The 143,368-nt window shown below is 45.2% G+C and overlaps 2 protein-coding genes across 2 annotated transcripts in view; both read left to right on the top strand.

The window, feature by feature from the left end:
• Window positions 1–11,413, top strand: part of AK7 (adenylate kinase 7) — a 71,015-nt gene extending 59,602 nt beyond the window's left edge. The window contains exons 15-18 of the mRNA XM_032837396.1: window positions 4,784–4,981; window positions 8,093–8,313; window positions 10,842–11,000; window positions 11,254–11,413. Of these exons, the coding sequence (XP_032693287.1) occupies window positions 4,784–4,981; window positions 8,093–8,313; window positions 10,842–11,000; window positions 11,254–11,292 (617 nt within the window). The 3' untranslated portion in view covers window positions 11,293–11,413. The remainder of the gene's footprint in view (window positions 1–4,783; window positions 4,982–8,092; window positions 8,314–10,841; window positions 11,001–11,253) is intronic.
• Window positions 11,414–26,570: 15,157 nt separating this feature from the next.
• PAPOLA (poly(A) polymerase alpha) lies at window positions 26,571–85,685 on the top strand. The gene is made up of 22 exons (XM_032837314.1): window positions 26,571–26,810; window positions 41,142–41,315; window positions 41,910–41,976; window positions 46,290–46,371; window positions 48,124–48,233; window positions 48,670–48,723; window positions 51,124–51,235; window positions 51,912–52,001; window positions 52,092–52,230; window positions 53,766–53,838; window positions 55,169–55,289; window positions 56,215–56,299; window positions 61,284–61,337; window positions 61,848–61,967; window positions 63,443–63,552; window positions 67,501–67,622; window positions 71,386–71,527; window positions 74,171–74,272; window positions 74,502–74,722; window positions 78,406–78,468; window positions 80,340–80,414; window positions 82,472–85,685. Exons 1-22 carry the CDS (start codon window positions 26,803–26,805, stop codon window positions 82,565–82,567), a joined length of 2,220 nt encoding a protein of 739 aa, XP_032693205.1. The 5' UTR covers window positions 26,571–26,802; the 3' UTR covers window positions 82,568–85,685.
• Window positions 85,686–143,368: the final 57,683 nt, after the last annotated feature.

The raw sequence follows: 143,368 nt of genomic DNA, 5'->3' as shown, positions 1-143,368 counted from the left end.
GGGACTGGGCCCTTCCTCCCGTTTTTGGTGGTAGCCATGCCCTCATCTTTCCCATCTTTCCCAAATCCAGGGTTGAGACTGGACAGGTGCCGAGCTGTTCACTGTTCACGTAGATACACAGATGTTGCACAATATCCTCTTGGAAGTAAAATGTAAACAACTTATTCCATGAAAAAGGATTTGCTGACTGCCTGGCTGGCATTTCTTGTGACCTTGTCTTGAGCTTTTAAGGTTGTTATTTTTTTTAATCAGTTTGCATGCGATATCATCATAGGAAACACAAAAACAGCTTTTTTCAGCAAGTGAGCCCAAGGTCATTCCTTAGGGTTATAGGGGGAGCGTGCTTGCTTGCGTCAGAGTCTGCACGGGAGTCAGTTTATGGCTGTAACCCTCTCCCCTTGATCCAGGAAGAGCTTGCCATGAAGCTTCTGGAAGCACTGGGGCCTCCAGAAAGCAGTCATCCTTAGGGATGGGTAGTTACTGTTTGCCTGAGGGCCCTGAAGCCTGGGACGGGGAATTTGCAATGCCAAAGGGGTGGGTTGTCTTGAATTTCCCGTGAACATATGCGTTGGGCTCAGAAAAAGTTAAAAACTAAAATCGACTAAAAAACCAGATCTGTCTGGTTTCTGAGAGTTTATCACTTCTGGGCAATATTCATTCATTGCAAACTGCCCGGCAAATCCTCACGCTTTTACTGGGGCAGTGCACTGAACCGTTCGTCCATCATGTGCCCAGAACCGCGCGAGATAGGAATTCGTTGAACCTTTCTTTGCACGGTTCTGCCAGGCTGCAATTACTCCCATGGTTACCTGATCCAGAGACTTACCCGAGACCATTTCCCTGGTACACGAAATGGCTTAAATTCAAACTCGGTCTCCTCTTTCCTCTGCCTCCAAAACACAGAATTAATGAAACCCTTCCAGAAAATGGAATCACAAACGTGAAATGCTCAAAGATTCTTAACCGTGGTCTACTGGGCTGGCCTCCCTCTGCTTGACGTGGTCCAAACGGGTCAAATGTGTCATCTCTTTGGAATGTTTAGTCTGCTCTTAGTAAATTATCCTCTTTCTGGAAATGGTCATTATTTTCTGTCTTCCTGGAAGAAATGAGAGGATTGTCTCGTTTGTACTCAGGGAATTTTAATATAGGGAGGTGGCTGGGTGAGGACAGGAGAGGCTATTGCCATTGAAAGAAGGGACCCCAGAGTAGGGGGTATACTGTCTAGATCGCATGGGGAAGTGAGCCAGATTTGGTGAGGAAGTAGGAAGCAAGAAGCAGTGAGGGGAAGCCTAGGCCATTGCCTTAATTGGGGTTTCTGTGGGAAAGGCAAGGCAGGGCTGAGGAAATAGCTTTTTTTTTTTTTTTTTTTTAAGAGGATTGACTACTTTGAGCCAGTTCCAGTGGGTTTTGCTCTCTAGTTCCCTGGTGCCTGGGTCTGGGATGATTTAAGGCAAGGGAAATATTGGTGGCTTAGTGTGAGAGATTTATAAAAAGGGGGTAGTCACTTTGCACACGATGGCCATTCTCCTGAGTAAGTGGTTGGCCATCTTTAGGAATTAGCCAGTCCTGAAAGAGGCAGTCTCTCTCCAGGTCTGTAACGTTCCCCCTGAGATGTCAAAACATCGTAAGATACAGAAAATAATAAATCTGATTAATATAAGTCCTCATGCTTGGTTGGAGTGGTGCCACACTTGAGTCTATGGTTGACCCAGTCATAGGTGGTGTTCTCTCTCCTTGATAAACCACTGCCTTTTATAATGGCTGCTAGCCTGCATTCGGGTCAGTTCTTTTCAGATCTCATTGTTGAAGCCGGTTAAGTTTAAACTCATACCTGCTTGGGGCTCCTGGCTGAGGCAGTAGAACACGCCACTCTTGATCTCAGGGTCATGTGTTTGATCCCCACATTGGACGTGGAGCCTACTTAAAAAGTGAAGATAAATAAATACAATTGTCTGCTTGCTTACTATGGAAAAAATGTTTTAGGGACACCTGGGTGGCTCAGTCATTAAGCGTCTGCCTTTGGTTCAGGTCATGATTGCAGGGTCTCAAGATCGAACCCCGCATTAGGCTCCCTGCTCAATGGGGAGCCTGCTTCTCCCTCTGCCTGCTGCTCCCCCTGCTTGTGCTCTCTCTCTCTCTGAAAAATAAGTAAAATCTTTAAAAAAATGTTTTAAAACACAGATTTTCAGGGGCACCTGGGGGGCTTACTTGGTTAAGTGTCCAATTCATGATACTGGCTCAGGTCATGATCTCATGGGTCGTGAGGACAAAGCCTGTGTCATGCTCAGTGGGGAGTTTGCTCGACATTCTCTGTCTCTCTCTCCCTCTGCCCCCTTTCAAATAAATAAATAAATCTTAAAAAAAAAAAAAACCCACAACAAAACAGATTTCCTATGACTCTAGATAGCCAAACACAGTGATCTCCTTGTTATATACAATCTACCAAGCAGAAATCTATTACTTGCTATCCACAGCCAATACAAGGACAGTAGATGTTCCTTAAAAAAAAAAAAAAAAAAAGAGGGCGCCTGGGTGGCTCAGTGGGTTGGGCCTCTGCCTTCAGCTCGGGTCATGATCCTAGGGTCCTGGGATCAAGCCTCGCATGGGGCTCTCTGCTCAGCGGGGGGCCTGCTCCCCTCCTCTCTCTCTGCCTGCCTCTCTGCCTACTTGTGATATCTGTCAAATAAATAAATAAATAAATAAATAAATAAATAAATAAGATTTGTTTATTTGAGAGAGAGAGAGCACGCGAGTGGGAGGAGGAGCAGAGAGAAAGGGAGAGAATCCCAAGCAGACTCTGAGCTGAGCTGGGAGCGCAATAAGGGCTCGATCTCAGAAAGCTGAGATCACGACCTGAGCTGAAATCAAAAGTAGGATATTCAACCGACCGTGCCACCCAGGCTCCCCAGGACAGTAGATGTTCTGAATCATTATCTCGAGATACTGCAAAATCCTGAAGTTCTGTCTGAATCATAAGAGAGAAAGGACTTTTAAAAATATCACCTGGCTGTTTCAGGCAATAGAGCACGCAACTCTTGATCTTGGGGTCATGACTACGAGCCCTACGTTGGGTGTAGAGCTTCCAAAAGAAAAAAAAAAAAGAAACCATCTAGTGGGGAATATATTTCATCCCGCTAAAATTCTTGAAAGTTAGAAGCCAAGTCCATCACTGTTTGTGGTGTTTGGCTGACCGGAACCTTCCTTCTCCCAGTCACTGGGAAGAAAAATACAGCATCGCATTTTAAACGTCTTAGATCACTAACAGATTTATTAACTTTTCTTCTAGGTGTCCAACGTCATGGAGCTTAACTAGATTCAAATTTCAGTGACTTTGTTTACATCATTTCAATTCAAGTACTATACTGGCATTTGGAGGTCTAGCTGTCTCCTCTCCTTTTCAGAATATAGCCACTCATGAAAATCAGATGATCACAGATGAGCATCTAAACTAAATTAAAATAGGTCAGAATAGTGGCAGCTTCAGACTATGGTTACAAATTTACTGGATCTTTTTCCGCAAGCTCTGTCCTCAACCTTTATTTTCACTGTTAACGCAGGGAGCAGATGGTACTCAGTGGAGGGCCACTTGCCCCGTAGGCACCCTCTGCTCTGGGCTCTGCTCTGTACGCTTACTTTTCTCACTCATTCAAGAAATCTTATTAGAATGCATTTGAGTGAAGATGGCCTTATTATGTGGCAAACCGATACAATTAAATTAATAAATTAATCTTTAAGTGTCTCAATAAAACTTAATTTACGAAGTCAGATGATGGGCCCGGTTTGGCCCACAGGGAACCAGTACAATTTCAGGATAAAAATTAAACGGCTTCCAGGCTTCGCCAGACTCTTACGGGTAGCACGTTATTGGTTAATGATCTGGGCACCCGCATACTCTGACCACGCTGAGAACCTCTGAGAATAGTAACTCACCTAGAAAGTCTGTTTCACTGATGTGTGCTCTGATGACTCATTCACGCAACTTACATCCACCGAACTTATATGGGAAGCTGGAGAAACAGCTGCTTTCATAGGTTAAAAGAAAATCACAGGTGGATGAAATGATCCCCATCGTTAATCTGATTCCCGGGTCAGACATTAGATAGGCCTCTGTTGAATGGGAGGCAGACACTTCCTAGCCAATTGGATTACGTGAGAAGAGAGCTGGATCTTGGGGAAACTCAAGTCCCATGGGGAGCCCTTGTTTTTATTAATTGGCCAAATTGGCCATCAGTTCGCTCAGCCTCTAATCTCCTTGGGAGCCTGTGATGCTGTGCAGGGAGGCGGGGGAAGGTGCAGTGGGGCCTGGCTGGGAGGCGGCTGATGGTTGATGCCACAGGGTTATCAGAGATGCGCTAATTCTGATTTCTGCTGCTTTTTGTTATCGGATTTCTTTTTACTCGATGATTAGATTTGCTACTATTTGCTATTTGGCATTTTATTTGTTATATTTTTCTCATTAGAGATTTGCGCTTTCCAATTTCTGCTGCCTTTTTTTTTTTTTTCTTAAAAGGAAGAAAGGGAAAGAATGAGAAAGGAAGAAGGGGAAAAATAGAAAACTAACAGATCTCACAAAATACCCACTGGCTGGGCCTCATAGGGAGGTGTCTGGAAATGTCAGTGATTTGTATGCATGTAATCTCCTCGGTGAGAGGCGGCAGGGAGGCCAGTTAGTCACTGAGGTCCAGCCTGGTCACCGGACATTTCGGTTAGCACTGGCCTGGGCCACCTGCTGGTTAGACCCTCCATTCCTCAGGTTAACTCAGGAGCCCCGCTCTCTCCCCAGAGTTCGTTTGCGTGCTGGATGCCTCGGATGAGTTCCTGAAGGAGCGGGTGATGAACCTCCCCGAGAGTGTTGTGGCTGGGACCCACTACAGCCAGGACCGCTTCCTCCGGGCCCTGAGCAACTACCGGGACCTCAATACCGAGGATGAGACTGTCATCAACTATTTCGATGAGATTGAAATCCACCCGATACATATTGGTATGAGTGGGGCTCGAGACTAAGGTCAATGTGAAGAACCACTGACAAGTGTCAGGACCCCGCCCCTCCGCCCCCAGGTACCCCTGGTGCGAGTCTGGAGTCTGTGGCATGGCTGGGGGTGGGGATGGGGAAGCAGAGCTATGTCCCTGGGGCCAGGAGATCAGAGGACAAACAGGGCTTTCCTTCTGGGGAGTCCTTCTACTTGAGGATTTGGTATGTGGTGGGGTGGGGGTGTTGGGGCATATGAAAATATATGCATAGGTTATGAAATCGGATACCAAATTGCCATTTTTTTGAAGGACACTTCAAAAAATATGTATATTTGCTGCCGGCTGCTTCCGTGGGGGCGGCGTTTTGTCCCCAGAGCTTTGCAGGGCCCTGATGTTCTTCCCAGAGCCCCTCCTGGCCTTTAGACTGGCCGTCTGACCCCCCACCGCTACTCAGAAAGCAAACTGTTCTTCATCACATTCCCCTTTGTTTCCAGTAAGCACTGAACTCAGATCTCAGCAGCCAGCAGGCGCTCAGTAAGTAGGATCTGTCATCAGCCTCACTGAGGCCGTCACTGTTCCTGGCTCCAAATCTCAGCTGTCATAGGGTGTTTCTACTTCCCTGCGCTTTGGTGAACCGCTGAACTTCCTTTCTGGCTTCCTGGATCTTGACATTTCTTCCCCCCCTGAGTTTGGTGAGGAACCCCTAGCCTGGTGGAACTCAGTGGCCAGGCTGACCCCTGGGGGTCTTTCAGGGTCTCTCTTTGCCCTCAAGAGCCAGAGAGGACAGCCTCTGGACCCTGGAGTGCCGGGAGGTGTACGCCAAGGAACCATGTCCACATGAAGCAGGAGAGCTGGTCTCAGGGCTGGCTCTGCTCATCTGTGTTCTCATCTGTGAAATGGGAAAATACCCCCTGCCTTGTAGAGTTATTACAAATGCAGAGATAGGAGATAGGAAGTGTCTGGTGCAATGGTTGACTAATTTTGTTATTACTAAGACATAACATAGTGTGCTGTTAAGCAATAAAAAGATAATGTAATTTATAAATCTACAAAATCTGTTTGGCCCCTGAAGAAATGACTGGGTTTTGTCCTCCTCCGGACATGTCTGTGCGCCCTGGACTCACATTTTACATGTAAAACCTTAGGATTTAGGGGCGCCTGGGTGGCTCAGTGGGTTAAGCCTCTGCCTTCAGCTCAGGTCATGATCTCAGGGTCCTGGGATCGAGCCCCACATCGGGCTCTCTGCTTGGTAGGGAGCCTGCTTCCTCCTCTCTCTCTGCCTGCCTCTCTGCCTACTTGTGATCTCTGTCAAATTAAAAAAAAAAAATTTAAAAACTTAGGATTTAAATCTACTAATATGGAAAGTAGCTCACCCTATTTGATTAGAGAACTGGGAGAGAATGGTGAGGACATTGCACAAAAACAGTGATTGCCATCTTTTCAGTAATGCTCAGAAAGTGATTTATGGAAAAATCAGGAAAGCCCTGGGGAGAAATGTTGAGAAAGACAGAAATGAAGGGAGGACTGGATGCGTGGTCATTGTGTGTTTGTGCTGGTCACATTTGACCTCATCTCCACCCTGACAAGGAGGAGATGACGTTAAAGGGAAGGGAGAGATAAATCTTAGTGGGGATGGGTGTGGGGGAGGGGTCAAGGTCAGGAATGCAGGCCACCAGGCCCTGCCCGAGAAGGATCAGGAACAGGGCTGGCACCTGCATTTTCTCTTGGCAAGTCTGGACTCCTCTCTTCTCTCAGAGTCTCTTTCTTTCTGGCTCTTTGGACCAGCATCTCTCCTCCGTCATTCACGTAGTGAACTGGGGTTGCCCTACAGCCCAGGAGTTTCTATCCTGGGAGCCAAGCCTAGAGCTAGACCTTCCACCCTAATAACACAGCCCTAGAAGGGTAAATCCAAAGTCATGGTTTGGGCAGGTTCCCACCCCCAGTCAGCAGTTCCCCTGTCCCAGGGTCAGGGCAAAAGTATTGGTTTGGGCAGCACTGGTCTCCAACAGTGAGCCTCGTCAAAAGTGTTTCAGAGCACTTTCAAGCACATCAAGTTGTAATTACTGTTAGAGAAATCGGGAGAAATACATTAAAGTGTCAGAGTGTGGGCAAGGCGTGGAATATCTGAATTTTGTTTTATTTTGTTTTTGTTCACTTTTGGGGGCTTGCTTCCTCCCACCAAGTGATGTATATTGACCCTTCTTCCCCTCTTCCCAAGCAGAAGCTAGAGGTGCCTCTAGTCTGGGTCAAGGTCATAGTGTAGGAACGCAGGGAGGGGGCGTGGCAATGGTTGTGCCATGAGGGGAAGGCCCCTACTCCTAGGAAGATCTGAGGCGCTGAGAACAAAAATCGTCCACTGCACACCCTTCTGTTGGGGGCACTTTCCAAGCAAACCCAAGAGAGTGGTGTAGAATTTAGCGTTGAGCAACTTTGTAGAGAAACCCATTGTTTAACCAAGAAGCTGCTGCTGGTTTGTTGTTGTTGTTGTTTTGGTCTTGATGTTAAATTAGTCGGATATTCTAGAATTTGGACTTTTCCCTATTCAAGTAGGCTACCTGAAACGGTTTGTTTTAGTTATTAATTAAAAATGTATCCCAGGATCATTGAGTTTCAGAAACAGGGAAAAAAAAAAAAAAAGAAGAAGAAGAAATGGGGGAACTCCTATCGGGCTTTCAGCAAGTACAGGGCTTCCTCCTGTGGGAACCCCCACAGCAGCATCTCTCTCTGCTTGGATGCTTCCAGGGATGGAAAACTTTTTTTTTTTTTTTTTTTTTTTTTAAGGAATTCCATCCCACCCATCCCCCCCTGCTCAAAATCAGCACTGTCAGAGCTCAAACACCGAGCCCCTGTCTTCCTCCCAGACCCAGGACTCCCAGACACAGGGCTGGTATTTGCTCGTGAGCCAAGAAATCCTGAGCCATCCTGGCCATCAGAACAGCAAAGCCCAGTGTGGTCATTTCCTAAAGTAACATAACATAACATAACATAACATAACATAACATGGTAATTTACATTTCCACGGCACATTTATGAGAACAAAGAATTTTCCCGAATGTGGTCTCAGAGTAGTACCTTGGAGAATGTGTGTGCTGATCCCCTTCCTTTCTCCTGGTATTGAAAGACGTAGGAAAACTTGAAGACCCTCAAAACAGACTTGCCATCAAACAGCTCATCAAAGAGATCGGGGAGCCTCGAAATTATGGCCTAACGGACGAAGAGAAGGCAGAGGAGGAGCGGAGGGCTGCAGAAGAGCGGCTGGCCAAGGAGGCCATGGAGGCAGAGGAACGGGAGCACAGGGAAGCCGTGGAGCTGGCGGAGAAGATCGCTCGCTGGGAGGAGTGGGTGCGTGAGTGCGTGCGCGGGTCTGGGGGCGGGACGCCAAGCCATTTTGGCAGCTGCCCTTCCCATCCTGCTCCTAGAGAAATGTCATGGAAATACCCAAGCGTGTGTTTGTGTTTGTTTTGGTTTTGGTTTGTTTTGTCATATGCCCATTTCCTAAAAGGTGCCTGTGGTCTTTTGCTTGGGATAAATCATCGCAATAATAGTACCCAGCCTTCACCAGGAGTATTGATAATCCAGATCCTTGTAACTGGGTCCCCTGGTGCCATTGGCCAACCTTGGGATTTCCTCTGATTTTCCTCCATTTACGCATCTCACCTGGATGGTCAGCCTCGTTCACCCTCCCGATTCCCCAAATCATGGATTCCTGCCTATTCTGCTACCGAAAATCGCATTCAGATCCTCCCACAGCTCCTCACTTCTGATCAGGGTCGGAGTTTCTCGCTGGAATCATGGTGCCTCCTCCCTGGTCTCCCTGCTGGGCTCCTGTCCATCTCCAGCCTGTTCCCATGCTGCCGCTGGAGGTCCTTCTAACGTACAGACCCACGTGGGCAACTCCCTGTGCAAATGTTTCACAGGCTTCCATCCCTGTGAGACTCGTTATTGGGGCCTTCCAGGTTCTGGCGTGACGCATTTCAACAACACACCGTGTCCGCAGCTAACTTCCTTACTTGCTTTGAGTCTTTCCTAAAAAGCCCTCTTTCCAAGGAAGCCTTTCCTGCACACCATATTTAAAATGTCAACCCCTGCGTCTCCCCATCACATGGCCTATCCCCTTTCATAGGTCTCAATTTCCCTCTTTGCACTTATTCTCAGGGACTATATATTTTATATATTTATCTTACTGTCTTTTCTCTGCACAGAATTTAAATCGCATGAGGACAAGGATTTTTTTCTATTGCTGTTCAGTACCACATGTCCAACGCCAAGAGCAGTGCTTGGCACCTAACAGACACTCTACAAATATTTGTGGAAGGAACAGGGAGACGAAGGAAGGATGTCCTTAAGCACACATCTTTGGGTGCCCGATTATCTCCTTAGCATGAATTCCTGAATTTTGTTAGGTCAGACTACACGTGGTTTAATTTTTGATACATATTTCGAAACTACCTTCTAGCAAGGGTAGAGCAGCTCACACCTTATCTACCAGTGGCTTTCCCTACACTTCCTCCAACTCTGCTTTCTCAGTTTTGCTCACAAAATATCAACCAGATAACCAAAACCCCATCCCATTGCTTTAATGTTCATCTCTTGGGTCAGACATGTACCAACTCTTCCTGCGTTCATTGGCATTTCTATTTCTCATGTTGCACGTTTTCTCTGCCCATGTTTGGGCGGTATGTCCTTTTCTTAGTATTTTGCAAGAACAGCTCCCGATAAGGTAGTGTAGTCATAGAAACAGGAGGGGGCTCACGAGACAAGGGTCTCCCAAGCTGTGTTGCTAGAGTCCAAGTCTCGCTCCTTCTCTGTGTAGCTTTGTGGTTCTGTACAGATTTCTCTCTGTGTCTCCGTTTCTCCATCTGTGAGAGGAGGAGGAGGATAGTACCTGCTTCATACAGCGATGGGGTGATGAGTCAGTTATGTGCAGAAGTATGCAAATTGTGTGCCTCTCGTGATAGCCTAGCTTTTTATAATCTGTTGCAAATGGTTTTTCTCAACTCATCATTTATGTTTTGACAGCATTTATGGTGTGTCTTCTGGACATAAAGAAGTTTTATGGTTGTATGTAGTCAAATCCATCAGTCCATTTCTCATGTTGGTTTATGGGTTTACTGCCTTGCTGGGAAAAATTCTTTTTTAACAGATAATATCATCTAGGACTCTTTATCTTGCAAGTGACAGAAAAGCAAACTCAGTATGGCTTAGAAATAAAGAAAACTTACGGATTCACATCAAATCAAGGCGGTGGGGGGGGGCAGATAGAGCTGGCTTCAGGCAAGGCTTGATATGTGACTCAGATGATTCATCAAGGACCTGGGGTCCCTATCTCTGCTCTGCTCTCCACGCTGGCATTATCCTTGGGTTCTACCTGATGTGCTTCTCCTTTATTAATATCCACAGGCAGGAGGTGGGCTAGACTGATGGGATTAAGTCCCACCTAAACCACCAGGCTAAGAAGGGAGATTTCTCAAAGGAATCTGGAATTACTATTCCCAAGAGAGGAGGGACCATATGCCGAGCAAGGAATAACACGTGTTCACCAGATGAATACCTTCTAGACTTTCTATTAGCACTTCTGTGATTCTTTCCCTCATGCCTTCCTTCCCCCACTCCCGCTCTTTCTTCATCTGGGCAGCTAGAAATTATCTTGATTTAAGATGTGAGTTTGGGATCCAGTTTATTATTTTCTAGCACACTAAGCAGTTGTTACAACACCATTTATATCTTTTCTCTGCTGTTTGCGATGCCATCTTTATCATAATCTAGTGGCCACGTACAGCAGTATTGGGTTCCAATGTACTCTGGTGTCAATCAGGTGAACGTGTTCTCCCCTTTCTGTTGACCCCAACCCCCAAATGTTCTACTTGTAGAATAAACGACTAGAGGAAGTGAAAAGAGAAGAAAGAGAACTACTGGAGGCCCAGTCTATTCCCCTGAGAAACTATTTAATGACACACGTGATGCCGACCCTGATGCAGGGTCTGAATGAGTGTTGTAAGGTCAGACCGGATGATCCCGTTGATTTTCTGGTAAGAGATATTTGTTTTACTATCAATTTGAAATTAAAAGATGCCCGAATCTAAACAAAAAGCTAGTTGAGATAGAGAAAGCGTTGTGTCTCGTTTTTTTTGGGAAATAGCCTCTTACGACCTTCACAGTTTATAGTAAGATTTTCTTACTCATTTGAAAGTAAAGATTTATGTACTTTTATTTTGAAATGATAAACAGTAGTAGTACTGTCTTCTAAACCGATGTGTCTTTTTTTCTCTCTTTCAATTATAGGCAGAATATCTCTTCAAGAACAATCCTGAAACACAGTGAAAATTTAAAGATTGGGTGTGATACACCTTTAGAGTTAGAGATGAGGTTAAAATTGTGATTTGGAGTTCTGCTTGAAAAAAAATGCTTTTCCAGTTTTTGGAAAATTCTTTGGTTCCCCCTAAGCAAAGACTTTATTATTTTTTCTTAATACTTTATAATTTTGGGGGGGGCAATACTTTATTAAGTAGAAGCATTATAAAAAGCTGATGGCAATGAGTGACTTTGTTAAAGAACCATATTTTAAAGGTAAATTGATGAAGTATCTGTGTATAGTTCATAGGACAAATATTGATAGAACATTTCATTCTTAGTCAAAGTGTTCTACACACTTGGATTTACAGTAATTTATAGCATGAAGAGAATCAGACTGTATATTATTTGAACATGTAGGCTAATGACTTTACATAGTTTGCTATTGCCCTAGTGCCAATGGTGTCAGAAAGAAATGAAAATGGTTTATGCTTTGGTGACTCACGCTGAGTCAGATGTCACTGGTTTCCAGTAGGTAAATTTTTGAGTTCAGGGTCAGTATCTTAAGCAATGAGTCATAGAGAGAATTATAAACCTCTTGGTAGAAAAAAATGCCATAACAGAATAAATAATCCCAGTATTTGTGGTAATTAAAAGTTAAATATTTTCAACAAACTTTATAATATAGCCATAAGCATTCAATCCCTATGGTCTTTTCCAGCTTGAAAAATCCCATAAGTCCCAGAATTATACACTATGAGAAGTTACACTGAATGAGAAATGTATTAAAATATATTTCATCTTGGGGCACCTGGGTGGCTCAGTCCATTAAGTGTCATCCTTTGGTTCAGGTCATGATCCCATGGTCCTGGGATAGAGCCCTGAGTCAGGCTCCCTGCTCAGGGGAGAGCCTGCTTCTCCCCTCTGTCCCCCTCGCCCCTTCACCCCCCTGCTCTTACTTGATCTCTCTTGCTCACTCTATCTCAAATACATAAATAAAATCTTAAAAAAATATATATTTCATCTCTTTAAATAATGTAATTTGAATATAACTGCACTTTTTTTTTATTATAGTAAAATACATACAACATAACATTTACCACTACGACCTTCTTTTTTTTTTTTAACACTAACTTATTTTATTTTATTTTTTTTCCATTTTTTTTTAAATTTTATTTTTTATAAACATATTTTTTTCCCCAGGGGTATAGGTCTGTGAATCGCCAGGTTTACTCACTTCACTGCACTCACCATAGCACATACCCTCCCCAATGTCCATAATAACCCCACCCCCCCAACCCCCCTCCCCCCAGCAACCCTCAGTTTGTTTTGTGAGATTATGAGTCACTTATGGTTTATCTCCCTCCCAATCCCATCTTGCTTCATTTACTCTTCTCCTATCCCCTTAACCCCCATGTTGCATCTCCTCTCCCTCATATCAGGGAGATCATATGATAGTTGTCTTTCTCCGATTGACTTATTTCGCTAAGCATGATACCCTCTAGTTCCATCCACATCGTCGCAAATGGCAAGATTTCATTTCTTTTGATGGCTGCATAGTATTCCATTGTGTATATATACCACATCTTCTTTATCCATTCGTCTGTTGATGGACATCTAGGTTCTTTCCATAGTTTGGCTATTGTAGACATTGCTGCTATAAACATTCAGGTGCATGTTCCCCTTCGGATCACTACGTTTGTATCTTTAGGGTAAATACCCAGCAGTGCAATTGCTGGGTCATAGGGTAGTTCTATTTTCAACATTTTGAGGAACCTCCATGCTGTTTTCCAGAGTGGTTGCACCAGCTTGCATTCCCACCAACAGTGTAGGAGGGTTCCCCTCTCTCCGCATCCTCGCCAGCAGCTGTCATTTCCTGACTTGTTAATTTTAGCCATTCTGACTGGTGTGAGGTGGTATCTCATTGTGGTTTTGATTTGTATTTCCCTGATGCCGAGTGATATGGAGCACTTTTTCATGTGTCTGTTGGCCATCTGGATGTCTTTGCAGAAATGTCTGTTCATGTCTTCTGCCCATTTCTTGACTGGATTATTTGTTCTTTGGGTGTTGAGTTTGCTAAGTTCTTTATAGATTCTGGACACTAGCCCTTTATCTGATATGTCGTTTGCAAATATCTTCTCCCATTCTGTCAGTTGTCTTTTGTTTTTTTTCACTGTTTCCTTTGCTGTGCAAAAGCTTTTGATCTTGATAAAATCCCAATAGTTCATTTTTGCCCTTGCTTCCCTTGCCTTTGGCGATGTTCCTAGGAAGATGTTGCTGCGGTTGAGGTCGAAGAGGTTGCTGCCTGTGTTCTCCTCAAGGATCCACTGCGACCTTCTTAAAGCATACAAGTCGGTGGCACTAGGTGCATCAGTTGTATTTATTCCATGAAAGGGAGGTATATGCAAAACGATTTCCTAGGGCTGAGGGAGCAGGAGGACCAAAGAAAAAGGCTGACAAGCCCAGCTTGACAAGAAATGGTTTATTAAGGAGATTTATGGACAGAAGTATGTCTCAGGGTAGTCCTTAGACCAGTAGGTCCCCAACCCCCCCACCTTAAGAGCTGCTCTTATAGCCCTAGGGGCTGGAAGTCCACCCAGTCGGAGAACAGGTGTCTGTTGGGGCACATGGGTGGCTCAGTCGTTGAGCTTCTGACTCTGGATTTCTGCTCAGGTCATGATCTCAGGGTTGTGAGACTGAGCTCCACTGGGGGTGGAGCCTGCTGGAGATTCTCTCCCTCCCTCTTTCTTTGCACCCTCCCCCTTTAGAACAACAACAACAAAGAATAGGTGTGTGTCAGAGTCCTCTTTCCAGGGCAGATCATGGACCTTATGCCCTAAGGGTGCGCTTAAGGATGTTAAACAAAAGGAAAGAATGTGAGTGAAGGCTTGAGCTCAAGAAGAGTTGTCCATTTGTCCACTGTCAGCATTTGCCCAAGATGGTGTTGGCCTGGTTCACACAGCCTGGGACAAGCATTATCACTACCTAGTTTTAGAACCTTTCCTTCACCCCATTGGAAATCCTGTACCCTGTACTAGTCCTTCAACCCAGCTTCTGGCAACCACTAGTCTGCTTCCTGTCTCTACAGATTTGTTTCTTCTGGATATTTACATAAACAAAATCACTCAATATGTGGCCTTTCGTGTCTTCTTTCATGGGCATGTCTCCAAGGCTCATGCCGTAGCATGGATCAGGGCTTCATCCTTTTGATGGCTGAATAATATTGTACTGTACAAATGAACCACAGGGTCTTGAACCATTCATTCGTCGAGGAACAATTTGGGTCATTTCCATCTTTTAGATACCGTGAGATGCTGCTATGCATATTTGTGTATAGGTTCTTGTTTGAACAGCTGGTGTCAATTTTGGGGGGGGCAGATACCTAGAGCGGAATTGCTGTCACACTGTAATTCTATGTTTAACTTCCTGAGGAACTTCTGACCATCTCCGCTGTAGCTGCATCATTGCCACTCCCACCAGCGATACAGGATTCCAATTTCTCTGCATACTTAAGCTTGTTATTGTGTCTGTGCACGTGGGGGGCGCGTGTGTGCACATGCTGGTGATGCTAATGGGTCTGAAGTGTGTCACACTGTGACTAAGTATGTTTACACATGCCTGCTGGCCATGTGTATATCTTCTTTGGGAGACATGTACGTTCAAGTCCTTTGCTCACTTCGTATTTGTCTTTTTGCTATTGAACTGTACAAGTTTTTATATATTCTTCATGCAAGACCATTATCAGATATATGATTTGCAAATATTTTCCCCTATTCCGTGGCTTGTCTTTTCACTCTCTTGACAGGTGTCCTTGAATGCACAAAACCTCTTCATTTTGGTGACATCCAATTACCTCTTCTTTTGCTTCCCTGCACTACTTTTGACCCTGATACTTTAATCAAAGACACTAAGTAAACAGAACACATCTGCAAGTTTGAAGTCATTAGCCTTCATAATACTTACCTTCCCTGCCTTCATGATGGATACATTCCATGACCTTGCTTCTTAGTTCACTGAGAAAACCCAAGCAATCCAAAGAGCCGTTCTATCCTCCTGCTACAAACTAGCTCTGTTTCCCTTTTGTGCTTCCATCTAAGACCAACTCCTGACTTGTGCCTGGATGCTACCCTGTCTCACATCATCAGATGCTGCTCCTAGAACTGCTCTTCTCTCTCACAGCCAGGTTTCTCCCTTGTTTCTGGATCATCACCCTTCGCTTCCAACTTAATGTACTAGCTCCTACATTTCAAAACAAAACGAGGGGCGCCTGGGTGGCTCAACTGGTTAAACGGCTGCTTTCGGCTCAGGTCATGATTCCAGGGTCCTGGTATCGAGCCCTGCATCGGGCTTTCTGCTCAGCAGAGAGCCAGCTTCTTTCTCTCCCTCTGCCTGCCATTCTGCTTACTTGTGCTCTCTCTCTCTGTGGAATAAATAAATAAAATCTTTAAAAACAAACAAAACAGAAAACGAGACTGAAACAGATTAAAATGCAGAAAACTTCCTTGACCTCTGCAGCCTCCTCCAGCCATGGCCCCAGTATCCTGTCCCTCTTTAGATCAAGGTTACCAAGTGACCTTCAAGACCTCCAAATCCAACTGTCAAATCCTACTTGACCTCTCTGAGCATTTCATCATTTCCTCCTTGAAACCCTCTCTCCCCTCCACCAGAATGTTGAAAGCAAGGCCAATCCAATTTCTAAGCACACTCGCCCCTCCCCTCCACTGCTGCTCTGGAGGCCCATCTCAGGGATCAGCAATTCCATCCTTCCAGTTGCTCAGGGCCCAAACCTGGTGTCACCTTTGGCTCTTTTTTTCCTTATCCTCGCTCAGTTCACCAGAGCATCATACTGGCCCAACTTTTGCAACATATCCTGTCCGCCTGCTTCTCACCCCTTCAACACTAGTGTCCTGGCCCAAGACACCACTGTCTCCCACCTGGATTGCTGCTGTCACCAGTCCCTTGGAGGCTCCTTCCTGCGACTGCTCTTAACATAGCAGCAGGGGGATCTTTTTCAAACAGATGTCAGATCCCCTCCAAGGCCTTGCCATCTCATGTAGGGTGGAAGGCAAAGTCCTGACCCAGCCTGAGAGGCCTTATATAGTCTGACCCCTCATGACCTCCCTGCCCCCTCACTTCGCTCTTCATTGCCAAGTGCAGTCTGCTTTGGGGCTATTGCTTGGAATCCTTGGCCCACACATATCCCTGTGGCTCCCTCTCACTACATCCTTGGTTGGATCAAACATGCTGTCCTCCGAGGGGCCTCCTCAGACCATCCTCTCGATGACATCCCACTCTGTTCCTTTTCTCTGCTTGCACTGACCTCACTTTATAAGCCGCTGTTTTTATTGTCTCTTTCCCCCACTAAAATGTAAGCTCCACAGAGGTGGGATTGTTTTTTGCTGTTATCTCTAGAGATGAAAAAGGTACACAGCACAAAGTAGAAATGTAATATTAGCGAGTGAGAGCTATTTAGCTGAAATTGTTTGTTATACAATTCAGATCTCCAGTCCTTTGATGAAGTCCATAATACACATTCCATAGGCTGTCATGGGATATTTGAGGAACTCTCAGGGTCACAAGGAGGTTTCACTAAGTGACACTGATTTTGGTGAATTCATATAGAGTCTAGCCCTCTGCCAGGCAAGGTAAGAAGAGTGATCTCAGCCATGTCTTAGGTCAGGCAGGACCCAGAGAGGCTGACTTGCCTTAACTCATCTCCTAGGAGACCAGGAGAGAAGACAAGAGTATGACTGGACTCACAATGAGACACATAATTGTAGAGTGGCAGGATACCTGTACCCATTTCCCCAGCACATTCTCTTCCTCGAAGTAGGTTCTCTGAGTATCCGGCTGATCACAAGTGCTTGGGGAGTGCAAAACCAGGACAAGGCACTGGCTTCCGCTAGCTTGATGTGTCCACCCCCACTGCACCTGTCCTGTGTTCTGGTTCTTCCTGACAAGGTGCATTTGCCCAGACTTTTGGGTGGGCAGTGAGTTTTACCTCTGTGACTCCCCTTGACACATTCCCTCTTCAGAGATACTGACATATTCATTCTTCTGGGTCTTAGGTTAGGAGGCACTCTCTTTAAGGGGACTTTTCATTTTTCTGGTTTGATTCATTAAGAGTCACTTTACAATTAAGGTCTTTGAAGGCAATTTTTCCCCTAAAATCTAGGCAGTCCAGCTTGTCACTGCTAAGCATCCTCTCTGTAGAACTATAGTTTGGATGGACCTATTCCTATATTACTTAAAAGAGCTGGTATCATTTACAATAAAGTACCTAGCTCCAATCTAAAAAAGATGTGTAGGGGCACCTGGGTGGCTCAGTGGGTTAAAGCCTCTGCCTTCGGCTTGGGTCATGATCCCAGGGTCCTGGGATGGAGCCCCGCGTCGGGCTCTCTGCTCAGCGGGGAGCCTGCTTCCCGTTCTCTCTCTGCCTTCCTCTCTGCCTACTTGTGATCTCTGTCAAATAAATAAATAAAATCTTTAAAAAAAAAATAAATAAAAATAAAATAAAATAAAAAAATAAAAAAGATGTGTAAAACCTCCACATAATTATAAAACACTGCTCATAGTAATGAAAAATGAAATGGAGGAATAAACTATATTAATGCCTTGTAAACTCAGTACTGTTAATACTTCAATTCTTCCCCCAAATAATGATCTGTAGAGTCAATGCAATCCTAATCAAAATTCTAGTGTGTTTCTTTTCTTTGTTGGTGGGAAGTGGTCATCTGATTCAGAAATGTGTATGGTCATGCAAAAGAACCTAGCAGAGACAGAAGGAACCACAGCAAACTTGGAGGACTTTACTCTCCAGACAGCAAGACTCATAATGAAGTCACAGTGATTAAGATCAGTGGAAAATAAGGAGTCCAGAAGCAGATTCACACATTAATAAATCACCTGATTTATAACAAATTCACCTTTGCAATTCAATGGGGGAAAAGTATGGTCTCTTCAACAAATGATGCAGGTCACTTTGGAGAGTCCTGCATTAAAAACAACCAAAAAACCAAAACCCCCCCAGAAAACTCCCCAAATCCAAAAAACCTAAACCCTTGACCTCTGATTCACACTATACACAAAATTATTTTAAGATGGATCATAGACCTAAACAGGAAAGTCAAAACAATAAAGCTTCTAGAATTAAATAAAATGTAAGAGGAATTCTTCATAACCCAGGGGCGGGCAAAGATTTGTCAAGATAACACTGAAAGAGTAAAAAGTCAGGGGGCACCTGGGTGGCTCAGTTGGTTAAGCATCTGCCTTCAGCTTGGGTCATGATCCCGGGGTCCTGGGATCAACGCCCTCGCTGGGTTCCCTGCTCAGCAGGGAGTCTGCTTCTTCCTCTCCCTCTGCCCCTCCCCACAGCTCTCAGGTGTGCATGTTCTCTCTCTCTCTCTCTCAAATAAATAAATAATAAGTAACATTAAAAAAAAAGTCAAACACCTGGCTGGCTCAGTCCAAAGAGTGTGTGACTCTTGATCTTGGGGTCATCAATTTGAGCCCCACGTGGGATGTAGAGATTACTTAGATAATATTTTTTAAAAAAGAGTAAAAAGCCAAGCTTCAGAACTGGGAAGATATTTACAATGCATACACATAGATATGCACAGATATGCAGTAGATATATAACAGAGGACTTGTACTCAGAATATGTCAAAAAGTCCTCAAAGTTAGTAAGACAATCCAATTTAAAAACAGGAAGACTTGAGAAACCACTTCATAAAAGAGCATATCCAAATGACCAATTAGCATATTTACAAGTGCTTAAGGGCAGTAATCATCAGAGAAATGCAAAGGAAAACTGCAGGGGGATTCCCGCACAATGTTGCCGGATGGCGGAAATTAATTGAGACTTTACATCAAGTGTTGGGGAGGATGTAGGGCCATGGGAACACACACATGTTGCTGGCAGACTACAGATTGGCACTACCCCTATGATAGTCTTTGGGAGTACTTTACCAAAGCTAAGCATGTGTACACACACGGTCCAGCAATTCCACTTGGGTATACGCCCAAGGGGGATGAGTGCTTATGTCTACAATGAGGCACGTACAAGAATATTCAAGCAACATTACTATAAAAGCCCTGAACTGGAAAGAAAAAACCCAAATGTCCCTCAGAGGAGAAAGATATACTGTGATATTTACAATAGGAGAAAGATACAGTGACAGTATAGTACACGGCAATGAAAAAGCATGAACTGTCACTCCCTCCACAAAGTCTCACAGACATACTGTTGAGTGAAAGAAGTTACACACAAGGGTGAATAGTGTGTGTCCATGTGTATGAAGTTGAAAAACAGATACGAGTCCGTAGTGAGAGAGGTCAAAATAGGGGTCAGGTGGCAGTGATGATGATAACGACAGAGAATTATTCTGCTGGGGTAATGAACATTTTCTCTATCTTGATTCAGGTACTAATGACATTAGAGTGTGCACGGGATAAAAACTGATACAGTTCAATAGGCAGTGTTATGCGGGGGTAAGCACAAAGGCCTTCATGCTTGTACATGTTACTGTTTAATTGTACTTTAATCATCTTTTTAAAAGGAACTGGTATTCTGTTTTTTAAAAAATGAAATATACCATATATCGCAAACTAAAAAAACAAAAAGCTAAAAACAAAACAAAACAAAACAAAACAAAAGAACTCCTTAAAATGCGGACCTGTTCATAGCCAGAGAGTTCCCGAGATCCAGTTTAGGAAAGAAAAATGCCATCTGAATTCACATTAAGAAAAATTAGTCTTTTGGGGCACCTGGGTGGCTCAGTGGGTTAAAGCCTCTGCCTTTGGCTCAGGTCATGATCCCAGAGTCCTGGGATCGAGCCCCGCATCGGGCTCTCTGCTCCGTGGAGAGCCTGCTTCCTCCTCTCTCTCTGCCTGCCTCTTTGCCTATTTGTGATCTCTCTCTGTCAAATAAATGAATAAAATGTTTAAAAAAAAAAAAGAAAAATTAGTCTTTTGTGTGAAAAAATTGAAATTAATCAAAATGCCATTCAAATTACTTAAGAGCATTTTTGGGTACCATACAATATTAGGTGTTATATACAAAGTCAGTTTAGTGGAGAAGGATGGCAGATTCTGAGATAACCCCCAGTGATCTCTGCCTAACAGTATTCATGCCTTTGTGTACTCTCTTTCCTTTGAGTGTGGGTGGTACACAGGATTTGCTTCTCTCCCATGGAATCCAGCAGATCTTAGGTTACCTAAGACTATATGAAATCATGCTAGCAGAATCTTTTGCCTTGAGCTTACATGCTTTGATAAAGCAAGCTGCTCTGTTGGAGACCCACATGGTTTAGCAAGCAGCCAGCAGGACACTGCTACCTTCAATCCAACAGCTCTGAAGACCTGAATCGTGCCAACAAACATGTGTGGAAGTTAAGTCTTTCAACAGTTGAGCCTTCAGATGAGACCCCCACCCCCACCCCAGCCCACCATGAATGTAGCCTTGTTGGAGACCCTGAATCAGAAGACCCAGCTAAGGCATGTCCAAATTCCTGACCCGCAGAAACTGTTCAATAATAAATGTGTTTTTTATTATTTTTTGAAATGTGTGTTTTAGTTTGAAATTTGTGGCAAATTGTTACACAGCACTAAATAACCAGTACCATTGAAGATGCATCATTACTTTCTAGGAGTGAGCAACCTGAGATGATCATTGTTATGGACTGAATGAATGTCCCAAAATTCATATGTTGAAGTACTAACTCCCTCCATGTGACTGTATTTGGAGATGGAGCCTCTAAGGAAGTAATTAGGGTTAAGTAGAGTCTTAAGGGTGGGGCAATGATCCAGTAGGATTAGGTCTCCTTAAGAGACACCAGGGAGCTTGTTCTTCCTCCCTCTCCCTCTCCTTCCCCTCCCTCCCATCACCTCTCCCCCACTCCCTCTCCCTGCCATGGGAGTACAGTGAGAAAGCTGCCATCTACAAGCCAGCATGAGTGTCCTCACCAGAAGGTGGCCACGCTGGCATCTTAATCTTGGCCTTCCCAGCCTCCAGAACTGTGAGAGACACATTCCTATTGTTTAAGCCACCAATTCTGTGGTATTTTGTTATGACAGCTCATGCCAAGATAATTACCAACTGTTTTTGTTTTAGCCAGATTAATTACAGAATTGAAAATAAGTGAAAGGAAAAAAAAATAACTGAATGGAAATACTGGGCAAATCTAAGTTGTCTTTAAAGAATCAGAAACAACTTAATTCTTAAGTGCCAATATGTGCCAGGCATGGTTTTGTGCTTTCGGCTTTCAAACAATACGCTTAGGGTTCCTATCTTCACGGAGTTTAGATTTTAGTAAGGGTAACAGAATAAACCGGATAAGCATGAAGGCTCTGAGCATTTTTAAAGATTTTATTAATTTACTTGAGAGAGTGAGCGAGTGCGGAAGCATGAGCAGGGGGGAAGGGAGAAGCAGACTCCCCGTGGAGCAGGAAGCCCAAGTCGGGACTCGATCCCAGGACCTGGGGACCATGACCTGAGCCGAAGGCATACAGTTAACCGATAGCCAGCCAGGCGCCCCTAGGAGCTGAGCATGTTTAAGGAAAAGAGGCCAGTTGGGTGGAAGCGCAGAGAGGAAAGGGGCAGAGTTTGAGATGAGGTTAGAGGGAAACTCAAGAGCCAGGTCACCGAGCCCTTGTAAGCCACTGTCAAGTTTGGTTTTACTCTAAGAGCAATGGGAAGCCACTAAACTGGGTTTGATATATATATTTTTTTATTTTATAGTGAGAGTGTGATAAAATCTGAGTTATGTTTTCAAAGCCCAGCTGCTGTATGGAGGATGAATGGAAGGAAAGCACAAACAGAAGCAGAAGAGCACGGAGGCTGCCCCCAACACCCAAGAGAGAGGAAACGGTGGCTGAGACTAGGGTGCAGAAGAGTCAGAGAAGGGGGTGGTTTCTGGTGGATCGATAGGAGATGCAATCAACAGGAGATGACCATGGAGGCAGACGCTTAGCTGACTGAGCCACCCAGGAGCCCCTAGCAGACACATTCTTTAAAACGTAAACTAACAAAGATCTAAAAGGAATTTAAAAGAATTTAAAGAAAAGATAGCTCAAGGATATAATACGCATTAGATGAAGTGCTTGTGCTACTATTTTTACTTGAGGGACTCATCAATTCGGTTAATCTTGGTTAAAAATTTTTCCCCCAAATATCTATTTAAATTCTAGTTAACATATAGTGTAATATTGGTTTTAGGAGAAGAATTTAGTGATTTCATCTCTTATATGTAACACCCATCGTGCTCAACATAAGTGCCCTCCTTAAAGCCCATCCCACCTCCCCTCCATCAGCCCTGTTTGCTCTCCATAGTTGTCTCTTACTTGGTTAAAAAAATTTAAAACATATGCATCATTAGTCACCAAATCAATCTATTGTAGTTTATTATTGGGATAAAAGTCTCCATATCATGGGCACCTGGGTGGCTCAGTCATTAAGCAGCTGCCTTCAGCTCAGGTCATGACCTCAGGGTCCTGGGATCAAGACCCACATCAGGCTCCCTGCTCAGTGGGAAGCCTGCTTCTCCCTCTCCCACTACCCCTGCTTGTTCCTTCTCTCTCTTGTGTCTCTTCCTCTGCAGAGGAAGAGGTTCTGTTCTCAAAAACATTTCTGTCCGTTTCTTAAATTTGAATGCACTATGGACCTATGAGAACCAGCTTAGGAACTCCCCGCTACTTATGACATTGTTCTGTGGAAAATGCAATCTGAATGATGCTTAAGACATCAGTAGGAAGTGCCATCCCCCGTGTCTGTAGTCAGTAGAACACAGGCACTGTGGTAGGGTGAGGGCTGTGGGGATGGGGCAGCAGCTGGAGGGAGTGGGCAGGGCTCTGAGGACAAGCAAGGCAAGGCTAACAATAGGGGTCCTGTGTTAACCCGGTATACTAGTCACTGGCTTTATCTCACGCTCCACTTTCCTTGGCTCAAGTTCTGTTCTTCGGTGGACCCTAAATGTTGGGGATACTGAACGCCTAGCTTATTACCCACTGGTGAAGTTTGGGTTGGATTCGATTGTAGTTACTGGGTGTACGGAGGGCCCTTCCTTCCGTGAACTGAAACATGACTCCAAGATGCAATTTTTACTTTCAGAGTTTAAAATCTCTATCTCCAGCCCTGACTTAGCTCCTGAAACATGTTTTCGCTCACCTGATGGGCATTTCTAAAGGACCCCCAGGCACTTCAAAAAACCCATACCAAGTGACTCTCATGACCTCATCTACTCACCCTTGTTAGTTACCCTTGTTTCCTATTCACTGGTAGCTCCCTCCACTAGGTCACCCTCCCTAGAACGTCTGAAATCATGTCTTTTTCCTCTCCCTCCCCTCTCACATTCATTCACATTAACTACATCTCCTAAATCTCTCTGAAATTAGTCCCTTCTTTATTTCGAGCAGCAGCATCTCTTACCTGAACCCTGGCAAGAACTACACTGCCCTCCAGCTTCAAAAGCTCTCCCAGCTCAAATTTGTTCCTACCTTTTGAGTGATCTTTCTGAAAACGTAGATGTGATCTCATCACTGCTTTCAAACCTTCCATGGTACCCCCACTCATAAACAAAGATAAAAGCTGAATCTTCTCGATGGCTCCAGGTCTCGAAGCGAGGCCTTGTTTGACCACCTTACCTAAAGTTGACCTCCTCCGTAATTCTATTACCTGGTTTATTTTATTCATGTTTCTTAATGCAACCTGTAATTCCCTTGTCTGTTTATGGGTTTATTGTTTGCCCCCCACTTCCCAAGAAAATATGGTCTAACTGGGTCAGGGATCTTGACTGTTTTTCAAAGTGGGAAGTGATCTCCCAGCTTAGCACAGTGATGGTGCGTGGCAGGCGCACAACGATCTGTTACACAAAGGCCCCCCATTATCTGCTCTCAGTCCTTGGCAGCTTCATTCCCACCACGTATCTGTGGTCTAGTTACTTCAAAAGTCTCACTGTCTCCAAATAAACTTTAAGCTATTTGTACTTTACTTCTTTTTTTTAAAGTTGTTTCCTGTTATTCCCTTCTCCTCCTGTTCCCTTACTAAATCCTAACTTTTCTGTCAGTGTATTTTTAATGGTCAAGCTTTTTTTATTAAAAAAATTTTTTTTATTGATGTGTAGTTGACACATGCTGTTAGTTTCAGGTATATAACATAGAGATTTGAAAAGTGTATATATCTACCAGAATATTTCTATATTTTTTTAAAAAAGATTTTATCTGAGAGTCTGAGATGGAGAGAGAGCATGAATGGGGAGGAGAGGAAGAAGCAGGCTCCCCACTGAGCAAGGATCCCAGCACAAGACTTGATCTCAGGATCCTGGGATCATGACCTCTGCCAAAGCAGATGTCTAACCGACTGAGCCACCCAGGTGCCCTATCAGGACATTTCTAAAGTCACATTGGGAAATCTACCTTGATTCCACCAACAAGTCTACTTCCTTCTGTCTTCAGCAAGTAACATGGCATCTAGCACATTCCAGGTACTAAATAAATATTCGTTAATTGCACTATCTTGCTGTCTCATTCTAGAGAAGGCTCAAACAAAATCGGTGTGGAGCACCTGGAGACTGAAAGCACAAAGGTTTCAAGGACCCTGTCTCTTTCACTGCCTTCTGAGATGCCAAGTGGAGGACAGCCTTAAGCTCAAGAAGTGCCCATTCTCTAATCTGTAACATACATCATCAGTGCCTATCTTTATGAGCAAATTTTAACATCAGAGCCTTAACGTATTTTATTGAGTTCTCTGGATCTCAGATTTCCAAACTTTTAAGGGCAGGTCTGCTACTGGGTTCCCAACCAAAACCACCTCGATGACAAGAGGGTAAGGGAACAAGCAGAAGTGAGAATCAAGGACAAGTCTGTCTCCCAACAGCGCTGTTCAACAGAAATGAGGGCCATGCATATAATCTAAAATTTTCTAGTGGCCACGTTTTAAAAGGAAGCAGATGAAATGAACTTTAATGAATTTTTTTTGTATATCCAAAATACTATTTCAGCATGTAATGAATACAAAACGCAGATATATTACCTATAAATATATGAATATAAATATATTATAAAATGAGATCAGTTAGGGATCTCATTCTTTTGTTCCTACGGAGATCTCTGAAATCTGTATTTTGCACTCACGCTACATCTTAAACGGACGAGGCCCATTTCAAGTGCTCAAAAGTCCCACGTGACAAATGGCTATAGCACGGGACAGTACAGGTTTAGGTCCTGTGCTTCCTCCACTCAGTCTTTATGCCTCGACCGCTTGTCAGACTAGATGTTCTGTGAAAGCAGGTAAGTCCTTTGCCCAATTTCCTGAGGTTATACAAGTCCATATTAACCTACTTAAATAATTTAGAACTTTATCCTTGCCGTGTTTATTTAATTCCTTCCCGCCCCTCCGTAAACCCTCCGTGTGACACTTCAGAACGTGTTCTAATTAGCAGAGGGAAGGTCTGAGCACCAGAGTCGGGCTCAGGCACGAAGACTCCAGCTTTGGCTGGGGCGGGCGAACACGCTCCTAGGTCCCACCCCAGGGACGGAAGAGGGCTGCAGAACAGTCTGGGCTAAAATCCCCATGGTTCCTGCCCTCGATCCTTCCACTTCAGGGCAGCTTTACCGGGAGGTTCGAGGACACCACCCGCTGGTAAAATCAGCTCGCGTTCCAGAACTCGGTGTCATCATAGCGCTGCCCCGCAAATCCATTCATTCAACAAACACGTGTTGAGCGCCTGCGTACACACTTTGGTCGACAGGTCGGCCAACAGCCCGAGCGGGGTGGACCTCGGTCTAACAGGGGAGGGGGAATCCCAACGACCAGCCCGGGCTAAGCGCTGCCCTGCATCAACCAACACATGCAGCAGTCCGCACGGCCCCCGGAAGCGGGTCTTACTCTCACTTCGCAGGACAGCAGGAAGAGGCCGAGTAACTCGGGCCACCCAAGGCGCCAACCCGAGCGGCCGCGCCCCAAGCCTAGCGCTCGGGCGGCTCACCCGGCACGCATGGGCGCCTGGGTCCCCGCCGAGCGCCGCCAATGACGCCGTTCGAGGGGAGGTGCGGCAGCTGCGACATCGGCGGCGAGAGCGGCGGCTCATTGTGAGGTGCCGCGTGGTGCTCATCGGCGACAGGAGCGTCCCCGCTCGAGGAACGGACAGCCACCAGCGCCTGCCGCACCTCGGCTAGCCGACACCTCACGCCCACCGCGGAAGCGCGACGGCTTTGGGGCGGAAATTACCCGACCTCCGCCCGCCTCACGAACTACCATTCCCGTGAAGCTGCGCGGCGCCGGGTGGCCTTTGCGCAGGCGCGCGCACGGCGTGCGTGGCGGCGTCAGCAGTTCTAGAACGTTGCTGTGGTAGCGCTCGGGCGCCATGTTAGGACGAAGGGGAAGGAGGAGAAGCGCTTAAAGCGGCGGGAGCGGTGCGGGAGTGGGGTTGGACCCAGGGCTGAGGCAGGCCCCCCCCTCCCTCCCGCCTCAGTGGATCATGCCCAGGGCGGCAGCGGCGGCGGTTGCGGGGGGGAAGTGACTGGGCGGTGCCGGCGCAGGAGACGATGCCGTTGTAAGTGATTTGTATTCTGTTTTCTCTCGCACGCCGGCGGGGCCTTGGGGGCGTCGGGGGAGGGGGGAAGGGGTGGCGCGAGAGCCGGGCCCTCGCCCCGTTGGGGAGGCAGGCGGGAACCGGGCTCTTCCTGTTTCCTCACCCGCTCGCCGCCGCACTTCCCTTGTGCTCGGTTCCCGCTTCCCCCCACCTCTTCCTGGCTCCGCGGCCGTGGGGCCGGGGGCCTTCCCCTTCCGGAACGGGCGGGGGAACCTGAACCTGAGTGCCCTCGCTTCTCCGCCCCGCTCGGGGGCCGGGGGGCGGGGGAGAGAAAGGAAAAACAATGCCCGGCGGCGGGGAAGGCAGGCCCGGCTGGTTGCGGGGTCTGCACACCGCGCTCAGGTTCACTCTCGGCGTCTGTCCGGCTCCCTTCGATGCTTCTCCTCCTGGTCTGCCTCCGCTGCGTCCCTCTCGCCCTCCCGTCTCCAAGATGCCCACATCGTGCGCAGAGTGAACCCACTTCCACGCCCGAGCTCGCACGAGCACTAGCTAAAAGCCCAGTTGTGAGCGACGAGCCTCGCTCTCTGGAAGCCTCGCCGCCCCCCCCCCCCCCCCGCCCCCGGAACCAGCCCAGTCCTCCCCAGGCCTCCCACCGTCGGCAAAGGGGCACTTGCCAGGGTGTCCTCCGCAGCGCGTTGGGTTGGGTATTGCTGTCTGTGCTGTTGTGATGGGCTGGTCGGAGGTGCCCTGCCTCCTTCACTCCCCGTCTCCAGTGGTGCTTGGAATTTTTCTGATTGTAGACTTAAAGCTCGTCCGTCCTTGCCTTCTCATCTCACCAGGTGTGCGTCTTACACTTTCTTACCCTTGCAGCATTTTTTAAAAAGTTGGTGTTCTGTTTCGAAGAATGAGATGTAATCTGAGTACTCGTTGTTGGGATCGACAGTAGATTACAGCTTTTTTTCCCTGCGTGTATCCAGCGGTGGAGAGGCCTAAATGTGAGACTGCATTTCTTCCATTTTTGAACATTCTGGTGCAAGCGTGCTCCTTTGAGACGAGGGACCGAATTTTCTTCTTTGTAGGCCCCAAATGAACCGTGTAATTGACACTCGAAGTTTTACTTATGTCCAAAATAAAGGTTTTATGATTTCTAGACACCTAATACAGCACCTCAGGTTTATCTGTTTGTTTTTTTTAAGTTTCCTTTTTCGCAGATATTACTGGTTATGGTTTTAGTTTTATTTATGTGTCTCTGTACGTGTACGTGTGCGCAGGTGAGGCTCTAACTTCGACACAGGCTTTAAGATACCTATTGCTATTTACACGGTATTTTTAAAAAGAATTTCATGCTCCTCCTCCTTAACCACTCCTGTCATTTTTAAGAGGCCTGTCAACATATTTCTGCAAATGACAATATTACTTGGTTTTAAATAAATATGCAGATATAAAATCTTATCTACAAGATCCCTGTTAATTGATTCATTCATCCTTTTATGAGTAGAAAGACACTGGGGATACTGATTTTTTGTGTGTGGCATTTTTCAGTTCAGCCGAATTTAAAATAAGTAAATGTTTTTTAGTTGATGCCATGTGACTTCTTTGTGTTAGCTCACATTTTATTGCTATGCTTGAAAAGCAACTTTGTGATGATCGTGTCGGTATTAAAATTTGATCAGCGATAGGAAATGTACAACTTAACAGTTGTATTTTAATTAGAGATAAAAGATAATTATATCATTTTCTCTAGAAAATAAAAATACTTTTATATCTATCCTTTCCCAGCCTTCTTTGAGGAAGGGAGGTGTACATTTTCTATAAAGGCCTAAGAGCATAAATTTTCTTGGAAGTTCAAATATATGAAATGGAAGACAGGTTAGACAGCACATTCACACTTGGATAATTGGCTTTCCAGTGTGTTTTTTGAAATGTGAACAGTATGCCCAGTTTTTCATTAGCTGTCCCTCTCATTTTTAACCCTAAGTATACTATATTTTTAAGTAAACAACAAAAATACCAGACTGCCTAGTTAAATAGGCCTTTTTCCTCATTAATCAGCTTTCTTTGTTTTTCATATTCTGGTGTCACATTGCCTTTCATTTCGTTTCTTTGAAGTTTTGAATTTTGATTTCCAGGCTTATCGTGCTTGATTTCCACCTGCTTTTTAGTATGCCTGTCCTGTTAAATGTGGGTGGGATTGTTGAGCTGTCAGAATGGGTTAAATCAAAATAGATTGTTGAAGTTCCGGTCAACATTATGAACAAGTAAGTGCTCATATTTTGTCTAAAACTCATATGTAATATTATGTATAATTTTGAAAGGCTGGTATGATTTAAGAGCCGTGGTGATGAAACTTCCAAAAATTTGGCTAGTCTTTAGGATCCATTAATACAGGGCTTCTCTGGTAGGTACTGTTGACAGTTACGGCCAGATAATTCTTTGAAGGCGGGTGTCTCTGTGTTGTAAGGTGTTTAATAGCATCCCTGGCCTTTACCCACTAGATTTCAGGACCCCCACACCCCCATCTCTCCAGTAGTGACAACCAAAAAATGTCTCCAGATGTTGCCAGATGTATCCTGGCAAGATTATCCTTCTTGAGAATCTCGTGGCATTGATAGAGTATAAGGCCTTTCTGGGAACTGTATTCTGATTTCTGCCCTACTGTGCTGGATAGATCCATTATTTGTATCAGCTGAGTTCTGACTGTCACAAGTTGAAGTTAAAGATTTTGAGGAGAGTAACCATCCTCAGTGACCTAGTACTTATACCACATTCATAGAATGTTGTTTAAGTTACTAGAAGAGATATTTAGCAAGACTTGGGGGAGACAGTAGCTTTTCTCCCAAATATTTGGGGCTGTCAGGAAAAAAGAATCAGTTTCATGAAGTCATAGCAGGTAGAACTGGGACCTCTTGGGGGATGGTAATGGGTACCGGTGATTCTCACATTGTGATCTGTGGAACCCCGGGGATCTCAGATCGTTTTAAGGAGTACAAAAAAATTGAAACTGTTTTCATAGTAGTGCTGAAATGTTATGTCTTTTTTACTCGAATAACATTGCATCGATGGTATGAAGGCAGTAGTAGATGATGCTGTTCTTGCCTTAGGACAGATCGAGGCAGAGGCACCATATTGTACTAGTAGTCATTGTGTTTTTTCATTACACATGTAACACACACTTTAAAAGTTTCTTGATGAAATGGTAAAACACATTAATTTTAATGAATCCTGACTCGAATTTACGTTTTACATAAGCCATGATAAAATGGGAAGTACACGTAAAACTGTATACTAAAAAGTACAGTGGTTGTTTTGAAAAAAGCACATGTCTGATTTGTGAGCTAAACTAGTATTTCTCTTGTGGAGTTCTTTCATCTAAAAAACAGATGATGTACCTACCGTGGGTATTGACACTTGGACCATTTATCATTTTCCTGAAAATGAAGTGAGCCTGTCTCTTTAAGGAAAACAGCTGACAGCATTGGTGGCCAGTAAATTTGAAGATAAAAACTAAAATTTTGGAAGGCTTGTTTCTGTCAATTGTGGGCTTGATAGCTTCCTGGTAGTTAAAAAATGTTTCTGATTAGATTGGTAGTGTGATACTAATTTTACCATTTTAAAAAATATATTTTGTAATAATGTGTCAATATTTGGAAGATAAGCTTAATTTTGATGAAATAAAAGTATATTGGTGAAAGTTATATTCAAAGTGCAGTGTAGATCAATGTGTTTTTTTTTTTTATTTTAGTTTTAAGTAATCTGTACACCCAACATGGGGCTCGAACCCACAACCCTGAGATCAAGAGTCACAGGCTCCACCTTTAAGGCGCCCCTAGACCAATGGATTTTCATGCAGCAATATAAGGGGTTTATTGATAGGGTTTCAACTTTGATACTGTAATTAATCTTCAAAAAAATACCACTTGTGGAGTTTTGGTGTAGCATCAGAGAAGAATATCCACAATTATTTGTAAAGGTTATTGAACTGCTCTTCCAGTTAGGAGGGTGTCCTGCCAGGTTTTCTTTCATACGTGTCTACCAAAGCTACTTGTCAAAGGGATTGATTGCAGAAGCAGATAGAGGAATATAGCTGTCTTTGATTAAGTGGTAATTAAAGAGATTTGCAAACATGTCAAACAGTGAGATTAGTATCTAAATTTTTTGTTTTGGAAAACAGTCTTAAGTTATTTATGTTAACATGTAATAGAGTTCTTGTTTACTTAAGTACATAAACATTTAAGAATTTATTCCAGTTATAATTCCAATGCAGCAAGTATTGTCAGATATAATCCATGTAAGCAGAAGATCTTTGGGGTCCTCAGTGAGTCTTAAGAGTTGTAAAAGGAGTCTGTGACCAAACAGTTTGAGATCTTGAGAATTGCGGCCTGACAGGAACAGCTAAGTGCCGCTCCAAGCTGCTGTTTGCAGTGGTGGTGTCACTGTAGCATTTCCGGGTGGCTTTTGGACAGTCTGGAGGGATGGACACACATGTGGTTTAAAGATTTATTTTGTTGTTGTTGTCAGTGCAAAATAATGCATTGGATAACCTTTAGGGAAGGTAACTTCTAACAGCGATTTTGGTTTTCAGATTTCAGGATTTAGAGATTTTGTAATGAATTGCTTGTTGCCCAATTAGTGTTGGCTCTGTCTTTGGAATGTGGAATATTACCTTAAGTCTGTTCTCAGTTCATGCTTTTTGATGGAGGAGTTAGGAGGTACGGTGTTGGAATCATTTGTGAACCTCTCAGTCCCTGTTCCCTTGTCGCCCCCATGGCCTGCCCGCGCCTCCCAGGTGAAAGCCTTCCGGCCGGATGAAGCGTTTGGATTCCTGCTCTTTCCCATCTCGCTGGGGCGGGAGGCGCTTTTTGGTTTGTCGCTTTGTCCTGTGTGTTCGTTGCTTCTGATTATTCAGCAGCTCGTAAGTGACGGCGCGTCCTCAGTTTGTTGTTTACGGGGCGCACGGCAGGAGGTATTAGTCCCTTAAAGTTGCTGAAGTTGAGGGGTGCCTGGGTGCTTCCGTCTGTCAAGCGTCTGCCTTCAGCGCAGTCATGATGAGCTTGGGGTTGAGCCCCGCTTCAGGCTCCCTGCTAAGCGGGAGTGCGCCCCTCCCTCTGCTGTCCCCTGCTTGTGCTCCCTCGCTCTCTCCCTGCCAAATAACGTAAATGAAAAGAAAGTTGGTTAAATTAAGGCTTGAAGGAGTCACCTGGCCAGGGTCTTCAGGGTGCCTAAGTTGTGGATTGGGGCTTGCTTCAGCCCGGGTTCCATGTTCTGCTCATATATATACCATCTCCTGTGCACTCTTTTGCGAACTATGTTTCATCAGCTCAGTTGGAGTCTGTCTAAATGTCTTAAGTAGGGGGGCGCCTGGGTGGCTCAGTGGGTTAAAGCCTCTGCCTTCGGCTCAGGTCATGGTCCCAGGGTCCTGGGACCAAGCCCCGCATCAGGCTCTCTGCTCAGCACGGAGCCTGCTTCCCCCTCTCCCTCTGCTTGCCTCTCTGCCTACTTGTGATCTCTGTCTGTCAAATAAATAAATAAAATCTTTAAAAAAAAATAAATGTCTTAAGTAGAATTAGTTTTTAAGATCACATTTCTTGTGTGTAGAATATTTGAATCCGTTTTTTTTTTAACTGATGACATGTATCATATACATATAGTACATGTAAAGTGATACACTACAAAACCTAAAATCTTAGAATGTATTTTTAGCTTTATTTATTTAAAGTCACATACAGATTTATCACTCTGCACTCTCATTTTGTGACCACTGCCTTCCGTGGAATGTGTTATTTTTTAATCTTTGCATTGTAGGTCTGCAGAATTATATAATATTCTCATTTGTGGAAATGTAAGGATTTGGGAAAGGAAAAAGACGAGGGGTTTTGCTAGATATCTTTATTTTCTACCTCTTCTCTTACAGAATGGTCTTTCAAATTTGTATTCTATGTTTTGTCCAGAAACCAGCTTCTTGCATTCTCTGATGGCTTTTATAATTTTGGGGTTGTTAAAGTATTTCTGTCATTTCGGTCATCAGAAACATCTTGCATTTCCTGGAGTTAATGTGTTACGATACTATGACAACATATTTTTGACTATTCTAATACATCTTTGTACTTTTTCAGATTCTCTTGGATTTTCTTCATTTTCAAGTTGTATTTGGCAAACTGATGCATGAGTACTGGTTTTTTACTTCTTCTAGCCCCTTGGGAGAAAGAGGGCAAGGGGGCAGTTGGAAGTGCCCTTAGGAAGGAAGGAAGGAAGAATAACTTGGTCATTTTTATAACTGAATAACAAGTACGCTTTCCCTGCATAATCAATCAACCTTGCATTTCCAGAGTTCTGCCTTGGGAGTCATCATAATTTAGTCCCCTTGAGCATAAATTATTACTGGGCCCTCTACTGCTGCCTACTAAATACTGGCTGACTGAACTGGAATACATATTTTAAGAATATAGTGAGGTGGTTGTAAGTATGTTTGGTATCACTTACACAGAGCACGTGGCAGGTGAATTAGTGTTCTTTGTATAATTCCTTAGTGATCAGATAGGTTGTTTTGGTTATAGCCTGGACTAAGCTACTAGTAAAATTAAAACATCCTATGTTAAACTTCTTGTGAAAGAGATATTATTTCTGTTAAGAATTAATGTTCAATACACGTTCAGACCCTTAATCCTTTTCTGTCTGGTGTCCTTTCTTGCTTAAATCCAGTGGGCTCATTATGTTTAAGGTTAAGGCCTCTTTACAGCAAATTATATTGTGGTGAATTGTTACATTAAATATGTTTTTGTGATTTATCTGATTGCTTCCAAAGAAGACCATCAGACAGGTTAAGCTTTCAATTCTAACTTAAGTAAAACTAGAAAGTTATAAAAGTGTTTTCAGTAGGCTGGTAGCTATGAATTTTCACTTTGTTGCTAGCTTTAGGCCACAGCATATATTCCATATGCCCAATAATGGGAGACGGGTTCATTAGTAGTATGAGCTTTGTTTAAATTGGGATGCAGAGTCATTAAACATTAACTATTTGAGAAAACACCATTGGTGATTTGTTGTCCTTTCCTTTTCTGTGTTTGTCATCTGCCTAGACTGCCCTCCCTCCTACCCCTCATTAAAGCCGTTTGGAGTACACACCTCCTTACTGATTTTCTTTGGCATAGCCTTAATTCTTTGGTTCTGTAGTATTTGTTTTAAGCTTTTACTTCGCACTTGTTTAAGGATCTGAATCCCAGACCAAATCTGAGATTGTCACTGAGAACAGAGACTGTCTTTGTATTCCTGATTTTAGTGTTGTCTTTCATACATATTTAGGAGTTCAGTAAATTTCAACCTAATAAATGCTATACTTTCTGGCAAAATTAAGTTATATGAGGCAAAGGTGTTTTTTGAAAAACTGGATTGATGAGGTTTGATAACCTTGAAAACTGCCTTAGCAGTTTTCTGGAGCAATAAATAAAGCATGGTTTGCTTTGTATTTACTATTTCTCATTGCAGGGTTGCATGGGGAAAAAAATCCATTTTTTAAAGTCTTGTTTATTTCACTTCTAGATAATGTGCTTTGATTAGCATAAACTGATTTTTAAAGTCCAGTCATCAAAATGCTAATTACTGTTTTAAATTGAACATTTATTTGGTGTGACTTGCTGCCAGGGAGTAATTTTAGGGCATGATTTTGGGCTCCTTACTATCACTAACCTTATTTAATGGTGAATACATAGTAGAATTAGATGATTTTCACCTTTTGTATGACATCATTAATATTTAATTAAAAATAATTTAACAAGTTGAAACCTTTATAAAGTACAAAGTAGAAATTCTATCAGTTCTTCTTGGTGCATTTTTATGTAGATACAAAAACAAATAATTTTTGAATATATAAAACTGTGCATTGTGAAAGATGTATAAAGGCACTTCAGCATAGAGGTTAGATGCCTGGGTTCTTACCCTGGCACAGTAAATTTAGATAAGCCATTGTTTCCCCACTTTGTTCATCTGTAATATGGTGACAGTTAATAGTACAGTTGTTAGGAACAATTGGGACAATTGTAAAGTGCTTGACATGCTACCTGGAATATTTTGAGGTTTCAGTCAATACTGTTATCATAATTATATTCCACAGCTTTTTTCAGCTGATAGATTGTTTGCATCTTTCTATGCTACCACATGTAATAATCACTTCATTCTTTTTATATGGCATAGTGTTATGTTTCAAGAGTTTACTGTAATTAACCAGTCACATTAATGGATATTTAGGTGGCTTCCACTTAGTACAATGTATACAGTGGTCCAGTGAACAACCTTGGACATCTTTCTGTATTATTCCTAGGAGAAGGGTGAAATTCTGGAACCTGTGGAGTCACAGAGATATTTACACATACCAATCATGCTACTTGTACCCCCCCCCCCGCCCACACATAGGGGATAACCTTGGGATAGGCAGTGCTCATTTCAAGTTTATTGTTGCTGTACAGGATTTGGGGCCCATATTTGACTTGTCTTAATTGTATCCCTATCCCACAAGCGGCTAAAAACTTGGATTTTTTGTTATATTTCATGTATTGAAACTGTGTTGTGAATTAAAAAGATCATGTCTCCCAACTTCAGGGTTTTGGTTTGACTCCTGTGTCCTACTATTTCTGGAAGATAGATTGCTAGAGGTGAAGTCGTGGAACATAAACTTTTAAAATTGATACATGCATTTTTAAATTTTAATGAATATTGCCAGATTGCTTTTTAAAATTATGTTCATTTCCATTGTGATGGATAAGAGTGCTCATTTTCTTACACCATTATCAATATTGTAGGTTTATAATCTTTCATTTTTACCATATGTATATCAGCTTTGTTTTTCTGCATTCTGACAGGAAAATAGTTGTCCGCATTTGCTTGCATGATGTGCAGTGAAACTTTTTTTTTAGTTGATTTAAGAACTCTATGCATTGAGACTATTACTCTTTGGGATAGGTTGCATGTATTTTCTTTACTTGTTAATTTGTTTTAACTTCGCTTATGATATTTTTTATTATATAAAAGCTGGAATACTTTTATGTAGGTAAATTTTTTTCTGTGTGGCTTTTGAGTTTTGTGGGTCTTAAATATGGTTCTGAAAATAGGGTGACGTTTCTCGTATTTCTGGTTCTTCAGTATTTTGAAATACCATGGCGCCTGGAATTTAGATTTTACAGCGGATAAGCAGATCTGTTAGAGCGTTCTGTACTTACCTCAATGACTCGAAATGGTTATTAGTATCATTTACCTGAAGATTGATCATACTTTGACTGAATATATGGCCACTAAACTGCAGTCAACAAATCATGGGAACTTAAACTATACTATTGGAGTTAGCTTTATAATTACTGTACCAGAGTGGTTCTCGGTATTTCAGAGTATACTTGTACCAAGTTAGACGCCTAGACTTTGGAAATAAATATATAGCTGAAATAAGCAACCTGCAGTCACACACTAACTTCACAAAAATGTGCTATTCTACGTATCTTTATCCTAATTAGAGTCCTGTTACGCACAGCCTAACATGGGGAAAGGGTGGACTTTTCTCTGAGCATTGGATTAAAACTTCCTAGGCTTGGAAACTGTTCTTCAGTGTTACAGATGTGCTAAAGTTTTTAGATTCCTAGTTTACCATCTGGTGTAGAGGAGAGGGATAAATTCTAAGGTAAATCCTTGGAGGTACAACTTAGAGATAATAATAGGACAATGACAGAAGTGAAACCAGAGTGATCTATAACTAGTAGTTGTGAAATCAGGCCCGCTTTCTGTCTTACTACTTTATCAGATTGCTTCTGAATTGAGAGCAAGCTTTGTAGACAAGAGTTTTGAATTCCGCTACCAGAAATCATGGAGGTTTTTTTTTTTTTTTTTTAAAGTTTTTTTTTTTTTTTTTTTTTTTATTTGACAGACAGATCACAAGTAGGCAGAGAGGCAGGCAGAGAGAGAGACAGGAGGAGGAGGCAGGCTCCCTGCTGAGCAGAGAGCCTGATGCGGGACTCGACCCCAGGACCCTGAGATCATGACCCGAGCCGAAGGCAGAGGCCCCAACCACTGAGCCACCCAGGTGCCCCAATCATGGAGGTTTTTAAGGAAGATGTGCTTGGTAGCAGAATGAATGGTGGACTGGCATGATAAGGGAGAAAGGAGGAGTGAGAACAAGGTGCCAGGAGTTAAAACTAGAGTAGCTGGAGTGGAATTGTTACAAAGAATGTTAAAACTTAAGAAAAAAAAAAGTAAGAATAATAAAATTAAATAAAAAAAAAGGCAAAAACAGGTACGTGTCTTGTGTAAGCCTTTCTGTAATGAAAATATTTTAAATATTTTAAATGTTGTAAAGAAAATATGCTGTGTTCCATGATTGAGAGAAGAATTCTGAAAATACTAAACACCCCCCCCCCCCCCGGTGCCAGCCACTCTTCTACTCACCAAAACACTTGGGATGGGGGAAGTAATGTTTTGCTGTGGGTTTTTTGTGTGTGTGTGTGATTTTGAGAGGGGGCAAAATTCATATATGTACTGTAATAAATAAGATGTATTTACATCTTATTCCAATCCAGAAAGGATTAAGACAGAATGCTTTAGTCACACGTTAAAAACCAGCGAAATATTTTGCATTAAAGGTTGGGTGAAAAGGAAAAATAAGGATAGAGATATAAAGCAGCAAGAAATTAGGGTACAAGTTCAAGTTCTTACATAGTGATAATTGCATTGTTGTAGAGTAGAGAACTTGTTGGATGGCCACCAGTTTCACCCAGAGAATTCATAGAGTATCCTGAAAGTAAAGATAAATCATGTTCATGAGATGGAAAATCTCAGGCACAGGAAAAGCACACGTAGAATGTTCTTCATAGTAAAAACCCCGAAAGAAATTTTAATAAATCACAAATACTGTAGCTCTCTATCTAGTCTGTTTTTTCTTTGTTTTGTGTAATTGTGGGATTTCATTGTTAAAATAGAGTCATGTCTAAAGAAAACTAAATGCTGGTTAAAAAATGACTAGAAAGTGATGGATGGGGCAGATATCTAATGTGTTTGAGAATGGGAGGAAGAAGTGCATTCTTGGGGTTGATAGCTGTGTGGTGTATTGTTCTAGGAGAGGCTCTATAAAGCAGAATCCTTTAAATTACTCAGTATTGAATGTGTATTTTTGTTTTGTTAGAATAGCAAATAAAAGATCCTTAAATTGTTTTATCACTCCACTTGATTTCTAATACTAAAATTGAATGGAAAACTTCACTTTCTCCATTTACAGTCATGGTTAGCTTTTCTACTTGGGACATTTTGGACACTGAAAGTGCATATGGTAGCTTGTAATTTCTAGTCCAGATATTTAAGTTAAAATTAAGCCATTTTTATTGGAGGCACAGGTATCTTGTGACTTTCAGAATTTGTATTTCTTTTCTCTTACTTGATTTTGACTCATTTTTATTTTTTGATAAGTGTTCTTGAATTAGTGTATGTTTTATATATGTACTTGAGTTAGATACATGTTCTGTGTGTATACATGTGTAGACATAGGCTGTATATGTAATTCTTTCCTGAATTAGATGGGGCAAATAAATATGATTTTATTTTAGATTATGTGATGATTTTTTGAATAAAGTAAATAAAAAGCTGTAATTTGCATCTGATTTGTTTCCCCATCAAAATGTTAATGTGGAAACTCCTAGAAATCAACATATTTTTCAAATTAGGGTGAGCAGACTTGGTGTGAATTTAGAAATATGAGTCGGTATCCTAATATTCTGGTGATATTTTTGAAGTAGATAGGACCTTTCCAAGCATTGTTATTTTGTGAAACAGTGGAAAACCTGAATATTTGAGAAAGAAAAACTGGAAAAGAGAACTGAGCCTTAACCTCACAGAGAGTGAGTACTCCTATTTTGTTGATGACCCAACTCAACTGGTAATAGATATAACCCCTTCAGAATGGAATGAATGTAGAGAAATGTATTACTTCCTCAAAACAAAAACCATTCCACTAGAGTGGATTATTTTACCTGAAGTTATGAAAACAAATCCAGTTCACACTTGACTTGAAATCTCGCCTTGCTTGAACCAAGTCTAGCTAGAATGAACTTGTATTTGTTTTCATTTCTGGCTCTACTCATGTTAAAATCATTTATTAAGGTATTCATAATTCTGTGGTAGTCACGAAGGGTTCTAGTTTACTTGGAGAAACTCATATGAAGCAGTGAAAAATATGAGAGAATATAATCACTTTGGGGTATGTGGTAAGTGTGATGTTTTCATTTAATACCTGATATATCTGAAATCAGTATGTATGGTGTGAAGAATTCTCAAATGGTTAGGCAGTTTTGAGGGCTACTTTTTTTTTTTTTTTTTAAAGATTTTATTTATTAGAGCACAAGCAGCTGTAGCGGCAGGGAGAGGGAGAAGGGAGAAGCAGGCTCCCCCCTGAGCGGGGAGCCCAGTGCCATGCGGGGCTGGACCCCAGGACTCTGGGATCATGAGCTGAGCCAAAGGCAGAGGCTTAACCAGCTGAGCCATGCAGCTGGTTGCCTGGTGGCTACCTGGTTGCTGGTGCCCTGAGGGCTACTCCCCCCTCCTTTTTAAAAAGATTTTATTTATTAGAGAGAGCGCATGAGAGGAGAGAGATCAGCAGGAGAAGCAGACTCCCCGAAGAGCAGGGAGCCCCATGTGGGATCCCAGTGTGGGATCCCGGGACTTCAGGATCATGACCTGAGCTGAAGGCAGCTGCTTAACCAACTGAGCCACCCAGGCACCCAAGAACTACCTTTTTGATGTCACTTTTATGGAACCTGATGGTAACTTTATTGACAATATGTACTAACCAAGACATGAATGCATTTTCACTTAGGTTAATTTGTATATTTTAATCATAGAAAATGCTACCTAAATTTGAAAAATAGAGCATTAATGTAAGATATTTAGTCTGAGACAGTGTTTGATGCTCATGTGGACTCCCAGCTCTGGGAATTAGCATAGCCTTTGTATAGCTTTGTAGTTTAGGTTACAGGAGTAGGAGGAAGGATCTAAAATGAATTAATTGCTGCAACAGATAATATATCTGACATATTTATTTAGTAAATGTTACTACAAAACCTGGAGTAAAATTGAGAAAGTGCATAACTAGAGCAGGAAACATTGACCGGAGAATACACAGACCAGTGGTGGACTTGGAAACAAGCGGTGTGAGTTTCTGGGCGTTCTTACTTCCGTGTTGCTCTCAGAAGGACGGATGCCGTCCAGAACACTGTCCGGCAGTCACTGTATAAACCAGAACCCAGCGGGCAGGTATTAAATGCATAATGGAACTTCCATGCATAGGATTCTTGGATTTGGCATATTATTGCTTAAGTAGATTATTGCACCTCAATTATTTTTTTCTCTTCAGTATAAAAAAAATTACATACTTAGAACTTGGAAAGAAAAGTAGGCGTGTGTGTGTGTGTATATAAAACAAACACTTTAACTTTTTAAGGAACAGATATGGGAGAAATAGGTTCCTAGTCCGTTCCTCATTTTGTATGGTATTTGACTTGTTAGTTTTTAAATAATAATTGTGCTACTTATCTTTAGAGCTCTTGTCCATTGACTTACAATTATTTTAACAGAGAATAAGAGACAAGAATGAGTTTCATCAAAAAATACTCGAGTCTAATTTTCTAAAGCGTTTCAAGCATGCCATGCCTTTTTGTGTTTAACTAGTTACAGTAAAATCCCACTGATTGTAAAACATCTGGAATTTCTCTAAAAGTGGGGGAAAACTACTTCTAGATTAGCATCACTGTTAAGTGCCAGTCTCTCACCAGAAGTGTGTAATAAGTTTAAGTGTGTGACTACAGTGCCCCCCATTCTGCAGGTTATCTTTGTTATTTGCCCTGTATTTTATAAATTTTTTTCCCTGTGAGTCAGATACTAAATTCTATTTGTGTAGTCTCTTGTATTGGTTAAATAGTGTGTGTTTTTTTACTTTATTAATTGTAGTGTGTTTATCATTGCTCTAGAAGTAACGATACAACAGATTATGGCTTCTTTTCAAGAAGTAGGTTCTCAGTTCACCGTATTCTAGATTGTGTTTTCTCTCCCAGTGTGTTTGATCTGGGTTCTTACAGCTTATTTAAGTATTTAGTTAATGACAAAGATAAAAGTCCTTGGAGTGGGAAGAGATACAGAGTTTTCTCTTTGGTCACTTGCTTTTGGCTGGTTACTTTTTGTTCTGAGATGTCTTTTGAAAGGAGTCTTTCTGAGTATGGCAGGGAACCAACTGTGTTTAGAAATGCATTTTATTAAAGCAGTTTTTCTAGTCAAATGGTTTGTTTCAAATTGTAGAAATTCTTCGGCAGTAATTTTATCTAATTTTGTTTGTAGTCCAGTTACAACGCAGGGATCACAACAAACACAGCCGCCCCAGAAGCACTATGGCATCACCTCTCCTATCAGCTTAGCAGCCCCCAAGGAGACGGACTGCCTGCTTACACAGAAACTAATTGAGACTCTGAAGCCCTTCGGGGTTTTTGAAGAGGAAGAGGAACTGCAGCGCAGGTGAATACACACATACATATTTTTCTTTTAATTTGTAATTTTTCATCAGTGTAATAAACTAATTTTTTTAAGAGTTTATTTTATTTGACAGAGCGAGAGATCACAGGTAGGCAGAGAAGCAGGCAGAGAGAGAGGGGGAAGCAGGCTCCCTGCTCAACAGAGAGCCCGATGCCAGGGCTCGATCCCAGGACCTTAAGACCATGACCTGAGCTGAAGGCAGAGCCATAACCCACTGAGCCATCCAGGCACCTCAGTAAAGTAATTTTTGAGGCATTATCTACTCAGTCAGAATATTCCCTGAAATCTGTCTTGTATAAGAGCGAAGCCTAGAAACTTTTTTCCTATAGTGAATTTTATTCCCTTTTGATTTTTGATGCTTTTAGTTATTACAGTACAGAATTGTCAGAAGGAAAATTCTTACTCAGCTAAAAGAATGCCTTACCCAGGGTAACAGTGCCTGTAGTAAACTACTGTATACTTTCTGAAAGCTTAAAAACCGGTTAAAATTTAGGGATCCATCTATTGAAAACTGATTTTCATTTTAATTAGTAATGAAACAACTTGATACTTGATTGATATTTGCTCTATCAACAGGATTTTAATTTTGGGAAAATTAAATAACCTGGTAAAAGAGTGGATACGAGAAATCAGTGAAAGCAAGGTAAGGTGACTTATTTGTATATGAAATGATTTGTCAGCTGAGCAGCAGCAGTCTTAAGCTGTTCTTATTAGAGTGAATTTAGAGTCTTTAATGCAAAGTCCGTTTTAGACTATTTGATACCAGAATTAGATTGTTTCTAATTATTTTGAAAGCAGGGAAATCTGAATTCAGTGATTTTTTTTTTTAAGATTTTATTTATTTATTTGACAGAGAGAGATCACAAGTAGGCAGAGAGGCAGGCAGAGAGAGAGAGAGGGAAGCAGGCTCCCTGCTGAGCAGAGAGCCCGATGCGGGACTCGATCTCAGGACCCCGAGATCATGACCTGAGCCGAAGGCAGCGGCTTAACCCACTGAGCCACCCAGGTGCCCCTGAATTCAGTGATTTTATAAATACTTTTTTGTTGCAGTATTTTAAGTTGAAACTCCATAATTACTTAGGCTTCACAGAAATAATAGATAGTGCCTGAAGAGGTGCTTTAAAAATGTATATTAAATATTTGAGAATCTTGTTACCTTTTAAGCAACCTATGACATTGAACAGTTTTTAGGTTTGCAGATAGTAAACTCTCAAACTCAGTATCTCCTTAGTTTTTTATAATATTCTCTGAGTTCCTAAAATTTTATTACGAAAAATCATACATACAGTTGATGAATCCATGACTGGGCTTCCGGTAAAGGAAATGTATTCTTAGAGCTGTGTATGGGATTCATTTGACCCATTTTTAAAAATTGCATAGGGACATCTGGTTGGCTTAGTCTGTAGAGGGTGCAGCTCTTGATCTTGGGGTTGTAAGTTTGAGTCCCATGTTGGGGGTAGAGTTTATATTAAAAAAATTGCTTACATAGTGGTAATTTTCCCAGGCAGTACAAAATACATATTTAATCTATAATACATCTTGAAAAATTGATGGAAAGAGAACCGGGGATTGAAGAAAACTTGAGAGAGGGGTTTAACAAAGAAGAAAGTGTTTCGATTTTAGTCAACTTTATACTTTTTTTTAAAGATTTTTATATATTTATTTATTTGACAAAGAGACAGCGAGAAAGGGAACACAAGCGGGCGGGGGGGGCGCGGCGCGGGGGAGTGGGAGAGGGAGAAGCAGGTTTCCTGCTGAGCAGGGAGCCTGATATGGGGCCTGATCCTAGGACCCTGGGATCATGACCTGAACCGAAGGCAGATGCCTAACAACTGAACCACCCTGGCGTCCCAATATAATATTGTCTTCTTGAAACAGCATATATATATTTTAAGCAACTGATTAAAATAGTGGGAGTGTTCTAAATGGGGAACTCCATGTATTATATGGTTTCTCACTGATAGAATTTCTGATATGAATGAGATTTTGTTTTTTATTTATTTTTAAAGATTTGGGGGGCGGTGCAGAGGGGGAGAGAGAATCTTGGGCATACTCCCTCGGAGCCTGGATGTGGGGCTTGATCCCAGGTCCCTGAGATCATGACCTGAGCTGAAATCAAAAGTTGGACCCTTAACCAATTGTGCCAGCAGGCGCCCCATGAATGAGATTTCATAAAGGAAGGTTTTTTTTTGAGCTGAGCAGCAGATGTCCAAGTTAAAGTATTTTTTACTCATTTATTGAACTTAGTGTTTCCTTAACCTTCTGTGGGAAATAGTTTTTTTTTTTTTTAAAGATTTTATTTATTTATTTGTCAGAGAGAGAGAGAGAGAGTGCGCACAAGCAGTCAGAGGGGGAGAGAGAAGCAGGCTCCCTGCTGAGCAAGGAGCCCGATGCGGGACCAATGCGGGACTCGATGCAGGACTCGTTCCAGGACTCTGGGATCATGACCTGAGCCTAAGGCATCGGCTTAACCAACTGAGCCACCCAGGCATCCCAGAAAATACAGCTTTGTTTTAATGGCATTTTTTAAATGTTTAAGTTTAAAGCCATAGTCAAGTAGACAAAGCCAAAACTTAGATTTATTTATTGTGAAACATGAATACTGCCTCATGGATAGTTTGTTTCAGGTATTTACTTCAGTAAGTTTCTTTAACCAGTAATTCTTGATACAGTTCTTCCTGCTGGTTTTACTGCCATAAGAAAATGTGTTAGGATGAGTGAAAGTAGTACTTATTCCTGTTGGGTTTTATCAATGTCCTTTCCACTATAGCCTAACCATTAGTAGTGAGTTGGTTAGAGAAAGTTTTGATCTTTTGTATCTGCCTTTTGTAGAGAGAATTTCTTCTCCAGATGGTTAGTTTCAGGACTTGATACAGGATTTCTTGATGTTGACACTGTTGATATTTTGGGAGCAGATAGTTCTTTTTTAGGGTGCTCTCATGTGCATCATAAGATTTTAAGCAAAACACATCCCTGACCCCTTTTTACTAGATTTACTAGTAAACCTGCCCTCTCTCTCTAGATGATGACTAAAAATGTCTCCAGACATTCCTGTATGTTCCTGGAGGAGTGGAGTCATCCCTTGTTGAGAAGCAGTGATTAATAGATAGTTCCAGTTAATTTATTTATGGTATGGGGGGGGAGTTATGTAAGATTTGAATTTTTCTTTTTTTAATTTTATTTATTTATTTGACAGAGAGATCACAAGTAGGCAGAGAGGCAGGCGGGGGGGGTGGGGGGGAAGCAGGCTCCCATGCTGCACAGAGAGGCTGATGCGGGGCTGGATCCCAGAACCCTGAGATCTTGAGCTGAAGGCAGAGGCTTAACCCACTGAGCCACCCAGGTGCCCCTAAGATTTGATTTTTACTTTAGTTGTCTTGTTTGCTAATATTCTGAGACTAAATGAAAAAAAAAAGATTTTGCAATTTATTTTTCTGTGACCTGAATTAAAGAATCTTAATTTTCTGGGTTAAAATTACTAAAATAGCTATAAGCATATAAATGTGTAAACGTGCTAATAATAGTAGCCATAAGTGACATGTGGCTGTTTCAGTTTAAATGAACTAAAATATCTAGCTCCTCAGCCAAGCTAGCTTTATTTCACTATATACACATTACATATGTATTTCACACCGTAGTAGCTGCTATATTGGACAGTTTAGAGTTCACTTATCCAAAAGATCTGTTTTACTAGAAAAGTTCATAGATCATTGTTCTCAGGTAGTTTGTTCCTAACTCCCTTTGTAGACCTATTCCTGCAACATCTTCCTGGCTTAATTTACATAACCGGGCCATCTTTGCAAGTGAGATTTTTAGATTTCTAAATGTAGGAAGACAAATGTAATATATCTACATGGTCCTTTTTCTGTAAGTGTTGATTAAATGTGCCTTCAAAAAACAAGGGAGTCCCTGAATCTTTACAATTTATTTTTAAGGTTTTTGTAGCATGAAGTAACACTTTCATTTATGTTACTTGAGGAGGACTGATGGGTGTTTTGGTACTGAATAAGATGTTACTGAGGAATTAGAAAGTGAAGAGAAACATTGACCAAGCACACATTAAAATTGTTTTTTGTTTGGACAGGTACCATCCTTACCACCAGTGGTATTAAGTACTCACCATAGTACTTTAAAGTAGTACCAGGGCCAGGAAGATGATTTTTTTTTTTTTTTTTAAGATTTTATTTATTTATTTGTCAGAGCACAAGCAGGCAGAGTGGCAGGCAGAGACAGGCTCCCTGCTGGACAAGAAGCCCGATGTGGGACTCGATCCCAGGACCCTGGGATCATGACCTGAGCCGAAGGCAGTGGCTTAACCGACTGAGCCAACCAGGCGTCCTGGGAAGATGAGTTTTAAATGCTTGCCTTTATCCTTGTTCTTGGTGTTTCTATTCTAAGAAACTATCAGTAAGTTTTAGTTCTGTTCAAAGTAATCCCACCAAAGCCTTTGGAAATCTCAACTATTATGTAGCAGTATTGGCCTTAAAGTCACTTTTGATATGGTAAAATTATATCTGGTGTACTATGGAATATTCAGTATAATCATTGAATGTAATTTTTTTAAGCCATCAAATACGTTTTTGTTTTATTCTAACATTCATGATATTTGCAGCATCTTGGTCATAAATAAAATCTGCTTCTAACTTTGATCCAATGGAATCGCATGTTCTCCTGTACGATAGTCCTCTTTTATAGCAGTTTCCAGAAATGTGGCAAAATTCTAAAACAGTATGGGTAACTAAGTCACATTCACTAAAATTGGAATTTGCTTTTATTTCAGAATTGGTTGCTACCTGAAGACCTGGTATTTGTAGAGCTGACAGAGTTTGTTTACCCTCCATGAATTTGCACTGAATTTGAATTCTTGGGTTTTTAAAAATTATTATATAGTGCTGTTTAAAATAATTTCTTTTGTGCTCCACTGATAAACTATCCCATTTCTTGTTTGTTTAACAGAATCTTCCACAATCTGTAATTGAAAATGTTGGAGGAAAAATTTTTACGTTTGGATCTTACAGATTAGGAGTACATACAAAAGGTAAATACTGTTTTAATTATCTTGCGAGGGAATACCCTTTTTAGTTCTTAAAAATCATAATGACACATTCATCACAGTTACTTGAGTGAGTTTGCCTGGAAGATAGAGTACTTCAGGGAGCCTAAAGTTAAGAAGATAAAAACAGATAACCTGCACTGACCAATGTGGTACTAAGTAAATTTAAAAAATCAGTTCTGTGCAGCATAGGCAATATAGTCAGTAGTATGGTAGTGATCTTGTGTAGTAAGAGGTGGTAACTGTACTTTGAGAGTGGTGAGCAGAGCATAGTGTATAGACTTGTGCAGTCACTGTGTTGTACACCGGAGGCTAACATAACATTGAACATCAACTATACTTAAGCTGAAGAAGTTAAGTGAGTGCCTCAGTGGAAGTAGCCACGTTTTCATTGTCCATTAGTAACATGGTGGCTAGTGGCTACTGTGCTGCAAAGTGCTGAGAGAACTTACTTCCATTGGAGAGTTCTTTGGACAGTGTGCTGTTCTCTGTATCAGTTCCTCTACCTAAAGAATATCAGATCAGGAAATCAGAAAAAAATGAATGCAGACCTTTTAAAAAGACCTGTGGATTTTCTTTTCCCCATGCTTTTTTTAATAGTTGTAAAATACATTTGAGCAAAAACCAGACCACAATAGTGTATGTGCAGTCATTGATGATTACTATTAGTTTTCTTGCTTATGCTTGTACTTACACAAAGAAATACACAGTGAGAATGGTACCATGGCAGAGAACATTTTATTGGACTTTTTTGCTGGGCACTGAGCTGATAGTAAGCTTTTGGTCTTCATTATCTCATTTATTCCTCAGTTCTCTTATTCTCATGTAACAAATAGATGTCTGAGGCTTACACAAACAGTAGGCATGAACAGTTTCTCTCAGCCATCTCTTGGCAGAACTAGCACTCTTCAACCATTAACCACTGGCTTCTTTGTTAAAAGTGTCTGCCAGGATAGTGTTCTCTTTGTCCTGGCACCCTTTCTTCTCCCTATCTCCCACTGCTCTGTGCCAGTAGTAGTTAGGCATTTGCTTTTGATGTGTCCTGTGCGCTGTACAGTTTCTTCCTTTCACATATATGCTAAATATACAGCCTTCAGAGTAGTGCCTTAGCTATTGAGTCTTCTAGGGAAATGACTATGTTGACCTGATTCCACATTGATCTCTCCCTTTTATGATTCCAGTTATTGATTTAAGTCATCTTTGTTGTGATCCCCCTATGCGCTTGAGGCTTGACTCCTGTCAAGCACTAAATTAGTAACAAGTATCTTACCATGGTATGCCTTTTTGCATTCTTGCCAGTCATCCTTTTGGGAGTTTATTCTGTAGGCCCCATTTAGGGGCCAGATAGAGGCTTACAAGCACTACTCACCTAATGTGGGGGGGGGGCTTTGTTACGGTTTGCTAATGAATATGGCTGTGACTAGTAACATCAAAATGTTGGGTGTCTTCTTGAATAGTTCCCTCTCTTTAACATAAAAGTCCTATCTGAGTTACCTTCCTCTGACTCCCAGGTCACCTGGACCACTACAAAGAGAGGTTATTGCAGGAAAAACGATACCCCGTCAATTAGGATCCTGTTTTTCCTATACTGTAACGTTTTTTAAGGGGAAGGGCACATTTTTAGAGGCTCACCGGTATAATGTTAGCAGATTCTCAACATCAAGTACTGCCATGATAAGATGCAAAATAATTTTATCGTAATAGTAATTCGTGGTTGATGGGCTTAATTTTTTTTAGGTGCCGATATTGATGCGTTGTGTGTTGCACCAAGACATGTTGATCGAAGTGACTTTTTCACCTCATTCTATGATAAGTTGAAATTACAGGAAGAAGTAAAAGATTTAAGAGTGCGTAAATGTTTGGGGTGAGAGGGGAGGAGTTACAAAAATTAGTGAAATAGAGCAAATTTTCTGGTATAGCCGTCATTTATTGAACTCTTGCAGTTTGCCAGATCCTTTCAAGGGCTTAACGTGTATGTTTGCATTTTATTCTTTACGAGCCTAAAATAAATTTCATCTCATGTTCAGAGTAGGAGATCAGGGAAAAAGAATAAGTATTAAGCAGTGTTGCTACAGTTACATCTGAGTGGCAGAAATCAAGGCTTTAACATCTGATTTAAGAGCCTAGTGTCTTAAAGCTAGTTGTTGAGAACCTAGTCTGTGTCAGGCATTATGCTAATATGTTTAAACAATTTCAAAGGTCTCATTCACTTAAAAGAACTAAAACTAGTATAGGTCTGATATGTAGTTTCAGAGACACTGAACTCCCTTAATCTTCTTACAGGCTGTTGAAGAGGCATTCGTACCAGTTATCAAACTGTGTTTTGATGGGATAGAGGTAAGGTGTAATTCAAGTAGTTCTTGCTCTGTATAATGTTGATTGTTGTAGGTTAAAAATTATTTTACTTGGTAAGTTGCTGTGATACTATTTTTTTTAATAGAAGTGACTCTGTTCTTTGTAGAAAATCAGTTCTAGTCTTTTTTATTTTTTAAAATTTTTATTTATTTTTTTAGAGGGAGTGGGAAGGGAGAGCGAGAATCCTAGGGTGGCTTCACGCTGGGCTCAGTCTCATGACTCTGAGATCATGACGTGGGCCGAAATCAAGAGTTGGATGCTTAACCGACTGAGCCACCCAGACACCCCAGTTTTAGTGGTTTTTTGTTTTTGTTTTTTTTAAAGAGATTTATTAGAGAGAGAATGAGAGGGATGCGCTGTGGGGGGGCGGAGAGGGAGGGAATCTCAGACAGACTCCTTGCTGAGCACAGAGCCTAGAGTGGGGCTCGATCCCGGGATCCTGAGATCAAGAGTCTGATGCTCAACCAGCTGAGCCACCGAGGTGCCCCTTAATCTTTTCTCAAAGAGCCTCAGGAAATTAAGAGCTAAAATATAGGCAGAAATAACTACACATTTACTGTGAAATGCTTTTACAAAACTGTTCACTCCGCAGGTTTTCCATTTGCAAATTTAAATACTTTTAGTCTTATTAAGGTAATAATATATTTTTGCAAATGGAACTTTGCCTTGACTTCATTTAAATTAAATATTTAAGAAGTTGAGAGAAAACTGACCTGATAGTGTGTATGCGGAGGTACTTTCTGGTAGGGGAGGATTTACAGAGTTGGGATTCTTTAGACGATACTCACTTCTGTCTGCTGTTTTCCACGTTTGTAGTGAAGGCATTTGGAACAAAGGTGTAAGACAGTGAAACAACTTCAGCTGCTTACATTATTTCTGTCATATATGATAGTTCTGGAAAGTCACTGGTGAAGATTGTAAAATTTGGGGAACTGGAAGAATAATCCTTCATTGTTCTGCAAAAAAGGCGACTTCTAATTAATTGCCGCATAAAGATGGCCAGCTTCGTCGTCTTGAAAAGTCGAATGATTAACCTTAATTAAGTAGACGTAAAATGGTACATTTAATGAAGGTTTGTTCAGGTAGATTTTGCTGTCACTGTTTAAATAAATATAAAACAATGTGTAAGGTAAGGCAGTTTCCTGCTTTCCTCAAAAGAACATTACCAAAGGGGGGGGTTGTTTTTTTGTGAAAGACCCGACTCAATTGTGTGAACTTTTCGGGATGGAGATGAAAGCCAGATGGTTACTTGAAATATTTAATGTGTTAGTTTTCTGTCCATACATTGTATATAAAAGTGACACGATTTTAGGGAATGTCTTTACATTAGAACATTTTAAAAATTACTTTATCCTAACGTAAAATGTCAATATCTGTTGCCTTGCTTTTTGAGTTACGTGTTTTTGTAGCACATAATCTTTATTTCTGTCTAAATTCGGGGAGCAACTGAACTTTGGAATCTGTTTCATTTGAATATTTATGCTATACTACAAGTTAATTATTTATAAAAGCGTATAGCTGTTTTTCTGTTTTGTAGGTGCATGTTTTAAATGATTTTTCACAATAAGCTCTTTTAAAATACTGCCTTCTAAAGTGATTTTCTAAAAAGGCTTATTTCTGGCAGCATCCAGAGTTTTGGAACCATAAAATCATACCCTCAGGAATAATGACCAAATCGATACTAAGTTTGTTCGTACTCTCACCTTCCCTTGGAAAAAAGGGAGGGGTGCCTGTGTGGCTCCGTTGGTTAAGTGTATGACTCTTCTCACCTCTGGTCTTGACCTCAGGGTCAAGAGTTCTGGGCTCTGCATTGGGCTCCATGCCCAGCGACGAGTTGGGGAGGAGTTTTGTCCGTTGCATCTATAAGCCTTCAAAATTAGCTAGTGTTTATTTTTGTTTTGTTTCTATTTAATCAAAAGTAAGTTAGGGAAATCTACTCTAATGGTAGATATGTGAGTTCTTGAATACAGGGAACCCCCTTTTTATTGGCAGGTATATTTGGGCTAAATAAAAGGATGTTGGCCTTATAGTTGGGCACCTTTTAATATATAATCAGTTCACAATTTATGTATATAGAAAACTAAACAGTTAATTTTAAATAGTCTGGTAGTAGATGCATTACCAAATGTAGTATATCCAGTAGATGCATTAGTAAGCATGATTAAAATGAGAGGTATTTATTCAAGTTCTCTTTCATAATGCAGTGTTTTAACATCTGATTAAAATACCTTTGATAAAAATCAGTGGACTTTGGACTTTTGGAGGCACTGTCATATTTATAGTTGATGAAAAGATCCTGGATTTAAAGTGTTTTCTTTGTTAAAGAAATGCCTTAAAAATAGTCCGATGGGTATGGAATATTAAGTTTTGTTTTTGTTTTAGATTGATATTTTGTTTGCAAGATTAGCACTGCAGACTATTCCAGAAGACTTGGACTTACGAGATGACAGTCTGCTTAAGAATTTAGACATAAGATGCATAAGAAGTCTTAATGGTATGTTAAAACCTACTTCTATTTGAATAGTAACAGTTTTTGTCAAATACAAAATAGGTTTTACCTCAGATTTAAAATGGAACTTTTTGTAGCCCTGCTGTTTACCCATAGTGAGTCAGATAAAATATGCTTTACTTAATAGTTAAGACTGCAGAGGGGTATATGGTAATTTATTTTACTCGTATCTTGCACTGTTACTTCTTTTCTTCCTGGGGCATTTAAAGACTGACATTTGTACTCTATTACTAGTGGTTTAGGTTTCACTGCATAACCCTAATTAATTGTGATCGTATACTCTTGATAACCTTTTCAGCTGTTGTGTTTAAAGGGGTTACTTTTGAACACTATTGTATTTACATTGCTATTACCCTGTTCTCAAAGAACAAGTCTTGCAAACTTAAGTGGATTAAACCCTTGTCAGTATATCTGGATGGGAAGAAGTTTTAATTATACAGTCAAAGTTTGAGATTAGGCAGATTGTTTGGTTTACAGTAATATTTGTGATAGGAGATTAAAGTTTTAGATTTTTTATTTGCCTTTTTATTCGACTAACGTTACTGATTCAGTGAAATAGTTTTTATTTAAGTTTGACATCGGTCTTAGAAAATTGAAAAGAAACATTATCATTGAACTTTTGATGATTTAACGTTCTGTTTTTTCACTCCCTGTTAATCAGGTTGCAGGGTAACCGATGAAATTTTACATCTAGTACCAAACATTGACAACTTCAGGTTAACTCTGAGAGCTATCAAACTGTGGGCCAAACGTGAGTTCAGCATTTGTTGGTTAGCTTATTAAAAATGTTTCAACTGTTGTTCAACACTAACTTTTCTTTTTGCTTTTCCCTTATCAACAGGCCACAACATCTATTCCAATATATTAGGTTTCCTCGGTGGTGTTTCCTGGGCTATGCTAGTAGCAAGAACTTGCCAGCTTTATCCAAATGCAATAGCATCAACTCTTGTACATAAATTTTTCTTGGTATTTTCTAAATGGTATGTGTTTAGATTATATTAAAATAAAATTGATTGTAGACACTGAAGTTTAGTCTTATTTCTATGACATTTCTGCAGCTGGTTTCAGATTCAAATTTTAGTTCATGATGTAGCCATTTAGGTAGCCTTGGGGAGATCATGTTGTATATAAAATGGCAGACCTAAATTCCTTTCCTTTTCCCTAGCTTTCCCAGGATAGTAAGGCAGGTGCTTTTTTTGTGCTTCCGTATCCTCTAAATAAACCCAGAATTTTAGCCGTCATGCCTGCTAAAAGCCAGTGAATTTATATCCGTTTTAGGAAGTATGGATGGAACTACATATACCACTGCTTTTACTCTTGGGGCTATTCTGAATCTATAGGTCGATTCTTGGAAATTTTTTTTGGCTTTCAGCTGCCCATTTATCTCTGGTAAAATATTAAAAATGTATATAAAAAGCTTCTAAGAATAACTATAAATGTGTTAAAAAAATAGCAATTTTTTCATCCCTTTGAGATTAGCTGTTAACCCAGGAGAGTTTTTTTAAAGCTTCTTCATTTCAGCATGTTCACATTTGTCAATCGTTATTTCTTTTAAGAAAAGTAAGCTAAAAAAATGATTGCCAATTCATATTAGTTGCTTTGGCCTAAAAGATTAGGTTTCTTGGTTTGTAATCAAATTGATCTTTGAGATCGGTCTTCCCACTCAGTACCTGCCAAACCTAGTACCTCCTCCCTCTGCAAAAATAGTTCTCTTTAGTTATTTTACACAAATTTAAGTTACTAGAGATTTATAATCTAGAACTGTGCCCCACTTTTCAGTACACATTCTGTTATAGACAGATCTGATAGTGCTTAATCATATATCAGTTTTGATGAGATGGACTAAAGAGTGTCATAATTTCTGTAATGCTACACGTACATAGTAAGTAATTCTAAGAAGCTAAGCTTGCTACGAAGGATGGCAAATATTTTTGAATTTTTAATCTCTTTGCTAAAGAACTGAGGTAGCTAACTCGTAGAATGCGTCTTGAAAACAATGTTATTCACGTCACAAAGTTTCATCACACATATTCATGTTAGAACCTTTAGGTTGTGAGATAAAATGTCCCTAATCCGTCTCTAATTATTCATATTCCTTTGCCGAAATGAGTTAACTTTTTCACCCTTACTTGTCTTTGGACGTAGCCAGTATGAGGATAGGACTTTTGTCTTTCAGGAGGGGTTTATCCTGTTGAAGGTTGAGGTGAACACATCGGATGTCTTGGGATAGTATTTTCTAATTTAAATAGTGCTTTTTCAGTTCTTTGAGAGTCAGAGAAGATGTGTGACTTACCAGCCTGAGAAAGCTACCAGATGGTTTAAGTTGATTTCGTAGTTAGAGGAAAAGTATTTGAAGTAGTCTTAACATCAACAGATTAGGAGTAAAAGATGATAAATATCAAGAGGGCAGAATGAATGAAGAAGGATCACATTCACAAATGCTGTATGTTTAACAAAATACGTTTAGATGGTAATATCCAATAGTCTTATCAAGTGCTACAATCTTTTTAAACAGGGAATGGCCAAATCCAGTGCTATTGAAACAGCCTGAAGAATGCAATCTTAATTTGCCTGTATGGGACCCAAGGGTTAGTGTATTATTTTTTCCCCTACAAATTCGCACTGTGCAATAACGAGTAAAAATCATCTGCATAATCTTCAGGGAGACCTCCCATCCTTTATGTATGAGTGGACATGTCCGTATTACACTTTCTTTTAGATAACCTCAACTATAATTGTCCTCTGATGTGAGAAGCATAATTATGTACCCTGTAAACTCCTTTTAATTGTACATAGTTTATAATATCAAGTTCACTAACATTTTAATTTATTCTATATAGAACTACCTTGTAAGTCAAAGTTTGTGTGGGCATTTGTGCTTAAAAAAAATAAAAGGATACTCAAAATCCCTGTATTTTTTTATTTGATCTAAATATTCTGTTAAAATTGGGTTGTGGTAGGAAAACTGTTTAACATTTACATGTGGCAAATAACTTCTGAGCAGTATCACTCTAATTACTATGATGTAATTGTAAAAATGGGTTTGGATATTTCAGATTACAAAAACCTGGTTGGATATTTCAGATTACAAAAACCTGGCTTCTGTTCTGCTTTTGGGGAACCACTTATGCAGTTTAGATGTTAACAACATGCACTTTATTAATTGATAAAAGAAATAGAGGTTTCAGTAAGGCTTTTAGGTCTATAAAATTCTATTTTTCTCCAATAATTTCCTATTTTATTACAATATTGAAAATTATGACCGTTTTAAGTCTGTTAATTATATCAAGCTATCTGTTTTCAAGTTTTCCAAACCTCAGTCATTTAATTTTGGAAGGATGTGAATTGATAGTTTCCTTTGTGGAAATATGTCCGTTATCATGAGTATACAGGTAAAGATAAGTTACTAAGTAATTTCATTTTTTCTTAAAATGATAACACAGATAATATAGCCTCAGCATGTTTTGAGAAGCTTATACTTCCTATAAGTTAATGATATATTAAAAACTATGTTTCCATTTTGTTTAAAATTTGTTTTGCACAGAACACTATTTAGCATGACATTTTTGAAAAGTGTAATTGTGTGTGCATCCCCATTTCTGTTGTTGAAAAAAGAAAAACTAAGCATGAATAGATGCTCAGCTAGAACCTTTTTTGCTTGGCAGGCACACTGTTTCTCGTAAGGTTGCCAAAATAGTCATGCCCAAATGACCGAAGCAGACCTTTAGTTGAGACCAAATCTCGGATTCTGTGAAGAATTCCTATAAAAACAATGTCGCCTTACATGGTTTTTCTTTCTCAACTCCAGCTATGAATGACATAAAATGTAATCATTGGTTCAGTTTAACAAGGGGTAAAAAGTCCAAGTGTCTGTTGCATATGTACTTGAAGAAACTGATTGGCTGTTGTTGTATGTAGGTAAACCCCAGTGATAGGTACCATCTTATGCCTATAATTACACCAGCATACCCACAACAGAACTCCACGTACAATGTGTCCGTTTCAACACGGATGGTCATGGTTGAGGAGTTTAAACAAGGTAAGTGTTTATCCTTATGCTCTCCTTTATACACGAAGGATCTACATACCATTGTAGACCCAGTAGTTGGCTATGCAGTTTAAAATGAAGAAAGCAGTCACTGAAGTGGGTTTTGGTGTTTAGATTACAGTATGTATTTGAGAATTGACTTGAAAAACTCAGTTTTTATCCTTTGAGGCAAATTATTTTTTATTATAGACTAGAAAGTTAACCAATTTAAAGCTCTCCCCTTAGGGTGGCCCTTTATGGGCTACTTTTAGTGCTATGCGGTTGCCTTGTAAAGTTTTAAAATGATACCAGCTTGTCTCCACTGGTGACAAAAGAGATGCTTTTAGCAAACTATATACTTTGAGTAGGATTGGGGCCAGAATGCCTTTTACTTGGAAGAACCTGTAAACTTTCTGAATCCCAGCAGTACTGTTCCAATTTCATTGCCAAAAATGGTCTTTGAGGGAAGTAGCTGGAGCAGGATTATTTGATTTGATTGATAATAGTCGTGGAAAGAGAAGTAGCTGTACCACTACCAACTTCAAACTTAGGAGTGTAAAATTCTTTTCTCTTCATGGGAGAATGTTGCTTAGAAACATCAGGAAGCTTGTTTTTAGAGAGGCCAGAATCAGAGCTTATGGGAAGTTTTTCTTTCTTGGTTAACTACAGTGCTTCACTTTTTGGAGAGAGCCATCCTATGAGCATGGCATTGAGAGTAACGCTAATTTACCAGAAATCTGGCTCTCAAAAACTCCTCCACCTTCTTGAGAAGTGTTTATGTGAGAGTCTCTATGTTCTAAGGTCATAGACTGAAATTGCTATTTGTTAAAGTTACGATTTTAGGATTATAGTGAATGCATGTGGTATGTTTAAGATCTTTAAAATTCTAGATTGTTAGACCGAAGCATGCCAACATTCTAATATGTTTTTAATTTAGGTCTTGCTATCACAGATGAAATTTTGCTGAGTAAGGCAGAGTGGTCCAAACTTTTTGAAGCTCCAAACTTCTTTCAAAAGTACAAGTATGTATTTTAAGGCATGTCAGACATGTTGCTCTCTTAAGTAATGGTTTAATGGTAGCATATGTGACATCTCTTCTTGCTAGACTAATGTAGTTTTTAATTTTCCTTTAAACATCTCCCATAGGATTTTCCTAACTGTCACAGAGGGTGTACTGTTTTTAGTAAACCCTTTATTTTTCCTTTGTTGAGGTGAAGTGTAGCCCCTATAGTTTGTTGCCTGGTGTAACCGAACTACATTTGTAGCAACGTTAGTTCTGTAGGCGTCTTTAAGTCATCACCAGAACACTCCATCCATATGCCTTGGCGGAGGAGTGAGCAGTTAAAATCTGTAGTTACTGTTCTCTCTCAGGAAACGAAGTATTTTGCAAGTTCTGGAAACTTACCATTGAGATTCTATATAACCATAGGCAGATCTAATAAAATGTGGACATAGAGTCAGTGAAGTGTTTCCATTAGTTATAGCCTATGATTGGCCTACCATTTTCCCCGAATGTTAATAAAGCCCCTCAGATAGTTCTACAAATAATTTTCTTGGAATCTAAGTGGGTGTAATATTTTTTACGAACGGTTTTAATATAATGATTTCATACCTTAGTACAGGATAAAAGCCTGATTGTGTTGGTTTTGATGAAAATTGTAAGTTATAATAAATCTTACTTTTTAAAAAAAAATGGACTTGCACTTTTATTTGCCCTGAGCTGAAAACTTGCCAAAGTCCCACTTAAAATTTTTTTCTTTAATGCTTGAAACTTTCCTGACCATTTGATCTTGTGTTGGATTGTGTTTTGTAATAATCTAAGCAAGATTGCTTTATGCTATTTCCCCAATTAAAAACAAGAATGATGACCTTCATGATGTCTCTGTGTTTTGTTTCTGTATCTTTTGCATGAAAAAGCAATATGGAGCCAGCTTAATTGTTGTGTTCTGGGAGCACGGCGTTGTCAGTAAATATTTAAATAGCATAACATTGAATGCTCTTGTTTATTACTTACTCCCCATAAGTTGTGTTTTTCCATTTGGCGGATAACTTTTTTTGTTGTTTTTTATTTTAACCGATGTTGAGGAAGTACCTTTGAACATTTAAACTAATAAACACATATTCTGATATTTAAGACTACAACATCAAAGTATGTAATTGCTTATGGAGAATAAGGAAGAAACTGGTTTTTTAGAAAAATACCAGCATCTCTTAATACCTGAGAATCAAAGACTAAGCTAGAGTCATTCTTTTTCCTGTCTCACTTTCTCATAGGACTAAGGTGGGTAGAAAGAAGTTTTTGAAAGTACTCAAGTGGCTTCCTTCACTTGAAAGATTAATTATTGAAATTGAAACCTTGATAGTGTCATCTGTTTGAATACATTTGCATTACCAGAACTTCGAAGGGTTCTTTTTTGAACCTTGTTTAATCTTTAGTCTTTTAGAAGCTTTAAGTTGTCCTTTATGCCAAATAGTACTTATAAAGTCCTCAGTGGGCTGAATGAAGGATCATAGATTATTGTCTTTAGTGAGTTCTCTTGAAACAAATCATTTTAGGTGATCAAAAACAACTTCACAAGCATGATTAGGTTTAAGGAGGCAGCAACAAATAGAGGAAATTGTATCATAAAATTTTTTAAGTTTTAGCTGTGAGTCCTGAGAAAGCAGATTTGAAAATGTGACAGTAAGGGGCTAGTTTTATCTATATCAAATCTTTTTTATATTTTTAACTTCTCCAAAAATGTTCCTCTCTATAAATACCTAGTGCTTACTATCATTAGAATGTAGAGGTAGTCATAGATTTGAATTTTTCTTTTAACATATCAAATGTAGTACCCCCCAGATCGGCTGTACAACTGAATTGAAATCCTTTGTTTTCTCTTGAGTCTAAGTTGGTTAAGCCTTGTTTGAAGTATGTCCTGAAAGTAGTGCCATTTGTTAAATATTAGATTTTAAATTGTAATATACCTACCTGTCATTCTTAGAAGGGAGGGAAGCATGGGAAAATTTCATTTTCTTAAAAAAGCAGACAAGTCATCTTCCAGAAGACCTCAGTGTTCCTTGAGAAAAAGGGGTAACATTGCTTTGTGCAATTTTAAATAACTATAAGAAGACATTTTTCATGTTTTTCCTTTAAGATAATTCAGGTTGACACGTAGCCGTAAAATCATCATTGACCTAGGAAATGTGAATACTTACTTCAGGTATTCCATTTCACTAGGAAAAAGAGGAAGGAAAGGTAATAGCAAGAGGCCAGCATGTTTTCTAAGGTATAAAATTATTCATGATTTCAAGGAATATGTGTGAATAGATGAATTTAGCCTTAAAATGTTTTAAAAACTTAAAATACTGAACTTTAATTCTTGGGCCCCGAGTTGCTTTCAAGGATTTTTCTCTAAGATAATTTTTTCTCTAAGATAATTAAAATTATCTAAGATAATTTTTCAGTGCACATATTTGAGCTATAATCTACCCAGGTAAAATATTAATGTGATGAAATGGCCAGGAAACCTGCTTACGTACTGTTTTTTGGGTAAATAAGGTATTTATTAGGTTATTAGGTAATAAAAGCTGCTAAATTGTTCTTAAGAATTTTTAAATAGGTTTTAATTCATTAGAGATTTATTTTTATAGTAAAAATTTTTATTGGAAACTGGAGATCTTTAAATTTGGGGGAAAGTATGACTTGCATTAAGACTTGAGAGTGTCTCCTGAAGGCATTTGAGTATCTTGAGCAAATAAATGATGGTGGCAGTTGGAAATTGGAGATCACATTTTTTGGCATAGCAATAAAACATATGTAGTCTAAATTTAGAAATACTTCTTGGTCTCTCTGTTTTCTGATAGGGACCTTAGGAATTGAATACCAGTTCTGGTTTTTAAAACTTAACAAATTTGGTTATTTTGTTTTCAGTTGGTATTTTGGTTTCAGTTTCTTAGCCGGATGAGTATTTGTTTTATAAGTGGATTCCTAATGGCAGGTTGTTTCTATTAAACTTAATTGTATTTTATATATCCTTTTTTGCTTAAAATTGCTTAAATGTGGCTGAGTAAAGGACAAAACCACACCCCCCAGGCCTCCCTCATTACAATAAGTACCAAAGGTGAACATTTTAAGCTTCAAAACTTTAAACTTTGAATACCACCAAAATTATGTTCAAATGGATTGTATGTTTTGCCTTTGTAAATAGTGAACATTGTGCATCATTTGTTGAAGACTCAGGTGGTGATTAAGAACATCCATTTAAATAGTGTGGTAAAAGAGTAGTTTAGAGACTGAGAGACTTTTGTCCCTGTCCTAGGTGAATGCAGACAACTTTGCTTTTTGTGCACATGCCTGCTTTTTATAGTTTGTTGTCTCTCATTGTAAGTTGTCACGCTTCTGTCAGAGAGCTCTTCTCCATTTTCCTCCCCACCCCCGACCTGCCCAGTCTGCTCAGGTTGCTGACTGAGCTTGTGAGGATTTTAGTGCATTTAAGAGAATTTAAGGGCTCTGAGAGTGGGTTTCCGTGTTCGTAAAATGCATGAGCTTTTAGTGCTTTTATGTGACTTTTATTAACTTCTATTTATTTGAGCCATCTGTGTTTGTTCTGTATATTTGGTTTGATCCAAATAATGCTGAACAGATTTAAACTGGTGGTAAGGGAAGTATTGGTCTATACGGATTTGAGCTGCATATTCACATATATGTCTACATGTTTTCGTATTTATACATACTACCTCTGTTACCTTGTTGATAAATACTTGAAGTTAGATCATTTGAGCTTCACTTTTTCCCTGCCAGTAAGAGGCATTACCCTGTGCTACAGATGACGTACATAAACAAGTCTCACTTGGGTTACGTAGTTAGGAAGAATCATAACCGTTTTTAAAGTACTTAATGAGAGTAAATAATAAGTAATCAAATGGACTATTTTAAGGAAGAATGGTTAAAAAATGCTTTAACTTGCCAAATTTCCACTGTCCCTAACCTAAACATCTTCTCTCTCTCTCTCTCTCTCTTTTTTAATGGCTAATTTGAACTGGGGTTATTAGTTTTTTTCAGACATTTGGTTTTGGTCCAAAACCTTATTTATAATATGTGAAAGATAAGGGTTTCAGCCTTTTTTTTTTTTTTTAAAGAATTAACTAATTTAAAAATTTCCATCGTGCTCTGGTATTTAAGACTAGTGCCCATACTGTCCATTTGCTTTTTTTGTGAGGTAGTTTCTGGTAAGAAGTTTGGCTTCTCGCACCTCAAAAATGGGTTCTGTGGAAGAGTACGTTGGACTGGACTTTTTTAATATCATAAAATTGCATGAATTATATTTTAGTTCTAAATAGTTTGTTTTAAAAAGACTTAAATTTTTAGCATTTGGTTATGATGGCATTTTATAAAATGAAAACTTGCCTTTTCTCTAATTTAATGGAATTGGATTCTGCATAAAAATCAGATTTCTTCTTTGCTCTCATGTTAGTCATGTCTGCTTTTTAATAGAAATTTATGGTGTTATTTGAAAAAAATCATGAGGCCTGTCTTTAGTATTCAGTTTAATTTTTGCTACCTATTAATTTGAGTAAAAAGCATGGTGTGTTTGAACTGTTTTTGAGCTTACTGATGTAATATGTATAATTAGTGATCTTGTTTTTGTGGCTAGAGACTTGGTGCATTATTTCTGTTAAAAAAACTTTGTTTTAATAGATTATATTTTAGTGAGCAGCTTATAGAGATAAAATACTCCACCGGAGTCTTTGAACAAACTATCAGTTAATGTTTGTTTATTGTTCTTGAACTAAGCTGCTTTGGGATAATTTATAAAATCACTCTTTTTCAGAACAACTAAACCCACCAATAGTTAGAAACGAGGAATTGAGCTTTTAGGATTATATGTACATCTTAAGATTGCAGTCCCCCTTGCTAAACTGATACTGATCTAGAACTGTTCACAAAACTATTACATTATGGTGTTAATATCCAGCACAAAGCAGTTAAATAAAATAAATAGCATGTTGTCTTTATCTCCAAAGGCATTATATTGTACTTCTAGCAAGTGCACCAACAGAAAAACAACGCCTAGAATGGTGAGTATAAGATTAGACTTTACAGAGAAAATAAGCAAAAATCAGATAGCTTCAGAACACAGCAGATGGGAGAAAGCTTGTCCTCCCATTCAGTCTGGTTTTATCCATAAATGGAACTTTCCTACTTGTAGCAAAGTGTAGGCATTTGGGGATTCATACACAACTGTTTTTTGTTTCCCTTATGGACATCCATATATTATTAACTATATTTAAAGTTCTTTGTTTTAGCTTACTGATTTTTTTCTTTTAAATATTTGCAGGAATGTCTTTTGTAATCTTCTTAGTTTGAAATGTGGCTTGATTATCCTTCCTCAGTTTTGCTTCAGCATTTTTGTTTAGAGCCTAAGACTGGTTTTATCTATGTGAGTTCATATGGTTGAACTGCCCTCACATGTATTTAAGTATCATCTTCATTTTACTGCTTGGTGTAAATGTATTTGACTTTGTGCATTTTATTTTATTTTTTAAATTAACCAGAACTTTCATTAATACTAAGTGACATTTGTTCAGGGTGGGCTTGGTGGAATCAAAAATCCGAATCCTGGTTGGCAGTTTGGAGAAGAATGAATTTATTACACTGGCGCATGTGAATCCCCAGTCATTTCCAGCACCCAAAGAAAATCCTGACAAGTAAGCAGTCTTCTAATTTCATCTAGTTTCCTTCTCTCCTTTTTAACTTGTGCTCATAGAAGCTTAGGCAGTTTTTAATAACTAGAGTCACCATTCTGTTGATCATATATGGCACAAAACCAATTTGAGATTAGTAGATTAGGTTTTCCAGATTGGAAACAGGAGAAAAATTATTTCTTGAGAAAAATCAATATTAAAATACTTTTCTCTGATAATAGTCTAATGATATACCTATTAACTAATTAGAGTTCAAATGATGCATATCTGCCTTTTAGCATTTCTTGAAACTTCTCCCCCGTGGTATACAGTGGTCATCAGAACAGCTGCTATCCCAGATGTGTCTTGCTTTTCATCTTAATTTTTTGAAAGAGAGAATATGCTTTCAGTTTACCTTGCAAAAATCTGATTTGTGTTAGATTCTGGAACACTGGGAAGATCTGTTAATAAAAGGCTCCCATTATTCTTTTAAGGGTCTTTCAATTTCTGGTTCAGTTCCTGTATTATTATTTACTTGAGATTCTACTTTGCCTATATTTCATTGCATTTGGAAGGTGAAAGGAGTTAAAAAAGATAAAGTAGCATTAAAGAAAGATTGAAAAATGTAGGAGAACCGATCGTTTGAGATTTTGTGACAGTGGTATGGCCATTACTCTGATTTGTTGATAGAGATTATTTTCTTTTGCAGTCCCGTAAAAGTTGTTATGTGAGCTTTTTTATCACTTTTTGTTGCTGCAGTCTTAATTACTACAAGACTGATCCATTCAGCACATAGATTATTGATTGTTCACAAGTACCTGAATCACCCATTGTTCCTACTATATTGTGCTGTAGTCAAATTACTTTCATGTCCTCTTTCTTCTTTCTCTTTTCTAAAAAAAGATTTATTTGTTTTAGAGAGAGAGAGAGAAAGAGAGAGAGCAGGGGTCAGGGGGAAAAGGAGCACAGGGAGAGGGAGAGAGAAACCCAAGCAGACTCTTTGCTGAGTGCAGAGCCCAGCGCAGGCCTCAGTCCTGTGACCCATGAGATCACAACCTGAGCCCGAACCAATAGATGCTCAAACCAACTGCACCACCTAGGCACCCCTCATGCCACCTTTTCAACTGAGTTTTAAAATTTTAAGGATTATATGTTAAGTTCTAGTTAAAATTTTAGTCTAGAATACTCTTTCTTTCTTTCAGATTTTTCTAAAATGCATTATTCCTTTTCCTTTGTTAGTTTGAACATAATTTTGTTGTGCCTTTCGTACTTGGGATCATCATTAACATTGGCTGTCAGTACCCTGTGTCTATAGTCATAGGGATATGAAGGACAGGCATTGTGGGGGGGTAGTTTTGATGGAATTTTGGTTTAGAACTTCACTTAGTTTGCTGACACATTTGTATTCCAAGTTCTTCTGCATACCTCAGGTTGTCAACCACATTGATAACATTTTCATGAAGTCTTGATAAAATAGTAACACTTTTCTTACTTTGCAGGGAAGAATTTCGCACGATGTGGGTGATTGGGTTAGTGTTTAAAAAAACAGAAAACTCAGAAAATCTCAGTGTTGATCTCACCTATGATATTCAGTCTTTCACAGATACAGGTATATCTCTCCTTGGATGATCCAAACACTTAACTTGCATATTTTAATTTGTCTTCATGTGTACCATAGTAATATTTGCAATAACTGTTAATTTACTTGGGAAAATTAAACAGTGATTATCAGAATAATCGTAATGTTTTGGATTAGTTATTAGTTTCAGTAATGTCTAATGTATAAAGGGGTTTTTTTTTTGTATTATAGCTTTAAAGTTAAGTAGGACCATTTTAATTTGTTCACAGTTATTTTTGAAGTTAGAAGAGAATTTGATTTTGTAGAAGACTGAGTCTGTGTCTGACTGCCTCAGTAATCTTGAAGCTTAGCCATTGATAAAGCTAGACTTCTGGTGATGTGAGGAAATTTTATTCTTGGTGTCAAATATATAGACTCAAGTGTTGATTCACAGGTAGAGTATCGGTGATTAGAGCTACATTTCAGATTGACCTATACCCTGAGAGAGAGAACAGAGATAGAATAGTTTATCTAAAGAACAAATGGGTGTAGTTCACAGAAGCAAAGGCTATACACAGATGTACAACTTTTCAAGGGAATGGTAACTATGTATAGAGACAGAGATGAATATGCGGGTGTGGCGACTAGAAGGCGGTTGCACTGTGTGTGGGATCACTAGCAGTGTGCCATCCGGGAGCTGCCTTTGGCGGTGTGGGTGCTGTCTGTTGTGATTCTGACCATCAGCAGCCTTGCTGTTGGTGATACAGAAGCAGTTTAAGTTTTCAGATGAAACAAAATGAACTTTAAATGAGACCCATGGTAGTTGCCTTCTTGGAGAATTCAGATTAAAAATACTCTGTTTTTATGAAAAATTGAGTTGATTACTCTCAAATAATTGGTAAGTGGGTTTTTCATTTTTAGGAATATAAGTGGCATAATACACAGTTCTTGATGAGGAACACTGGGAACACTGAAGGATATTTAGTGTCCCTAGCAAGTAGTAACCCTTAATAACTGACAACAAAAACACTCATACAGATTTTTTTAGGATGTGATTTGGAAGGTGGTAACTACATTGCTGAACACCGCAGAAGTGTTTTTTTCCAGAGTAAAAATTCTGATGTCAACTTGAACTATAAACTAAGAAATCGTGTAGATATACTTGAATTAGAAAATTTGTTTTGTGCATTTCATCCTCAATTTTTTATCAAAGATTGTACTAATGAACCATCAGGATTTTCAGGGAATTTTTATTTTGGGAGGGAAGTAAGTGTTTAGTTGTCCTGGATCTTGAAACATTTTAATGGAATACTTTGTGGGATTTTCATCTACCTTTCTTTCTTTCTTTCTTTCTTTCTTTTTTTTTTTTTTAAGATTTTATTAGAGCGTGAGTGAGTGTGCACAACCCCGCACAAGCAGGGGGTAGGGGCAAAGGGAGAGGGAAAAGCAGGCTCCCCGCTGACCAGAGAGCCCCATGTGGGGCTCCATCCCAGCACCCTGAGGTTACGACCTGAGTGGAAGGCAGATGCTTAAATGATTGAGCCACCCAGGCTCCCCCTTTGTGGGATTTTTTCTTTTTTTTTTTTTTAATTATTTTTTAAGAATTCAATTAACATATAATGTATTATTGGTTTCAGAGGTAGAGATTAGTGATCAGTCTTACATCACACCCAGTGCTCATTACATCACATGCCCTCCTTAGTGTCCATCACCCAGTTAGCCCATCCCCCCCACCCTTCTCCCCTCCAGCAATCCTGTTTGTTTCTTATGCTTAAGAGTTTCTTATGGTTTGTCTCCCTCTATCATTTTGTCTTGTTTTATTTTTTCCTCTCTTCCCGCATGGTCCTCTGTGTTGTTCCTAAATTCCACATATCTGCGAGATCATGGATAACTGTCTTAATTTCATATGATTGAATTACTTTGCTTAGCATAACACCCTCTAGTTTCATCCACATTGTTGGAGATGGTGAGATTTTTTTTTTTGATGACCAAGTAGTATTCCATTGAATATATATACCACATCTTCTTTATCCATTCATCTGTTGACGGACATCTGGGCTCTTTTCCATAGTTTGGCTCTTGTGGACATTGCTGCTATAAACACTGGGCTGCACATGCCCCTTCAGATCACTACATCTGTATCTTTCAGGAATACCCAAAAGTGCAATTGTTGGGTCTCGGGTAGCTCTGTTTTCAACCTTTTGAGGAACCTCCATGTTGTTTTCAGGAGTGGCTATACCAGCTTGCATTCTTTGTGGGATTTTCTAATAGAACATTTAATATGTTCATTACTCAAATTCTTACTTCCAGTCTCTTCCAACTTCTCTTCAGATCTTTTTGATCTCAGGTATTGGCAGCTATATCCCTGTAGTTGTTCAGGCTAGAAATCTTAGAGTCCTCCTTGACTCCTGCTTTTCTCATAATTTGATGATGAATCCTTTTGCCTCTACTTTTAGTATCCATTGAGATTCCTGCTACTAATTGCTATCTGCTGCTTTCCCACTAGTCCAAGCCATTTATCATTGTTCTGTTGTATTACTCTCATTAACTACAGTTTCCTTGGCCTGTCCTAGCCCAGCTACTAATGGGATAATGGTTATTCTCAGCCAGCATACGAAATGATATTAAGCCAGATCATGTCTTGCCTGCTTAAAAACTATAATGGCTACCATTCTCATTTGGAAAGAAGTTCAAGTCCTTCCTTACTGTGGTTTGCAAGCTTTTACCTAATCTGGACTTCTCATTATGTCTCTGGCCTCATTTCCTGTTGTAAGTTTAAAATCCTTTATCCATATGTCTTGGGGCCAGAAAGGTAATAAAGTTAGTAAGTAATATTCCTTGTAGGGCTTGGAGCAACATTTGGTAGTCAGTGACAGTTAGCTTTCTTCAGGGAACTGTTTTGGATTCACATTAAGCAAAGGTAGAGACCATATAGCCACAAATAGGTTAGATCAGGGTTTGTTGTTACCAGATGAGTTTTGGTGCCAATTTTGTGAAGAACTTATGTTTTGGGAGCTTTTGGGATTTCTGGAATTGCTCTTAAGGGATTATGGATTTTGATTTTTTTCTTCTCTCCAATGGCCTTTTTGTTGTTCTTCAAACATCCCAGACATGCTCTCAACTGAGGACATTTTGTCTTTGACCTTGGATCTCCCTAGAATGCAGTTCCATCAGTTATCTTTGCTTACTTCACTTTGATTTCAGTCTCCGCTCTGATGTCCTCTCAGTTTCTACGCTGAGCTTCTTGTTTTCTTCCCTGCTCAGTTTTTTTCCATAACACTATCATCATTTGATATGAATTATTTTTTACTTTGTCGTTTCCTGTTTATTGTATTGTCCCTACTAGAATGTAGACTTGAAGTTCTTTTGGTCTCTTATTCTCTACTGTATCCCCAATGCCCAGAACAGTGTGACAGTATAGGTGCTCAATAAATAATTTGTCATATGACTGAGTGAATGAATTTTTCCATTTGGGGATTTTCTGGAACTTACTTGGATGAATTTATTTTTAGCATTTTCTTTTTGTGCCTGTGACCTCTGTTACTACAATAGAAGATGGTGAATACTTAAAGTTTTATCCTGCACATTCTTGAAAAGGTATCTTTGGGTTTAGTCAGTAAGCTTGACTTTTGCTGCATTTGTTACATAATTGGGCTAGAATTTTAAGTAGTGGTAGCACAAAAGGGTATGAAGAAGCCCTTTTCCCCCCCAAAATTCTGCTGTTTCTTAGAGTTCCTCTTTAAAGTTATTATTTTAAGAGTAATTAACTGGAAGAGTTAGTATACTTTGTGCTTTTATTCATTCTGTAGACCTCGTAGTATAAAAGGTACTTGAGAGTTTGATTAGGCAATGGATTATGTCAGATGAGAGGTAATTTTGGCCTGATCGTTTTATGCACAGGATTGATAGAAAGTGATCCTTACTTAGAATAGCTTATCCTGGTTTAACTGTCTTTGTTAAAATGTTTCTATTTCTTGTAACAATTTCCTAATTGTGTAGTTTATAGGCAAGCAATAAACAGCAAGATGTTTGAGGTGGACATGAAAATTGCTGCAATGCATGTAAAAAGAAAGCAACTCCATCAGCTACTACCTAGTCATGTTCTTCAGAAGAAGAAAAAGGTAAATTTAGAAAGTACTTACAAAAGCATTACTAGCATGATGTTTTTACTGTGTCCAGCCTATCCCTACTTCAGCATTTAGACTCCGTTTAAGGCATGCTTGAAGTAGATCACAGCATTTTAAAAATCTGTTACAGGGAGCAGTCCCATTATGTGAAACCTTGCTCCCAGTCGTGTTTCTTGCACATACTTGGAGACCTCAGACAGACTAGTAGTGATGCTTCCTGTCCTTATTTTACATAGGCTAATAGTCTTTTTCAGAGTCTTCTGTTTTTATCCATTTAATACCCACCTCAGTAGCTAATTTCCTTTCCTTTAAAAAGTAAATTAGGTAACATGTGGATAAATTACATGACTTTTTATAAAATGGCCTTGTTTTATTAAGAGTATAGATGTGTATTATTGAAAAATTAAGTTATTGAATATAAAGATCACAAACAGAGGTGACCAGAATTAATGTTTTATAGCATGTCGTTCTGGTAATAGTGCTTCCTGTCAAATAACTTACAGCCATATTTTTCTTTTATTTATTTATTTACTGACTTCCTTATTACATTTTTTCTTTAAATAACTATAAAGGACATATTTTTCTTATTTAAACTTACTGTAAAGGACATACTAGAATTTTAGTGCAGAGATGACAGTTACATTTTTACTTTATGTGATTTCAAGAATAGGTGGCTAATTTCTATAATGGAATATACATTGCAGTGAAAATGAATGGGTTAGAGCTACATATATTAGTATGTTCAGTTAAAAAGTTCTGATGAATATGTATTATTTAATAATTTTATAATTTTAATTTTACAAGTTTAAAAAATGTAAAACAATGTATTATTTAAGAGAATATGAAAGAAAAGTATAGCATATAGTATGATATAGGCATCTAAATCAAAGAGAAGAATTTTGGAGTAGATAAGCTGGTTCAGTTTCAGTTCCACTGCTTCCCTGCTGTGACTTGGGCCACTTGTATAATCAACATCATGTTCTGGATTTGCTTCTCTAAAATTAAGATAATATTCCTCATTAGATATTTTGTGAGGATGAAATGAGTTAATACCTGTAGAAAGTGGTTTCGACTAGTGCTTAGCACATAGCAAATGCTCGTATTTGTTTCTGTTGCCATCACCATAACTTGGGGGTAGAGGTACTTGCTTTTTTAGTCTGGTCTAAAATGCAGTTTTAAAAGGCACTTTTGTTTTTAAAGTAACTTGGTACATTAAAGCCTTTATGTGACTTGTTTTGTTCTCATCCTGATGCTTTTGTGAGTTAACTAAATAATCTAGAAAAGTGGCAAAAAGTACTGTTCTTTTCTCAAGCCATTTTATTTATTTGTAATAAAATATACATAAAGTTTGCCATTGAATAATTTTATTTTTAAACTAAAATATCAAGCCAGACATTTGTCTTCTGATTGTCCCTTGGTGTTATTAACGAGTTTAAGCAACCATACTTAAATGTGTCTTTACTCCATGTAAAAGTATATAAACATTTTGTGTGTTTTCAGAAGTCAATGTAAATAGATTGTTATGTTCTTTGAAAACATCTATTTATGTCTGAGGTAATTAGATTTTCCAGAACCCTTTATTCTCCGATTACCTTTTAAAACCCCTATTCACATGGTATTGTTGATATTTGAAACAACAAAAGTATAGTTTAAATAAATTTTATTTTTATTCTATTTCTTAAGGTATTACCTATCTAAATATAATCTTCTAGAAACAAAAAGGATTATTAGCATTCAGAAATAACTTACTTAGTCTAAACTTTGTTATTTATCAAATAAAGCTTAACTGTACTCTCATCACCCAGTAATAGCTACTTTTCACATTCCAGTGTGTATTTCTACATAGTCTCTTGGTGCACATATGTAATCACATATCATATGTATTTTTAAAAGGTTTTTGATGGTACATGCCCTTTTGTGACCTGCTTTTTGGGTGTTTATTATGTGTCCAAATTATATTACATTACAGATATGATGTGGCTGCCTAGTATTTCTTTGTGTGGCTATAGTATGACTATATCTGTACTTTATTTGACATCATGTGGATTATTTCTAAGTTGCCACTAGTAAAAAAACACTTTCTTGTCTTTAGAAGTAGTATCTAGAAATCTAGATCCATGAATCTTTTCTTAGACTCTTCTTGATTACTTCCTTTTATTAACTGCTTTTTATTTGCAAAGCACTGTATGAATATTTTTCTATGTTTTTAATGATACGACAACCCACAGGTATTGTCTAATAGAAGAAACCAAGTGGTTAATAAATTCGCCCATGGTTGTATAATAGGAGATGTGAATTCGACCTAGGTTTCAGTGCATGTGTGTTTATTTCTCTTTGTAGTATGTTCTGTCATTATTTATCTTTTATTAGAAAGTGTGGATAGATCATTTATGGTATCTTGGTATTGAAGTCTCTCGTGCCAAATTTGGTATAGACACAGGCAAAGCAGAGCAACTGTTTTGTGTTCAAACCAGCCAGTTAAAACCTTCAGGTTCACAGATCATCCTCAGCAGTGGCCTGTTGTCTCACAGATGTTTGATCACCTGGGCAGGCAGGTAACTATGTAGATTTAGTGTAATTTAGTTACTGTGAACTGGTGGAGAATGAAATTGGTAGCATTTTTGCATAGGAAAGAAGCTCATTAGAAAGTTCTTTTCACAACTGACTTCATAAACATGTGGCATTACTTTCTCTTCTCTCCATGCTGCTAGGTCTCATCTTCCCCATTTGATTAATATTGATTTATGTACAAAAGTAATGTCTGTAGTGCTAGATCAAAGAATGTCTTGTCATTTGGGGAACTGGAGCACACACATACACACAGAGACACACACACATATGGGAAATGGGTTTTTGTCAACAATGCAGTCGTTTCCATTAAAATGTTTCTGTAGGTAAGGGGAGCACCAAGGCTAAAAAGTATTCTGGAAAAAAAAAGCTGAAGAAATCAATTTGATATCGCAGTACTATTGATTGTAGAAACGGAAACTAAGTTCTTTAAAAATCATGCTTTATTTGGTTTTCCTATATTAAGTAACATGTTGAGTGCTTTGATTTTTGAGAAGCAGGACTAGCATTAGGATTTACATGTGGATATTAGGTTTCACTTTCAGGAAGTTATTTCTGCTGTTTCTATTTTCACAGGATAATTTATACTATTAGATGTACTGTGTTAAAATTCTAAGTTGGCAGGCAGAGCACCCGAAATTCTTTCTTTTGAGAGAGCCTCATTTATTTATAGATATTTAGAAGTGGTACTATGCTGTACTTATTTGATAATTTTTTTTGATCTTACATAATTTTATGTTCATTGTAGAATAATTAGAAATTGGTCACAGTCCCCAAAGCCAGAGATATTCATTGCTGGTACTGGCTTTATCATTAAGACTTTTTTCCTTCTATGTGTATGTGTGTGTACATATTTATAGTTGTCTGATTAAGATCCATGTGTTTTCACATTATAGTGCTTTCTGGTGTGCAGTGTATCTTGTGGAGAATGTGTACGTTTAATTAGCATTCCTTTCTCCTTTTTTCTCCCATGGAAGAATTGTAGTGTGTGTAGTCAGCCCTCTTAAAAGTCAGAAGGTGTGCATCTGCGAAATCTTCACCTTCTATTACAAGTCAGCAGGACTCGTCGGAGTTTTCACGCACTTACTGATTTATGCCGTGTCGTAGGAATCATTTATCAAAGTAAAAGATGTTCGTGTTTCAGAGATGTGGATAAACTATATTTGACTAAATATTTTATTAATCGCAGCATTCAACAGAAGGTGTCAGATTGGCGCCTCTGAACGACAGCAGCCTCGACTTGTCTATGGACAGTGACAACAGCATGTCTGTGCCTTCACCTACGAGTGCTGTGAGGACCAGTCCGCTGAACAGTTCGGGCAGCTCTCAGGGGTAAGGGAGTGCAGGGTGAGGCGGACTGGCTCTTCGCTAATGCGTTTGATGAGTCCTCTCGTTAGAGTCGTCTCTTGCGCATGTTATTTTTATTCCTTCTCATTCTTTAAAGATAGCAATTAAACTGATTTGGGGGGAAAGTAATTCTTTTAATCCTACTGTGTCATACTTGTACTCCGTTTTTGAGACAGGTGTATCGTAATTCAGCTGTGGGTGAATGTTAGCGCTGTACTCCCTCAGATTTCACATATAGGTGGTCCCTGACTAACATGGTTTGACTTAAGATGTTTTGACTTCACAGCGGTGTAAAAGCAGTCCACAGTCCGCAGAAACCACAATTTGAAGTCTGAATTTTGACCTTTTCTAGGGTAGCAGTACACACCACCGTACGATAGTCTTTTGTGGTACCTGGCACAGCAGTGAGCCTTAGCTCCCAGTCAGCCCTGCGCTCCCAGGGTCAGCGGCCACTACGCCCGCAACCATTCTGCACCCCTGCGGCCATTCGGTTTTCCCCTCTTAGTACAATATTCAGTAAATTACAGGAGGTAGTTAACACTTTGTTATAAAACAGGCTTTGCGTTAGGTGGTTTTGCCCAATTGTAGGCTAATGAGAGTGTCCAGAGCATGTTTAAGGTAGGCTCGCTAAGCTGTGATGTTTGGTGGTTATGTGTATTAAATGCATTTTTGACTTAAGGTATTTTCAGTTTATGGTGGATTTAACTGGATGTAACACTATCTTAAGAAAGATCTGTATTGAGGCTTCTCCTGCCTCCAGGTAACTGTATGGTGCTAAGGAGAATGGACAAGAGGGACAAAATCGCCTTTCTGTCCTGGGGCTGCTTACATCTGTATAGCTGGGGAGCAGATGTGTGGACATACTGGGGGTCTTCTAAGGAAGGTGAAGGTCTTTGTGGGCTGCTTTTAATTACAGGAAACTTTTTTTTTTTTAAAGAATTAAGTGTCTTTAAAATTATTTAACACAGCTAAACATTTTTGTTAACGAAAGAAATAACATGGCTATGGTGGCAAGAACTAGAACACAAAGAGCTGTATTTATGTTTAATCTTCTGTAAATTTTTCCAGTGTATCCTTGTAGAGTCTTTTTTATTTTTAATGGAAATACTAGGTTACCTTCAAAGGGATTTGTATAAAAGCCTTTTGTATTTTGAGTTCATGCACATGTATGTAAAATAGTAACTTCAGAGTAATGAAGTAAGGAACTAAGTAAGTAACTGCAGAAGCTTAAACAACGGTAGTTTCCTATGTAATACAGAGTAACATCTGTAAATAAGACTTCTGGATTTTAAGTTTGTAATTGTATATTTGCTTAGCATATTTTGAGTATTTATTATGCACTAACCATTTTGCCAGCTCTTTCTGGTTTTCTTTCTGCATCTGTGGTGGTGCTCTGGCCAGCTCTCCCTTTCTGTTTAGATCATTAGATGTGTGTGCCTTTGAGGATGCTCTTGTCCTGGCTCAGTATTCTCCCTGGGGGAGTGGGATCATCTGCGCTTATTGACTTCATTTACTTCTGTGTACCAGTGAACGCCAAAACTTTTTTTTTTAAGATTTATTTATTTGGGAAAGCATGAATGGGAGGGACAGAGAGAAAGGAAGAGTGAGAATCCAGCAGACCCGTGCTGAGCACAGAGCCCGAAATAGGGCTCAATCCCAGGGCCCCAAGATCATGACCTGAGCTGAAACCAAGTGATGGACACTTAAATCGACTGAGCCATCCGGGCGCCCCTGTACTCCAAAGCTTTAATAAGCTGATAGTCCTGGTTAAATGCAGATGTCTTGTAGGCACCAAAAGTTGAAGTCCTTTCTTGCCGCCACCTTGTCAGGGCGTCATTGTGCCACAGTTGCAGAGGCCAGCTGTATCTGAGGGAGTGAGAATAACCAGAGGACTTTGTGCTTTTATTTTTCTTTCAAGGGGTAATTAAAATGAGATTATTTAACTGCGATAGGATTTATTTGAGACAAAAAAGTTGAAGAGATAGAGTAAAGAATGGATTATTTCAGTTTCCGGAAATGACAGGAGGGAGTAGGATCCAGAACATAGAAGAGGAAGGATGGCTTTGAAAGCCTTTGTTGTTTATCTGGGCCACTGGGTGGTCTTTTAGGGTGTCACGAACCCTTAGAAATTTATTTCTGTTTCTTAGACCATCTTATTTATAGCCTTTGACAGGATTTTCTTAAACCTCAGATCCATTAAGTCTTTTCCCCTAAATCAGATACAGATTGTTTTTAAAACTGTCCTGTTTAATAGGCTAGTCACTAGCCAAATTTAAATGTGGTGATTTAAATTTATTAATATTAAATAAAATACTCAGTTTCTCACCAGCCGTATATCAAGTGCAGAGTAGCTGCATCTGTATGGTGACTACCGTAGTGGATAGCACAGCTGTGAGACATTGTTCCAGAGGGTTCTGTGGGACAGCACTGCTTTAGAGTGAGCGCTTTGGGATGTTGGTCATATTTATCAAATAAAGTCAGTTACTGATGTATATACACAGAAGTAAAACCAAAGAATCGTTTCCTTCAAATAATAATTTCCATATTAAATTTTGTTACGGAATTTTATTTTATACTTTCCTGTTTGCGATTTTCACTTTTTTTTTTTTTTTTTTTTTTTTTTTTTTGCAAAAACAGTCCCGCTCCAGCTTTAAAAGCAGCATCTGTGACCAACATACAGGCCACTGAAGTTTCTGTGCCGCAAGTAAATTCCAGTGAAAGCTCAGGGGGTAAGGAGATGGGGTGACAGGCTTGAGAACCCTTACACAGCGCTTGGTGTTCGCCTTCATTTCAGAGGGTAGCTCTGTTTGTTGATTAAGTGGTCGAATTCGGTTTTTTAATGTTACTGTATTACTATTGATGAAAAAATAAAACTCAGAGACTTAAAGCTTTACTTGTGACTTGCTGTTGACAGGATTTACTGTAATTTTTATGGTGTTCATGTACTTACCTACTTAGGTACATCGAGTGAAAGCATTCCTCAGACTGCCACACAACCAGCCATTTCACCACCACCAAAGCCTACGGTCTCCAGAGTTGTTTCTTCAACACGTCTGGTAAACCCACCACCTAGACCTTCAGGAAATGCAGCAACAAAAATACCTAACCCTATAGTAGGAGTCAAGAGGACATCCTCACCTCATAAAGAAGAGAGTCCTAAGAAAACCAAAACAGAAGAGGTATCTATATATTAGTTAGCCATGGGAATACCAGTCTGCCTATTTTAAAGTCCAATAGAAGAAAATCTTTGTGAGCCAAAATTAAGAAGCAGCAAGGAAGAAAGCATTTAGGAAATGTTCAGGTAGTGCCTTAGGGCCATAGTCTCTCTTCACCCTTCTACTGTCTCAGTGCCTACCTCGTCCATAAAGCTGGGCCTCGTTTAAACTTAGCTTGTCTAGTTTATAGCACAGTTTAGCATGTCATCTCAATTTCTCTTTCTCTCGTAGCTGTATCTTTTACGTGTACTGATTCTTTGATAGCCCCTTTGGACATAGTTCCAGGATCCAAGTGGAGTTTTGGAGTTTCTTATACCATACTTGGTGTTACAGGGTTACTGACTACGAGAGGTTTTCAGGGAATTCTTACTGAATAACTGGCCAAAGTTGCAAAATCAGATTAATTTTGAGACCTTGAATAACTGCTTCCTCCAACCCTTCAGGAAAATTTTCTCACAATACTTTCACTTTTTATAGTGGCCAATTTGCCTTGCCAAAGTCTCAGATAGTTTTAGGGAAGCCGTTAAAAGTGTACGTTGATTTTGGTGTGCGTTTTGAAATATAAAACAGAAGTAAGTAGGCTTGTCACACAATTTCATTGCTCCCTGGTCTCACTCTCCTGTTTTTTTCCAGTTAGTAGGACAGTCACCGTTGTCCCAGAGATGACAGTCCAAAAACTAATTTTATTGTGATTTTTGGTTGAAATTTTGTTACTTAGGAATTTACTCATTTCATCAAAGTTCCTTTAGAATGGGAAAAAAAAATCCGGATTTTTCTCATGAGAGTGTTTTGATCTGTAATAGTGAAATGTTATTGTCACTAATTTGTCAGTATTCTATTCCCTAGCTTATTCTGAAGCCTATTGGTTTAAATTTTTTTTGAATATGGTCCCTATTAACTGAATATGAATAACTTGATGAATTTTGTCACTCTAATGGTCCTGAATTAAGAATGATTATATCATATCACGCTTTACAACTCCTATCCTGAAAACCCATCTGCGTAGTTAATTTTTAAGGCAATGATTTTCAGCCTTGCTTGCATATCAGAATTTTTCAGAGTGATTTTTCCTTCCCTCCTAATAGAGATTTTACAGCCTCCTCCAGATACACTGAATCAGAGACTCCAGAAGTTAGGCCTGGGAATCTTTTATTCAAACCCCCAGTGCCGCATGACTTTGTTGTGCAGCAACCTAAAAGTGTGCTGGTTTTGGTGGAACTGCACATTTGTGTGTCTCTTGATACTTGTTTGGAATTTGGCAGAGCATTGCAGAATTCAGAACTCACATTTCTTTTGATCTTAGTAAAGTACACATAAGGATAACTGGAGATGCCTATTCATTCTGTTTACTTCTGTTAATGGTTTAATCCCTTAATGGCTCCTGAGAGCTCTGACTCATGGAGTACCAGCATAATGTTGGTAGTTTCATTTGCACTTACCTTGGTAGAAAACACTCCTGTTTCCTGTCTAGATACGAAGGCAGTAGGATTGTAGGATTTTTTAACTTACTATGGACAATTTTAAGTCTGTACACAAGTAGAGAGTCATTCCCACTGCAGCTTTGGGAACAGTGGGCTCTGCCAGTCCCTACACCCTTCATTCTGTGGGCCTTTTCCATCTCCCTCTATCTATATTACAGAAATTAAAAATCCAGACATCATATATCATCAGTATTTTTTAAATCCTGTATCTAAAAGATAAGGATTACAAAAAAGAAAGCATAAACAAACTAAACTTATCCTGCTTAGAAAAATCAAGTATCTAGTCAGTGCTCAACTGACCCCGATTGCATCATCATTGATTTTTCTTTTTTTTAAGTCTTTGTTTGTTCCATTCTGTAACTACATAAGATCCCTGTATAGCTATTTATTGATTTCTCTTAAGTATTCTTTAAAACAGACTTCCCTCCCTTTTTTCCCTGCAATTTTTTTTTTTTTTTTTTAATGTTTTCTCAGAGTCTGGGTTTTGTTTATCGCAGCCTCATGGAGTTGACTAACAAAAACAGCTTTATGATATACAAGAGACGTGAGGGTCTGAGGTATCTCATGGGCTGATCTCCTCATTTCCCAGAAGGAGGAGCTTGAGTTTCGGTGGTTTTTCCGTTTATAAGGCTAATTAAAGTCAGTTAGGATTAGAACCCAGGCCTAAATCTCATGGTGCTAAAGGAGAAATTATTATGAATATCATCACTTTGGAGCTCTCCTCAACTGGATCTCTTATTTTCTGTTAATGAGTACTTGGTATTAGAAATTTTAACCAGATAGAAACACTGGTCTTAATTAATCATGTGCTAACATGTATACAGACAGGGAGGTTCAGGGTGGTCAGGAGGTGTACTGCCCCTTGATTTGCATCATAGGCGAAGGCTTTACAGATATGTAAAATAAAAATAGACTAATGTTTGCCCTGGATTGTATGGTTAAGTGATGCTACCTATGTATTTTTAAACTTTTTCTTATGGAAAATTTCAAACATGTACAAAATTTTAATGAACAGTCCTGTTTGTATCACTTAGCTTCCACATTTAACAGCTCACGGCCAGCCTCCTTCATCTACACATCTACTTCCTTTCCCTTGTTATGAAGCAAATCCCAGGCATAGCATTTCAGCCATAAATATTCTGTGTGTATCTAAAGATAAAGATTTCTGAAAACACAACTACAGTATATTATGACCATATGTGTGTGTGTGTACATATCTATATATGTATATGCCAGTATATTTACGAGTATTAGCAATAATTCCATAATGCTACGTATCCAGTCAGGTTTGATATTTGCCTAGTTATGACAAATTACTGTTCTTGAAGTTTGTAATGTTTGCAGGATACAAATAAGATCCTTATTAGAATTTGTTAACTGTTAAATCTCTTCTACTCATAGAAATATGTTTCTATGTCTTGTTATAAAGCTGCATTTAAAATTATAATTATGCCTAGTAAATACAGCAGAGAAATTAGGGTTAAAATAGTTATTCTTAAAGGGATATTAATTGCAAATATGGGGAGGGGAAGTGGAGCCATCTTTGGCCTCCCTTTTCCTTCCTTTATCAAATGAGTTGTTTTTTAATATAACTCTAATAAATTTAAAAATTAAGACTGGGAAGAGAGCATTTCTCAAACCACCTGTTCTTCAGGATGTTACTAAGTTTTACTAAGCAAGGGGGATTCTGTGGTTAATAGCAAGGGGGATTCTGTGGTTAATAAGTTGGGGAAAGTTAAAGAGGTATTCTTTATAGAACTTCTCAGAACCTTTTATAAAAAGTGCTGATATGTATGTGAATTTCCCAGAATGGGGGTGATAGGATTCCAGGTTTCTAAATTGTTACATCAAAGAACTCTTTTTTTTCTCTTCCTTACAAAAAATATTTTATGAACTTAGTGGTTTTAGGAAAGTACTTTAGGTGGTATTGCTTAACAGTAACAGCTTTCTTCATATTCTTTGTTTGGAAGATATTGAAGCCAAATTAAAGTACGTTACATTAAAAATTTTTTTCAAGTGAATGAGTAATCTACTTGAAGGCCATAGTTGATCTTACAGGTTAAATTATTTTATAATTAAAAAAATTTTTTTATCAATTAAAGCATTGATTGGCAGATAATCTAAATTTTTCATTTTAGAGAATAAAGCTTTTTTTTTCAAAAACAGGATGAAACAAGCGAAGATGCTAACTGTCTTGCTTTGAGTGGACATGATAAAACAGAAACAAAGGTATACTAATTTAGCCTTGGAATACATACACAAGAGTATGGAAGATGTGATAGAAATGTCTCTAGAATATTGTATTGTCTTTTTCGTTCTCTAGGTTGTAGGTCGTTTTTAGTATTCTTTTTAGAGAAGTGTTTGTCCCTTTTGAATGTTAATTTATAATGGTGAAATTGAATTTCTCAAATGTTTGAGGTCCTTCTAAATGCAGGGTAATTGGGTGGATACTGAATGGCATAAAATGACAAGTGAGCCATGTTCCATGCCTTTAAAGGAACTTGTAATTAAGTAGAGAAGATAAGAGGTAGAAGCAACTAATTATATTATCAGAGAAGATCAGAGTAATTGAGGCTGCTGGGGTGGTGTGAAGGGCAGGAGCAGTGGGTTGTTATTTCTGACTGAAGAAATATTAAGAGGCTTTGTAGGAAGACCATGTAGTATTTGACGTAGTCCTTGAAGGATATATAGGATTTGGGGCAGTCCAAGAAGAGAAGGTCATCTCACTCTTGGTGCGAACGTATGGTATGTTTTGAGAACCAGTGTTTGGCAGAAGGTTCTGGCAAGAGCCTTTTGGAGTGCATGGGGCCTGAGATGAGGTAGATGAGATGAGAGAGAGTGATTTAGCCAAACCACATTAGACTCCGGACATCATTTTTTCAGAAATTGGAATGTACTGTCGGCTTTTAACTTTTTCTTATTGTAGAAAATTTGGAAATCCTCCTCCTCCCAAATTATTCCCATAATCGACATTTTAGGAAGTATTCTTTTGGGTCTTTATAGATTTTATTTGGGCACACATACTAATGCCTTTTGCTTTCAAATCTTTATTCACTCTGTAAACCAGGAAAAATTGTTCCTTTGATTATATAATTTACAAAATATTAATAGCTATCTTAAGGCCATAACCATATTGTATTCAATCAGTTCCAATTGTTGCAATTATTTCTGTTAAAAAAAAGAGAGTTCTTTCTTACTGTAGTATTGACTGTGGGTAAATACCTGCTGTCCATTTATATTTATTAGACTAAATTAATGAAAAAGGAGTTACTGAGGCAAATAGTATGCTTACTTGTAAAACTCAGTAGATCACTCCAGTTTGTGCTTCAGAAAGCCCGTGCTTCCATTTCTGTTACCTGCATCCTGTTTACCCTCTTTTGTTTCATAAAAGAAAATTCACATTTCATTGTTTTATTACTATATATGTTGTTTTACAGAAATTCAGATTTTTACATGTTTATTTTCATCTGTTTCTGGATATATGTAGTATTTTGTTTTGTGCACAGCTTTAAAAACGTTGAGAGCAGTGGCATGACGTGATTCTCCCTGTATTTTCAGATAATACTTAGAGTAGATCAGTGCATTGATTTTTGAGGAGGGGGAGGAAAAACCAAAAAAAAAAAAAAAAAAGAGGAATATTTTAGGGACTTTTTTTTACTTTTAATCAAAGGTGTGGGAGCAGTTTTTATCCTTTCGAAAAGGTAGTTTTATTTAATAATATTAACCAGGTTTTGTTTTTTTCACATAAGCTAGGGCTTAGAATTCTAGTGTATTAATTATTGTCTGGGCAACATTTCATAATGTGCCTGTGTGTGTCTTTAATTATTATCTGCTCCAAATGTCTAAGTTGGAGGTAGTTGGAAAGTCAGGAGATACTCTGACCGTGCCCATGGAGTTGAAGTAGGCAAATAGAAATATATGTGATGTGACGGGCGAGGCAGCCTGCGGCCAGGCTTGCTACATGATCTTGTGATGTGGTCCCATCTTTCTCTTGATCCTCCTGTCTTCCAAGTTGTCTTCTTTATTAGCCACCAAACCCAGTCATGTTCTTTTATTCTTTTTTTAAGTCTCTTTCCTCCCCCGTCCTCTTTGTCTCACAGGAACAACTTGATACAGAGACAAGTACAACTCAATCAGAAACTATTCACACAGCGGCTTCTCTGTTGGCCTCTCAGGTACTAAGTGCAAAAAGCAAGGAGAGTTTTATAAATGTTAAGATTAGTGTGGTATAATGAATTAAAATGAGCATATACAGAAGACTGTTAAAATTCTCACTGTAACAGTAATTAACTCACTAGCATATCAGTGTGTATCGTAGTTTCAAGGTAGGGCATCAGATTCGATAGAACCGTTGTTTTGCGCTGTCAAGATGCTAACCCATCTCCTTATATGTTACTTGATACTGCAAATTATTTAAATCCTCACTAGTCACAATATGCAGTATTCATATAAAGGTTTTCTCTACAGATCAAAGAGTGAATTTTGAATCATGACAGAACTAAAAAAATTTCTTTGTGCATCTTTTTGTGAGGTTAAAATGATTTTTTCTTTTTAAAATGTGTTTCTGTCTCACATTTTACTCCTGATTTTCAATTATTAATTTAATGTAACCCATAATTCTTTCAAATTATTTATTTGTCCTAGAAATTTTGTGATAGTCCCTTCTTACATACAGTAGGCACCTAGAATCAATTTTTTTGAATACTGATTTGTGAACCTTCGTTTTGTTTGTGAAACAATGGTTTTCTTTTTGAACCCTTTCAGTTTGAGTATACGTGGAATCTAGGGTATACTCTGACACATAGTAAATACTTTCTTTAAGTAGACGTGGAGCTGGTGATGCTCTGCAGCCCCACTGAGATCATTGCTGCTCACGGTGAGGCTGCGGAACTGACGGAGTGATATTTGCTGCTTTGTGGCTCAGAGTTATCTTAATGTGATAATTTTAAGATGTGTTTTTGCTAACTATTAACCCTCATAGCCTCTAAAGGGAGAAATACCATTTTGACTTTCTAGAATGTCTTTTATTTCCATAATTTTTATCTAATAAAAATTTGGGATGGAGGAAGTAACTAAAACAACACGAGGAAATGTGCTTGGCATTGATAACCTGGACAAAGTAGTCTGTCAGGCTTAAGCTCCTGTGATGTGACTGCATGTCTTTTGGCCTGCCACATTACTCTGGGGAACTGTTTTCAAAGTTTGTCTTGTTAAATTCATCCCTATGGTGATGAGTACTCGTGGGTAATTTACCTTTTTATATTTTTATGGGGAGGTAGAACTTAATTTCTAATGGAAAGATTTGTAGAGACATTGAGAGAAAAATGAACCAGTTAATAAAAAGAATGATGATGTAGATTACAAAAAAAAAAAATACCTATATTTGATGATATAAGGGGTATATGTCTTTCCGGGAGATAATTATACTATTGTGGCTGTGTGTAATAAAGAATCCTTACTGTTTTGAGATAACTTGAGATACTTACAAAACATCTCTGGGATTTGCTTCAGAGTAAGCTTGGGAGTGAAGGTGGGGGGACAGTGGATGGTTCTAGTTGGGCCGCTGGCTAAGCTTGGTAATGGCTATATGGGATTCATCATAGAACGTGCTCTACTTGTGTGGATGCTTGGAATTTCCCATAATAAAACATTTAAAAATTTATCTCTCTGTTTTTGAATGTTAAAGAAGGCTTGTGATTTAATTGTTTTTTTAACATGAAGTTTTCCTAAAATTTAGAATAACTAAATTATTGCTGAGTTGTATAGACTTAATTTAATAATGTATAGGGTCAGAAAATAATGTCTTGGTAACTGCTTCTCCAGGGTGTGAGGTGAACTTTAAGTGTTCTCCCACACGGGGGTGCTCCAGCACCAGTTAACTTCACAGCTGTTAGTGTTACTACGAGTAAATACAGTTTAACATGACTTTAATAATTATATGATAGGTCATTCTTAGAGGAGTGTGGCTGTAAAAGCTGTATTTTAAGATTACTTAAGAGTTTTCTGTGTATTGCTAAAATATTCATATTTTATTATCTGAAAATTACAAGTATAGAACAAATAATCTTATAGTCATATTTATTTGCACTTTATTCTTGTTTCTCTTTAAATTTTTAGTACTTCTATGGTAAGGTTTCCATCCATTTCTTAGAGAGTCAAGCAGTGGAACGTAAATCTCATTTTTAAGTTACAGTGCTTTGAACAATGTTGTGTTCTTTGCTTTCGTTCTCAGAAAACATCCAGTACAGACCTTTCTGATATCCCTGCTCTCCCTGCAAATCCTATTCCTGTTATCAAGAATTCAATAAAACTGAGATTGAATCGGTAAAAACAACCTCAGGGGTCCATAAACAATCTCTGCCAACTCAACCTGTTGTCTTCAAATGCTAAAAAAGGAGAATGGAGGGTACAAGACTAGACATGACTGAAAATGGATTTAGGTTTTTTTGGTGACCTCCCTTACTGGGCTAATCAGCACTTGATCGGAAGTCCAGGTTAGTATGTGAAGCCAGGAGTACTATTATTATTGTGTTAGCAACAGTTGCATTAACTATTTCAAAAAATTACTGCCTTTAACAAAAAAACAAAAACAACAGAAAAACCAACCTCAAGCTATATTTGTATCCATAATTTGACATCTGGATTGGGTTTATGTTTGATGCATTGTTTGGAAAATTTGCAATACAAACTGGCATAAGAATTCCTTGTTCAATGATGCACTTTTATGTATTTTTTTATTAGAAAGTAGAACTAATTTTAGATTTTCAGCTTGATGGATTTTCATTTTTTCCTGAAAAATTTCCTTTACCATTAGTCTTCAAATCGGATACCATTGTGCAGTGGCGTACTGTTCTACTTCAGAGAAAGGATAAGAGGACATCTAGTTCAGTCCCAGTGCGGTAGCTGCAACCCTTAACAATGAAATGTCAACTCTAAGGGTGTATATTTGACATTGAAATAATAATTAGGAAATAGTTGGTTTTGATGGGGTCATGATTAAGAAGTGATATATTAGTTTTATTTATAGAATTGTTTAGAGTGTATACAAATCAGCGATCAGCCAGCAAATATTTTTCTTTGAGCTTATTAAGCTCCATATTCTTTTGCCTTCAATCTGTTGTCTTTGAAACAAAGCTCTTTGCTCCTTCCCCCTTTTCTTTTTCCCTATTTGCTTATATGCATAAGATAGAACTTAATTTCATAAGAAACAAAATGCCAGTATTTTCTTAAGCCATGATGTGAAGCCAATGATCCTGTGGCCATGCGGCACAGAGCACTAAATTTCGGTCTCGGGGCTGAAACTTTAGGGTGACTAAAAGAAATGCGAGTGGAACGTGATGCCCTGTCTGGGACGGCCATTCGATCTCTGGACATGCGGAATTTTGTACACTCCACAGAACTCCTCTCTGTAGTAAAGTTGATTTTCAATTTTAAACACGTGGGCAAAAGGCATTTTCTCCAAGAATTTTAAAGTAATTTTTATTTTTAAATGGTTGACCAAAATTTGTCAGTAAATTTTACATGTAGAAACATTTTAAAAATCATTTCTAGCAAGCACTTGGCATCTAGTCAGCTCTCTACTCCTTTTTCATTTTGTTTTATCCGATCAATAGATTAGGAACTCCTTTCTGCAAAGAAAAGAAGTCCTCATAATTAAGCAGTAGAGCATCCATCGTCACGAAGTATGAGGGGTGCTGGATGTTGATAAAGTTAGTTATTCTTTCCTAATCTGGACAAAGCAGACCTAGCATTTTCTGATGAGCATGTTTATGAATCTTCATCGTGCTCCGTCCTATCACATGTGCATTTTCCATGTTAAACTGCAGTTACTTAAACTCTTCCCCATCCTCCTAAATTAATTTTCCAAAGTTGGAGTGTAGTCTTTCCCCTTAGGCTATGCATTAATTGAGGCTTTCTTTTCAACGTACCTTATGATGTCTAGTAGGCAGTGTTTCCGCTTCCCACATCTTCGCTCCGCACACTCACCTTGCCCTTCCTCCCACCACCTAAGAAAAAAAGATGGTCATGCTAACAGGTGAAGTGTACAAGGTGTGTGTGTGTTTTGTGTAGCTTCAGAGTTAGATTGAAATTGCCAGGCGCAGACTTAGTCTTGTCATTCTGTTTACACATTGGGGGAAAAATTCAGTTTATTAAACGTTTCATGTAACTGCACCCAAGTTTTGCCAAGCTGGAAACTTGGACCTTTTCTGTGTAGTGACTTTTTAATTCTAGTTTTCATAACCTGGAGATCAGACTGTTGCTTTCGCATGATGTATGTAGTGTCTCATGACTGGAGTTTGCTTTGTTTTATAGTATCTGTACTCCTTGTATTTTTCAAGAGCTATTTTGTAAACAGATGATGTATTTCTCCATTGAAAACACAATAAAAAAAAAAAACAGCACAATCCCACAGTCGGCTGGTTTCTTTTGACTGACTTTATTTCTCTTGTTTTTCAGTGATAAATCGGTTCTGCTTTAAAGTTTATAGTGTGGCCGTAAGTGAAGATTTGCAAAAGAATTTACTTTGTTTACATTTAGAGACGATGTGCTTCTGGTTCGTTTGTGCTGTTGGTGGCAGCCTAGTATTAACTGATACCTTCCGTGATCACTGTTCTTCATATAAATGATCATTGGGGAGGAAAACGTGAATGTAGTCACTAATAATTCCCTCTCCACCATCCCATTGCCCACAGAACTTATTTTGTGTATGTAGACGCTATGCCTTTTCTGTATATTTGTTTCGTGCATGTAGACGTGTACTGCTTGGTCATTTCCTTTTCAGAACTGTTGGTTTTCAATGCAGTTGGTGATTTATTTCTATGTCAGCAGGTGGCACTGTTGTTTTTCAGTGAATTTAGGATTATAGACCACAAACCGGCTAGGATCTTCTGTTTCTCATTTTACTAAACCCAAATCAGATACTGCTTTTTTTAAACCCCCAAATGCTCAATATTGGATACGAAACTCATGGATTAGGAGAGAACTGCTTTGAATGTTTGTAATGGCCAACTCCTGACTCTGGCGATCTTAAGTGCTTCCAGTGGAGGGATGGACCTTCTGATGTCAAAGCCATTATTCTAATGAACATGCAGTTGTGTTTATTTTTTTCCGAAATTCCAAATCCTGATACCTTTATTATATATAAAACAAGATATGACTGCAACATGGGATGACTTGTCATTAAGCTTTTGGGACTGTTCAGTAAAAGGGAAGATACTGTACAAATTACCCTTGACTCCATTGTTCACATCTACAGAGTTGAACTTGGGGGACTTCCTCTACCTCGATAGACACCTAAACATGGGACTGAATTGCCCACTTTCGGACTTTGATCGCCCACGTGGTCTTTTGGCTTTTTGTGCATCTTGCTGAATTTGTAAAACAATTGGAAGTTGTGTGTTTTGTGGCTCTGGGTATATTCTGGAATAAAGTTTGTATTTTTCTAATTAACACCTGTTTTTTTCTCCACACAGAAAAATGTTTTAGAGCTCTGCGTAGTATTAATTCTGCCTGCACTCAAGGTGGCAATGAATGATCAGCAGCTCCAAGTAGTAATTTATGTAGGAAAGGGTAGATCGTTAACATCCATCAGCTTGTAGACCAGGCCCTGGGAATGCTCACTGTTCGTGCACTTAAATGCATTTAAGCAAAAAGAGAAACTGTTTATCTAAAAAGGTACTGAATAATCCTTTGGCTATACTTTTGCCTATTTTAATTCTGATAAAAGAACAGCACAAGGAAAAGTAATTGCTTTTAGCCTGAATTGTGTGGTTTTTTTTTGTTTTTGTTTTTAATTCTCTGCTTTATTCCTTCACTGTTTTTTTTCCAAACCAGAATCCAAATGGATGCTGTCTTAACTTAGGCCTGAACTTCTTGGTACGTGAGCAATTAAGTGTGTTCTGTAATAAACATGACTTTCAGTCATAGAGCGACAAGTGGTCTGTTTATTTCTGTGTAGTATCTGTTTTTCATATTTGTATAATCAATTTATTCATCCTTTCTCTATACTTACCAGTTTAAACATTCTTGTGACATCTTACGTAGCTTTACTGGCATCAAGAACGATAGCATCAGTATTTCTGAGCCATGTATTTTAGAAGTGGTTGCGTATACTTCATCCTAGAACTGATTTCATATATTTGGGAAGTCATTTCAACTTCTGCTTCTCTTCCTCAGAGACATATTTTTTTCTCCGTGTTCTGTGAACATCATTGTAGCTGATCAGTGATCAATCATACATGGATTTTGCTGAAAGGTTAGAATTTTTTAAGTGCATTTTCTTTCCTCATCTCCCAGTTCACAGGCCTTTCCTCAAAAGGGTAGAATTATGCTATACTCAAGTTCACATCTCATAAAGCTCACATTTGTCTGAAACGTTGTGATTGTAATTACTGTGCTTTTCTTCTGCATTTGCCTTTTTTTTTTTTAATGTTCCACATTTACAGATAGCTAAAAATCATATCTACAAATGGAAGAGTATTGTTTAGATTTTGTACCTTAACCACCAACTGTGTAGAATGTTAACTTTGGGGGCACTTGGGTGGCTTGATGAGTTAAGCTTTCCGCTCAGGTCATGATCCCAGGTCCTGCGATCAGGCCATGCATCAGCTTCCTGCCTGGTGTGGAGTCTGCTTCTCCCTCTGCTGCTGCTGCTCCCCCAGCTTGTGCTCTCTCCCTCTCTCTCAAGTAAAATAAATAAAATAATAAATAAATTAAAAATAAAAAAATAAAATGTTAACTTTGAAAATATACTTTAAGACAGTGCATTTACTTTCCTTCTGTTTTGGAGATCTTTAAATTGCATTAGTAGGATAGGAAATGGATCCTCTTCTGAAATGAAAAGTAGAAGTAGTCTGTTGTGTGTTTTCATCAAAGCTTTATATTTTTGTTGCGATATTTCTAAGGTACAGGATAATCCCTTAAATCAAAAATAGTTTCCTCCAGGCGCCTGGGTGGCTCAGTGGGTTAAAGCTCTGCCTTAGGCTTAGGTCATGATCCCAGGCTCCTGGGATCGGGATCCCCCCCCAAAAAAAAAAATTAGGCTCTCTGCTCAGCAGGGAGCCTGCTTCCCCCTCTCTCTCTGCCAACTTAGGATCGATCTCTGTCTCTCTCTCTCTGTGTCAAATAAATAAATTTTTAAAAATCTTTAAAAAAAAAATTCCTCCTTGCCACCCAGCTTAGAGTTTTTGTTTAAGATATGTTCTTGTTTGTTTTGTACTGGTGACAATGGATTTATGCTACACCCTCCACACTCCCTCTTCCCTAGGTGCCAGAATCCACCAGGGAAAGCCTAAGAGCATGTGGGTTTGGTTTTACATTGTGGAATAATATTATTGTGGAATTACTGTTGTGCAGTGAACGGTGAGGGTGTGGGAGCCCCAGAGCTGATTGACCCTGGGCTCAGACTTGCCACTGATACTTAGTCTTAGCAGTAGAGTGGGTTTCCCGCTTGAGCATGGATCTCATAGCCCTAAGACCAGTGACCTGAGACATGCTACAGCGAAAATACAGTATTTGGAACAGTATAAATTCAGTGACAAATATAATAGTCTTCAGTACATTGTATAAAAATCACTTTACCTGTAGTTGAATATTTTTTCAAACCATTGCATCAATGGATGGAAATAAAACAGAAGGAAAACCATTAAGGTCTAAGTCGCAGGCTGTGTATAATGTCATTAACAGTGACAATGATAACAGACATACCGTGAGTCTCATGCATCTTGATACTTGGAAATACTCAGACTGTGCATTCTGTTTGCACCTAACTGGGATGTTTTTAATTTCATATTAGGTGATTAGGACCTGATTTAAAAAGAAAAAAAAGAAACCTAAGTCTCTTAAAAATACTTTGTAAGCCTTTTAGAAGCATTTCATTTAATTAATTTGTAAGATGCTATTTTCTGATTCAACAGATTTCAGTCTGAAAATATGTACTTTGAATAATTCAAGAATTTTAGTTTTATGGGTTTCTTACAGCTCCTTGCAGACAGTTCTCTCAGTCTTGTGTGTTTTCTAATAATGTCATATAGTCCTAAAATCGTTAAAAAAAATTTTTTTTTAGTATAATATAGTTTTTGCTTTAAGAATTATGGAAATGCAAAACAGCAGTTATTTCTGGGGAGTAAAGTGATCTTGTGCCACTGCTGTTCCCCTCTGAGTTCTCTTATATACACACATATGTGGATATCTGGGTTCTTTTCAAATTTTAGGCATAAGAAAGTAGGTATATGTATTTTACTGTAATAATGCAAAATGTCCCAACTTTGTGCTTGTTCCTTGTGGATGCTGTCTCTCTCTTGGCACAACACCCTCCTTACAAACTTTCACACTGTGTGGTGCCTGGTGCTATGTGATTTCCAGAAATCTGGCATGAGAATTGGTCCTTGTTTGCGTTTTCTGACTGCAGAGGAGCTGTTAATAAAGAGATTGATGATAAAGTTGTTGAAAAGAGACAGTTGGGCAGAACTGCTCCCCATGAGTGACAGAGGGCATGATCTGCCTTCACAGCCAAGAAAGGCGCCCCCAGCAGAGAACCGACCGTGCCTGGACACTGTGCCAAGACTATTAGAAGGGGTTTTACTGCACTATTAGACTACTACATCTCTTTAATTTAGACTTGCTTCCCATTCCCGTCTTTATGCTTAAGTTCGTGGAATGAAGGCTTAGGACGGGACACACACTTCCCAACTGTATAGTAATTGTTCTTGCAGATTCTTAAAAACACTTGTAATTCATCCTAATTTGGCTTAGTAAAATTAAGTTTTATTTAGAAAATAGGACTACAGTTTTTATAGAAAGCCTGCTTTTCTAGATGGCAGCCTCAAAATCTTGAGTTAAGCTTGATAATCTCAAGAAGCAGCATTGGCTGAAGTAAATACTGGTTTACGGGTTGTTTAGTCATAATTACTCTAATTGTGTGTATTTTTTTACCTATCGCTGATAGACGCTTAGGCTGCTGGCATTCAGTTAAGCTGTTCTCTGTGTGGTCTCCTGGATGGTCCCCTAGAATTTTGCCACTCTAACACTGAGTTTAAAGATCGAGATTTTGCCTAAATGTGTTTAACTGTCCTAGGTTATATGAGAATTAGGTTATTGGTCAGTTGTCTTTTAAGGACACTACTATATTATTGTGGTTTTTTATAAAGTGACCCAGATGTGGATACTTTAGTTTCTTGACAATGAAAATTCTTGTGTAATTTTGTAAGTATCATTTTTGCCATCTGCCAAAACTGTTGGGTGGATGTATACATGCCACACACAAACATAAACATGTATTGCACGAGGTGTTTTTTTGTTTTGTTTTGTTTTTTTTAAAGAATTTATTTATTTATTTGACAGATCACAAGTAGTCAGAGAGGCAGGCAGAGAGAGAGAGGAGGAAGCAGGCTCTCCGCAGAGCAGAGCCCGATGTGGGACTTGATCCCAGGACTCTGAGATCATGACCTGAGTCAAAGGCAGAGGCTTAACCCACTGAGCCACCCAGGCGTCCCATTTTTTTTTTTTAAACTTTAAAAATATGTTCATAAGATCTCAAAGTTAGAAGGAACCTAGTGAAGCATCTAGTTCATTATTACCCATGACAGCCTCAACCATTGCCATTGTGGGGGGGGGGGGGGTGGTCCAGATTTCATCATTTCCATTGCTGGGCCCTATTTAAAATGGCAGATTGAGCTCAAGGTGGTTTCCTTCATTCCCAGTAGTCTTACTGTTCCTTTTAGAGGCAAGTTCTGACAGGAAACCTTTGAAACAGATTGCTGAGTTTTCACTGGTGGTTTTTCTTCCCTTCAAGTAGAATCATGTGCTGGCAGGTGTTTTATGACCAGTGCATTATGACTGTGAAGCCAGACTAGACCACAGGACGTTAGCACATCACTCGTTCCATAAACTTTGAATCGTGGTGATCTAACCCTTTGCGTGCATTCTCCAGCAGCTGGACAACTGGAGGGGAATTAGCTCAAACTCCTACCTTTGAGTATATCATAATCAGGACGAGTCTTCCAAGTGGAGTGGTACTTCTGGTAGTAATGGGGCAACTTGTCCTTAGGGTTATATCAGATTCTTCTAGTAGACGTTCTTGAGGTTGACGTTAAGCATGAGCTGACGCTAAGCTGGGAATACACTGATACAGGAATGAAGAGTTTGGATATACACCAGTGATTTACAGTAGCTAAATAAGCTTAAGTAATTTGTCAAAGATCGTGTAATTTTTCTCCAGGTCTGTTTGACTTTAAAGTTTTTTTTTTTTCCCCCTGCCATTCTACATTGTTCTTGACTTACCTTTGATTTAGGAGGAAATAAAAGAGAACATTTGCAGGATCATGGTATAGTGAGCATGTTTCACAAACTATTTTCTGTGGCCAGGTTGGTGGTGGTAGTCCTCGGGACCTCCCAAGAAGTTTTATTGGACAGACTCCCCAGGTTGGTTTCGCAGAGTTGGTTTTGTTCTGTCACGGGCCTGTAAACCAGTCCTTAACAAAGGGGACTTGGGTGATGGGGAGGGCAGGCCAAAGGGGAGAAAGGGGAGCTCTGAGTCCCTCTTGCCCGTGTAGTACTTTTAGCGAAGAGTTTTAGATTTGGCTGTTGTTAAGCAAATAGGCTATAGGAACACGTGAAAATTCTCCATTTCCAGAAAGGTTTGAAATGGCTTAGACCTGAGAAGCCTAAGAAATTAAAAACAAAAAACCTTATAAAGTATGGTTAGCGCAATGTTGCGTTAGTTTCAGATGGACGACAGTGAGTCAGCTTCTCTGCGAGTTGGGCACTCACAACAAGTGTGACCACCATTTGTCATCATGCAGTGCTGCCTGCGTCCTCCACTGTTCCTGTGCTGCGCCTTTTATCTTCGTGACGCTCGTTTAGTAGCTGGAAGCCCACATCTCCCTCTCCCTTTCACCCATTTTGCTCATCTTTCTGACTTTGGCAATCGTTAGTTTGCATTCTTCATGTATAGGTCTGATTCTGCTTTTTGTTTACTCGTCTGTTTTTTAGGTTCCACATAGGGATGAGATCATAGGGTGTTTGTCTTTCTCTGACTTATTTCTCAGCATAATACCCTCTAGGTCCATCCATGTCATCACAAATGTCAAGATCTCCTCCTTTCACATGGCTGTGTAATACTCCAGTGTCCTGCACATCTTAGTGACATTTTTTAGTATATGTGCTGCTGAAGCAAATGTCACTCTTAGTGACATTTTTAAAAAAGGTAATGCATTTGGGATAAAGGGGGAAATGACTGTTGTACAGTAAAGTGAGGCCAGAAACCTAGAGAAAATAATACCCCCCTTGTTTATTCAACAAGTATTTTCAAATCTGTGTCTACGCTTGTCTAGTCGCTGGCTTTATGGAATTTATATTCCAATGAAAGTTAATTTTTTTAACCTTTTTCTTAGTAATGGGTGTTTACTAAGTCACAGAAATTATGAAAACTTTATTTAGAATTATTAGGTAATTCGTGCTTGTAATTTTTGGTCACCACACAAAATTGTGGCATCTAAAGCAATGAAGTTTGCATTAATGACAGATTAGAAGTAGAAGCATTTAAGGGGCTCTGACTTGTGTGGTGTTTTACTTGAATCCTGCCATATTGGTTACCATGGGGAGATGGGAAGGAGAATCCCATATGGGTGTTTCAGGCGTGAACAGACACAAGCCAACTGGAAGGTTAGGGCCCTGTGGAGAATAAGAGATGAGGTCTAGGCTTTTTGTTCAGTGAAAGGCTTGAGCTGCCCCTTCAAGGGGGAGGTGGCATTGTGATAGGGATGCCTAGTCCCTAGTGTAAGAATTCTATAGGATACTGGATCTGTGTCAGGGTTGGCATATGCTAGAAATGGTATTTAGCAAAACTGCCCATTAAGCCATCCATCCTGACTGCCATTTTATCACATTAGCTAATTTGAAACATCTAGCAGACAACTTTTCTGTGTGGCAGTGGAAGGAATGCTTGTTTTTGAGTCAGAGCTGCATTCAGACCCAGCCTGAGCATTTCAGCCTTCACCCTGGAAAGCTCATCAGCCTTAAAGTTTTGACTAACAATTTTAGTTCTTGGTTGTGTTAGCCCAAATGGTCTGTGGCGATCTGAGCTTTGGTCCAAGCTAGGATTTAGGAAATCCAACACTGGAAAGAGGTTGTGTTGTAGATATTGCCAGTTTAAAGTTTGTGTCAGATCACCTTGGTGAATTTTGTTTGCAAATAATTATTTTAGCCAGTTACTGTCACCAATTTCTTCAAATTTTGTATCCATTGTGGTTGGTGCAAGTAGCCTAACACTTGCCCCATGGAAGATTCCTGGGTAATAGTGGGAGGGGGGAAAAAAAACCCCAAAACTCTGGTAAGTAATTTCTTTCTGGTTAATAGGTTGGATATTGCCAAACCTTGGCCTTTAGGTTCAATTCTGTACTCCACTTTGCATCAAGTCGTGAGCCTTATGCTTCTGAGGCCACCCCCGGTGTGTGTGATGCTTAATGAGCACTGAGAAGTGAAGCTATGCGGTGATTAGAAGCAAAAGCCCTGGTGGCAGGAAGGATAAATCCTATCTTTATGTCCACCAGGGCCTGGTGATCACGGGCAAGTTTTTTTCACACTGAATTTCTCAGTAAAAATGTAGATAAATGTTATTTACTTACTTATTTATTTATCTTTTAAATCATTGGTTCAGCTTTTAGATTTTCATTCTTAAAATTTTATGTGCATAGAAAATATTTTTGAGTCTCAAATTTATATTAAAATATATACTCAGAGAATCACTACTCTGATTCTGCCTTATTTCCTGCTCCCAATCAGGAACCACTTGTATTTTTTTCAGGTTTATATTTCATTCTTATTTTATTTATTTAACACTCTTAATTTTTTTAAAAGATTTTATTTATTTATTTAGCAGAGAGAGAGCACAAGCAGGGGATCGGGGTGGCAGGCAGAGGGAGAAGCAGACTTCCCGCAAAGCAGGGAGCCTGGCGTGGGGCTTGATGCCAGGATGCTGAGATCATGACCTGAACTGAAGTCAGATACTTTACCGCCTGAGCCACCCAGGTGCCCCTAACTTACTAATTTTTAAGAAACATTCTGGCCTAGTTCACATCCACTGTTATGTTAGTTTCAGGTGCACAATATGGTGATTGAGCACTTGCATATATTACTCAGTGCTCATCGTAAGTGTGCTCCTAATCTCCTTCGCCTATTTTACCCGTCCCCCCACCAGCCGCCCCTCTGGCAACCATCAGTTTGGTCTCTACAGTAAAGAACCTGTTTTGGCTTGTCTCTCTTTTCCCTTTGTTCCTTAAATTCCACATATGAGTGGGATCAATTGGTATTTGTCTTTCTCTGACTTATCTCACTGGCATTATGCTTTGTGAGTCCATGTTGTCGCAAATGGCAAGATTTCGTTCTTTTTTCATGGCTGAGTAGTACTCCGTGTGTGTGTGTGTGTGTGTGTGTGTGTGTGTGTGTGTGTATTGCATCTTTTTTTTTTTTTTTTAGATTTTTTATTTATTCATCTGACAGAGATCACAAGTAGGCAGAGAGGCAGGCAGAGAGAGGAGGAAGCAGGCTCCCCAAGGAGCAGAGAGCCCGATGCGGGGCTCGATCCCAGGACCCTGGGATCATGACCTGAGCCGAAGGCAGAGGCTTTAACCCACTGAGCCACCCAGGTGCCCCTGTATTGCATCTTCTTTATCCATTCATCTATCAATGGACTGCTTCCATAATTTGGCTATTGTAAATAATGCTGTAATAAACATGGGGTTGCGTATATCTTTCCGAATTAGCATTTTTGCATTCTTTGGGTAAATACCCAGTAGTGGAAATACTGGCTCATATAATAATTCTATTTTTAATGTTTTGAGGAAAGTCTGTATTGTCTTCCACAGTGGCCGCACCAGCTCGCATTCCCACCCGCAGTGCGTGAGTGTTCCTCTTCCTCCGCATCCTCTCCAACGCTTGTTATTTCTTGTGGTTTCGATTTTAGCCGTTCTGGCAGGTATGAGGTTCTCTCTCACTGTGGTTTTGATTTACATTTCCCTGATGATGAGTGGCGTTGGGCATCTTGCCATGTGGCTGTTGGCCATCTGGATGTCTGCTTTGGAAAAACATCTTGGATTATTTGTTTTTTGGGTGTTGAGTTGTGTCCATTCTTTATATATTTTGGAAACTAACTCTATCAGATATGTCATTTGCAAATATCTTCTCCCATTCAGTAGGTTGTCTTTTAGTTTTGTTGAGTGTTTCCTTTGTGTGCAGAAGCTTTTTATTTTGATATAGTTCCAATAGTTTATTTTTGCTTTTGGTTCCCTTCAGGAAACCTCTAGAAAAATGTTGCTATGGCCAATATCAGAGAAATTACTGCTCTCTTCTAGGATTTTTATGATTTCACGTCTCACACTTAGGTCCTTAATCCATTCTGAGTTTATTTTTGTGTGTGGTGTGAGAAAGTGGTCCAGCTGCGTTCTTCTGCCTGGAGCTGTCCACTATTCCCAGCACCGCTTGTGGAAGAGACATTTTCCCATTGCATGTTATTTCCTGCTTTCTTGCACAGTAATTGACCATATATAATCATGGGTTTATTTCTGGGGTTTCTGTCCTGTTCCTTTGATGTATGTGTCTGTTTTCATGCCAGTACCAGACTGTTTTGATCACTACAGCTTTGTAGCATAACTTAAAACCTAGGATTGTGATGCCTCCAGTTTTTGTTCTTCGTTTTCAGGATTGCTTTGGCTATTCGGGGTCTTTTGTGGTTCCATACAAATTCTAGGATTATTTATTTCTTTGTTTCTTACTGGAATTTTATGTAGATGAGCAAGTAAACAATGTGTAAAGAGAATCCTAGATTTTTCTCTTTTAAGTGGTAGGTTAAACACAATTTGAATTTGTGAAAGGGCAGACAGGCCAGTTGCAGACTGTGAAGGAGTGTCTGCAAACCATCCCTCCTGATTCCCAAACTGTCTGCTCATTACGAAATTTGGGCACGACCAGAATAAGGGGGAAAAAAAATGTGGAGTCCGACAAAGCCCTTTTTAATTTTCAGATTGCTGTGACCTCTAAATGAGAAAACCTTCTCCGCTTTGGTGCCAGGACAATGTAGTGCGCAGTGAGCGGGCCCTTCTGCTTCTGCTGGGGGCTCCAGCCCTGAAAGGAGGGGGCAAGACTTGCTCACCGTGGCTGGTGTCATGCCATCATCGGTCTCATTGTTACGGCAGACCGTGAGGTTGGTACCGACACGGCACGTGCCGTCCCCATTCACAGATGAGGAAACCAGGATTAGTTTGTGACATACCTTGCCGATGGCAACACAGTAAATTGGAATTTGAACCTGCTTCCAAAACATAATCCTAAAATATCACCTTGTGTTTTCCTATTCTGCACAGTTGCTTTTCAGTATTTCTCTTGGGAAATCCTCACTGGAAAGGCCAAAGTTACTCACTCTTATTTTGTGTAGCTTCTAGTTTGAGGACAGCTCAAAGTCCTTTCTGCCGTTTGAATGCCCTGGAGGCTGGCCCTCCGCAGGGGAGGAGTGGCAGAGACCTGTGAGGGTCTCTGTGTGAATGAGTAGAGGAAGGTTCAGGCTTTGGCTAGTTCATACCAACAATTCATCTCATAATTGGTTTGCCCTAAAATTTGGATTTGTAAAATATGTTAATTTTTCATATCGGCTAGGATGCTTACTTTCGTATCAATGTTTTTCTTTCTTCTTTTCTTTTAAAGATTTTATTTATTTATTTGACAGAGATCACAAGTAGGCAGAAAGGCAGGCAGAGAGAGAGGAGGAAGCAGGCTCCCCGCTGAGCAGAGAGCCCGATGCGGGGCTTGATCCCATTGCCCTGAGATCATGACCTGAGCTGAAGGCAGAGGCTTTAACCCACTGAGCCACCTTAGTATTTTTCTTTTTAAACCAATGAAGATAAGAGTACCTAGAACAAAAGATGAAAACATTAAAACTCCTCAGGAGAGCAAATGGGAGTATTAACACTGATAGTCCGTAGGTTTTCCCAGGACATGCTGGAAGTACTTACCTAATCTGAGGTATTTGAGGGAAAAAATTTTACTGAAAACACAAAATTAACTAAGAAGTACCCTTAAAGGGATTAGGTAAAAACAGTAGTTAATGATTTCTATTTTTACTTAAAAAAAAAAATTATCTAAAAATGAGTTTTTGTCCGTGGTTGTATATAAAATGCCATGATTGTGGTAAACCCTGTCCGCACAGCGGATTGTGGATGAACACGTCATGTCGCAAATTCATTATCAGGTGGATTGAGTTTTAGGCAAATTTGATTGATGCTATCTAGATACTGTTAATGTTTTTTTCTGATCATAATAAGAATGCCTCTGATGCTCAAAAAAACAAAAGAAATGAAGAGAGTAAAAATCATCCACAACCCTACCTCTCGGTTTTTTTAATCTCTTATGTATTTTCCTTCTTTTAGAGACTTTGTTTTAACAGAGTCGAGCTCATGCTAGGTAAGCAGTTTAACGTGCTCAGCATCTTCCCACACACAGTCACGCCTGTTGATCAGGAGGAGTAAAGAGTCCAGGACCAGGTCCCCAGGGCATCCGAGAAGCCACCCTTTGGAGTGTGGCCTTAAGGACTTTGGAAACATGGTGGACCCAGGGGTTAGCGGAGAGGGGGCAGGACTGTGCAGCGCTCAGGGCTCTGGAATCCCTCGGGGGAAGACTGGGTTCCAGCCACTCCCCGTGGCGATGGGCTTACTGCTGCGATGAACACATCCCTATCACACGGTTGGCAAAAACAAGCAAGTTCAGAAAGTCTTAACGTAGCCAGCTCTTCCCTCACAGTCCCCCCAGTCCTGCCGTGTCTTCGCTGCGTAACAAGTCCATCTAGTGGATGCAGCTCTGCCTCCTGGAGGACTCATTCATCGGGCGAAGGGTCACTGCCCCCTGCGCCCTGGGTGCTGCTACAGGAGGGACTCTGGCCAGCAGGGACTCTGCTGGGACTCACTGGATGTCCAGTGACCTCTCACTTCGCTGCTTTGATGGCCCTTGTGAGCTGTGGAGCGGTGAGAAGTAGGTGGCACCCGTCCGGTTCCAAGCTCTGGCCCTCTTTGGTTCAGTGGTTCTGTGGAGGCCCAGACCTGAGTCCCGCGGCAAAAGAAACGGGCACCAGCCCCTGTCCCGTGACAGCCTGCACTTCCCGGGGAGTGGGGTGGCAGACAGATGAGGTGCGCATCAGTGCAAGGCTCCGGAGGACGGTACCGCGGTGCTTCCGAGGGGACAGGAGCGTCAGAAGAACGGTGGCATCGGTCAGCCCGGCTGCAGAGTGAGGGGGCAGCGGGTCTCCCAAGTAGCAGGGAGCTCGGTGAGCACAGCGGAATGGGAAGGTGCCAGATTTGGGGGAGCTCAGGGAAGGAGGGTGGGTGGGGTAGAGAGATGCCAAGGCCCCGGCGCGTCACAGTGTGACAGCAGAGACTGAGAAATGCCGAGGAAGCTCCTGGTGGCCTTGGGGAGCACGGAGGAAAGGAGGCGCGTGTGAACGGGAAGCAGGTGGTGATGGCGGAGAGCAGGGCCTGGGCTCGGGTGGAACGGCATGGCGGGCCGGGAACAGCATGTGCACACCCGGCCGAGCGTCATCGGCCGAGGTCTGTAGCTCTACCCTGGTGGGTCTTGGGGGTCATGAAACAGTTCAGTATGACCCAAGACATGGCCCAAACTCTCGGCAAGGCCGTGACCTAAGAGGGGGAGAAAAAGGAGCACAAATGCATTAGCAGGTGGTGGGGAGAGGGTTTCAGTCCCTCTCAGGCTGGTACCTGATCCTGCCTCCGCACTGCTTGCCACGTGCTTGTGTCGTGCTTAGGGTCTGTGGCTGGCCAAGGGCACCAGCCCTGCTGGGACACCTGGAACTCTCTCACTGCCGTGCCCTTCCTGGCGCTCCTCATTTCCTCCCGGATCCAGTTTCAAGCCCTTTAGCTTGCTCCTGGCTCAGCTCCTGGAACTTTTTTTAGTACTCCGGGTTTTCCCGGATCGGGGTCTCTGGAGACAAACACCCAGCCCTGTCACAGGCGGTAACACTGATCTCTGGAGTGCCAGGCTTGCACTACGTGCTGTGTGGACCCCACCGCGTGGGTCCTTCCACAGCCCCATGAGGGTGGGCATTACAGATCCGATCCCGCAGTCCATTCAGCGAGCTGGCACTTAGGGCCCAGCGTGGAGCCACAACGCATGTGGTCAGACGCTCCAAGGTTGCTCCCCTCCTTGCCTGGGCTGTGGCCCCAGCACTGGGCTGCAGCCCTTCCCCCCGCCGTGGCTGCGGTGGCCCCAGGTCCCTGAAACATAAGTTCATCTGGCCTGCGAGTCGGAAGGAGCCGTTTGTCACTGAAGCCGGCAGAGGCTGCGAGCCGTGTGCCCTTTCCATTCCGACATACGTGTGGGGACCGTGATGGGACCTGTTCGAGCGCGGGCCCGCCTCTCTGCAGAGCCCTCCCCCAGAAAACCTAGTCCTTGACCTCCGTCATTGTGGGGCTCAGCTCTGCTAGGCTGAATATGTATGAGTCCTTATTTAATTAAGGCTAGAAACAGCTCTTCCTATGTTCGTAGATAAACGCAGGCATCCCCTCTTGCCGCACCACCTCCCAGCTGCCGGCCCACAGCCTGCTTGCGGCCCAGGCTCTGCTGCTCACTGACCTCCAGTCCCTGCACCCCACCCCCATCTGCCCTGTAGTCAGAGAGGTCAAGCCTGGATTCCTCTGGGTGCCCCTGAGTCTGGGTCAGGGGAGAGGCACCTGCACTCACCACTGGTAGGAGACGCTACAGTTTGACCAAAGGGCACCCTAGTCCCAAGGCATCTAACAACCTGTAACCTGAACAGAAGACACTGGAAAAACAACCTAACAGGCATTTGGGGACACGGCCTTCCTCTGGATGCTGCCTGTCTTTCCGTCCACTGGTTCTAATCACAGCCCCCGCTGGAGGCTGAAGTGGAGGGTACGGAGTGAACAGTGAACATCTCAGGCAGGAGAGGAGCTCGAGCGTGTGCGCTGTGGGAGTCTGGGGCAGGACCCGGCGGGAAAGGGAGAAGTGAGGACAAAGCCCTGGGCACCTTTGCCAGAAGGAGTCATTGGGAGCGTGGCTGGGGCAAGACCCCGCTCCTCCTGGTCCCTGCTTCCCCAAGTATGCGCCTCCTCCCCCGCTGCCTAAACGTCCCAAACCTAAGCCACCGGGGCCCCAAAGTAGCAGCCTGGCCCCATATACCCGATGAGGCCCCGGCACAGCTGCCCACTTGCTCACACACCACCCTAGGCTCCCTGCGGGCTGCTTCTGCTGTTTCGTCTTCTGCAGGGAAGGCAGCGTGTCTTCTCCCCAGAGCCCTGGAACCGCCCCTCTGCAGCAGGGAGGACGTGCAGCGGGCTGGCCGCTTGCCCCCCGAGCCCGCCCCGAGTCCCAGGGTCCCGGCGAGAGTCCTGGCTGTGTCGGAGCAGGGAGACCGAGCCCACTCCGTCCCAAGGGCCACTGCACACTCTTCCTTACACCCAGAGGGTCTTGTCTGCCTGCTCACTGCCTGTCCCTTTTTTTTTTAAAAGATTTTATTTATTTATTTGACAGAGATCACAAGTAGGCAGAGAGGCAGGCGCAGAGAGAGAGGGAAGCAGACTCCCCGCTAAGCAGAGAGCCCCTTGCGGGGCTCGATCCCAGGACCCTGAGATCATGACCTCAGCCGAAGGCAGCAGCTTTAACCCACTGAGCCACCCAGGCGCCTCTGCCCATCCCTTCTGTGCCCAGCTGGGCTGAGATGGCATCTTCTCCATGAAGATCGTTCAGGCTGCGGTAGGCGCCCTACCCCAGTGCCTCTGGCTGAGTCTCTCTCAGCACCCGCTGTACTACTTTCCTGCCCCACCTGGAAACGAGCTCTTCAAAGCTGGGGTCACGTCTTGATCCACGTCTGTAGCCACAGCCCGTGATGTGTGATAGATGCTTTGGTGCAAGTTCAGGGATGAAGGACTGATCAGCTCTTGCCCTGAGGAGCTCTGGAGGTACTGGGGGAAGAGCAGCTCACGTTTCCAAGACTTGACGTACCGGCTGCTGCTGAGCGCCTTATCCACAATCCTGGGAGCAGAAAACATAGTCCCCATTCGATGGACCACGAAACTGAGGCCCAGAGCCGTTCAGTACTTGTCCGGGCTCCCGCACCTTTCAGATGATGGAGCCCGTCACTGGGAAGGGAGCCTTTAGGGTGACGCAGCAGGGAAGGGGGTACTTTCTGTAGCTCTCATTCGGCTCTCAAAACAGCCCTGTGGGAGACAGGAGTAGTGTCGCTGCCTGCGACCTAAGCGTTCGGGGAGATGCGGCGTCTTGTTCAGGGCCACCAGCGAGGAAGAAGTGCGATCAGAATTCAAACCCTCTGACCAGTGCTGAGCAGACGGACCCTGAGGAGAGGACCCGGAGGCCAGGGGGGCCCTCAAGGCAGGAGCTGTATTTGCCTGTGGTCTCTCCCACCTGACTGTCAAGACTCTGATGTGAAAATTCTCATTGTCATTTAGTGAATGAACCACGACAGGGAGCCCAGCTAATGGGGATGTGGGTGGGAACTAGCGGGTCCTCCTAGATCTCAGGGGTCACTGTCAAAACCCTTTCCTTGCATCAGGACTAGCTGCTGGCTGCCCGAAGTCTTCCAGCTCGCCACCTCCCTGGCCATGGCAGCTTTTGTGGAAGAAAACGACAGGGGCCACACAGGTGGGCGAGCAGGCAGGAGCAGACGTGGCCCAGGGCTGACCAGCGCCGGCCGGGACATTCAGCTGTAATTTATGTGATGGTGAAAAACAACAACCCTATCTTGGCCTGTGATTCCGTTTTAGAAAAATGAATGCGCTGTCACTAGCCCGGTGCCCATTTCTTTAGATGCGAGAGGGTTCGGGCGGGCAATGCCGGATTCACGTTCGGCCTCAGCAGTTTGTCCTCCGAGGGGCGCAGGCTGACCGTAGAGGAGCTTCTGCAGTCGTCCAAGAGGAGTCGGACTCCGGAGGGAGCGCAGACCGCCTCGCTACAGGCGGGGGCTGCACCTGGGCCTTTGCCGTGCAGATACGCTACCCCACTGATCAGCCCCGAGTCTGAACGGAGCTGTGAGCGGAAAGGGCTGCTCAACTCCGGGCAGAAACGTCGCAGGGCCCGTGCACCAAGCTGCCCTGTCCTCTTTGGGGGCATAGCCAAGCTCTCCGTGGCTCCCAGGTGGCATTCATGGCTAACAGCCACCAGATTATCCTGGAGGCCTTGAACTTCAGCTAACGTGGTCCACACCGGACCCCTGCAGTCCCTCCCGAGAGGAAGTAGTAGGCCTTGTTACCTGCAACCTACAGGTGAGGAGACTGGTTCTGGTAAGAGGTGTCTAGCTGGTAGGTTGCATGTATCCAGCACACACGGCTGCTTTGCTGATCAATTTGCTAATGTTGGGCGGGCGGAGGGGAGCTGCTTTGGGCTTCAGTTACCTCTTTAAGAGACGGGGCACTTTGAACCCCGGGAGTTTTGTCTTTTCTCTGCGTCCAGCTGTGCAGCCCCGAAAGCTTGTGCACGAGTTGGAGAGGGGAGCCAGAGGGGAGCCAGAGCGGGGCTCAGAGTGGGGTGGAAGGAAGGTGGATGTGGGGGGAGCTGTGAGGCGGCTGACGACTCTCCACCCTAGGCCCCGAGATGCTGCAGTCCCGGCGGCTCCGGGATCCACCAGGCCTGGCGGGTCCGAGCTCATGGGACTTCCTCCCAGAACATGCCACGTGTCCCTATTTTAGGTTCTTCCAGTTGGCTTTGTTGTTTGCCGCCCCGGTGAACAGGAGCGTTCTTCCTTCCCGAACGGGGAACAGGGCGCGTACGCATCCCGAGGCAAGGACCGCAGTTTAGACTTCGTTTTTCCTCAGCACAGCGCACGGCAGAAAAAGCACCGCCTTGATACGAGTGACCTTCTCGGGACTTCCTGGATCTTTCTTCAGCTCTATGAACAGAAGTTAGAGTACATACACATGTATTCGCATGGGAACCCTGCCCCTGCTCCAAAGTAAAACTGGCCCGTGTGTCTCTCCAAAAATTATTTTTCCACTGCGGGCCTCAGTTTATCCATCAAGAAAATGAGGCTGTTTGTCTTGGGGTACTGGGGGGAGCTTCAAGCTCCAAGCTCCTTTGGGTTCTAATCTCCTCTTGGATCCACAGTGTTTTTCCTCCAAACACTGATTTGATGAAGACTTGGCTTCTCCTCCCGACCTGCCCCAGTGGCTTCTCTCCTGCCTGGCTCTTGTTTCCTCCCCCGCTGCCCTCCACCTCCCTTTTTTCACCAACTCTGGAACTAGAGCAGGAGCCGGCCCCTGCTGGCTCTTCAGGGGGAGTCCTGATGAGCACAGATCCGGCCTTGTTTGCCTGTGAGCTCTGATGCCGCTCTGATGCCAGTCTGCAGCCAGCTGTGTGCAGCGTAAGGTGACTCAGATTCCCCAGCCCGGCCACGGCTCCTCCACTTTCCCATTAGTGATCCGTGTGGGCCACGTTGTATATGCACAAGTTCTTTTCCCCTGTCCCTCTGTGCTGCTTTGGGTTTCCCTCGAGAGCAGCAGGCCACCTGGGCAGAACAGCGATTTGAGGTGAACTGACCTGGCCCTGCCCAGGCCCCTTGGGATCTCCGGGACTTGAGTCTGGAAGCAGAACCGGAGCTCCAGCCGGCCCACCCCGCCGGCAGCTGGAGCCCCGGTGTGGCAGCAGTAACCTGCGGGAACAGGGCCGAGGGTACCCTTCACCTACTGCAGGACCCAGATCAAGCTCCTTTCTGGAGTTGGAGGCCTTTCCTGGTCTGCCCCAGGGGTTCCCATGACCCCTGTCCTAGGGGTCGTCCAGACTTACCTGCCAGCTCCAGACAGGCCAGGCCTTGTTGTGCCTCCCAGTCTCCGCACTGGCTTGCATCCACCCTCTCCCTGGCCCCTCCGTGTTCCTGCGGCTCAGTAGTCTGCCTGCAGCATACACCTGCACTTGGAACCCCGTGGGCCCCCACCGGCCCCTGGGCCCTCCCTGACCCTGGCCCAGGACCCGCACACGGTGAAGAAGACTCAGGGCCAATGCTCTGGTAACTCCCTTGATCGAGAGTTCAGTTTTAGGGGGCGCCTGGCTCGCTCAGTGGGTTAAAGCCTCTGCCTTTGGCTCAGGTCATGATCCCGGGGTCCTGGGATCGAGCCCCGCATCGGGCTCTCTGCTCAGCGGGGAGCCTGCTTCCCCCTCTCTCTCTGCCGGCCTCTCTGTCTACTTGTGATCTCTGTCTGTCAAATAAATAGAATCTTTTTTTTTTTTGGTTAAGATTTTATTTATAAATAAAATGTATTTTTTATTTAGGAGCCAGGGAGCCTGCCAAGCAGAGAGCCCGATGTGGGACTTGATCCCAGGACCCTGAGATCATGACCTGAGCCGAAGGCAGAGGCTTAACCCACTGAGCCACCCAGGTGCCCTAAATAAATAAAGTCTTTAAAAAAAAAAAAAAAAGAATTCAGTTTTAAAACCTTGCTGGCTCTGGCCCCAGATGTGTCTTTCACAGAGGCTGAGAGGAGGAAGAAAAGCCAGCCCACGGGGACCATCCGGGCCCCTTTAACGGGGAAAGGGCTGGATGGAGAGGCTGGGCGGTGTGGGGAGGGACTGTTTTTGCTGGAAGCTCGTTCCCAGGAAAGCCCTCCGATCCCCCTGGGGAAAGGACCAGCAAGTCGCTGGTGACCGAGAGGTGAGAGGCGGGAGGCGGTGGACGCTGCCTCCCTGCCCCAAACCCGCCCTTGAACCAGCCCCTGCCAGGTCTCCGAGGCGGCCACTCTCTCCACTCCTCCGCTCGGAGAGCTGGAAGAGCAGAGGGGCTCATGGAGTTTATATAGCCCCCCTGTATATATTTAGAGATAAGTTCATTTAGGGATTAGGGGCTGCTTCTTGTCTATGCATCATTAAGCATACCACATCTGCTACTGAGCTAGCAATCAGCAGAATATTGAGAAAAGTTATAAAGAAATCTTTGCGACGCTTCATTTTCATTCCCAGCTCCCGAGTCCTGGCTCAGACTTTTGCGAGGGAGCCTCAGGGAGGAAGTGGAGCTGGGGCTCCAGGAGCCGGCGCTGGCTGCCGAGAAGCGATTCACTGGACTGGGACCTGCCGCCTCCCGCGTGCACACGTGCCTGTGGTCATGGAGAGCGGACAGTGGACAGTGGCAGAGGTGACCTCTGACAGAGCTCCATGTGCATTTGCCCGTGGAGGCCACGCTGGCAGGGCAGGTGGCCTGGTCCAAAGCTGAGGGGCTCTCGGAGGTCCTGAGCACTGCTCCATTCCTCTGTGTGACCTTCACCAGGCCCTTTCCCCCTGCGGTCCTCAGTCTCCTTATCTGCAAAATGGGTATTTGGCTGCTACTGCTCCCGGGGGTGCTTCAGGGTCTGGCAGCTGCTCTGCCCAGCAAGTACTCTGGCTTTGGCCGCCCGGCGGGGGTGGCAGAGGGCTGCTAGCTGGCGTGCTGGTCCTGGACACAGCAGAAGCACCATTGTGGGTTCCGGAGGCACCGTGCTCGGAACCGGGGGCAGCAGGTGGGTGTCCAGCCTCCCCGGCTCCTTCAGCAGCCCAGAGAACTGAGTCGCCTCACCCGCATTCCTTGGGGACCTGGGGTCAGCCTGGCCTGTTTGGCCCCAGGACTGGTGGAGTGGTGGCCGGTCCGCCAGTGTGACATGTGGCGGGTTAAACTGCAGGTGTCACTGTTAGCCCTGCAATGGGGGCTCGGCTCTCTGGACCTAGGGCGGCCACAAAGGAACCTGATGGCTCCGGCCCCTGGGCTCGGCCACCAGTGGCTCGGCCAGGGCCCGGACGTGCGGTGCCCCCTCCTCTCGCCGCCCCTTGAGCTGCAGCCCCGGGGAAGTGGAGGTCCCCCACCCCCCCAGGCCGCAGCGCGTGTGCGCAGAACCGGGGGAGGCGCCCCCACCCCGTGGGGCACGTGGGGCCCACCTCGGCCTCGCGGACCTCGCTGACCTCGGGGCAAGGCGGGGGGAAAGCGGGCCAGGAGGCCGCTCGGGGCGGGGGCGGCATGCAGCCGCGTCCACGCGGTCGGGTGCCTGGAGGCCTTGGGGACCTGGGGCCCGGGCTGGGCAGGGACCCTGAGCCGCAGAGACCAGGTGCGTTGCCCTTTACTGAGCAGCCAGCAAGGGAGGAGACACGCGAGGAAAGGGGGGTCCGCCCCGCCCCTGGTACCTCAGATGGCCACCCGTCCCCTTCCTGCACTGCCAGCAGCTTCTGGCTGTGAAAGGTCCCTTCTCTGAAAAGTCCGTTTTTCAGAAATGACCAGGTGGGTGCTGTTTCCAGTGTTTCCAGGACACTCACCCCAGAAAGCACTTTCTGTGTGTTGTGCTCCAGGGGATGCCAGCCCGCGGCGGGCACCCCGGACACCGCTCCCCGCCCCGGGGGCAAGTTCCTGCAGGTGCCCAGCGAAGCCTGCCCACCTGGCTCCGGGGTCTGCTTGAGCCCCAACATGACCTCCCCCACTGGGTGTGCTCCTTTTAACATCCTGGACACACAGACACTTCCTGGAACCAGGTTTTGGGGGGGTCCCCCTCTGGGAGCCGGGGGGGCCCTCCCCACCCAGCGGCTGCACAGAAGGGGCTGCCCGGCTCCGGGCTCCCTTCTCTTGATTTGTTTTAAAGACGACATAGAAAGAAGGGTGCGCGTGTGTGAGTGTTGGTGAGGAGTGAGGACACGGAATATTTCCAGGCCTTAAGAAACGGAGAAAAATAAATTTTTGAATAAGAATGGTCCATGTACTGTGACCGCAGGGCAAATGCAAATCTCTGTTTTCAAACACAGACTCGTGAATTCTTATTACGAGTTCGTGACTGAGCCTCCAAACAGGACATTACATATGCATCCGTGTGAGGCTCCTTGGCCCCCCACGTCAGGTGTGGCCTTCCCAGCACCCGGGTCCCTTTAATCATGGGGTGGGGGGAGGAGGAGAGAGAGAAGAAGGAGACAAGGAAATCCATGACCGGCCGCATCTGGTCTGTTCCCTCCAGTCCCTAAAGTGTTAAGGGACTAGGAGATAGAAAGACGCGCGCAGGAGAAAGCAGCAGCCACAGCGATCCTCCACAAAGATCTTTTTAGTGTCAACTTAAATGTACACAAATAGCGGATGATGATCTCTTTTATTGGACTAACATTTATCCAGTAATATCCACACACTTTTAAAACCATTGAGGCCGCCTCTTCAGGTGTTCATTTGAATAGAAACAGCTGAATGAGTGTTTTTATAATTGATCCCCTGAGAACTGAATGTCTAGTACTGCATAACCAACATTTTCCCATCGCTGGGGTTTTTTTTTTTTTTCCCCAAATTGCCACTCTGCAAAATTAGGATTTTGTACAGTTTTGATAAGAGAATTAACCTCCCACGTGCCAAACTCCCCGAGTGTGAGAGGCTCCTGGGAGTCGGCCTGTGCAAGGTCAGCTCCGCCGGTCGGCTCATTTCTGGGGCTGGGGGCTCCACTGCATCTTGGTTCCGGGGAGGAAATTCTCCGGGTTGGGATGGGAGGTGGATCTGACAGAGGCTCCTGGGCCCAGGAATGCCGGCTTCTTACTCACCCACTTTGTACGCAGCAGGGCGGGCCTTGCCCTCCCCAGCAGCTCCCTGGCGGATGGCCCACACTGGCCTGGGGTTGCTCAAAGCCCCAGACCTTGTTCTCAAAGCAGAGAACAGAAGACTTTGCTCCCCTTCTGGTGCTTTCTCCGAGTGCTGCTAAGTACTTTTAATGATCCGCTAGTTTGGGGGTTATGATCATAAATGCTCACTGCAGAAAGTCTGAAAACTACATAGAAACATAAAGTTGAAAACAAGTATCACCCTAATTCCACTTCCAAGGGCGAGACATCGTTGGGTTTCCCGCCAGTCTTTCTCTCTACGGGCGCGTGTTAAGTGTATGTCTATGAAATCGGGATCCTGCTGTACCTACAGTTTTGTCTCCGTTTTTCCCTTTGAGCGGAATGTACAAAGCAGCTCCCGCGCCTTCCTGCATGTTGTCAGCGTTAGTGTGACTGCCGCGCTCGGCTGTCCAGTGGCTCCGCTGAAAGAATTTAATTGCTCCTATTGATGGACAGCGAGGTGAGAGCTCACGTACAAAAGGAGTGTCCCTGGCCCTTCGGAGGGAGGCTGATTTAAACCAGAGCAAGGAAGCGACTTGGGAAAAAATTTCCCTTTGGGACCCTGGAGGGATAGAAAAGGCAGATCCTTCCCCTGAGCAGTGCCAGGCTTCCTTGGGAAGACACATCCCCGGTGGCTGGAGCAGGTGACAGTGGCCAGGATGCCTGTGAGCGGGGGGCCTCCGGTTCCCATCCCTCCTGGGCCTCACGTGTCCCTTCCCGCTGAGTCAAGTTGCCATCAGTCCTGGATCCTGTAGGCTGCTTTCCGCTGGAGCGAACAGAGCCCCAGCTCAGCCGGCTTCGAAGGCAAGGATGCAGTCACAGGACAGATTCCCCGAAGTGGCAGCTCCTGGTGGGCCGATTCAGCCGCTGTGCAGTATCACCAACGGGACCCACGACTCTCCCAGCCACCCTCAGCACGGCGGTTCCGCCCAGCCTGTCCCCCTCCAGTCCGGGCATGCCCTCCAGACACGGAGAAGGCCAAAGGTGGGAAGGGACTGTTTCTTCGAATGGGATTTTTTAGGGTGGGGAAGTAGTCAGCAAGGACATGCTTTTCCAGAAGGCCAGGCCTCTTTTCCGGTCTGGCTTCCCTCACCTCTCATTGGCTGAAACCACAGGCCCATACCTAAGCCGGTCATTGGCAAGAAGGGGTTTCATCCTTCCCGAGGCTGAGGCTGACAGCTACCTGGGAAGGGGCGAGAGGCAGTGGGGTGCCTTGGGATGTGCACTTTGCCCTTCTGGGTGTAGAATCCCTACACCCCAGCTTCCCCAGGCCTCTCTAGGCTGCGGGCAATGACTTCATCAAGCTGCGAGTTCACTCAGAACCCGAGGCAGCCTCACCAAGTGACCAGACTGTTAACTGTCACAGCCTCGGAGGCTGGTGGGAGCACTTGGGATCCTGGAGTGAACTGTGAGACCTGGGGCCTTCCCAAATTCCAGGGTGCCCTAGGAGCCTCCGTGGTGGCTTTGCTTGGCTGGACCCCTAGAGGCTGCCTCGTTGTTGTGCATCCCCTCCCCTGCCTTCTGTGCCCTGCTGCCCTACTGTGTGCTTCTGCCTTCTCAGGTCCGTCCCTCCCACTTCTGGAAAAGGAATATGAATTGTCCTACGGAGAATCCCTCCACCACGGGCAGTCATCTGGATTGAGAGAGGCCGACCTCACCCCAATCCTGGTACCGTGACCGGTTCAGGGTGCCGCATAGCCGGTCATGGCATCACCCACCTGCCTGGAGCAGTCCGATCAGTTACTTCGCGGAGGGGCATGTGATCCAACATTGTTTCAATAAGCACTGAGCCCAGAGCTGGTGGTCCCCAACTCACTAACCCAGGAGAGAGTCTGCCTGACAAGAAAGCCAACAGAGACAAAAGCAGAGCTTAAAGATGGAGAGAGATCCAGGTCCCGATGGCGTCCACTGAGACCCTAGATCCAGCCATGCCTGAAGCAGCACTACCCCTGAAATGATCACTTATGGAAGCCAGTCATTATTTTCTTTTCACATGGACCAGATTAAGTTGGGTTTTTGTTGCAACCAAAAAGAGTCTTGATTAAAACACCCCCTCTCCCCCAGCAGTGGGTTGCTCTTCCAAAACCAGGATCCCATGGCCGTGTTTTGTTAACTCTTCTTGATCCTGGCATCAGGCCAGGTCCCGGTGACCCCAACTTTGCCACTTCCTTTGGGTGCTAAAGCCTAAAGCCTTGTCAGACCCTTCCTGGGGCCACTTCCTCCAGTCCACGGAGCTTCTCTGCAGGACAGCTGCTTGCCCTGTGCCCTCAGAATGGTCTGGTGTCCACCTTTGAGAAGAAATCAGTCAGGACCAGGAAAGGCATTTCCCTCCCTCTCCACACTGACTCCTCCCTCTGCCCAGACTTTCACGACTCCGGGGATAGTTTCCTGATAATTCAGCTGAAAATTTCCGTGGCTCACTTTCTGCGTCTCTGAGCTGTCCCCTCGGGCTCCTCTAGCGACTGGGCTCCTTCCCCAGGCCCGCGGTCGGAGTACGTCTCCGGCCATGGCACTGTTCAGCCAAGCTCGGCACGTTTCCTGTGCACATCCTTCTTCATAAGTCATGTGTCCAGCCTGCTAATCACTGTGTACACATTTCAAGGGATGCTTTGCCATTTTCGTCGGCCCTGGTGTCGCGAGGCCTCGCTCCTTTTCTGCAGCAAGGGCCTTTCCCTGCAAAAAGCTACGTTCCCTGTGTCCAAATGCTCATGGGGCCAGAAGGGAAAGGGAACCGGGGGAGGGGGTGTGGGGAGCAGGCCTGGTGTCAGTTGTGGATAGTGGGGTGCGGCAAAATCGTGCCTGGGACCTGCCCAGAGGGGGCGGCGGCCTCTCAGGGCCTGCCAGGTGTCACCACGTGGGAATCAGTCTCTGCACTGTCGAGGTTGTGATTTCTTGGGGGAAGGTGGACATCCATGTTTCTATGTGAAAGTTCCCTTTAAAAAAAAAAAAAACTGCTGGCAACACAATAAAACAATTTAAATGCTGTGACGACCAACTGTCTCTTAGACCACCTGTTTGTGACTTTAGTCCGGGCAGACGAATAAAGTGACAGGATTGTCAGACCACAGAGCGCAGGGTGTCCTAGCGGACGGATCCTGGGTGGAGGGGGGAGGCCTGTGTTCTGGTTTTCCCCCACCCGCTGTGGAACCTCGTGCACATTATTTGGTCTTCGACATTTCTAGCCGTGTGTGTACATTTCCCTAACCTTTGCGACGGTCCTACAAGATGGATTTCGTTATTCTCATTTTGCAGAGGAGAAAACCCGGCTCAGGTTGGTGAAACATCGCCGCCGGAGGGCAGGGCTGGAAAGGGGCGGAGCTCGTGTTCCCGGTGCTGGGCTGTTTGGGTCACATGCCAGTTCGTGCCTTGAGCCCGGGCCCATCTCCCGGGTGTCCAGGAGCCGGCCGTGTGGGTGAAAAGAGTTTGGAATGTGCAGTGGCTCAGGCTGTTGCAGAACCCGGGACCTCCCAGGCTCATAGGTGGCTTTGTTTGTGGGTGTGACCTTGCCCTAGCCCTCCGCATCGTCAGCACACTGTGTTCTCTAGCCCCATTTTCTTGCCACGTTCTTGGTTCTGGGTCATGTTTCAAAGACTGTTGGCCCTGGGTTAGGATTTCATGATTGCAGAACAACTCCAAAAGGAGCATCACGTGTGAACGGGTCCTCCCGTGAGCTCCGCTCTGCCTGTGAGTGAGACTGTGGTGCCTGGTCATCCTTGTCATCTGATTCTCACTATCCCTTTGTTCACCTGAGAAAATGGCTTCTGAACGGAGGGAGATCTCACACAGCTCGTAGGCCGCGGAGACAAGACCGCACCCCAGGCCTGCGGGCCATGAAGTCCTCTCCCCGGCACCATGGACGTCCCTTCTCCCTCTTTGGGAGGGACTGTGGGACCTCAAGCTTGACCCGCCCCCTGGGAGGATGGTCAGCACTTTTGCAGCACACTGTGACCCCCAGCTCTTCTTCTGCTCTGTGGGCGCCGGCCCAGATGGGTTTGGAGCCTGGGTTCTTTGGCCTGGGTCCTGCTCTGTTCTCTCTGCTATGAACAGGGAATGGTTACCCCCACGCCGATGCAGCCGTGTGCCTGGTCCACACCGTGCACTCGCACGCACACACCAATGAATAGTGCTTCTCGAGACACTGGGCCTGGCTCCGGGCAGGTTTTGACCCTGGTGGCTCCTCTCCAGGCCCCAGCCAACGTCCTCCCAGTGCCAGATGGGGCCTGCTGTTTTCTCGTGGTGTGTGGGGCCCAAGCTGCAGAAACATGGATGCCAAGACTCTCCCCAGGGCTCTCGGGCTGCCCCACACAGCGAGGAGGGACGGGAAGAGCAGGGGGGTGGTGGGAGCCATGGGGGAATCAGAGGCACTACGAGCTTCATCACCCGTCTTCCTGCTCCAGACCAGCCTTGGACCCTGCACCACCCTGCCCAGAGGGGCCAGTCCCCAGCTGAGATGCGGAGGGACTCTGTCCAAAGTCAGGACCCTGACCGAGGCCTGGCTGTGGAGACGCGACCTCCCCTTCCTGCTCCCCTGTAGCCATGCAAACCGGACCTCACGTTCCTGTCGCCTGGCCTCTGGTTTTTAGCTCAGTTCTCGGGGCAGCTCACCCAACCCATCTGCCTTCGTAGCCTTTTCTGGGAGTGTGGGGACTCTCCTGCCCACCGAGAAACTGGGAAAACAATTCTCTCGGCCTGCAAGTGAGCCTCACCTCTGTGGGAATTTCCTCCTGCATTGACTCCCTCAGTCCTGTCTCAAGAGGGTGGTCGTTTGCAAGACGAATGTGGCCATTTCAGGTCTTGGGAAATGGAGCAGAATTTGGGCAGGAAGGCTCTCAGCTGCTCCTGAAAAAAAAATGGGAGGAAGAAAGTATGGGTGCTTCTGGGAGGCAGGAAGGAGGCCCCGGCCCCAAGCACAGACTGCAAGGGGACCTCCCCAGATATCATCAATCAAGAGAAATAGTAATTTAACGCCCTATTTTAAAACTCAAAATCGCTGGAGAAAACCCATGATGAACAAAATATCAACATTTCAAAGCCAGGATCAACCATGCAGAACCCCATTGGCGCTTGAGGCAAAAGGAAAAATCAGTAAGCATGATCCTGTCTCTGTTTAAAATGTTGATTTTTGTTCATCATGGATTTTTTCCCCAATACTTTTTGCATTAAAATACTACTTATCTTGATTTTGAAAACACCCCCTTCAATTCTGTGCCCAAGGTAGTACCCTCTTGTCCTCAACCTGTTCCCAGCCCTGGGAGGACAGTGGTCCCCGAGCACAGGAGCCCCCCCCCCCCCCCCGTAGGACTTCTGGCTTCTTCTCTGCTCCTGGGATCCCTTGTGGCCCCTGACTTGGGTGGAACCCCTCACATGGACAAAGGCCTCATGCGTTGAGTATTTTCTTGTGGAAATTGAGGGAAGCACTGCTTTCAACACCCAGAGAGATGCCAGTAGAGCCAAGGGGGCTCACGGGAGATGACCCAGGGACCGGGCAGTTGGAGACAGAGGTGGATGTGGTTCTTCCTCGGGCAGGGCTTGGGGCCGAGCCCCTGTGATCTAGGGCGGGGTGGGCTGGCTGACTTCCTGACACAGCGCTGGGGCCAGCTCCCCGGCTGCAAGGCAGATCCTCTGTCTTCATCCCTGCTGGGCATTGCTCCCCTCTGGCTGTGCCCCACCCCCCCCCGCCCCCGGGACCAACAGGCCCGGAGAATCCCAGAAGCTCTTAGGGGCAGACGAAGCACAATCTTCTGGACAGCAGAGGGCATTGGAGTTTGGTCACAGATCTCAAGCCAAAGCTCATTTTTGGGGCTGGAGTGTTGTCCTTCTGGTTTGTCTCTGCTTTTCCAGGCGCTGACAGATACCCTGCCAGGGGAGGCTGCGTCCCCTCCCTCCCCGTGTCTGGGGCGGCTGCGTCCCCTCCCTCCCCGTGTCTGGGGCAGGCATTGCTAACAGAGCTCGGTTGCCAAGCCCAGAGGACTGTTTTAACCCAGAACTTCAGGATGTCACAGCCAATTTACAGGAGGTGGCCCCCCAAATGAAATTTGTCCCCGTGGGCTAGGTTGTTTCTTCTGTCTCTTCTCCTGGGTGGTGGTGGGTTTGCACTTGGAAGTCTGTGTCCTGGAGGGAGGACTGGGGGCTGACGGACTCATAGGGATAGAGGTATTAGGGCAGCAAGATCACAAGTGAAACTCTGAATTTATGGCTGTACTGTTGACTCTTGAAGAACACGGATTTGTACAGTGTGGTCCGCTTAACGTGGATTTTTTCCAATAAATACAGCACAACACTGTTGACTGTATTTCTTCCTTAAGATTTTCTTTCCTTTATTTTTTATTTATTATTATTATTTGTTTATTTAGAGAGAGAAAGAGCGTGTGCACGAGCGGAGGGAGGGGCAGAAGGAGAGGGAGAGAGGATCCTAAGCAGGACCCATGCCCAGCAAGGAGCCCGACCCTGAGACCATGATCTGAGCCCAAACCACGCGTTGGATGCTTAACCAACCAAGCCACCCAGGTGCCCCACCTTGTGATTTTCTTAATGACATCTTTTCTCTCTAGTTTACCTTATTGTAAGAATATAGTATGTAATACATGTAACGTACAGAATGTGTGCTAATCCACTGTTCACGTTGTTGGCAAGACTTCTGGCCAACAGTCGGCTATGAGTACTGAAGGTTTTGGGGAGTCAAAGTTATGGTTACACTCAGATTCCGGACTGGGAGGAGGGGTCGGTGCCCCTAATGTCTGTGTTGTTCAAGGGGCGACTCTAAACACATATTTATAGAGTAAAAAAAAAAAAAAAGAGAGACTCCAGCAGGCTGAAAAGACTGCCAGAGACATTGGACAGGTTGTCACTGGTCATGAAGGATACCGTATGGGGAATTTCCTGGTACTACTCTCGTGAGGAGAGTTTTAGGGTCATTGATGCCAGCTGTTTCAAAGGATCATACAGGTTCCCGGGGCCTCCACTAGCTCCCGTGCATGTTCGAGCCCACGCTGGGCCAGCCAAGCCTCATCACTGGCCTGGTCTGGGGTCCCGGCTCCGCTCTAGACCCCTCACGCTTCGGCACCCAGACTTCTCACCTGCCGGATGGGAGGACGTCTTCTCTCTGGTGGTTGGGTAGATGGAGGAAGGTGTGATTTCAATGCTCAGCAGGGTGATACACACATTAGGCACTTACTGAACGCCGGCCCTCCCCATTGCCCTCTCTGCCCTTCTCCGGGTGATCCTGCGTCCAAAGCTGATGCCTTTCTGAGTTGAAGACTTGGCCTCTGCCAGTCCTACCTGAGACTTACTCTCAATTTTCGTATCTGGAGCCCAAACCTTGGTGAGGATGAAAAGGTGTAGAAACTTTACACCTGGGGCAGATCCGGGTCTTGTGGGGGCGGGGGTGGGGTGTAGGTCTGGAGTTTATGCAATGTGGAGTGTCCTCTCTCAAAACTATGCATTCTAAATCGGGCTCAGGACCATGGAAGGGGCCTGGGCAGGCAAGGAGGCCCGAAGCTGAAGCTGCTTTAGCTTCTCAGCAAATCCCCAGTATCACGTGTCACTCAGGCAGCGAGTGGGGCTCAGGGTCTAGACCCCGTCCTCTTCTCCTTGGACGCTTCTTGGAAGCCCCCAGAGTGGAGCCTGGGGAGGAGGGGGAGGAGGCGGAGGAGGTGGGCCCTGTATCCCCCTTAACCACACCCAGGTGCCCTGCCCTTGAAATTTGGCTGCTCCGGGAGCCCCCTGAACACCCGCAGTCCTGAGACCAAGAGGCTGCTGGGGACAAGGGCTACAGCCAAGACGCTTAAAGCTGGAATGAATCCAGGATGCGCCCTGCCTGCCAGGCCCTCCTGAGCCTGCCCAGCTCAGAGATGAGGCTTCTGCACCCAGGTCTGGCCTCCATCTGTCTGTCACCCCTCCCTCTCCTTCCCCTCCCCCACCTATGCCCCACCCCACCCCTAGCCTTCTTCCTGCCCAGTCTCTCTGGCTTCCCTCCTCCCCTCCCTCCTCTCCCTTCCCACCCTCCTCCCCTTCCTCCTCCTCCTTTGGCCTGCCCCCCAGGTGGCTGGGCTCTGGAAGGCTCTTCTCCCTCTGGAGGTATCTGCTCAGGTCTACAGGATTCCCTCCCCCTCCCCAGCACGGGCCCAGCTGGGACGGGGGTGATGCGAAGCTGTTCAGTTGCCTGGAAAGGGCTGACAGCAGACACAGCCCTGGTCGGGCAGAGCAGGTCCCCAGCCAGCTGGTGAGGGGATGGGCCCGAGCCAGGTAATTATTGCCTGGTGCAGAGGTCGAGAGCCGCAGAGCGGCTGATGTACTAATGAAACACAAATGGGACATCTGTGTTCAGGAGTTCAGCAAACCATGGAAAGCCCAACTTTGCCAGGAGTTTATGGACTACTGAAAGCAGCTTCACTCCTTCCGGCTAAGGGAGCAGTAAACACCCCAGGAGCCATTTCCTTGCTTCTGCACGTGTTGTGTATCTGGGGGTGTTGCTGTACCCGTCCCCCACCCCCAACCCCCGGCACGGGCGGCGTATTGGCACAGCTCGGAAAGCCCCCAGGCCAGGGCTCTGGGGAGGGGAGGGATGAGAGGTGGCAAGACCATGTCTTTCCCTACAGGCTCTGCATCCCCTTGGGCTTGTGAGGGGCCGGGTCGGCCCCCCCTCCTCCCGCAGCGCAGAGAGCAGAGGACTGCAGAGGCCAGAGCCTGGGGGGCCTGGGAGCTGCCAATCACGTGTGACTTAGGCAATGTTACTGAGAAGGGGTGGTCCCAAGGGTCCCATGGCCTCCTGGTCTGTTTGCTCACCTGTACAGTGAGGGTGTGGCTAAGGCGCCCTGTGTTCGAGCACGGACTGCCTGTCTTACCCAACAACAGAGCTCCTACTGCAGGAAGGGAGTGTTTTGGGCAATGGGGGGAGGGGCTGGCTCAGGAAGAACAGGAAGCAGCCGGGGGACCAGGCAGCTGGAGGTGGGGGGGGGCCTGCCTCGACTTCCTCCAGGTCCCCCCACACCCAAGTATGGCACCACTAAGCCTCAGTTTCCATTTCCTGGGAGGAAGAGTCTTTGGCCCAGTCACCAGGTAACTTTCCTGGGAGAGGGTGGGCACCACAAGGTGTGGCCACTCAGGGTGGGCCGCTGTGCGGGGGCGGGGGGCCACTACTTCCAGAAGGAAACAGCCACACAGCGCTAGCGGCCACGATGCGGCCGTCGCAGCACTAGGACACGCAGTTCCGCAGAGGGTGCCCTGTCCTTTTATGGCCGGAAACCCGGACCTCCTGGGGCCTGATGTCCCCGCTCCCACCTGCCTCCTGCCTCCCGACCTCGGCCTCACGGCTAGCTTCTCACTCGCCTCTGGGACCACCTCTTTAGCAGGTCCTGGTGGGAGCACACCTCGATGCTGTTCACACTTGCCCTTGGGATGCTGCTGCTTCCGTAACCATGACAACCGACATGGACCGGGTCCTGACTGGGTGCCGAGCCCTGGAGCACCCAGATCGTTCTCGGGGTGATGGCTGCAGAATGGGGGCCTTAGGTGGCAGGTGCTGGAGCTCCCAGCCGTGGCTCGGGGACCGAGCTGGGTGATGGAGCCCAGGCGGGGGTGCATCCTGGGCCGGGGTGGGGCTGTGCATCCTGCCCAGGCTGTGCGGCTGGAGAGCCAAGCGCGTCTCACTACCCAAGGATGCAGTTCCAACGAGGCCTGTGCGAGAGCCCGTCTCCAGGGGACAGAGAGTGACCTCAGTCAGGGACCTGGGGCTGAGAGGGATGAATCCGATGCCAGGAGCAAGCTGGGTGGGGGGAGGGGACCCCAGAAGGCCTTGCCCTCCCAGGTGACACCCCCTCCGCCCCAGTTCCCAGTCCATCGTAATTCCTAGGCTGGAGAAGGGTTCATGGAGACTGTCTTAGACGTCTTCCAGGACAACAACTGCCAGGACGACATGGTGACTGAAGCCGTGGGGGGGAGGTGGTGGGGATGGTGTGGAGGCTGCTTCCTTCTGAGCCGATGTGAACCTGTGGCTCTTGGGGCTGACGCATCCCCTCCAATCAGGGTTTTACCGATTGTTACGACTCATTTTCCCAGTGTCACGGGGAATGCCCGGTCTGCTTTGCCAGCGGATGAAGACATTCACACTCAAAGCTCTGTTGTGAGCAGGTGTGGCGGACTCTCGTGGCCCTCGCCTGGCCTCTCGTCCTCGTCTCTTCCTGCTGCCAGATTCTGACTCGTTCTGGGTCCACCTGCTCCACCAGCCTTGGCTTTGTGAGCTGTGATCAGTCTGGGCTTCCCGATCCCCTCAACATGGAGGGGGGTCCCCAGACCTACTGGGTGTGAAGCTGGTGCCACCTCAGTGTCTCATGTGTGTGAGGCCATGTTTCCGTCATCGGCAGCCCCGATAGTCCCCACAGATCCTGCACAGGAAAGTGGTTTTCTGTGTTTACGGAAGACGAGATTTTCGGGCATGAAGCCCTCCACAGTACCACCCGGAGCTGGGCGGGGCTGGGGGAGGGCATCAGATGAGGCCCTGTTCCCAGGTGAGGACGATCAAGGCCAAAGACAGAACTCAGACATGGGAGGGAGGGCTTAGAGGACAGCAGAGCACCGAACGAGGCCGCCCCAGGGCCTGGCAGCTGAGAGTAAGAGAGAGGCCACAGCTGAGCTGGAGAACCAGATCCATCCCAGGGCAGCAGGACGTGGTCAGGGGGGCCCAGTGCTGGGGGCGGGGAGGAGGGGCTTCTTTCAGTGCTGACCACAACCACAGTGCTCCGCAACTTCCAGCTTTGTGCAAAACACGCTGCGTGGTCGCATGTGCTCCGAGGTGTCCCTGGGAGAGCCTTCGTTATTCCCATTTTTGCATGAGAAAATGGAGGCACAGAGAAGTGGGGGGGGGGGCGGTGCTCTGAATGGGAGCCCAGTGCTGCAGAGATCCTCGCCGTTGTGCTGCGCTGAAATCATGACCTCCACGCAGAAAGCAAGCCAAGGAAGCTCATGGCCCCGGAAGGGACAGATGTGGACTCCCAGTTGACCTGCTCCTGACCAGGAGGCACCCCAGGATCTAGATAGCGAGCAGCTCCCCGTGGGACCTCGCTGCACCCACAGCGGCCGCAGGCCCGGCCCGGCGTGTAGCACACAACAGATGCCCTGCTGGTGTTTGTCGAATGAATGAATGAATGAATGCATGAATGTCTGTATCAGAGGCTGGATTATCCAGCTGGTTCGAAGGAGAAAACTGATCTTGGAACCACAGCTGGTCTCAGATGATAAATAGAAACAGCTCGGAGAAGGTCAAGGAGGTGTGGTCAAGGAGAAGGTCAAGGAGCGTGTGGCCAGTCGGGGAGAGTTGGGGGCTGAATCTGGGGCTCCTGCCATCCTGGAGGCTGTAGCCCAGAGACCTCATGTTTTTCTGCTGGGGGCGAGTGCGTGGTCAGCAGGCATGTGGGGAGGGGAGGGAAGCACAGGGCGTGCGTGTCTGTGGGATGAGAAAGAGCACGCGAGGACCCAACACAAGAGGGCAGGTGAGGGAAACTGTTGTCCTTCTCGGGGCCCCCGTGAGGGTGAGTGCTGGCAGTCAGGGTCCTTCTCTGGGCGGCTGACCGTGGCTGCCATACCGTAACAGAGCTGCAGTCGGGGACCAGCCTCTGGGGCAAGCGAACCATGGGAACGTCAAGAGGAGGAACACAGCAGCTGGACTTCTTTCTAGTCCCACGGGGCCAGGCTGCAAGGGTCTTGGGGTTGCGGCTGGAGTGAAGAGATATCCTGACAGTCTTGTCCTGGAGTGGAAAGACGGGGGTGCTGGGACCGTGATCCATGGGCTTTCCCTGCCCCGGGAGCCCCCCACCACGCCTCCGAGAGGGCAGGAGCCACATGAAAGGCTCCGTGGGCCGTGGCTTTGTATTGCCAGGGATGAACTATGCTCAAAAGTGCTCTGTAGGCAGAATGAGGAGTAGCAAAAAGGCTTTCATGCACTATTTCAGGATTGCTGGCCCTGAGCATTTATCACTTACGGATGCATATAATTTGCCTGATGACTCAGTTTCATATATTTTAGTTTCCAAAGATAAACAGTTTTTGCATATTTCCTGCAAATGGGAGTTATATTTAATAATCTCAGGGTAGGAGGGTTGGATGCTGGGGACAGGGAGTTCGAGGAAGGCAGAGGACTTGAGACAGCCTAGGAATAGCGGGCTGGGGGCGTGGCCTGGGCTGAGAACTTGGACCAGAGGTTGGTTCAGCCCCATAGACCTTTGAGATGAGGTGCAGAAGGCTGGCCCAAAGATGGCTTGTTTTAGAAGTGGTTGCACTGAGTGCATACAGCCTTTTGTGCCTGTTTCTGAGGACCATGGGTCTCTGGTTAAGGGGGCAAGCCAGGGCTGGGCGTTGGGATGGAAGCTCCCGGGTTCTGAGCCCAGGCAAAGAGGCTCACCTGCTTCCCACAGAGTCCGGACTGGCCCTGGCTGGTCTCCTCATCGCCTCTGGTTGCAACAGGTCAGCCTGGGAGGAAGGACCGTTACCCTTTATGGAAGTCAGAACCCCGAGCTGGAGCACGAGGAGGAGGAACGGGAACCCCAGGAGACGCACCCCCAATGGCTCTGTTACTGACCTGAGAGCAGCAAGGACAGAGTTTAACCAGTTTGAATCTCAACAGTAACGTTTACCTCCAGGTTTCCCTAAGGGTTGGGATGCTCTGTGTCACTTCAAAGTGCCTAGCCCAAGAGTACGTGCTCCGTAAATGCTTCTCTCCCCAACGTGTGCTTAGCTGTGGGTTAGCCACTCAGGGTGACTGAAAAGACGCACCGTGGGTTTCCATCCTTGAGGAGTTCATGTTAGAGATGCGAGGCACATTCTCGGGCAAGTTCAGCTGTGGTCGTGGAAGACAGGGTCTGCGTAGACGGCGCTCTTCATGGGGACTCGCGGTGGCGAGCGACAGAAAGCCCGCTCAAACGCTGGAGCACGTTCCCGTAATCAGACAGACCGAGGGTGGCTTCCTCCGCAGGTGGCAGCAAGGCCCCAAGTGAGGTCGGGACCCCGCCTCCTCTTGTCTCTGGGAGAGCCCCACCTTCACACACATTGTCTTCATGGGGGCCAAGACCGGTGCCGGGAGCTCCAGGCTCCCACCCACTGTCTGAGCAGCGCCAACGGGAGTAAGTCCTGCTCTTTCTCTTCAGCCTAAAAGAGAGGCTTAGGAACGAATGTCATTGACTCAGTTGGCCTGACTCGGGTCCTGTGCCCATCCTCGAATCCACGGCGAACGACGGCGAAGGCATTACCAGGTGAAGAGGGTGGTATCTTCCTGCATTGCCCCCAGCCCTCACCACCCTCTCCTCTCCTCCTCCACCACCTGCTGGCAGTGCCTCCCCTCCCCCGACCTCGAGCCCGGGCATGGGACTGGCTCTGGTGGATGCCACGTGAGCAGGTGCGACGCTTGCCACGCCGGAGCAGAAGCGCTGAGTTTTCCCCTTACAGGTTTCTGCCAGCTCCCTTCTTTTTTTCCCTCTGCCTTTGGTAGGGGCCATCAGAAATAGAGGCCGGATCCGAAAATAAAGAAGACACGCAGAGCAGAAATAAGAAAGAGATGTGGAGCCAAGCGCAGCCCACCTGAAGGCTGTGAAATAAATGGGAGAAATGACTATTTGTGGTTTAAGTCCCCGAGATCAGGGGACTGCTTGTTACAGCAGCACCGCCCAGTGAAAGCTGACTGATACAAAGACACTGAGCCCTGGGTGGGCAGAAACCACAGGCATGTCCCCCCTGAGAGGCAAGAAGGCAACAGAATCCCCAAGCTCCATGGATTCCCAGAGAAAGCCCCCCTGACAGGTGTAGGGCTTGAAACAGTGGGTGGCCCACTGACCTTTGGTAAATTTACGGAACCACATGAGACAGCTGGGTACCGGGTTCTCTCGGCCATTATGACACAGGTCAGATTGTTTTGTCCTAAATCCTGTATTCTCTCAGAGTTCCCTTTAAAACACACTCCTGATCACATGACTTCCTGGCTTGGGATCCCTCAGCAGGTCCCTGCTGCCCCAGGATAAAGTCGAGACCCCCCAAACACATCATGCGTGGCCCTCCTTGACCTGCAAGGGTCGGGTCAGTGTATGAGCCAGTAAATAGGACTGAGTGCATTTGCTGGGGTTCCCCTTCCCCACTGCTTACACCGGGACAGAGCCCTCAGTGTCCCTTACTGAACTACGACTATAGCCTGGTTGATTCCAGGCAGCCCCTCCAACCCACTGCTCCCCAGCAGCTCATGAGGTCTTCTAAAAATGCAAATCCTGGGGCACCTGGGTGGCTCCATTGGTGAAGCGTCAGCCTTCGGCTCAGGTCTTGATCTCAGGGCCCTGGGATTGAGCTCTGTGTCAGGCTCCCTACTCAGTGGGGAGCCTGCTTCTACCCTCACTAGTGCTTGCTCTCTCTCTCCCTCAAATAAATAAGCAAAATAATAAAAAAATGTAAACCTAGTCATATTGTCATCCCATGGCATGTTGTCACACATACAGTAAGACCCAAACTCCCTGCCGATGTGCGGGAGCTGGCATTTTCCCGAAGTGACCATAACCGTCCTACCCGCCCACTCCCCACACTTCTTCCAAGGTGACCTGACCCTTCTCTCCCGAGAAGTGGGGCCTCTGTCCGTTTGGGTGAACTCTGGACTATGGCAGAAAAGACACTCCGTCAGGGGCTGTGCTGTGTACCAGGTGACAAGGTTTCTGCTTGGCTTTCTTGGGCTGCTCACGGTGCGAATGCAGCCGTCACCCTGGGAGGAAGATGAGCAGCCTGGGAAATGGCTCCCGTGGAAAAGCACGGCTGAAGCCAGCCTGGGGAGCTGTCTTGGTGGTGAGCTCTCCAAACCGCCTCCTTGCGGAGCCAAGACAAGCCTTCCCTACGAGCCCTGGTCAAGCCTCTCATCCCTGAGCAAAATCAATGATGGTTGTTGTTTTAAGCCACCAAGCTTGAGGGGTATTATTTGTCAATGTCAGTGACGGATGCGCTGGTGCAGGGCCCTGACGAATGTGACTCCTACCAGCTCCAACTCCCTCCCTCATTCTCATGTTCCCAGCTCTGTTGTCTTCTTCTCAGACAAGCCGGGCACAGTCCTGCCTCAGGACCTTTGTCTATGCTTTTTTCTCTTCGTGGTGCCTCCTTCCCCCATTCCAGCTGCCAGCTCTGTCTCATCCTCCCCGAGTCCTGAATATGACCTCAGAGAGAGCCTCCGTGGCCACCCTGGCTTCTGTCACTCCTGACCCCCACGCCCACCACACCCACTGTCTACTGACCATATTTTTTTTACCTTTTCCAAACCACTTACCCCCATCTGAAACGATCTTGCTTGTTTGTTTCCATATCGTCTGTCTCTCCCCACTATTCTATAAGCTAGGAAGCAGGGCAAGTCTTTCTTTTTTTAACTGAGATGTAATTGACACACGACATAATATATTATTTTGGGTGTATGACGCAGTGATTCGATATTCGGATGTTGTGTGAAATGGTCACCACTCTAAGTTGCTAATGTCCGTCAGCTCACAGAGTTACACCATTTCCCTTATGATGAGACATACTCCCTTCGCAACTTTCAAACATGCAAACCGGTCCTGTAGGCTGTCTTCACCATGCCGTGCCTGACATCCTCATGGCTTCTTTGTTTTATAATTGGAAGTTTGCACCTTTGCCCGCCCCCGCAACTCCGCAAACCATTTGGCTCACCCCCACCTCCCACCTCTGGCAACGGCTGATCTGTGCCTATAAATTCTGTTTCTTGTTTTTGCTTTTATTTTTTAGATTCCACATTTAATGAGACCATACAGCCGTATTTGCCTTTTTCTGTCCAAGGAATTCCACTTAGGAAAGTGCCCTTAAGGTCTCCCCACATCGTTGCAAAGAACAAGATTTCCCATTTTTCATGGCTGAATGATATTCCATTGTCTATCTCTACCACATTTCGTTCATCTGCTCATCAGCTGATGGGCACTCTGGTTGGTTAAGTCATTCTTGCTCACCATGTGTGACGGTTATTTTACGTCCACCTGACTGGGACCGAGGTGCCCAGATTCATCATCATTTCTGCGTGTCCGTGAGAGTGCGGCCGGATGACGTCAGCAAGAGACCTGATGGGCTGAGGACAGCAGGTGGCCTCCCCATGTGAGTGGGCCTCACACCGTCTGTTGGGGGTCCTGAGTAGAACAGGCAGAGGAAGGAGGAATTCACTCTCCCTGCCTGAGTGTGGAGTGGGGACATCCGTCTCCTGCCCTGAGCAGAGTCAGGGCTCCCCAGAACCCGCTCCCTCCTGCCCCCACTCATTTCTTTTTTTTTTTTAATTTTTAAAATTTATTTTCAGTGTAACAGTATTCATTGTTTTTGCACCACACCCAGTGCTCCATGCAATCCGTGCCCTCTCCAATACCCACCACCTGGTTCCCCCAACCTCCCAACCCCCGCCCCTTCAAGACCCTCAGATTGTTTTTCAGAGTCCATAGTCTCTCATGGTTCACCTCCCCTTCCAATTTCCCTCAACTCCCTTCTCCGCCACTCGTTTCTAAGCACTCTCCTCTGGCACGCCTGTTCTGGGGACTCTCTTGGCCTTCCCTTCAGGCCTGCTGCTGTCCCAGCTCCTCTCAGTTGCTGTGGGTCTCCGCCTTCCATGGGCTGTAAGCTCCCTCCCTGGCCACGGAGCCTTCCAGCATGGGACGGGAGCAGGTGGGACCTCCTAATGGCTCTCAGACGAGGGCGGCGGCGAACATGGGGTGCAGCCGACTCTCTGGGGTCAGGATCCTGCCCTGTGTTGGGTGGACCCAAATTTGTTCCCTTTGGACTCTGATGTTTTTTCTCTCCTGTCCTCCCTTAGGGGTTAGTTAGAGCTTTGGGGAAAGTTATGGCAGATTCAGGTGTGATCCAGGAAGCAAGGGAAGGAAGGAGGTCTTCCAGGGTCCCTCGCTGAGGGCAGCGGGAGGCAGGCAAGAGACCTCCAAGGGCAAGGTCAGAAGGTCAGGGATCAGAGTGAGGGTCACTTGGTCACCCAGACTTTCCCACTCGGACACTATCTTTTCAGGGTGAGTGTGGGGACTTCTGGGGTAAGCTGTGACTGTAGCCATCTGCCTGGTGCAAAGCACGGGGAGCCGTCTCTCCAGCCCAGTCCGGGCTCCTGTGTCTCCGCAGCAGGACACCTCCAGGGTGCAGTTTCTTTCCTTCTGGGGCAAGCTCTCTCCACCCGAGAACACCAATGCGTCCTCCTCCCTCTGCCTGGAAATCTCCCTCGTTGCCCTGCCCTACCCTCCAGCTGCTCCTAGGGGGCTCCCTGCAGTCCGTGCCACTAACTGTCCCCTGCACTGAGCACCCTTCCCTGGCTCCTCCAGACCAGAACTTCTGGTTTTTTCCTTTAAAGCCCTCGCACGGGAACAATTATGTGGGCTGTGTCCGCCCTGGGCCCCTTGTAGGTCAGTCCCAGGAGCGCAGGGACCCGCACCGTGGTGGTCACCCCTGTCCTGGCCCAGGCAGCTCTGACAGTGACCAGCACCCCAGGAGGGTGGGTGGAGGTTTCCGTTCTGTTAACGAGGCCTCGAAGCCGGCCACGGTGGGGTCGGTGCCACCACGAAGACCCGTGATCCTGGGAGGGTCTGCCCTGAGGAAGGAACCTTCTTCCTTCTGCATCTTGCTCATTTGTGCTTCAGAAGCCACGCTGGATGAAAGGACCCGATGCGTCCAGTGCCATTCGAGGACCGGTCTGTCAAGTTTGTGTTCCCTCCCTGGGGATGGGGGCTGTGTAGAGGAGAGGCTGTGAGGGGCCCAAGAGCTCACAGGGACCAGCAGAGGCCATGGCTTGGTTCTCACTTGGACTCTGACCATTGTTCCTCCGTGAGCCTGCCATCAGGCTTTGTGTGCACGGGGTGCCCCGGGGCGGGGAGGGCACCCCCAGGTCCATGTCAGGGAGACACTGGAGCGCTGTGAGGGGTTAGCTGCGGCCCAGGCTTGGCCCCTCTCAGAGGACTGGGACAGGGACAAGGAGAGAGGGTGGCACGGTCAAGAAAGGCTTGAGACAAAAGCTGTCTTCAGGGAGGCAGAAGATGGGGAGGGGGTTGGCTGGGCACAGAGCGGCTTTGCTGTGTTCTTTCCATGTGCCGGGCAGCCTGAACACAAGAGGACTGCCTCATGAGAAAAGACGAGGCTCCAAGAAGCCAGAGCTTTCTTGGTGGCCACCGAGCTGTTGAGAGGACGCCAGGAGCTGGGACAATGAAGAGAGACGTCCATGAAGGGAGACCAGCAGGTCCCGCTGCACGTGTCTTGGACCCCCTCTTTCTGCCTGTTCCCATCCTTCCCTCCCTCTGGAGACCTGGACCCAGAAAACCTCTCAGGTGTCCTGTTAACTAGAGAGAGTCTGAGCTGACCCCTCTCCTCCAGGAACCAACTGAACTCTTTCTTCTTGGGGTGTCTGGGCTCACAGAACCCCATGGGAGAGGGTGCTGTGGTGGGACACTTGGCCATGCTGGTCAGGGTGGGGAGAGCCATCAGCCAAATCGGCCTGCACTCACATTCCTGCAGAGAGTGGGGCGCGTGCAGTCTCCTCTGGTGGGAGGGAATGGGCTCTGGTGCTCTAGCTAGGACCCGCAGTGTGAGGTAGAGGAAGATCCTGAGGTCCAAGTGTCTCCCTGACAGCAGGACTATTGAGGAGGCCAGACAGTTCTGGAGTCCCCGTCACTGACCTCTCAGGGAAGGGGAGAGAGGGCTGGCTGGAGTGTCCCTCGTTCACCCCATCTTCACCGCTGCTCTTCCGCACCAGGCACTGTGTGGAGCTCTGGAATTCCAGAAGGACCTAAGACCCATCGCTGCCCCCATGGAGCTCCCAGGCTGGCCCAGGAGGCCCAGCACAGGGGGACAAGGAGGTGCTCAGGGGCCATGGCAAGGTACCCCCACCCTCTCTGGTCATCCAAGAAGACTTCTTGGAGGAGAGAACTTGGGGTAGAGAGACCCTCAGGAGAAAGTCTGGAGAAGGGAGAAAACGTGGCTGCTCAGGACTATTGGGCCATCAAGTTCAAAGAGTGCGTGGGCAGGAGACGGGGCTGGCCCTCGACAGTGGGGTGGCAGGAGCCATCAGGCCGCTCTGGCTCTGGACAAGGTGTGATCTTCAGCCCCAGATTCATGCCTGCATCACCGTGTACATCGGCTCACCTGAAAGCGAGGTCTGTCCGCAGCGGTTTTCCACTACCGAGAAAAGCCCTCCACAGGTGAGACCCTCGGGACCCACCGGGCACTTTGATTCCAGCCCGGGTCAAGGAAACATGGGACGTATTAAGGGCACATTTGCATTCTGCTCGAAAGACGGATGCTTGCTTCTGGGACCCTGCTTCCGTCTTGCAGATCCTCAAGGCAGGGGGGTCCTGCTTCTCTGCTCAGAGGCACCAGCCGAAATCGAGCAGAAAGCCCTGAATGGAGACAACGTGGCCTCCTCACGCCTGGCTTCGGCTGTCCCACGGACGCTGTGGGGATGGGTGGTGGGGGTCAGGCCGGGTGGGCACTCGGAGCCCTTGGGAAGCCGTGAGACTGGGAAGAAGAAGGGGCACGGTGTCCCCCTTTACCCCTGGTGGCAGGTGAAAGTCTGGGCGTTTCCAGACGAATGTCTACTGTCCACTTCACCCGCAGCTTCCACGGGTCATTGGTGAGGTCCCGGAGGGAGTGTGGTGGCGCGGGAGGCTTGGAGCCCGGCAGGTGGGATGTGGCTGGCCCGGGGGAGGAGTCCGCACTTCCTTCATAGCTGGGCCTCCCGGGCCGGTGGCTTCCCCTCTCTGAGCCTCAGTTTCCTTATTGACTGGTGGACATTGGAGGGGAGGGAAGAGAGGATGACTGGCCTCCGGGTGCTCTGAGAACCACGAAGGCGCCTCCTACAGGCTCTAGCATCATCTTGCATGGGCACCACAACTCATGGCAGCCAAGGCCACTGCTGCCTTGCACCTTGGCGGTTGTTTTTAAGATACCCACTGGCCTAAAGGAACCGTCAGGGGAGCCGAAGGCCCTGCCTCTCCCTTCCTGGGCCCCCTGCAGCCCCCGCTCAATGCCGGTGAGTTAGGGCGCCCCGGGCTTGGAATGGGGTCTGCCCAGCCTCCTCCTTGGGATGGGCACGGAGAGGTGTTTGGTTAATCCCTGTTGGATGAGGTCGGGAACAGAAGTCTCCATGCGTGGCGTGAGATGCTACCCCCTCCGCGCTGACCCGAAGGCATGGCTGCCTGTCCTTCCCACTTGGCAGGTGGGTCCCGAGCACGCATCTTGCTTGTTCCTCTGAGCACACGGAGAAAAGTGACCTCCTCAAGCTCCCCTGTTGGTGCCCGACCTCCCCAGCCTCCTGGAGGCTCAGCCCTGGGCTGGAGGGCGTTGGCAAGCTTCGGGGAGCCCTCTCCCCTGCTTCCCGTGGATCCAGGGGTCCCCACCCCAGCCCCTGCCAGCCCCCCTCCCCGAGCGAGCTCCCAGCATGCTGCCTATTGCGTGATCAGGGGCTTTTGACTGTGGCTTCTTTATACATTTTTTCTTCCGACTATAAAACTCGTAGGTGTCCATGGTGGGAAATTTGGAAAACACACAAAATGACAAAGAGGAGGACGGCAGCTCCCGTTACGGCTCCGGCAAAGTCGGATGTGTCCCGGAACTCCCTCCGCTTCTCAAGTTTCTCTTGTCGCCGAGGTTTCCTCGACTGTGTCTTCTGGGCGAGCGCCCGAGTGTAGCATCTCTTCAGCCGGATCTGTCACTTCTAAGTCCCTGTCTTGTTTTCAGGTTGTTCCTTTTATTGTTGTGCTCGCAACCAGCTTGATTCAACACATGGTTTCCGCGGCCGTTTCCGTAAATAGTTTTTCTCTCTTTCTACCTTTCTGTTGAAGGCTCTTCTCCGGCCTGGCGCTCGCCCAAGGGTGGTGCTTCTCCGTGTCCGTCTGTATTTAAGAGCGAGGCTCTGGGTGCAGGGGCGGGGTCGGCGGGCTGGGGCTTCTCCCCGGAGGATGGGTGGTGGGCCTCCCGGTCACTGATCTGGGAGCTCCCAGATCTCAGGTTCTGCTGGACGGTCTCCTCAAAGGGGGGTGTCTCCCAACCTCCTGGGAGCTGGGCTGTGTGTAGGGCAGGGCTGGGGTCTAAGCGCTGAGGCCAAGATTCTACCAAGGGAGGAAGGGGGGCTGTGGATCCCACCGTACTCTCTAGCCCCCATTTTTAGTAGGGTCTTCACTGTGCCCGGTGTTGTTAAATATACAACCTGGTTCATTTTTACCACCCAATGAACGTTCTTCCCATCTTTCTCCCAGGGTGAGAGGGACAGTTTCATAGGAGCACAGTGAGGCAGGGATTGGGGGGGGGTTGGAGACGAGACCTGGGGTAGGACGACCAACTGGTTTGCCTAAGGCCTGAAGCCCCAGCATCCCAAGGGGACCCCTCAGGTCCAGGCAACCAGGACAGCTGGTCCTCCCATCTGGTGGTCTCACTGTCCTTATGTCAACTCCCCACAAGTCCTCCTGTCTTTAGTCCCGTCTTATCCTCCAGTCTTCAGACGTCCTTGGTCCTTCTGGCTCCGGAGCCTGGCGGGGTTTCTGTAGGGGGAGCAGGTTTGTTTCTTATTGACCCCTCCCCCCCTTTGAAATCAACTAAATTTGAGCTCTCTGGTGTGCTAAGTCAGTTATGACTGGTCCATGAACTGTCCATCTTCCAGAATTGTGTTGATGTGTCTCATCACTGTGTGATTACCACTGTGTTCTTTGTTCTTGTGGGTTTGTAGATATTTCATTCTGGTACCATCATTTGGGTGAGGTCCTGACCTGAGTAAGGTCCTGATCCTTTCCTGTTTAGCTGCACGCCCCTCCATGCTTCCATCAATCAGACTCCCCACTCCGAGGCTGACTCTCACGCCACCTCCAATCTTGACTTCCGGTTCTGTATTTATAACTCTAAATCTCTTTTAAAATCGTAATTCCCCAATTGTTGAATTTCAGTTCTGTATTTAAATGGGTCCCATCCCTGCCATGGGTGCCACGGGTGTCTCTCCATATTTCTTCCTTCCACGGTTCTTTATTTGAACGGATTGATCTACACAAGTCACATTCCCAGGGTTTTGCCGTGTTTGGGAATAGCGCTGGTTTACATTATACTCAAATAGCATCTTTTCAGGCTATAATTCTCTTCGTGTTTCTAGAACTCCAGAGTTGGTGGTCTGGTGCTCCCTGACGTTGAACATGGCTGCTGGTAGATCGTTGGCCAACTAGATATTTTTCTCCTGGTGGGTGATTTGCCTTTTCTGTCTTGGTCTCCAAAGAACCCATTTTTATCCCCGGTATTCCAAGACTTTAATCATGCAATGTTTCTATGTTGATGGCTCTAAGTTAAGCTTTTCTGAAACACTGGATATATATTTTTGTGATCTGTTGAAAAACCCGTTTATGGGAAATTTCCCATTTATGAGAAATTTTCTTGTATTATTTCTTTAAATGCATCTTCAGTTCGCTTGTCGGATTGCTTACTTTAGGGACACTCATTGCCTACATTTTACCATCTTCATCCGCTTTCGATATTAACTTATTTCTAGTTATTTCCATCTCCTGATTTCATCTGCATTCACTGACTTTTTTCAGGCTTTTCCATGATGGCACTGGCTTGGGTTTGAAGCATCTTCTGCGCCTTGTCTGAAGGTTAGTTATTACTCTGTAGCCATGTTTCTGCTTCAGCCTTTCCCCTAAGAGCTGAGCAATCCCCCTTTCCATCTCTCCCCACTGGTGGATTATCTCGCTTCTCTGCTTTTGTTTGGCTGAGTTCCCGAGCGTATTTGTTGTTCCTTAGCGAGGGATTTCCTTCTCTTCGGTGAGTTATAAGCTTTCCTGTAGGTCCGGGTCTTTGTCTCGCTGTCTCGGTCTCCTTTCCTTCCCCACTCTTCTCCCCAAGGACTGCGCCATGGAGGACAAGTTAATGGCACCAGGCTGCCTCTCCTGGGGCAGCTCTGTCCAGGCACCACATGCTGTATTGGAAGGGCCTTGGGGAGTGTGAGGGTGACTTCCTGGCTCCTTTCCCACCGAACTTGACAACACTTTGTGTTCCCTCCCAGCTGCAGACTGAAGACGTAGGGAGTTTGGGCCGCTCTTTTATCTCCGTGGGGTGGTTGGAGGTGGTGGGGACCACTCCGTGGAGAGGCTGGGAGGTCTTTATCAAGAGGCAGGGACTCCACGCCCTCTTCTGAGATTAGTTCTAGGTCCCCTGTTAGGGTTTGCTTCCTTGTTGTGGGACAGATAGTCTTCCCATGATGGTTGTCCTGGAGGGAATGGCCCCGAGGCCATTCTGTTGAGCTGTCGGCCCCTTCTGACACTGTTCCCTGTGGGCCATTAGGGATCAGGGCCAAAGAAGGCAGAGGCACGTAGGGTGAGGCCCTAAGGAGAGACATGGGGTTAGGGACAAGGCAAGGGGTCTAGGGCTCGGCACTTAGATGCTTGGGCCAGAGGTGACATCCGGTTGGCGGGAAGCATCTGCCTTGATTTCAGTATCTTCCAGATTCCCCTCCTCGGGCCCCCTTGCTGAGGACGGTCCACGCGTAGTCAGGGCCCAGCGTGCTCGCAATCGAAGAGGAGAATTCCCTCGGGAGGGCTCATTTGGATGCTGGGGAGCTGCTGGGGGTGCAGAGGGCTGACAGTAACCGGCAGCCGGGGGATGACATGCTGGGTGGGCGCATGTGCTCTGGGACGGGTCCTCCCCAGGCTCCTGTCCTGGAGCTCTCAGCACTCCAGGGCCAGCCCCCCATCACCCCATGAGTCCTGTCCACTGCTCTGAAACCTGAGGCCTCTGCAGGCCCAAGGGGACTACGGGTCACCAGTGGTTTGGAGGAAAGGACTGCCTCCCCAGAGGCCACCCCATCTCCTCCGACAGCAGAGCCTGGGCTTGGGTGCTTCTACTGGGAACTGAATCCAGACCCTCGAAGTGAGTGGGAGCCCCTCCTCAGTGTCACTTGCCTCCTGTTTTTATCTCCTTGGTAGCCCCTATCGCTCGGGGCTGTGACCACCTGTCTACAGGTCTACACCGCACCTGTGTGTGAGCTTCTCTAAGGCAGGGGCCGTGTCTCGCTCCCCGAGTGTCTGGTGCCCAGTAGGTGCTCACTAAATGCCTACAGCATGGACGAAGGGTTTCTCTGGAAATAAATAGGTCTCCTCTTCGCCGGGGCCTCTCCATGTCCCCTTCCCCGCCCCCCCCACGCCGGAGGCCACACCGACAGGGGCGCACCTTTAGCGAGCGAGTGGGCAATTTTGGGCTAATAGGATTCATTCATAATTACATAGTTAAGTAAAATTTATGTTTGGCGGAATTAGCCGAGCTCCCTGAGGGCAGCATAAACCAGAGACGCTCCGTTTCAAAGTCCCGTCTTCCCAATCTTTTGTGGCAATGGTTAAGAGCTCCTGGAGGCCCACGGATGCTTATTTACTGATCCAGAGATGACGGATGGTATATCCCTGCTTTGTTTGGAAGGGAAAACTTGAACAGCTTGTCTGCACCTCTCCACTCGGACATTAAATCAACATGGCTCTATTAGTGGCCTTGGGATGCCAGCTGAGCTGTCTCTGAGCCTGTCACCGTGATGTCTTCATCTGTAACCAGAGCAGACGTGAGCTCCTGGCAGCTTCAGGAGGTGACAACAAATCCAATTAGCTCCTCTCCACGGCGCCGCAGTACCACCGCGAAACGGCCTGACAGCGAGGGTGGCGGCCATACCCGGCACAGTGGGACGTGGCATTCGCAGGAAGGAGAGAGAGAGAGAGAGAGGGAGAGGGAGAGGAGGGGGTGGGAGAGAGAGAGGGAGAGGGAGAGGAGGGGGGGGGAGAGAGAGAGAGGGGGAGAGGGAGGGGGGGGGGGGGGAGGGGAAACAAAGGGACTGAGCCTCATTGTTGGGGTGACTTTCTGCACCAGTGGCCAGAGCTGGTGCCAGGATGGCCTGACCCGGGCCAGGTCCCCTGGGTCCCGGACAGTGGACAAGCCTGCTGGAAGCCCAGCTGACAGAGGCCCCACTTTGAAACCTTGCTTGACTCTGATGTGAGTTATTCTCAGGGGACCACTCAAAATCCCACTTCTCTCCTGGTTCCTGAGCTCCATGCACAGTCCAGAAAAAAAAAAACAAACAAACAAATTTTGGTGCTGGTGGGAGGTAAAAACTTGGTATTTCTCTCGGTCAAGGTGGGTGGCCAACGACAGCTTCTCTCTCTGGGAAGGTCGGGGGGTGGGGTGCGGTGGGGAGAAGCTGCCTGGAGGAGGACCTGGAAGACAAGTGGCAGCGGAGGAGAATCTGGATGGCAAGTCCTGGCTGTTTGCTGGGTGTGGAGACACTGCGGGGCGGGGGTGTGGGGGTGGAAAGGGGTGGAGAGAAAAGGAAACGGAAAGAGGAGCAAACCACCTTCCCAGGAAGCGAAGACGGAAAACAGCTCCGGGTCTGAGTTCACTCAAGTTTCGGCATTCCTGAGAGGATCACAACATGAACGGCTTCTTGGGTCATTTATTTCCTAAGAACGAGTCCCCTGCTGGCTCCAGGGCCTTTCCAGCTCCTGCCAGGCCCGGGGACCCTTTCTGGAATCAGGCCTTCTCCACGTTCCCAGAGTCCCCAGGGATAGAAGAGGGGACATGACAACCAGGACGGTCGCCCAAGGGGACCCCTGAGTTCTCAGGGCCCTGAAAGTGAGGGTTTGGATTAGAGAGGCCAAGAAGAGTGGGGAGGAGAGGAAGATGTCAGCGGGCCTCTGACTACTGTCCTAGATACAGACCTAGATGCCTGGTCTGCACAGGGCCCCCCACCTCCGTGGTAGAGGGACCAAGTGCCTGGGGCAGAGTCAGGGGGCGGGGGCTGCAGGCAGGGGCGTGTGATGGAGTCCAGAGGCCCTGACTGAGCTCGTCGACTTGCTGGCTAACTTCCCATGCCGTGCTCACCCTTGCCGAGCTTCCGGCTTGTCCACCAGCCAGAACGAAGAAGTGAGTCCTCCCAGGCTGCGGGGTGGGTGACATGGTGGCGCGCCTGGCAGGGACTGGGGACGGTCTTTTGCTTTTACGCCTCTCATCTTTCTGGGTCTTTCGGGAGCCGAAACGAGGAAACAGGTCTCTGCCTGCAGAAGCCAGGCCTTGGGAATGCCTCTGGAGTTCGGACCACATGAAATGGGCCAAAGTCCCTTCCAAGAAAGGGCTGCATGCATGGACGCCTTCCCGGGAGAGGCCGCGAGTGGGAACTCGCAGCCGCCGTCTGCCGCAGCCAGTGGGACTGGAGTCAGTGGCTAATGGCTGGCAGGGTGGGGGGGGCTCCGCTGCCAGCTCGCCGGTGGGGCTGCCGCTTCCTGCCACAACCTGGTGCCGTCTTACCTGCGGGGAGCTGGCCACGGCAGGGCCCTCCGGGGAGCGGTGGGAGGCGGGGAGGCAGGGAGGAGGGAAGAGGCCGGCAAGAGGCTTTGTGGTCCATCTTCCCGAAGCCGGCTGTTGTGAACACGCGTTATCAGAGTCCAACTCATTCCAGATTAATTGGGCAGGATACGGAGGCATCTGGCTATCGCATAGATCTGCTGAAGATTCCGCGCTGGAGGACCGGGCCGCTTTTGGACCCGGCCCAGTGCTGCCAGGCACAATTATTTTCAGCAATGTCTTTCTGCCACCGAAACTTAGGACTGTGGACTTTGGCATGCAAGCTAAGTGCCGATTTGCGAGCTCACAAATTGACATGATCCTTGATGCGAGATGTTGTACCGGGGCCGAACGGCAGGGAGACGGACCCCCGCCCGCTGCCACGTGGTGGCTGGGCCTGTTTGAAGCAAGCTCTTTGTGTGTGTGTGTGTGTGTGCGTGTGTGTGCGCCTGGGGTGGGGTGAGGACGGGGCTGGGGGGAGCCTGGGTCCCGTAGGCCAACAGGAGAGCTTGACTTGAACTGGGGACAGGGAGGAGGACCTCTGTCGTCTCAGCCGGCAGTCCCTCCAAAAAGCCCGGCTGCCCTGCAGCTCTGCACGACACCCCCCACCCCACCACTGTGCCGTGCTGCTTGCCAGGGTGGTTTGTGGTTTGAATGTCGACCCTTCCTTTACTTGCTGCTCCTCTTGCGCTTGTGGAGAAAAGACTGTGTTTGGTCTCACCAGTTCCCCAACACCCAGCACCGTGCAGCACCTGTTGGTGGCGGGATGGGCTACCCTTGGCGGGGGGAGCATGACCTGGACAAGGAAACTGTCCCCACACCCCCAAGCTAGAACCTCAGCAGTCCAGGTAGAGATGAGGAGGCTTCGCTTAAGCAGAGGAGATGGAAAGAGGTAACAAGTGAGAAAGATGTTTCAGAAGTTGAGGAACAGGACTCGGTTGCTCTTTCCACGGGAGGCACGAGAAGGAAAGGGGCCAGGATGACTCCAGATTTCTGTTTTGGGGGGGTGGACGGGGCACACGGGCCGGGGACGGGCAGGGGTCTGGGAGAGAGAACCGGTCAGCAGCCACGGGTGTGCCAAGGCAGCAGGGGTGGTGGTGGGCACCAGACTGGAGCATTTCCATTGCACCCAGGGGTCTGGACCTCCGGGGAGTACCTGGGTTGGAGTCCCGTGGGTCGGGAGCTGTGGCCATGGGTGAGCACGAGCAGGAGCACCCCAGGGCAGCTGAGAGGGACAGAGGCGATGGGTTTAGGGAGCACTGCAGGTCATGGAAAAGAGCCTGAAAGCAGTCTGAGGAGGCCTCGTGGGAGAGGTGGCTCTGATGGCCACTCAGGAGCCAATGAGCTGCGGGCTCAGGGGGAGCGGACGGGAGAGGCCGAGACAGCCGTCTCTGGGTTTGGCCCTGAGGTTGTCCCAGGAGGACGAGCTGTGAGCCGTGTGGGTGGGGGCCAGGTGAGGTACAGTCAGATGGCAGAGGACTGTGCAGCACAGGGCATCTCTTGGTTACCACTCACGGCACCCATCACAGTTGTGTCTGGAGCATGACGGCAGCCAAGGGGCTCAGGGGCCTGCCTGGGGGAGGGGAGGAGGGCTGGTGGCCGCCCTTCTTGGGATCCCTCCTTTCCCCCATCCAACAGAAGGGCTGGGTCTGAATCCTGGCTCTGGCACCTGCCGGGTGGAGACAGCGGCCCCAGGTCACCTCTCTGAGCCTCAGTTTCCCACAGCCTGAGAATTACACAGGGATTAGAGAAGATAATGCTCGTAAAGCAGAAAGGCAGAGCTCCACCGATGTGGGCTTTTCCTGCTCTTCAGAACAACCAGTGGGCTGGACGCTAACATGCCTCATACTTTCCAGGTGAGAACTGGAGGCTCAGAGAGGTGAAGGGACTGGTCCACAGTCACACGGCCAGGAAGTGGTAGGATCTGACGCAAGGCAGCTTGACTCCAGAGCCCAGCACCAAACAAGGTGGAGGAACCCATCCAGAGTCTCAGCTCTGCTGTTCTTAACGAGGGACGATCGAATCGGTAGCAGTTGTAATAGGCACAGTATTGAATGTGTGTGCAGGACGATAGCCCGTGGCAGAAATCTCTCTCCCCCCGGGCTTTGGCATGCCCTCTGGTCCTGCAGATAGAGTTACGTAGTCTGCTTTGCCTGAGGGACCTTGTTGCCAAGACCATATCCTGGGACATAGGAGGGCCTGACCCAAGCCATGTCATTCTCTGGGGAATTTGCGCCGAGGGGCCCGTGTCCCCACACCTGTCCATTCTCTTCACAGTTCCTTCGCGAGCCAGCACTTAATTACTGCCCTCCCTTCACAGCTTGCATCTCTGGGGTGACACCGGGGAAGAGCCCCAGGTGAGCAAGCCTGCGGAGCAGGGGTGGGGAGGGAAGACGGCCCACCTGACGTCACGTGCAGGTGCTAGGAGCCCTAGGAGGTCGGGGTGCACGAGGTTCTGGAGGGCACGCATGAGAGGCTTAGCTCTGCCTGGAGCAAAGTGAGGGATCACGGAGGGCTCTGCAGCAGAGGTGACATTTGGACCTGGTGTTCTGTTTTCCAGCCGAGGCCACAGTCCAGGTGGCCAAGGCACCACGAGCAAAAGCATGGATGGACAAGCCTGTGCCGTACGTTTGGGGAGCAGAGAGCCCCGAGAATGGGGCGGCCTCCTTTAGAATCATCGTCTTCACCCAATCAAGGCCTCCCACCCTCACAGCTCAGAGCAAGGGCCATGTTCCTGCCCCTCATCCCCGGATGGGAAAGAACCCCATAGGCTCGTTGTTGAGAGAATGGCGACAATGCATTCCCAGTCCCCTCCGCGTCTGGTCTAACGCAGATGGGGAAAGGCAATGGGGAAAGGTGGCCCCAGAAGCTCTGGGTTCCAAATTGGGAGAAGGAGCCTGGACACTGCGGTGGATCTTGGCAAGAATGGCTCAGAGTCCGAGAGGTCAGAGAGGGGTGACAGGGGACGCCAAAGGTGGGCTCTGACCTGGAGCAGGGAAGGTGTGCTCTCTTTATACTTTCTTTCATCCTGCTCTCAGTGGGGACCCCTGGGTCTGTGGATTCTAACTGTGCTCAGGAGGGGAAGACAGAGGAAGCCCCAGCACCATGGCAGGTTGGATAATTCAGGGCAGGACGGAAAACTCAAGAGTACGGTGTCACTGGATGGAATTACTCCACAGGTCAGCGCTGCCGTGGGGGGCCACGGGTGTGTCTCCGATGCTCCGCTGGCACCGGACACGTCCGAGGTGCTCAATAAAAGTTCATTCGTTGACTCAATGAATCTATGAATGACTGGGACCCACTGAGCCATGGTCACCCACTTGAATAACAGCAGCCACTGTGTTGCCCATAAAGTGACAACATCAACCTTATCTAGACGACAGAAAAAAATGCCTATACTAGCTTCATCCAGATCATGGAAACAGCCAGGTCTCTCCGACAGAGGGGGTACCCTGCAAGAATAAACAGAAATGAGGAACAATAAAAAAAAATAAATGAAGAATAATAAAGAAAGAAAGAAAGAATAAGTAAATAAATAAATGAGGGGCGCCTGGGTGGCTCAGTGGGTTGAAGCCTCTGCCTTCGGCTCAGGTCAGTCTCAGGGTCCTGGGATCGAGCCCCGCATCGGGCTCTCTGCTCCGCGGGGAGCCTGCTTCCTCCCCTCTCTCTGCCTGCCTCTCTGCCTGCTTGTGATCTCTGTCTGTCAAATAAATAAATAAAATCTTTAAAAAAATAAATAAATGAGTAACAATAAAAAAATAAAGAAGTGCACTGAGTATGAACACTGCGCGCGGGGACGGTCTCATGAGAAGGAGGGTCCTGTCTTCACGTTAACCTTCCTTCAACTTTCTATAAACCCTCTTGTCCAGTTTTCCCTGTTTATCTTCCTCTTTCATGGGTCCTCTTGTTGAGTTTCTGTTTTTATTGAAGAATTATTCTGTGGGTTGACTCTCAAGTGCTCTGATTGGATCCATCTCGTCACTCACGTTTCTCTTGGGTCGGAGACACATGTCACCATCATGTGTCTCTAGCACATGTCCAGCCTCCTCTTCATGCCCATTCTTCTCCTCACAACCACTAAGTCTCATGCCGTTAGCGTGCATTGCTTTGATTTCCTGCTATACTTTTATGTGTACGTGCCCCTGAGAATAACACATGGTATTATCTTTGCATTTTAAAAAATTTCCCTAGAATTGTACCAGATTCTACATTTAATTCCACAAGTCATTTTTCTTCCAATCAGCATGATTGTTGATTCATCCAAGTTGTAAATCGAGACCTCGTTCATCTTAGAGATTGCCGTATCATCTTCCAAGACATGGACCTGCCATTTTTCATCGACATAGTCTCCCAATGATGGGTGTTTTTATCCTCGATTTTGCCACAACAGACGATGCTGTCATGAATACTCTTGTACCCATCAGCTTATAGATGACTCTCTCCAGGTCGAGGGCGTACACGGAGAGATGGAGCCACTGAATAACGGAGCACATGGGAATGGGAAAACGTGGCCACAGGAGTTCACAGCTCCTCCTACCTCTTGTCGCTTGGTTGGCCCTGTGACATGGTTTGACCAGCAGGGTCTACCTCAAGCAAGTCCCATGAGTGGCCTGCCCCAAGTCACCAGCAACTTGATTCCTCCCCTCTTGGCTATCCCAGTGTGACTTACAGCCACAGTCCCTACCAGCAAGGATAGCTGTCACCCAAGAGGGAGACAGGTGGGAAGGGAACCAAAGAGGCAAAGTGTCTCTTACAGCTCTGTCATCCCTCCCAACCTACTCCAGTGAGGAGAAGCCTGATGGGGGAGGGTCCTCATGGGTGGGATAGGGAGAGCAGCTCTGTTCTACCTGTTTCTAGGCCCTTCTTCTCCAGAGAGTTCTTTAGCCCTCTCTGCAGACAAGTCCTTGATGCCTGATGGTGCTCCCTGGGGATGAGGGAGCAGGTCAATACTCCCGCTTGTGTTGGGCACTGAGTCAGCTGATGAGGGAGAGATTAGGGGCATCTCAGAAAAGATGTGTTTGGGAAAGTCCATTTCCAACCTTCCCGTACCTCCTTACAACCCTTCTGTGCCCAAGATGTGAAATTCAGCCCCTCAGGGCCTTTTATGGGCATGGGGTCAGAGCCGTTCCAGGAGCTCCTGAAGGACATTGGGCTGGGTCTGTTGTACATTCCTCCAAGTTCATGGGAGACCCCAGGCTCGGATCTCGCACCCCCAAGTCTGCCTCATGCCCCAGCTCTGTCCAGTGTGCCCTCCAGACAACCCCATCAGACACGGCCATGTCATCTGTAGGAGGCGATCGTGTCACCATTGGGCCAATCATATGGTCCAAGCGAAACATGATCCACAGCCTGAAATGCCAAGATATTGGCCCAGCTTGCAAATAGGCCCTTGAGGCTCTCTTCTGTTTAAAGGTTAGACAAGGTGATCCATCCCTTGTTTTTCGAGATTGCGTTGGAGAAATTAAGATCACGACATGTGTACAGTCTCTGTCCTGCCCACAGCTCTTGGGGTTCGGCCCAGTTCTAGGTACAATCTGCTCACGTGGGCATCTGTGTGAGCCTGTGTCTCCTTGTTTCTATCCCACTGAATGAAGCATCCCCCTCTCTACCCCTTGCCTGCCGCCCCAGGGTTGAATGAATGAGGGCGCCTCTGCTTCCTCTCAACTTGGCTTCCTCCAATTTCAAGTCCAAGGGGAAGGAGGCTGCCTCTCCCTCTGGTCCTCCACTGCCCCCTATAGTCATCCGTGTGCGACACGTCTTCACAGTTCCCGGGCCCTCATCAGGGCACCCCACCCAGCTGCGCTCTGGCAACCACACCGAGAGCCAGCAGGGCCCCTGGAAACCGCGTGCCTCAAGTCAAAGCAGCACTCTCAGTGCCCCCGAGGGGACTGCTTTTGGCTGGCAGTCTAGATCGTGGGTCGTAGAGACCAGATTTTTCTAGCCGGTGTATCTGGAAGGGGATGAACGCATTCAGAAGAAACGGATGTGGTCGAGCTGCCCTTGGCTTCTATGCCAGTCCGAGGGATCGCCCATCTGGGAGTCTTACATGCAACTGGGGGGATTTCTCAGCAACAGATTGATTTGGGCTCCCCGAGCCCCTCCAGAAAGATTCCATCACCTGGGGGGAAAGCCTCCATTCCTGGAGAGGAGCTTTCCAACACTCGTATCTCCTGGAGGATTTGAGGACTCTGTGAGTTGTGGTCACCGAGTTTCCAGGCGCGGGCGGGCTGAGGTCCTCCCCACTGTTAGTGTTGGTCGACTCTGCCGCCTTTCCCAAGGGCTGGTCTCCTTTGTCTCATTTTCCGGGCCCGTGGATCCGTGATGGAGGGCGGATCACCGTTTCTCCCTTTCAGCTGGATGCCCCATCGGGATCAGGCCTTCAGCAAACCGCAGTCGGGCATCCGACCCTCCACACCCCTGCCCCTGCCTCCTCTCCTGGCGACTCTGCTGGGGTACCTCACCGTGGCAGTTCTGCACACTTGCCCATGGCTCTGCCTTCTACTTGGGTTTGCAGACAGACTTGTGCTCGTGCCTGCAGGGGGCGCCACTTCCCTCCAGCCCCTGTGCCTCCCCTTGGAAGCTGTAAATAACCCCCAACTTGCAAGAGCCAAGCCTGGCTCTCCAAGTGCTTTCACTCTGCTGGGCACCCTTCCCTTCACACCTGCTGCCTCCTCCCTGCAGTCTCCCAGCCCCGAGCCTGGGAAACTTTCGCACGCCGTGGCAGGCCCCGTGGCCCAGCACCCTCACGTCTCTCTCTGCCCTGGCCCTGCCTCTTCAAGGTGCAGGCTCTCTGCGGTTCATGCAAGCCCTGGCTGGTGGAGGACTCCAGCCACCCCACCCCACCCCCGCCCATCTCAGGCTGCCGCATGTGCTGGGGCTTTCTCTCGTGCGTGCTCTCTCTCTCCCGCAGTCCTTGGACTGTGAGACGCAGAACTTTTGAGCTGACTCCACGTTTCCTTGAGTTTCTGGTGACCCCCCCTGCCAACGTCAAGACAGATTCTTCAGCGGCAGTCTTCTGTCTCCTCTCCCTGTCCCTTCCCCGTAGGCTTTGTGCTGACTGCAAGATATGCACTTGACTTTGAAGCTTCCTGCCTGCGTTTCTGACACTTTCCTTTCAAAGCCAAGCCCGCGTCTCTAGTTAGGCTGCTTCCTCTGGCAACTGATGTGGCTGCAGACAGAGTCAAGGTCACATGTCTCGCCCTCCCAGCCGCCTTCTCAATCTCCCACCCCCCTGTCTGGCGCAGGCAAGATGCCCAGCGAGAGGATCTGGATCAAGTACGGGCACGGACAGGGAAGGCTGTGTGAGCGGCTCAAGGTGGAAGGGTTGCGGGGTGTTCTGGCTCCCACGACGCCCACTCTGGTGAGGACGTGGCAGTCAGGGACAGCAGGCGGTGGCCGTGGGTCAGTCGGGGAGGTCGGCCTGGCTCTGGTCAGCTCTGTGCTCCCTGCCCGCTCTCGCCTGAAGCCCGAGCAGCTCCAGCCCTCAGAGCTGGAGCCCACCCCAAGCTGGGGGAGGAAATAAAGAGGATCTCTTGCCAGCGCGATCTTCCCTTTTACGGTTTTTGGCCCTGCCCCCTGGTGCTCACACAGCCGCCATCTGGCTCTCTGTGCTGTGGCCCAGCCCCCGCAGGCTCCCGGGCCTTCCAGGGAGGGGCTGTTTGCTGTGAAAACCTAGGGTCTGGGGGAGCGGCATGTGGCATGCCAGGCTGGAATTTCTGAAATCCTGGGACCAGCTCCTCAGGCGGGGTCCTCCCCAGCAGCTCCTGCAAGGGTGAGGCCTCGGTGTCCTTCCCAGAACCCTGCAGAGAGCAGGTGGGCCCCATCTCGCCTCTCAGCCCTGGGGGAGCAGAACACTGAGAGCTGTCTTTGGGGGACGCTGAATGCCACCCCTGGGCACGCAGTCTGCCGGAAGCCCACCCAGAATCCCACTTCATGGGCTGACAGCTTTTATGAACAGCCCCCTCGCCCTCCCCACACACACATTCCCCCGATTTTATTTTTAAGGAAATAACAACAGCAATTAGCTCTTCCTTTGTATGGTTCCAGTAAAGGAGTCATTTAAAGGGCCCGGCGTGTTGGAATTGCCCCTCTCATCCTCCCTGGGAGGCAGAGGGAGACAGCCCGCCTCGCAGGGACTCAGGGCTCACCCTGCGCCTCTGCTCCAAGGCCGCACACCTTCCCGCCCTGAGCCCCAGGGTGGCCGAGGTGGCCGGGAGGGGTTCAAGTGCACATTCCAAAGGTGCTAAGACAGAAATTGACAGACAAGCTAACAGATCAAACACGACGCTTCAAAGAGAAGAAGAGCCACAGGATGAAGCCGTGTGGCACTCTGGTCCCCAAACGCGGGGGACACAAAGGCTCCTCCCTGCCCAGGGCTCGGCCGCATCCGAATCCCAGCCCAGAGCGCTGCGGCGGGGTCTTCAGGGACGACATGACCAGTTACCGCGTTCTCCGTGCTCAAGCACTCGGAGGGGCTAATTAGTGCTTTTAATATGCAAATCAGAGCCTGGGCAGATTAAATCCAGGAAAAAAAACAGCTGGTGAATATGTTATTTTAATTATTACTCCAAAGGAAGTATGGGCCTGGCTTAAGAGGATAGGGGGCGGGTGGGTATGCAGTTCTCGCAAAAGGATCCTTGGTGAGGGGGGGGTGAGCGGGCGCAGGGGTGAGGGGGAGACAGCGGGCGCGGGGGTGAGGGCTCAGGGAGGGGCTGGAGCCCCCCGTGGCTGTGTAGTCTGGGGCAAATCGCTTTTCCTCCTGGGGTCTCAGTTTTGTCGTTAATAACCAGAGGAGCTTGTAGAGATGACCCGTCTGTCCGTCCGTCCATTCATTCATTCCCTCATTCCCTCATTCATTCGTTCATTCTTTCGGCAGATACTGATGGGCCAAGTACCAGGCGCTAGGAGCTGCACCAGCAGCAAGGCCCCTGCCTTCACGGGGTGCGCCTCTCAGGGGCAATCAACAAGTGACCCACAAGTCCATAAAACAATGCAGGCTGATGGAGGGGCGCAGATGTACCGTAGAGAGCAATGAGGAAGACCGGTTTGTCTGCGCGGGGTGGCGAGGGAAAGTTCTCGCCGCAGATGCCAGGGAAGCTGAGAGCAGAGGTCGACTAGAAGCAGGGGTGGGAGTGGTGGGGGGTGGTGGGAAGGAAAGTCCCCATCCCGTGGGGTGGCACCGAATGTCCCCAGGGTGCTCCCGTCGGACTCCGGGATGATTGATCCAGTCGCATGGAACCGGGTCCTATTTTAGGAAATGGGGAAGCAGGGAGAACTGTGACATTCTCGGGGTAAGCGGGAAACACGTCTAGGGGAGCTGGACGCAGGGTTGTGGCACATGACAGCCAAGGAAGAATTCTCGAGATGTTTCCGGTGCAGACAGGTGCACGGGGACAGGACCCAGGGGCGGAAAGAGCTGCCCTGGGCTTGTGCGCAGTGACTGAGCAGCGAGTGCGTGAGGGGTAAGGAAGTCTGCGAGAGATCTGTGTGTGCTGAAAGCCAGATTCACGGGACCCTGGAGGTCTGGCTCTGGTCAAGATAAGGTCACCCTTTATTACCTAGTAAAACCTCCATCACGAAAACCTTCAGGAATGTCATGCCCTGTGTGTCTCCGATGTGCATCGGGGGCCACGTGTTGCAAGAGGACTCACTTTCGGTCACATCCTTCCTGCCTTTGTTTTTCCCATCAAGCTGGTCCCGACTCAGTGTTTCTATTGAGACTAGAGCAAGGAAGGGAAACTCGCCAGCGGGGTGTCTGTTTCTCTTTTCCTCTGGTCTTCCTCACAGTACTGGCTCCGGAGAGGCAGGGGAGACCTGCACACCGTCTCCCTTCAGCGTGTGCCTGCGCGTACACATGTGAGTGTGTGCACATGTGTGAGTGTGCACACAGCCAGGGTCCTTGACCAGAAGAAGCATGATTTCCAGCTCCTGCATCCTTGGAAACTCAGAGCTTTTCTGACAGGTTTTTGCCCTCCTGCCAGGGACTGGGCCGGAGGGAGCTTCCTGGTCCCCGGGCTACCGACAGGACCCAGTCCACTCTCTGTGCCCAAGGTTCACTGCTCTGACGTCCCGGACCTGGTGTGTGACTTCCTGAGCAGGGCTTGCTTTCGTGGGGAAAGGACAAAACCAAATGGAGAGATCAACGTGTGCCTGTAGTCACGGACAGAAGGACCTGAGTTCCACTTTCTTGGGT

This window comes from Lontra canadensis, unplaced genomic scaffold, assembly GCF_010015895.1.
Source record: "Lontra canadensis isolate GAN:19392208 unplaced genomic scaffold, GSC_riverotter_1.0 scaffold98, whole genome shotgun sequence".
NCBI classification, from domain to species: Eukaryota; Metazoa; Chordata; class Mammalia; order Carnivora; family Mustelidae; genus Lontra; species Lontra canadensis.
This window is presented reverse-complemented; position numbering and strand designations above follow the sequence as displayed.

Coding starts and splice junctions, on each gene's coding strand:
- PAPOLA (XM_032837314.1), top strand. Junction 63,553..67,500: donor TCAGTCTTTCACAGATACAG/GTATATCTCTCC, acceptor CTAATTGTGTAG/TTTATAGGCAAGCAATAAAC. Junction 74,273..74,501: donor TTCCAGTGAAAGCTCAGGGG/GTAAGGAGATGG, acceptor TTACCTACTTAG/GTACATCGAGTGAAAGCATT.